This window comes from Ambystoma mexicanum, chromosome 2p, assembly GCF_040938575.1.
Source record: "Ambystoma mexicanum isolate Mex_15411 chromosome 2p, UKY_AmexF1_1, whole genome shotgun sequence".
Taxonomy (NCBI): domain Eukaryota; kingdom Metazoa; phylum Chordata; class Amphibia; order Caudata; family Ambystomatidae; genus Ambystoma; species Ambystoma mexicanum.
Genome location: NC_090923.1, coordinates 1,239,153,888 through 1,239,298,066, shown reverse-complemented (window position 1 = coordinate 1,239,298,066; position 144,179 = coordinate 1,239,153,888).

Here is a 144,179-nt window from a genome sequence, read left to right as displayed (position 1 = left end):
GAGAAGTTATGCACTGTATCCAAAAATGTCCCTGCATTGCTTTTATTTCACCTGAAAGACATGAAGTTATGCATTGCATCCAAAAACGGCCTTGCTTTACTTTTAAGTGACATGAGGGGCAAGAATTTCAACACTACAATCAGAAACGGCTTTTGCTTTCCCTTTCACTTGAACAGTAGTTCTTTCAACATTTCAAACGAAAGACTGCTTGGCTTTTTCTCCTGTTCGGGTCAAATCAAAGAACCATGTGAACGGGGGCCTACCCCTCATTGCCAAGGGACTAACAGCAAATGCAAACTCACTCAAAAGGGAGAAATAAAAGAATCCTGTGACTTTCAAACATTAGACTCAAAAACGGCTTGCACAAGTGTGAAAAAAAAAATTACTTTTAAAAGCCACAGTGAAAAGATAGCACTTCTCGCACAAGAATAATGTCAGGGAAATATGCGGGGGGGGGAGGGTGGTTGACTAAAGTAATGTAAATTATGTTTCCACCGACAAGACTTCAGTCATCTTTGAAGAGGCTCACATTACCGGAAAAACTAGTTTGTGGCTAAGGCAGCAAACTTCACATTTAAAGGCCCCGCACCCACTGGAAGTCGCACCTACCAGTGAACCATTCCACAGTCAACTGTGAGGTTCCTCAGGGTTTCATAATTCCCTGCTCTGCCGGACTTGAAGGCATTGTGGCTAAAGTTTAACTAGGGGGTGTGAGCTCCTTCTTGCACCCACTACAAAGAAAAAACACAACTTCAAAGAGGGTCATTAAAATCTTTGGTCACCGGCTGAGCCAGGGGAAGAAAGTTGGCTGTGTTGAATGAAACGCCCCTCCCCCCAATTGACTTAAAAAACTGATTTCATGTTAGGCATTTTCCACAGCACTCAGAATAAGAATTAAGTTTGTTTTATGTTATTTATTCATGTAATTTCCAGGCGGTTTTAAAGAGACTAATTGCCATGCCCTAGGACTTTGCAGACTGAAATGGCCAGTGAAGACTCATTTCTGGCTGTTCAGAACATGTGACACATATGATAATTGGCGTAGAGATGGAAATGAAATTATGAACATGCTTGATCATTTGCAGAGTTATAAGTGTTATACATTTTGTGAAAAGGACAAATATGTGCCACTGGGCCATGCTACATTGTACAGAGTTGACGATTGGCTTACCTAATTCCCTATGACCCAGGGGCTAGTAGAATTATGAAATTAGGAGACATAACTGGTTTTTGTCAAAAAGTGGCAAGGAGGACAAAGAATAGTAATAAATGCAAACAGACAGATGGTGCTCTCTTCCCTTGAACCAATCATGCCGGGGCGGAGAGAGGAAGAATGGTAAACTGGTCTATCCGAGCGGTAGGGGTAATTACAGAGTACTCCCCCTAAATTGTAAAGTGAGTGATGTAATTTGTGCTATATAAGGGGCACTGTACTAGGTCAGGAGACACACCAAATAAATCCGGGGAGACAGGAGAAGGAGGACGGAGAGAAGGCGGCTGAACCATACATATTTGAGAGTGCAGAGACCAGACCCCTTGCCTAGCTGTCCAGAGTGTCCTGTGATCCAGCTGGCTGTCCACAATCCCAAACCAAGGCAGGCAGAGTGCAGTGACAATACCCCTTGCCTAGCTGTTCAGAGTGTCCTGAGATCCAGCTGGCTTTCCAGAATCCCAAACCAAGGTGTGCTTTATAAATAGCATATCCCCCAGCCCTAAATTGCATAAGCCCTTCATTTTTGTAGCATTGTATCCAATATTTCCCCCATTGAAAACCCCCAATTGCCAGTGTAATTCACTCACCTTCCCATAGAAGAACTATTGTTAGCCTGTGTATGGTGGCCTCTCTCTTTTAAAAACCTCTCAGTTTTCTGTGTAAGTCATTAGCTTATTTTAAGCAAATCAATGAATTCCCCTATTTGAAATTCACAGTCCAAGATGGTTGAAATTCGAAATTAACCACCTTGTCCCTGGTGTCTTTCTTTAATCATTATAGTCATTAAAGTATTGCCTCAAAAGAATTAGTCTCCTGGTAACTGAAAACCGCATTTGTCCATGTATTGTATGCATTACCCCACAAATTCCTATTTACATCTGTCCTATTAAAACCCCAAACCGTAGTCCCATTGAGAGCAATCCCTTTTTGCCTATATGTCTATTTGTGATGTGCCTCTGTCCTTGTAATTGAAAACCAATGTTCCTATTATAAGCAAAACCCCTTCCCTGAGCTGCCTGTCATTGTAAATCCATAGTAAAATGAATTTCCATTTGCCACTGTATTTTCCCTTTTGCATTTGCTTTCTCCCAAAACCGATTTTTCCATCTCATTTCTATTGTTGCCCTGGTGTGCTGAATAGTAGTCTCTAAGCTTCCCTTTCCCCTCAAGTGTAAGCGACACAAATGTCCTTTCATTCTGTCCCCTAGCCATTGTGAGTAATAATCAAGATCCAATTCTGCTGTTTTGCTCCCAAAATGGGTTTTCACTTTCTTTGATGGCTTCCCATTTTGGGGTGGTGCGCTTTACCCCAAATCCGATGTTCTCTCTCGATTCCTACTCCTTTCCACTGCCTTCCATTCAAAGGAATCAAGTTAGCTAATGTTTGTGGGTGAGTGTTGCGGGGGCAGTGCTAAACCGTTGGTGTTATCTCTTTATAAAATTGTTCTTTTACTGTGTTGCCATTAAAGACTGTGTGAATTGCAATAGAATATCTTAACCTAATTGTTTTGTAGATATTAGTGAATATTTTGTACCACAACATTAGTGGCTGTAAAATTGTTTAATTTCCCCTTTTCAGTAAATAATACATTAATAAATATTTGATTGATACACACCGGCCTGATTCCTGTTCCATTGTGACCCAGGGTGTTTGTGGAGGTTGGGTGCGAGACGGGTTGGAGGCCTACTCAAACAGAAAATAACCTGTGGTTTATTAAAAATAAGCGCCTTATTGTATGCCACCTTCATTGTTGGGGAAGCAGCCCCTGGCTGGGGTGTGCTGTGTAATAAAACCGTGACAAGGTGTGACCTTTTTAAAATTGTGTTTTTATACACAATATCTCCATCACAGATCACCCGACAATATTGAGTTCCTGTAAATCAATGTAGAAAGTGCCATTAACTACTCGGCAAAGACCAGCCAAAGACTGATATATGGACTTAAAGCAATTGTGGTTGAAGTGATAATGGACGTGAGATGTGCCAAGTCTGTAGGCATACTGTATAGTGACAAATGTTAAAAATAATACTTAGATAAGAGGAAAGATGTTGTCATCCCTGGTTTTATGTTGTAGGTATCTATTTCCGTTTCTATTATATGACTGTATTTGGTGACTGTTTGAACTGGAAGTATTTAGGAATTAGATCTTTTTTAACTGCACATTAATTTTTTTAATATTATGTTTGATATTTTTCTACTTGTTTCCTTAATTTTAATTTGTGTTTGCTGTGTACTTAAATTAATTTGTAATCATGTATACAGTTTATTTATAAACTGTATCACGTTATACATAACATTAAATATGTATTTATATAGTTGGTATTTTTTATGAGTCATCATTTTTGTATTAGCTGTAAATGTTTTAATGTTAATAATTTCATGTTAAATTTACTTTTTTTAAATACATGTATAAGTATGTAAACTACCTTGTTGTATAGCTGTGAGTTTTATATGGTGCCGATTTTTAAATGTATGCATTTTTAATATTGCTGTTTTTTAATTTATTTAATTAGTGAAAACTTTGCTTGTGTTCGTATGATTTATTCAGCAAGAACAACAGATTTCGATTATAGAATGCAGAGTAGACATGTTTTATATTGCTTGTTATTTTTTAATTAGTACAAACAATGTTTTTGTTTTTATGTATTGCACAGCATACACATTATCAGGGTAATTCATAGATTTCAGCGCAGAGGCAGCGCACGCGAGCAGCGCAGAGATGTAGCGTGCGCGAGCGTGCACCAGCCGTGTGCGCTAAACAGCATTCTGTCGCACCGCGTATTCATGGAATATCAAAGCCATTTTGAGCGCTGGTGCAGAGTACATCCCGCAGCACCAGTTACACCCCCAAGAATGCCCCTTGCGCAAGGATAAGGCATTGAAATCCCCAATGCAGCGCAAAGGGACACGCTAACCCTGCACCAGTTCACAGGGCCGGTACAGTGCATTTGGGGGTGTGCGGGAAGTTTCACACGCGATAGGCCTTGGGCGAGCGGGGTACGTGTATTCTAAGGGGTGCTCAGGGAGTATCACATGCGATAGGCCTTGTGCGAGCGGGGTACGTGTATTCTGAGGGGTACACGGGGAGTATCACACGCAATAGGCCTTGTGTGAGCGGGGTACGTGTATTTTGGGGGTGCGCGGGAAGGTATACACATGATAGGCCTTGTGCGAGCGGGGTACTTGTATTCTAAGGGGTGCGTGGGGAGTATCACACGTGATAGGCCTTGTGCAAGCGGGGTACGTGTATTTCTGGGGGTGCGTGAGGAGTTTCACACGCGATTTTGCTGGGTGAGCGGGGTATGTGTATTCTGAGGGGTGCGCGTGGAGTTTCACACGCGATTTCACTGGGCGAGCGGGGTATGTGTATTTCTGGGGGTGCGCGGGAAGTTTCACACGCGATTTCCCTGGGTGAGCGGAGTACGTGTATTCTGAGGGGTGCGCGCGGAGTTTCACACGCGATTTCACTGGGCGAGCGGGGTACGTGTATTTCTGAGGGTGCGCGGGGAGTATCACACGCGATAGGCCTTGTGCGAGAAGGGTACGTGTATCTTGGGGGTATGCAGGAAGTTTCACACGCGATAGGCCTTGTGCGAGTGGGGTACGTGTATTCTGAGGGGTACACGGGGAGTATCACACGCGATAGGCCTTGTGTGAGCGGGGTACGTGTATTTTGGGGGTGCGCGGGAAGGTATACACACAATAGGCCTTGTGCGAGCGGGGTATGTGTATTCTAAGGGGTGCGTGGGGAGTATCACACGTGATAGGCCTTGTGCAAGCGGGGTATATGTATTTCTGGGGGTGCGTGAGGAGTTTCACACGCGATTTTGCTGGGTGAGCGGGGTATGTGTATTCTGAGGGGTGCGCGTGGAGTTTCACACGCGATTTCACTGGGCGCGCGGGGTATGTGTATTTCTGGGGGTGCGCGGGAAGTTGCACACGCGATTTCCCTGGGTGAGCAGGGTACGTGTATTCTGAGGGGTGCGCGTGGAGTTTCACACGCAATTTCACTGGGCGAGCGGGGTACGTGTATTTCTGAGGGTGCGTGGGGAGTATCACACGCGATAGGCCTTGTGTGAGAGGGGTACGTGTATCTTGGGGGTGCGCAGGAAGTTTCACACGTGATAGGCCTTGGGCGAGCGGGGTTTGTGTATTTCTGGGGGTGCGCGGGGAGTTTCACATGCAATTTCGCTGGGTGAGCAGGGTACGTGTATTCTGAGGGGTGCGCGTGGAGTTTCACACGCGATTTCGCTGGGCAAGCGGGGTACGTGTATTTCTGGGGGTACGCAGGGAGTTTCACACGTGATTTCACTGAGCGAGCGGGGTACGTGTATTCTGAGAGGGGCGCGTGGAGTTTCACACGTGATTTCGCTGGGTGAGCGGGGTATGTGTATTACTCGGGGTGCGCAGGGAGTTTCACACGTGATTTCGCTGGGCGAGCATGGTACGTGTATTCTGAGGGTTGTGCGTGGAGTTACACACATGATTTCGCTGGGCGAGCGGGGTATGTGTATTTCTGGTGGTGCGCAAGGAGTATCACACGCGATAAGCCTTGTGCGAGCGGGGTACGTGTATTTTGGGGGTGCACGTGGAGTTTCACACGCGAATTGGCAGTGTGGGTCCTCCCATGTGTGGCCTCTCCCCCCTCCCTAGGCCCTGCAGGCAGCCCACACCACAGGGGACCACCCTGCACCCCTGGCCATGCCCCGCAGGCAGCCCATCCACCTTGGGCATGCCCCGCAGGCAGCCCATCCACCCTGGGCATGCCCCCCAGCCAGCCCACATGTCACCATGCACCAGTGAGAAATACAATGTGAAGGTGGGCACCACAGAAGTTAGGTCCTTTAATATAGATAAAGTTCATTTAGGAAAATTGTGTAATATTTTAACCTGGAGCTGCCAGTCTATGATTGATCCTGTGGCATCCGGATCACACTAAACGAATTCCAAGAAAAAGTAAGGTAAAAATACCGTACTTAAGACTGGTGCTCTCAGTTGACCTTAAATAAGGTTGCTCAATCATATATAGCTCTTGCGTAAAATAATTCAAATGTCAGACAAAATATATTTCCAAATGGTACAAAGTTTTTCCAAGAGAAATGTTTAATTCACATTTCCTGGTTTTATATCTTTCTTGATTAGTTCAGATATTGCGAGGCAACTCAAAATCGATAGGTCAATTATTAACAATAGTACATATGCCAATGCATTTCGGTCTGAGACCATCTTCAGGGCTGTACTGAAGTGAGTGTAGAATCTGCACCGTGTTAACATCAATTATTCATCAGAATACACATAAATATAATAGATAATTCAAAATAAAGCAAGGCACATACCCCAAATAGATCCAAATGGATGTTGTACATGTAAGAGAAAAATAAATATGAAAAATATGTCAACATACATTATATCGCTAACCATTCATAGTTGTTTTTCCTCTTTGTATTTTGTGTCCTGTACCTGCTAATTGTGAGTTGTCCTCTCCTATGAATGCGTTCGTAGAACGTCTCCAGTGTTCCTGTTAATTGCCAGAGGGGAATATATATTACTATTATTCTAGCTATATCCAATTGTGAAGCTATTTCAACCTGAAAAGTTAAATGGGCTCTTACCTGCACTCGTATGATTCGCGCGCGGGACCGATCGCGCTCCCTGTGAGAGCGAAAGTGAACTGCGCGCGGCCAAAAAATGCTTTTAAGGGTAGTCATGGGAACCTGGGCGGGGCGTCGAGCAGCAGCAAAGTTGCTGTCGCACGTACGCCTCGGGACCCACCGCCCTACGGGAGCGCAGGGGGGCGGGACTGTTGCCATGACCCCAAGGTGTGTGTATGCTCTGTGTTACTGATGATGGAATTAACTCGAGTGAAAGAGAGGTGTGGATAAAGCCTAGGCAATTAGTGGAAACTATACACGTGACTTCGTTCTATATCTGTGTATATGTTCTATGAATGTCAACCAATGTAGGTGTCAAAATAAGGATAGATACTGGTTGTGTGGAGTGGATCATGCGATCCATACCCATTCATACACTCCTAAATATTTTAAACTGTTGCATGATGTGCAATTAATACATGTAAGTGCAAAAACACCAGAAAACAACACCAAGTTCAATCACACGTTTTCAATGTGTCCCCAGTTGTATCTGGATCTAAGTCCATTGCGCTTCTTCATCCACGAAGAATTCAAAGACTTATTCTTGAACCAACCGTGAATCTGGCTTTTTTAGAGAAAACACATATAATTGATCTCTTCATTGATTCCCTTCGGTGTAAGGGAACTTAGTCTGTCTATCCAAAACGTTTCTCGTTGATCAATTCTTTTTTGTAGATCCTCGTATCTTTCTCTTCTTTGGACTCTTTCCAGGACTACAAATTTAATCTGTGCCAGATTGTGTTGTTTACTCTGCCAGTGTCTTGCTACTGCAGAGCTTGCAGTCTTGTTCCTGATACAAGATCTGTGTTCGTTCCACCTGATCTTTGCTGTGCGCTGTGTTTGTCCGACGTAGTATAAACCACAAGGGCATTTAATTCCATATATGATCCCTGCCGTGTCACATGTGGCATAGCATTTCAATTTGATTTTTTCTCCAGTATATGGATGATTTATGGTTTGTCCTTTCATGATATATCCACAGTTGCTGCAGTTGAGGCATGGAAATGTACCTATGCGGTCCGTGCTTCTCTTCTTTTGTGGGGGTCTCGTGTGGACTAATCTGTCTTTCAAATTAGAACTTCTCTGGTAGGCAAATGTGGGGGTTTCTTTAAATAGGTGTTCTACCCTTTTATCACATGTAACAGTGTTCCAATTTTTCTTTATGATTGACTTAATCCGATTGCTTTGGCGTGAATATTTCGATACAAACACCAGTGGGGGAGAGATATCCTGTTTGTTGATTTTAGGTTTGAGTAATTCTTCTCTATCTTGTGTAGCCGTGCGTATTTCTGCTGATGTAACTTCCTCTGTTGAATAACCGCGGGCTAGAAATTTCTTGCCCATTTCTCTCACAGCTCTTTCGTATTCACTTTGGTTACTCACAATCCTTTTCACTCGAAGCAACTGACTGTAAGGTAAATTCTTGATCAGACTGGGTTGATGAAAACTGAGTCTATGTAGCAGACTGTTCCTATCTGTGCTTTTCCGATAGATAGTGGTTTGATATCCAGTTTCTGTGACATTAATCTCAACGTCCAGAAAATGAATAGATTTACGTGAATATTCGTATGTGAACTGTATACGTGGGTCTATGTTGTTGATGTATCCAAAAAATTCTAGTAGGTGTGATTCTGTGCTCTTCCAGATGCCGAAAATATCATCTATGTACCGGATCCAGGTGATAAGTTCTTGATTCCATACGTTGTTTGTCAGAACATGTTCTGTTTCGAATTTGTGCATGAAGGAGTTTGCATATGAAGGGGCCATGGTTGCCCCCATGGCCGTGCCTGCAACCTGTAAGTAAAATTTATCTTTAAATTGGAAGTATGAATTGTTACTAATGAATTCCAACAATCCCATAATGAACTCTTTTTGTGCAGGTATTTCTCCTTCCCTCAGGAGCATCCACTCCACCGCTTCTCTGCCCAAGTCATGGGGAATCGATGTATATAAGCTTTTTACGTCTACTGTGAAGCAAATGTTGTCGTTGTTGAATGGAACACTTCTTAGGTGTTGTAGGAAATGAGTAGAATCTTTGATGTAGGTACTTGTCTTTTGAATCAAAGGTTGCAAGAAATAGTCAATGTATTTTCCGAGTGGTTCGAGGATGCTGTTGATTCCGGCTACTATAGGTCTTCCCGGAGGTTTCTGTGTATCTTTATGTATCTTCGGAAGAGTATAGAAATGAGGAACTTTTGGATATGTATTCGTCAGAAATTTCTTTGTATTATGATTTATCCATTCTAATTCTTCTGCTCTTTCCAAAAGTTTGTCCAGGTTACCCCGAATCTCCTCTGTAGGATCTGCGTCTAGTGATGCATAGGTGTTGATGTCCCCAAGCTGTCTAAAGCATTCTTCTTCATAATCGCTTGTATTGAGTAGAACTAAGCCTCCTCCTTTATCTGCAGATCGTATTGTTATCCTGTCATCTCCATACAAGTTCTTAATGAGTTCCAACTCATGAGGTTTCATGTTCTGATTTCTCGGATGCCTGAATTTGATCTTTTCAAGGTCTCTTGTGACCTGTTTCTGGAAGATATCCACCGAGGGGACTGTTATTGGTGGGATGAAATTGCTCTTTCCTCTGAATTCTTTGAAGTCTGAATCTTCTGTATTTCTAGGATTCTCTTCCTCTAGTTCACTGAAAAAAACTTTCAATTTCATTTTACGAACCAGTTTGTATAGTTCAATCTTAGAATCAAATAGGGTGCTGTCGTATGTAGGAACAAAACTGAGTCCCTTTTGTAATGTTTTAATTTCAGACAGGGTTAGATTTCTAGAGGACAAATTAATCACTATGTTCTCTTCTGTTGTTGTCTCGTATTCGGTTTTGTCTTTTGCCTTCCTTTTCCCCCTTCTTGTTCTCTTCTTCCTAATCCTAAAAAAGGCTCTCTTTCTCTGTTCGGTGTTTCAGTTGGGTCTGCTGTACTTGATGCTCCTGGTGTAGCTTCTTCTTCTTGATTCTGTATTTCTCTCTCAGTGTCCGTTCCAGAACTAGAAGTCTCGCTTGTGAAGTTTTGTTTTGGTTTCCTTATTGGAGGGCCATATTTTTCCATCCATGTATAAACTTCATCTTTGAGATAATCGTAAGTATCCCGTTTGAATTTTCGGATTTTTTTGGTTTCTAATTCCGTCTTGTACCCAGATAATTTCTTGTTGATGTCTTCCAAGATGGAATCTACTTCTTCTCTATTTAATGTTGCCACTAAAGACTTCTCAATTTCTAAGATCTCCTCTCCCAGATCTTTAAGGTCTTTGGCCAGTTCTTGTATGGTTAATAAAATCAAATCCAACGAACATTTATTCAGTATAGCCTCCCACTTCTTTACGAAAGCTTTACTTTCTTTGCATAAGGTGGGCCTCAATTGTAGACGTAGACCTCTTGGTATTCTTTGACTTTTATGATATCTCCCCAGTGTTATCGCATGTAGTTTACGATTGATCTCTTTTCTTATTAGATATTCTAGCTGTTTAATTTGACTGGTTGGATCCTGTTTCTTATTGCTTGTGCCACTAAATCCACTGTCGGTGATGAGACCTAAGATTTCGTTCGCCTCTTCGGCTGTGAAGCCTAGCGTGTCCGCTCTATTTGTCGTTAAGCCTTCAATGTCCGCAAATGACATTATTCTTGATGATTATGGTACTGTAGAGGATTTCTAAAATAAATTCTTTAAAGAGATGTGTGCCTCCACCTTGGATATGCCTAGGCCAAGTTACAGAAATACAATGTGAAGGTGGGCACCACAGAAGTTAGGTCCTTTAATATAGATAAAGTTCATTTAGGAAAATTGTGTAATATTTTAACCTGGAGCTGCCAGTCTATGATTGATCCTGTGGCATCCGGATCACACTAAACGAATTCCAAGAAAAAGTAAGGTAAAAATACCGTACTTAAGACTGGTGCTCTCAGTTGACCTTAAATAAGGTTGCTCAATCATATATAGCTCTTGCGTAAAATAATTCAAATGTCAGACAAAATATATTTCCAAATGGTACAAAGTTTTTCCAAGAGAAATGTTTAATTCACATTTCCTGGTTTTATATCTTTCTTGATTAGTTCAGATATTGCGAGGCAACTCAAAATCGATAGGTCAATTATTAACAATAGTACATATGCCAATGCATTTCGGTCTGAGACCATCTTCAGGGCTGTACTGAAGTGAGTGTAGAATCTGCACCGTGTTAACATCAATTATTCATCAGAATACACATAAATATAATAGATAATTCAAAATAAAGCAAGGCACATACCCCAAATAGATCCAAATGGATGTTGTACATGTAAGAGAAAAATAAATATGAAAAATATGTCAACATACATTATATCGCTAACCATTCATAGTTGTTTTTCCTCTTTGTATTTTGTGTCCTGTACCTGCTAATTGTGAGTTGTCCTCTCCTATGAATGCGTTCGTAGAACGTCTCCAGTGTTCCTGTTAATTGCCAGAGGGGAATATATATTACTATTATTCTAGCTATATCCAATTGTGAAGCTATTTCAACCTGAAAAGTTAAATGGGCTCTTACCTGCACTCGTATGATTCGCGCGCGGGACCGATCGCGCTCCCTGTGAGAGCGAAAGTGAACTGCGCGCGGCCAAAAAATGCTTTTAAGGGTAGTCATGGGAACCTGGGCGGGGCGTCGAGCAGCAGCAAAGTTGCTGTCGCACGTACGCCTCGGGACCCACCGCCCTACGGGAGCGCAGGGGGGCGGGACTGTTGCCATGACCCCAAGGTGTGTGTATGCTCTGTGTTACTGATGATGGAATTAACTCGAGTGAAAGAGAGGTGTGGATAAAGCCTAGGCAATTAGTGGAAACTATACACGTGACTTCGTTCTATATCTGTGTATATGTTCTATGAATGTCAACCAATGTAGGTGTCAAAATAAGGATAGATACTGGTTGTGTGGAGTGGATCATGCGATCCATACCCATTCATACACTCCTAAATATTTTAAACTGTTGCATGATGTGCAATTAATACATGTAAGTGCAAAAACACCAGAAAACAACACCAAGTTCAATCACACGTTTTCAATGTGTCCCCAGTTGTATCTGGATCTAAGTCCATTGCGCTTCTTCATCCACGAAGAATTCAAAGACTTATTCTTGAACCAACCGTGAATCTGGCTTTTTTAGAGAAAACACATATAATTGATCTCTTCATTGATTCCCTTCGGTGTAAGGGAACTTAGTCTGTCTATCCAAAACGTTTCTCGTTGATCAATTCTTTTTTGTAGATCCTCGTATCTTTCTCTTCTTTGGACTCTTTCCAGGACTACAAATTTAATCTGTGCCAGATTGTGTTGTTTACTCTGCCAGTGTCTTGCTACTGCAGAGCTTGCAGTCTTGTTCCTGATACAAGATCTGTGTTCGTTCCACCTGATCTTTGCTGTGCGCTGTGTTTGTCCGACGTAGTATAAACCACAAGGGCATTTAATTCCATATATGATCCCTGCCGTGTCACATGTGGCATAGCATTTCAATTTGATTTTTTCTCCAGTATAGATAGGATTCTCTTCCTCTAGTTCACTGAAAAAAACTTTCAATTTCATTTTACGAACCAGTTTGTATAGTTCAATCTTAGAATCAAATAGGGTGCTGTCGTATGTAGGAACAAAACTGAGTCCCTTTTGTAATGTTTTAATTTCAGACAGGGTTAGATTTCTAGAGGACAAATTAATCACTATGTTCTCTTCTGTTGTTGTCTCGTATTCGGTTTTGTCTTTTGCCTTCCTTTTCCCCCTTCTTGTTCTCTTCTTCCTAATCACTCAACTGCAGCAACTGTGGATATATCATGAAAGGACAAACCATAAATCATCCATATACTGGAGAAAAAATCAAATTGAAATGCTATGCCACATGTGACACGGCAGGGATCATATATGGAATTAAATGCCCTTGTGGTTTATACTACGTCGGACAAACACAGCGCACAGCAAAGATCAGGTGGAACGAACACAGATCTTGTATCAGGAACAAGACTGCAAGCTCTGCAGTAGCAAGACACTGGCAGAGTAAACAACACAATCTGGCACAGATTAAATTTGTAGTCCTGGAAAGAGTCCAAAGAAGAGAAAGATACGAGGATCTACAAAAAAGAATTGATCAACGAGAAACGTTTTGGATAGACAGACTAAGTTCCCTTACACCGAAGGGAATCAATGAAGAGATCAATTATATGTGTTTTCTCTAAAAAAGCCAGATTCACGGTTGGTTCAAGAATAAGTCTTTGAATTCTTCGTGGATGAAGAAGCGCAATGGACTTAGATCCAGATACAACTGGGGACACATTGAAAACGTGTGATTGAACTTGGTGTTGTTTTCTGGTGTTTTTGCACTTACATGTATTAATTGCACATCATGCAACAGTTTAAAATATTTAGGAGTGTATGAATGGGTATGGATCGCATGATCCACTCCACACAACCAGTATCTATCCTTATTTTGACACCTACATTGGTTGACATTCATAGAACATATACACAGATATAGAACGAAGTCACGTGTATAGTTTCCACTAATTGCCTAGGCTTTATCCACACCTCTCTTTCACTCGAGTTAATTCCATCATCAGTAACACAGAGCATACACACACCTTGGGGTCATGGCAACAGTCCCGCCCCCCTGCGCTCCCGTAGGGCGGTGGGTCCCGAGGCGTACGTGCGACAGCAACTTTGCTGCTGCTCGACGCCCCGCCCAGGTTCCCATGACTACCCTTAAAAGCATTTTTTGGCCGCGCGCAGTTCACTTTCGCTCTCACAGGGAGCGCGATCGGTCCCGCGCGCGAATCATACGAGTGCAGGTAAGAGCCCATTTAACTTTTCAGGTTGAAATAGCTTCACAATTGGATATAGCTAGAATAATAGTAATATATATTCCCCTCTGGCAATTAACAGGAACACTGGAGACGTTCTACGAACGCATTCATAGGAGAGGACAACTCACAATTAGCAGGTACAGGACACAAAATACAAAGAGGAAAAACAACTATGAATGGTTAGCGATATAATGTATGTTGACATATTTTTCATATTTATTTTTCTCTTACATGTACAACATCCATTTGGATCTATTTGGGGTATGTGCCTTGCTTTATTTTGAATTATCTATTATATATATGTGTATTCTGATGAATAATTGATGTTAACACGGTGCAGATTCTACACTCACTTCAGTACAGCCCTGAAGATGGTCTCAGACCGAAATGCATTGGCATATGTACTATTGTTAATAATTGACCTATCGATTTTGAGTTGCCTCGCAATATCTGAACTAATCAAGAAAGATATAAAACCACGAAATGTGAATTAAACATTTCTCTTGGAAAAACTTTGTACCATTTGGAAATATATTTTGTCTGACATTTGAATTATTTTACGCAAGAGCTATATATGATTGAGCAACCTTATTTAAGGTCAACTGAGAGCACCAGTCTTAAGTACGGTATTTTTACCTTACTTTTTCTTGGAACCATGCACCAGTGAGCCCACACCTGCTCCCCCCCACCCAGCAGTGACGGGCACCTGCCAGCAGGCCCCGTCTCATGTCCCCCCCCCAACACATCATCATGATCCACAATCATGGGCCTTATGGCCACCCAAAGGCCACTGCACGCCACCCCTGTCCAAAGAGCCAACCAAGTATTCCATCCACCCCACATTGAAATGCCCATTACATGACACAACCCAAATGGCAAGTATGTACATCAACACATGTCCGTCACACACACAGACAATGGGTGCCAGTGAATGTGAAAACCCACATTGTGACATGCATGAAACCAATGAGAGAATACCACAAATTGAAGTACGAAACAAAAATGTATTGAAACAAAATGAAGGGAATTAAAAGAAAACACACACTAATGGAAATAAGAAATAAAATGCAGCATGTCCCAAAATTAATAAAATATATGAAATCAGAATCCAAATAAATCCGAATGAAGATGTGGCCAAAGTCTCCGTCCAACAAAGCAAATCCAAAGGGAAAGAAATAAGTAAAATCCATTGCTCCTTGGTGAAATTACAAAAAAATGATGATAAATCCACTGTTCACTATATACAAATAACAAATCCAGGGTCCATGAGCCCAACTATTGAAATTAATCCTACCAAAAAGACTACCTAATAAAGAACTCTCAACAAGAAGGTGGGGCATAGTCCAAGCGCCCCAAATGAAATAAAAACATAAATGAAACCTAGCACTAACTAACTATATACAATGGCAGCGGGCAAGTCCTACGGCTCACTAGTTGATTTCCCGGTCCAGGGCATCATCAAACTCCTGTTCAACGTCCTGGAGGTGGGCCTGTTCCCTGGCCCCGAGGTCTTGCAGGGATGACGCCATGTCCACCTCCAACTCCCTGCGAATTCCCTCAAGGCACTCACCCCGCCTCAGCGCCCAGCGCATGGAGTTCTCCGCCCTGACCATAGTGAGCCGTGCCTCCTCCGCCCGCCGCCGCTCCGCATCTATCCGCTGGCCCAACCGCTGCCACACGGAAGACACTCCCATTCCAGGGTCCTCCTGCCCTCCGGCCGATGCCTGCCCCTCTGATGTTGATGGCCCCGAGCCATGATGCCTCCCACGTTGAGCCTGCCGCTGCCTCCGACGCAACTGCCTCTGCCAGCACGACGGCATCCAGGCTGATGGAATCCACCGGCGCCGTCGTGCACGTGCCCTGCCCGATGCTGCCGGCACATCCTCCAACTGCTGGGATCCAGTTGCTAGGGTGTCCACCCCTGCTGGACCTCCGACTCCCGACTGTGGCAGGGATAGGATCTCCACCGCGCTGGCTCCGTTGGTCAGGGCAAGTCCACAGGGGGCGCTGGTGTGGCATCTGGGCCGGAAGATGGCATGGAGAACGACTGGCGCATAGTCTCCACAGAGGAGGAGTGGGTCGCAAGAGTGCTCGTCACATGTACGAAACCCCCGACCAAGGACCCTCCCAACTGGGCCACGTTGGCACGCAGCTCTTTGTGATGACGTGTGTGCTCCCCCAGTAAGCACGCACGTAATCACGAATGTCACGTGTGCGCAACACAACACCAATCAGGACGGTCTCCATACGGTCACGGGTCCCCTCGTCCGCAGGTAGAGGAGTGTCAGATGACGTGGACCTCCCCCCTACCTGCGGACGGGCCTGGGATGGGGCATCCCTGCTGGTGCATGGTGGTGCAGTCACAGTGTTAGGGACAGTGACATGCACAAGCCCCTCCACAGTGACCTGTGCTGCCTCCTGCCCCTGCCCCTGGACTGCACCACTTGCACCAGTGGTACCACCCCCACCAGGCCCCATGTGCAGCTCAGTAGCAGCCTCCTCCTCCTCTGTGGAAACCACCAACCTGGATGTCACCACACCGTCTTCCGCCGTTGCAAGCCCCTTTGGGGGCTCACCCACCCCTTCCGCTGCAGCCGTAGTGGCAGATGCGGCACCAGTCCCCTCGCTCCCGTATGATGGTAATTCCTGGGAGGGTGACTGGGCCTTGCGGCGCCGGCTGGTGGAGGCATCCCCGCCGCTTTGCTCCACAACGCCGTCTCCGCCCTCTTCTTCACTCGCCGCTGTGTAGAGGGAGACATAGAACACAAGAATCAGGGTACTGTACAATAGTCCCCTAGACAGGAAGCAATAGCACATGAGTGGCACTGTCAAACGTCACTTCCATCATGTACCTCTACAACACATGGGTCAGTGCAGGCAACACACATGCAGTAACAGGCATGGCGCATGCAACGAACATTTGCATTCATGTCCAAAGAACTGTTAAAACATCCGATGGTGGTTGGAAACTCACATGCATCATGGCTCATACTGATCACATGCACACACATCACCGTACTTTCATCCATCTGGCCTCGTACACCTCAGACACAGTGGAGACAAGGATGACTAGGCTGCCTCAGTGAATCGCAACATAGTCACGTACATGTGTCATGCATCCATGGCGTTTACAAGTCACACACGCGCTACTCAGACACATAGACATGTACACCATACACTTCCTTGACAGCAGCACTCATCTCTCACACCCCATCCATGTCCAACAACAGAGACAGGCATGCATTAATGTGTGCATTCTGCATGTTGCCCCGCATGTAGCAATGTAACACATGCACCATCCATGTGGTACAAGCATGACTGGTCTCACATGCAGCACCATGATGTCTCTGCACACACATATCCACACATGGCCAATGTCACACATACAGGCAAGTAGTTGACTACCAGCACACTGCAACATGCCCTGTTTCACACAGCAATGCATGGCCAGTTACCGCTCGACTCCAGAAGGGCCTGCATCCTGAGGATCTGGTGGCGAAGCACTGGGCGAATGCGCTCCAGGACCCTCATCTGCTGGTTGGTAAACTGGCCCCAGCGCCCCACTGCATCCTCTGCCTCTAAGAGGCGCCGGGCCTTCTTGAGGGTCCTGGACTTGTAGTCCTCCCAGTGCTTCTGGACGTGTTTCAGGTCTCGGGGTGTCACCCCCTCCGCGTTGATGGCACCCACTATGTCCGTCCAGATCCTCCTCCGTCCTTCCTTGTCAGCGCGCAATGGTGTGAAGAGGGCATCATAATGCCCCAGGACTTGCTCCACTAGGATGCCAACTTCTTCGGAAGTGAAGCTGGCAGCCCTCTGCCTCTCTGGCCCCCGAGGCAGGTGTGGGTGGGCAACTGGGTCCTGGGGCTGGGCTGTGGAGTGATGGAATACCAGTCGGGAGTCTTCTGTTCCAGCAGAGCTGGTCACTGCAACTGGACCCCTGCAGATGGCAGATGTGCAGGCACCAAATGGCAGGGCACGGTGGCAGCAGGCAGGCAGGCAGCAGCAGCAGATGGCTCGTGGGAGGCTGTTCGGGTCTCCGGGGGGCAGGAAAATGGCCTTCTGGGCAGGAGCGTGGCCTTCCGTGTGTTGTCACATGGCCAGCATGATACGGAGTGATTTGGCATGTGAAAAAACTGCACGTCAGCATGTAATTCGAGGAAAGGCCCTTAGCGCGTAAGCCCATCTGTGACGTGACATGCAAGGGCGTTTCCCTCAACACGGGTGCATGTTGATTGTACACGTGCAAAAACTGCACGTCCGGGTGTCACTGCGTGCAATTGGAGGAAAGGGCCTTAGCGCGTACGCGCGTAAGTGACGTTGCACGTGTGGGCTGGGTTAAAAGGTACGCGTAGGACGCCATTTTCTTGTACGTGCTTTTTGTGGAGAGCGAGCAGGTGATTCTTGTACTTCTTGTCGGTTCACACGCGATTACTTCACAACGGTTCCAGTTCGTACTCCCTGTATATTCAGCCAGCGTTCAATTCTTCTTTTGGCTTGTGTGTTGCCAACGCGCACAAGCACGTCTTTTTCCCATTATTTTTCCAGGCAGACGGTGAGTCGCACACGTCTTTTTCAACTGTGGTTGCCCCCGTGTGTCGCGTGCCCATCCAGAGGTCATTGTAGGCTGTGTGTACCACGCGTACGCTTATTTTTGTGTTTCTGGGTGCCACAGCGTAGTGCAGGTTCTTCATTCCATGCACGTTGTCTACCAAGGGTTGCGTGCACGTTAAATATTGTTTTCAGGGTGCCTGTGCGTTGCGTGACCCATCATCTTCCCCTAGGGGTCACAGACAGCCTTGCTAGAGCACTAGGGTACGTATTCCATCTAGTACCCTACCCCTTTCACCCCAATTGCCCAGGCCAATTATTTACTGCAACTCCCATATGCACAACAACATCAGTGCCATGGTTGGGAGGCGACCAAGCAGTAAGGGAGGCAAAGGTGGCCAACCTCAAAGAGGTGGGCGTGGTAGGGGCCATGGCCAGGATGTGCAGGGTGGCCCAAGAGGCCAGTGTGTGGAGGACCAATCAGGGACACCTATGCCCCTCCCTCCACCCAATGGTTCAGGGAGATGTAGCTGACACCATCCCAGCTCAGGCCTTGTTAAACCGGCCCATATTGTCAACCGAACTGGCACAGGATGACTCCCAGGCTGACTTCTGTGTCACCAAGTTTAGGCCATGTGTGGCGGTGAAAGTTGCTGTCACCAGGCCATGTGGATCTGGGGCAGCAATGTCATCTGCTGACCCAAGTAGCCAGGATGAGGAGGCTGCAGGGGTAGCTGCAGCTCAATCCACCCCAGCTCCGAGTCTCCCAGTCGGAACAGTGTTGGTCCAAGCCCATCACACCGAGGTTGGTCCTGCCAACATCACCCAGCAGCCAATGCCTGCAATGAGACCTTTGGTCATCGTGCCTTGGCTACTTCCAGTGCCCAGTCCACCTGCGCTTCTGCCCCTTCCAACCAGAGCGGCGTAAGCCACTCAGGGTCTGCACCACCTTCCAAGAGGAAGAAGGGTGCTCTTGCGGTATAGGCTGGTACCCCAGACACAGCCACCCACTACGGCACATCAAGGAAGCCTAGTTTCAATGATGCCGAACTAGATGCACTTGTGGGCTATGTGTCGGCCCATGGCCGCGAAATGGTGGTGACTGCAGGGTGCAAGACTACGACTGCTCAACGTAGGACCCACTGGCGGACCAGCGCGGACCACATTAGTTCCCTTGGATTTGTGAAGCGCACAGCTGATGATTCCTCTAAGCGGTGGAATGACCTAAAACGCAGAGCAAAGAACAAGCTGGCTTCAAATCATGCCGCTACCCTGGTGACTGGCGGTGGGTCTCCACCAGAGAAGGAACAACTCACTGAACATGATTCTGTCGCTGGAGCATTCATCACAGAGGATCAGATCCAAGGCGTGGGAGACCTACCAGATCTTGAAGCAATGTCCGGTGAGTGACCATGCATGTGTGTGCAATCCATGTGTATGTTGCTTGGGTGATGTGTTCAGATTGAGTGCCAGGTGAGGCTGTGTAGTCATGAGTGCTATGGGTCACCCATGTGGCCCCTCAAAACCTTTCCCCGGACTTGTGTTTCCGTTTCACAGTATCCCTTCTGACCACAGTTCACTTTTTGCACATGATTACTGCACTTGGCCTTCAGCTGTCCTCTTGCCACAACATTCTTCATTCTGTTTTCCTGTTCATTATGCATGATTTATTACATTTTTTCCATTTGTACCACACATTTCTGTGGCCTACTGTCCCAAATGTGACTGACATGCCAACCTCAGAATCTATGAAATTACCAATAAAGGATACAGGTGCAACATAAAAGGATACAGTATCCTGATGAGGTCTTTTTCTAACTTCAATGTCGAATCCTAAAGGGGAAAACCTTTCCATTGATTCCACCCACTGTCTGATATGAAAATACAGCCAGAGCAAGGAATCAATTGAAAGGGGGAAGTAAGAACACAAGCTCCAATCTGTATAATAGAAATAATCAGGTAAGAATTCAATCCAATGATTCAGTCAAAAGTATCTCACTAATTAATTTCCTACTAACTTGAATAATGTAGTTCTATGACGTTCCAAGGGCCAAAAATAAATCCGAGGCAGAAGTCAAGTCACCAAATAGAACACGACGATAAGGAAAAGGGAAGTTAGTAGGATACTAAACCCAAACGGCATGAGGGTCGCACTAGTGCCTGGTTGGTGCACACTGGAAAGTGTCCTCTAGTTCTGTGCACTAAATTCAACACCACAGGTTTTATCTTCTTCAGAATGTTCAATGCCAATAATATTCAGAACAGGTTAAATTTCGCCCAAATAAATGATTCTGGAAACTATAGGACAGTGTTCTTCTTTATCTTTTACACCCTTGAAAAGCAATATGAAATAATATAATTCCCTACTGGGTTGTTATATGTGACCTGCAGTCACTGCTAAAAAGAAACAAAAACATACGTCCTCAATGATGAGGAACTCACTAGGTTAGAATGCTGATAGAAACATCTCTTTCCTCCGGTGAGACTATGTTCAGAAACAATGCTGCACTGTGGAATGAGGAAGCATACCTCTGTTAATGTCTTTGTTCAGCCGCTGAAAACTGGAAAGCGGGGAGGAATAACTTGGAAGCGGCATAACACGCAATACACGTGGGGAGCCAATATTGCTGGAAACGCCGCAGAGAGGAACCTGGATGCGGCAGGTGTGAAAACGGCGAAAAGAAACGGCTTACACGTGGAGAACCGCCATTACTGGATACACCGCAGAGAGCAGCCTGGATGCAGCGGTGGACACGCAATGAATGCCGTGTGGAAACTGGACGTAGAACAGAGTCCAAAAAGATATGACTTGCACAGAAGAGTCACGAAGCTTGAAAGAAGCTGAAACAGAACGCAGGCTCGCTGCGAATCGGGCACATAGGAAATCCACGATCAGAAGCACCGATCGTTTAGAAGAAAGCACCTAAATACTTTCAAGGAAAACACGTGATAGAAGCTTAACCAAAAGAATCACATGACCTAATGCTGGAAACAAAGCCGTTTTGCAGGGAGTCTGTTAAAAAGTCCCCACTTCGTGTAGAACGGTTTAGCCGCTGATCTAACAGCATAAGGATTCCTGATGCCAAAAGAAGGGGAACAGAGCATTACAGGTGAGCGAGGCATGACAGTGACATACTTCAGTCATAGATTACACCGCAAAATGGGCCACATTTCTTGACTTATTATGGGAAAGATTTGAACAGTCAGGCTGATTGAGTAATATGCACCTACACATGGCCTGCAAACAATCATTTTGGGGCCCAGTTTGAATGTTGAACATGACAATTGTATCCTCTCATGTCGAAGTGACCAACCATTGATTTATCCATGTGCCTGCCATCAGTGCTTCAGTGAACACTGGCTTTGTTGCAGCGTGTGGCACATGCGTGTTTTGTCACACTATCTTGCATGTTTCATTTCATGATGTCCATCTCACATGGATGGGTGCCAGTACTGATTTGCTACCATCCTGGGTTTCCTTGTCAAATTCGCCATGACAATGCTACGTGCCATCTGTGTGCTGGCATGTGTCATGTATGTGGATTGTCCATGCCACTCACAGGCTAATGTGTGATGCCAGTGCTAGCCAACATGCAGCACATGTGTTGGTTTTCCATCTTGGAGTCCTCAGTGTCTGCTTTTTGCCTCCCCTTCCAAATCATTGACAGTGCATGCATGCCAGAGTTATTGTCATGTGTGACATGTGTCATTTATGTACTGGATGTCTGCCTCGTCATGCCTATATGTGTGGGCTATGGTGCGCATGCCTGTTTTCATTACTCTTATGTTTTTGCAGGTGATGAAGCACTTGATGCTGTTGAGGAGGAGGAGATGGCACAGACCCAGGAGGACTCACAGCCACAACTGGGAACCAGTGGAGGACGTGGGGTGGTGGTGGGTGAAAACCCATTACTCCTACAGACCATACTGTCCATGGGTGTCTCTGGGTACACCTCCGGAGACCTCTATGAATCAGGTGCTGAATCGGACATTGAGACATATGTGCCGTCGCAGGTGAGTGTTTCTGGCAGGGATGCTGTTCTGTCCAACCCACCTACACTGGGGGTAGACCCCTCTATGGGATATTCAGTGTTGGAAAGTCTGCCTGTGGCGGTTACGGGTACAGGGTCAGACTCCACAATATTTGCTCCTGTTCCTGGGCCAGCAGATCAAAGGAGGAATGCAGTCCTGCAGCCTCAGGCAGTGCCAGCACAGCAAGGTGCACATCACCTTGCCCCAAACAGGTGTGGTGCCCACCAAAGCGGTGGCCGTGCGCCACCAGGCAATACTGTGTGGGAGAACTCCATGTACACTATAGCAGCACAACAGGGGGCATCGTGTGAAATGATGGCTCAGGCAATGGATAGGGTGGCCACTTCCATTCTCCCCCTGAAAGGCAGATGGAGCTCTAGCAGCAGGCAACAGAGTCCATTTGCCACTCACACAGGGAGGACATGTTGCGTCTGACAGGGAGCGACGGGCTGGACTGGAGACTCTGCGCACAGCCATATCTGTTGAGTCACAGGCCCCAGTGAAGCCCTGGGGTTAGAACACAGCTCCCTCAGAAATACTCTGGTTGAACTTGAGGTGTCCCGGAGTACAAGGTCAGAACAGCAGCTGGAGCAGCTGACACGCACACTCTCAGCTGAGCTCCAGGCAACCCGTCAGGAGATCCAGCCATCACGCGAGGCCATGCAGGCAGAAATGCATGCTACCCATGAGGTGCTGCATGGGGATCTCCGTACCATCATCCTGCAGAACCAAACCTTTCAGACCCGCATGCTTGCTGCCATGGAGGAGTATGCCAGGGCTTTGCGTGGTCTGCTTCCCATATCACGGCCACCTTCTAATGTACCACCAGAGGGTGATGACAGCGACGGCAGTTCTCCCACTGTAGCGTAGCCGTGCAGGCCATGAGCCCATGGAGGTATTTTTGTTTTTTCTCAACATCCACGCATGTGGGTTTTGGGGTGCACCCTGTACCTCATCCCTCCTGGGTGGCCTACCCCCCTGGTTCACACATGGCCATTTTTGATTATTTTTTAAAAACGTTGTGGTGCTTTGTGTGGCTCCCGTACGCATCCACTGTGTATTCCAGCTGGGCACATGCAGGCTTGTCCTTCTTTGGGTTAGATGCTTGGGTTCCTGACACACACACCCCTCCTGCTTCCCCTTTCCATGGGCTTGCAAAGGGTCCAACCAAGTGACAGTAACTTACACAGTGACATTGGGCTCTCATAAGTTGTGTGGACAGTCTGTAGTCAAAACTGTGTATACATCCCTAATGGGTATTGCTGTAGAAATCTCCACTGCATGGTGGATTTATGTATGGTTCTACATCCATTACTTTTTCCTTATATACATGTACCTTCTTCATGTCTTAACAAGCCTGTCTACTTTGCAGATGCAGTTCATGTTGTATGCAGTACACTGAAACATTTGCCTACCAGCAACACTCTGCAGTTGGAAGGGGTCGATGTGCTGCCTTAGTGAGGTTGTAACACTTGCACTACTTTGATTTTTAATTCTCATATATTGCCACTGTTTGAACATGTACTGATGTTTTCTCTTGCTGGTAAGTATTTGTTCATGTGTGTTGTTTTTTTATTCATTATTGAGAGCAAATTGTCTGTGGCCTGTTTCCATTTAGGACAGTGCACTTTGTGACACTTGTGTCATGTGTTGTGCATTCATTTGGTTGCTTTCACATTGCATGCCATGCCATGGTGTGTTGGGGAGGTGGTGGGTGACATTCCACTATTTTGATGTGGTATTTTGCAAGGGAGTAGTCATTCATGCTGCATGAATTTGTGCCTTTTTGTGACACAGCATTGGGTGTCTTTGAGTAGCTAGGGATGCACAGAATGTAGCACTTCCAGCTGAAGAATCTCAGGCTGGTATGGTTGTGACAGTTGACTGTCCCTTTTGTCACCATCATTGATTGTGAGCTGGTATGTGCCAGGCCTGTGTCCACTCCACAGGGTGGAATTTTAGGTGAAGTAATTTGCCACAAGCTGGATCCAGGCTGCCTCACCACATGCCCTTTCACCTCCCATGCACAGCGGCCGTGCATGTGGTTGGGGATGTGGGGGCACCACCATGTCCACTGGCACGCCCCGCCGGGTTGCAACGTTGTGGAGGACACATGCTGCCACTATGATCCTGCACACTACTGGGGCGCATATAGCAGCTGCCCACCAGAGCGGTCAAGGGAGCGAAGGCATGACTTGAGCACTCCGAATGTGCGCTCCACTATGCCCCGGGTTGCAATATGGGCAGTGTTGTATCTTACCTCGGGTGGTGTGGTTCTGAATTGGCGTCATCATGTAGGTGCTTAGAGGGTAGGCACTGTCCCCTGGGGAGTTGATAATGGTTGTCATTAGTGGGGTTTTCCCATTTTTCAGTTTCTGACATGCATGCATGTGCACAGGCATTTATACTCACCAATTAGCCATGTGTCGCTATGCCAGCCAGCTTCCAGGTCCCTGTTTAGGGGTGACATTCTGAATATGAAACTATCATGGCTGGACCCTGGATAGTTGGCATATACTGAGGTGATGATTACCTTGGCATCACATACAACCTGCACATTGATGGAATGCCAGTGCTTGCGGTTCCGATAGATATGCTCAGTGGCCCTGGGTGGACGTAGAGCCACATGGGTGCAATCAATGGCACCTAGGACTTTGGGGAAGTGTGCCACCCCGTAAAATAGCTGCACAACAGCCTGCCTTTCTGCAGGTGTTCTGAGCATGTGTATGTGCCTGCGGCATGAGGGGTGTGCAGTAATGATTGTCAACACCTGATGTAGGCAGCGTGACTGCGTGGCCTGTGACACCCACCCCACTATGGCACTTGTCCGCTGAAATGAACCAGTAGCCAAGAAGTGCAGTACATTGAGCACCTTTTCCAAGGGGCTCAGTGCTTGCGAGCACAGGGTGGGTGATGTGAGGTCATCCTCCCACTCCCTCACCAGCTCTAGGATTATGTGTGGTGGAAACCTGTACCACCCATACACCTGGTCATCAGGCATCCCAAAAAGGCTGGTCCTGGGTAAAAAAATGCAGGGCCTGGCTATCCTGCTCCTCCTGTGGTGCCCCACGACCAGTGCTGCGAGGAACGGTATATTCATCGTAGCGTCTGAGCTTGTTTGTTGTTTGCGCGCACTTTTATGCTGCACAGGGCTGCTTACGCCTGCTTCCTGCTGGCATACGTGTTTCCGGAATAGCGCGTCTTTTTTGGCGCACGCCTTTCCCCTGTTCGATTCCATGAATATGTGTTGTTAGCGCGCGTGTGGGCATTGCGAGCATTTACCTCCTGTACTTCCCCCGTAATGCCCACATTTTCACGCGTTGTTCCCCATTCCGCGGGTTACACCACGTGTTCCGCCCACTTTTCTTGTGTGCGCTACACTATGTGCGATTTCCCTGTGCATGTTGCGCACGCCGTTTAGTGACGTGTGCGCCCGCGTGCTCCACCCACGGATTTGGCACACATCCCAGCTTTTACTAGCGCAGCACATTGCATGAATCGATCAACGGCTGCATGCGCGGCTTTGGCACGTGTGCGCTGCGATTTTCACGCTTGCGCCCCCCTTTTCGGCACACATTTATTCCATGAATTACCCCGATTGTGTCAATCGTGCTATGTGTTGCACGCTTTGTTAATATTACAAGATTACATTTTTTCTAGTTAGTACAAACTATGTTTGTGTTTGTATATTTGTATAGCATGAAAAAAGATGTTTTATTTATATGTTTTGTTTTATCAATTTTTAAACTTACATTTTTTATATTCTGTGACTTGTCAAACTCATTACAAAATTTGTTAGTGAAGAGAGGATAGCTTGGTGGTAACGCGTGAGTCTTGGAAGCAAGCCTTAAAAATTTACCACGGGTATTAAGCTTGTTAAAATTCCTGCACTTGCCCGATCTGAACGTACAAAGCCTAGTAGTATTGTTTCTCCCGCCCCCCACCCCTTGCCTTGTTGCGCCTTGAGCCACACATGTGCATAGGTGCATTACAAATAAATAATAACATGTGAGAAAACAAAAAAGGCAAACCACACACAATTACATGATCCATGTGTGAAAATGAGTCTGTTTTTATAAAGGAAGCTTGGCCATTGATGATCTATTGAAATGCTCTATAACTCTCCTTAGCCTGTCTGACCATTTGCATGGGCGAAAGATATTTCCTGTGTACGTGACATTCTGCAAGACTCACCATAAGTGTGCATTCCAAAGTGGTACTATCCAAACTGTTCGTTTACAATTGTTCAAATGATACAATTGTTCGAATAACAGGTGTCCGAAATGACCTTTCTGCACAATTGACTGTATGGTCATTTTTATATATATTATGGGTTGGGGTAATAATAATATAAGGGGATTTGGTGGGGGGTTGGGGTGGGAGTTGGTTTGGGTGGTGGATGCAGGGGGTTTCCCCCCACATACCTATCCTAATTGACCGTTTAAATTCGGTCAATTGTGCAGAAGAGCAATTGTCATTCGTACAATTCGGATGCAACCTTCCAAAGTCTGTGAGTGGTTGTGAACTGTCTGTGCACAGTCACAGAAGCACCCATGCAAAGAGTTGAAATGACCGGATGACTAGTGTACCCCCTGATCTTTTCCAGACCTAGCAACAACCCTGGCAGATATGCTGCCAGAAGACAAACACTGGTTCAAAGCCGGTGAGAATCCTGAACAGCTGCTTGACACCCACAGGGGCTCGAATGCGAGGTTGGTAACCCAAACAATAGGAAAATACCCAGACGGCACACACTCCCCTAATGACTTGCTCGTGGACTTAAAACCCTAGGAGAAAATCCAGGAATCCCTAACATTATATCCCCAAATAAGGGCGCAGTCCAAGGTGTGGGGCCGAGGCTATAAGGGCACTGCCAAAGGCACTGCTGAGGGCAAATGAAGATTAGCACTGGGCCATATCCGTGGTAGAAATTAGTATTTATGGTGACAGTACTTTCTCTGCCAATGGAGCCTGATGACTCCAATCAACTCTACAAATCTGCACCCTTGTTTCATGGGGTACCTTTAATGGGCACCCACACATTTCATATCCTCCCATATATGAATGGACTTCCCGGAGTCAAGGACCAAATCCACCTACCCTAGTGGGCAAAGTGCGGCCATAGTGAAGCACAGACAGGACTTCAGGAAGCCGTCTCCTTTTATATGCAGACCAACCAAGAAAGGGGGCACAATTGCTTTGAGGCAGACTAGTCAATTTGAGATTCCCCAGCACCCTTGCAATCATAGTAAGAGGGTAAAGGTCTAGTTCAATGCAGTGACGTATCCAGACTCTTTTGACTGGGGTGGCCCAAGTGAGGCGTTTGCTTATGCAGGGGTGGCATGGAGTACAAGTGCATGCGTAAACACACACACCATAGTTTAGGAAAAATGTGGCGGCGCCTGGGGTGGCCAATCAGAATCCAGGGGTAGCGCGTGCCACCCAAGGCAACTCCCTGTACACGCCACTGGTTCAGTGATGGGAGGTAGATGGGTTTGACGTTCTGCCTAAATTGCACCTGGCAGTCCAACACTCTCCTGGGATTAGCAGAGATGAGTCATTATTCAAGAGGCCATAGAGCAATAATCAGCATCCGAGTCCAGAAGGAGGAAGGGGCTGTGGAACTGAGCTTCTTGTAGGGCAATTCCAGTTGGTGCATGGATCTGAGTCCCCCATTCAACAACACCTTGGCTGGTGGTAGTGATTTCCTGATGAGCTATAACCCATTTTTCCATACAGTGGTTTTTGCCCTATGTTTGTGTTAAAACTGGTGGTAGGGTGACCAGATGAAAAAAAAAAACGGGACAGGCCAAAGACATAGAAGTAGGACTAACGTAAATAATCAAAAACATGTTGTCCTACTTCTATGTCGCTGGCCTGTTGCGGGGGCGGGGAGGGGGTGTGCTCGCAGGCACACTCCTCTCATTGGAGGAGAGTGGACGGGGAGGGGAATGGGGATGAAATGTGGGCGTGAAAAGCATTTCACGCCCCCATTCGCGCAGGAAGAGTTGCGCCAGGACCCGATTTTGGGATTTCGAAATCGGGTCCCGGCAAAAACAGGGACCGTAGGCAGCCACCTTTGCAAACAGCGGATGGGGTTTGCAAAATGAAACAACTCCCGGGACCCCTGGACGGAGGGAGATTTCCCAGGACTGTCCCGGGAAAACCGGGACGTCTGGTCACCCTACTGGTGGTGAGGAAGATGATAATGAAGCTAAGTTAGGTTCCATAAATGCAAGAGCCCTGGTCCCCCCATGGCTTATCCTCCTCCCTTCTCCAGAAGCCTGCAGAAGAAAGCACCACCACCACTGCTACCTAGAGAGTTACTGAACCTAGGAATGTATCTCAGGGAACAGGCTTTGCTTGTAGGTAAGAGAGACCCAGGTAGCATGCTGATGCGCTGAGTTGGCAGGCCTCATCGACCGGCAGAGTAGTAGGTATACCCACTTCAGTGTCAGGGGCGGGTCTCACGTGTTCCGGTGCAGTCTGTGTGGCTCAATTCCTGACTCCACACAATGAATGCCTTTCCGTTGCACTGCTTAATGTTCCCTGTGGGCTTGCAGGGACAAACCCACGGGCCTGTGTGTGTTTCCAAATTCGTGCCTGCCCAAGGCCTCCTGTCATTGTTTGCATGCTGACTTTACATGGCAAGGATGGCGTTTTTGTATGCACACAGAAGTTATTAAAATGCAGTGTTGGCCCAAATTCATCCTTGCCTACTGGGAGTTGGGAAATGTTACACTTCCAGTTATAATGTATTTTTCCCTGCTACAAACTGCCTTCAAAGCATATTTGTAGGGCCATGGAATATGCATTAGCTGCACTCGCCTCTGCAGCTCCTCCAGAGGGAAGGAAGCAGCGAAGTAAAATAATATTAAGACAGATGATACCTCCTCGGCTCCAGCACTCTCTGATGCAAGGGCTTGAAAGGAAAACACTTTCCCTGAAATAGCCTTGGCCACATCCCCGCAACACAGCCCGGTTTAGTCATGAAAATCAGAAGGTTTTCAGCAAGCATTTCAAGAGGTCTTTGGGCGACCACAGTGAACACCTCTGGCCTGGTGAGATCTGAGATTTCTATGGCACTAAAGAGGACATGCCCTGTGCACTAAGAACTTGGCCCTCATTATGGCTTTGCGGGTCTTGAAAAAATGCTGGACAAAATGCGGGTAATTCCGGTACCAGCATTTCTTCCAGACTGGCAAAACACAAGTTTGCCGGTGGGGGCAACGGATCTCCCGGCAGGCCCCTACCAGCAAAGAAATGCCTGAATCACCGGCACCGGTGGTGCTGCTGCCGGTGATTCAGGCAATCCCATCCGATGGAGTCCTAAGGGACTCCATGGAATGGGAATTTACCATCGTCTCTGGCGCCTGTAATATCCCGGTAATACCAGGATATCGGGTAGTGGACACGATAGGGCAAGTTTGCTAATACCCTGCCAGAATCACCGGCAGGGTACTGGCAAACTCGAAATGAGGATCAGGATCAAGGTGTTACAAAATGGCCGATCTTAGGGCATCCGTCCGTCCGTCCGTCCGTCCATCCATCCATCCATCCATCCATCCATCCATCCATCCAGTTTGTCTGAAGAAAATAACAAATAGATACCTTTAAAAGGCTAACACAAGCAAGCGTTTGCAACCAAACATACATCAGAGACGGTAGTCTTCAGAGGTTTGAGCGAGTGAAACATCCTCCTTTTCTTAGGCCTAAATGAGATAGCTGGAGTTCAGGACCAGGGAAAAAGATGGTGTTTATTGGCACCTGCAGTGGACAGACAAGAGCACAAAGAACCAGGCATGTCAGAAAAGAGCCTTTTCTAGATACTTTATTCTCTCACTTTTCAAGGTCATCTTTTTGAAAAGGTGACCTTCAAAGCGATTGTCACGTAAAGCGAATGACACGTTAACTTGTGAAATGTAGATAAATATATTCGTACACATGTGAGAGGAGCAGAAGTGAATTTGGGAAAACAGTGGGTCCCACACATTCCGCGATGCCTGCTTGAAACCGGCACTTCTGCAGGTTCTGAAATACCCACATCCTGGGCGCTTGGCAGAATTGAGCATTTCACGAACTTCGGAGTGGGTCGGGTACATTTCCTGGCTGAAATGCAATGAGTAAGGGATGTATGGTTTAATTTCGGGATCATTCACAAGAGGTTGCTAGAGACATTGGGCCTCATTACGAGTCAGGCAGATGGACCATGGTGCTAACAGCACCATGGTCCATGCCGGTAACTCTCTGACTCCGCCATGGCGGAATGGGGAATTACCACCCCATTCCGAGGTTGGCGGAGTGGTAATTCCCCCTTCCGCCATGGCCCTTCCCCATTCCCATTTTTGCCCCATAGGGCATAATGGGAATGGGGAAGGCGCTAAGTACGGTGCTGCAAATTGCGGCACCGTACTTAGCACCAAGGTCCCTTTGCGGCATGGTTTTTAACGCCTGCAAAAAGCAGGCGTTAAAATCACCATCCCGCAAAGGGACCTTGTAATCAGGCGTTAAGGGTCGGCGCCGTTTACGGCGCCGTAAAACCCTTAACGCCTGACTCGTAATGAGGCCCATTGGGCCTCATTCCGAGTAGGGCGGTAAGGGATACCGGGCACCGGTAAGGAGATGGGTGCCGGTAATCCCTTACCGCCCTACTACGAGGTCCCTTAGCGGGTCCCTTCTTTAACGCCTGGTCTGACCAGGTGTTAAGGACGGGACCCGTTAAGGGACTTCAGAGCTAATAACGGTACCGCAAATTGCGGTACCGTTATTAGCTACTTCCGCATTCCCATTGAGCCCTATGGGGGCTCAAATGGGAATGGGGAATGTTTTTTTCAATGGGGACTTACCGGTTCTGTAAAGGTCAGACTACAACGGTAAGTCCCCATTGAACGAGACCGGTGCCGGTACCGTATTGGAGGCAGTCATGGCGCAAATAGTGCCATGACTACCTCCAATCTCGGAATGAAGCCCATTGATGGAGAGGTCTATTGCTAAAAATAGGATATATTTCAGGGAAATGTAGAAAGTCAAATATGATTGCGTTGAGGGAGAGGAAGAAAATTCAAAAAAGATTTAGAGGTACAAAATTAAAATAGGAAACAACACATTTTTGTGATTACTGACTACTACTCGTTGAGGCGAGAATCCCAGGGACCATCTTGCAGAAAATAAACACACGATTTCTGTTCAGATTGATGGACCAACATTCCAACATTTTGTTTGGAGGCAGGAAGATAACTGAGTGTGCCTTTTTTCTTTTTCTCTCAAGAGAACATACTAGTTGTGGAGAAACATTTTTGGTGGCAGGACTAGTTTATATTTAGTTGTAACTCGGTGTGGCATCGTTTAGTGATGCGGCAAAATGACGACTAAACAGAGATGAGTAGAGGGCGGAGCTGTGAATCCCTCAAGGCAGTATGTGGGAGTGTCATATCTATCCACCTTTGGCGGGAGGGAACCGCAGAGATTTGGGGACGTGGGTGACACACCACACAGTGTTTGCCTCTTGAAGGGAGCGGGTGAGGCAGGTGCCAGAGTGGGAGCGTTGGGAGGAAGAGATGGAGGAGCAAGGAATCCCTGAGTACAGCTTTTGGGAGAAGCAAGCTTGCCTGATTTCGTTAGGACGGAGCAGCAGGGATTAAGGGAGGAGGGTGACATGCCAGCCAGCGTCCGTCTTTTGAAGCGAGTGGTAAAGACACCTGCTATAGGGTGACATCTGGAAGGAGGAGCGGGAGGAGCCAGAAATCACTGAGATCCATTTGTGGGAGAGTCTCACTGCCTGAATTTTCTGGAGGGAGCAGCAGAGCTTCAGGCAGGGCGGCAGGTGGCACACTCTTAGGTGCATTTGGAACAGCATGTCAGCACCCAAATTATCACGTGGCAGGGGGAGACATGCTGCTTGTAGTCTTTTTACTCTTGCCATTACACTTGCTCTGTGAACGGGGGAGGCCAGAATTGCAATTGAAGATACCATCCAACAAACTTTTCAAGACCCTCATCACAAGTCACTCAGGGATACATTCGAAGGTACACAAACATGCACAGGCATTGCACCATGACAATTACCATCCACCAATGGGCAGAGGAGGTTGCACTTTCCTTTCCTCCGCACATCTCAGGGGCAGAAGGAGGAGGTGTGCAGATCTTGGCTAATGAAGATCAGGGATGAACGACAGATGGAGTACTTGTACAGTAGGAGGAAACTGAACATTCCATGTCTCTGCCTCCTCTGCCCTCATCCGCTGGGTCAGACAGTAATGATGATGAGCTGGATGATGAGCTAAAGAATGAGCTCCATGAAAGGTCAGGCGGGAACAGGCATTGCACTTGGAACCTAGTGATACTGAGGTGGAATAAGAGAACACCACCACCATTGATGCAGACTTTGTAGTATTAATAGAAGCTCACCCCCCCACCTGCACACACTCTTTGAGAAACAGATCGATCGTCACAGATCACAAAGCGCATCACATCATTATGCGGCATCTAGAACTCTGCCAGCACGGCCATCTCCAGCCACATCATGCCCACATGAATCCAGCCTGTGTGCTGCTAACGCACTACAAAAGTCAAAGGTCTGCCAGTACTTCACAAAGAGTGAGCAGCAACCGAATCTGGCAACATGCACACTGTGCCAGAAAACTATGACCGAGAGAAGGCAGGGACAAACTTGGGCACTACATCTTTGCGGTCCCATATGCAGTGGCATTACACACACAGTCGAAAGATCTGATGTACATCTCGCCGCGTGCCATCAGCCAAGCAGCACAAATCCGCCAGTCTGCATAATTACCCCATAAGATACTTCTACTGCAACCTTGCTTAGCATAGGGTGTAGGACACCAAGCTCTACCGCTTGTACCACAACAGAGCACAGCAGTGGTCCCCCATTACATCCGGATAGTGTAATGGAACATTTCAGCATGGCCAGGAGCATCGCAAGTCCCTTGACAGACAGCACCTACTTGAATTCAACCTGGATATAATGTTGGCAATAGATCTTTTGCCCCGCTCATTTGTAGAACATGCTGGATTCCATTGCCTTATGGGAAAAGTCGATCACTGCTATGAAGTTCCCAGTCAACGTTTTTTCTTTTATAAAGTTGTACCATAACTGCACAATGGGGTTTTGGCTACAATGGAGCAGGCACTACAGCAGCCCGTGGGACACAATGTCCACTTCATAATGGAAATGTCGACCATTGGTCAGAGCTTTGACTACATGGTCATCATAACAGACTCAGAGTTCTTTTCTTCATCTGACAGCCAAGAGGGGTCCCAGAATAATTAACCAGGCAGCAGGTGTACATTGTCCGGTGAAAGGGAACATTGTGCATGCAAGGGTTTCGGGCAGGAGCCAGAGGGGAGTTGACATTTGAGCGACGGGCGAGCAGCTAGAAGTGGAGTGGCTAAAGCCTTGTAGTTTGCATGTGGACATTGCTGCATAAAACAATGGATCAAATGTCTTCCTTGCTTCCTTGCTGTTTTACTAACCGAAAAGACAATGCACAATTCCTGCTTTGCAAATGTCTTTCATTTTGTGGTAATATGCTTTATTCGCAATTGTGAGCCTGTCAAAGAAATGGTCACAGCGGTTCAGAAGATCAGCACTCATTCAGCCAGGCTACCATGTCAAAAATCATCTGTGACACCGTCAAGTGAAAAACAAATTGCTGCTGAACACCCTGACCACCCCTGCGGCCGCCCAATGGAATTCAACTTTGAATATGATGGACAGCCTATGTGTGCAGTGCAACTCCATCAACGATTACTGCAACACTCATAGCATAGCTCTGTGGCATTTATAACATTGTGTCAGTGGCAGATGCTGTCTAATGTCTGCTCTGTGCTGTAATCTTTCCAGGAAACCACCAACTGGGGCATCCATCACAGCACATCCTCTAGTGAGGTTCTCCCTCGGGTGTGCCTGCTTGAGCTCAAACTGACCCACATGACTCGGGCCAATGCAGCAATGCTAATGAGAGACCTGCTTTCAACCTTGTGTCATGATCCAGGTAGCTGGATTTCAAGGTAACATTGAGTACCTGGCTGGTTTCCTTAGTGGAGACAGGTTTTAAAGTAAACGTGGCTACTTTTCATCTGCCGGGTGTCAGGGGAGGAGATCTCTCAACAAGCGTCACTCGGAGGATACACTGTTCGAATGTGCAAGGATGCTTTGCTGCTGTGCTTGTAAGATCAACTGGTGCAAGAGTGCAGGCAGCAAGAAGAACACCAACAAGCACACATTTGGCAAACGACACCAGAGCTGGCAATCTCACATACAATGGTAGTGTCATTGGAGAGCACGTCACTGGCACATGTAGAAAGCTTTCAGAGCAGTGGGGATGCATCGTGTGGAACACACTCGTCAGTGAGGAGTTGGCCATACTTGTATACAGTTGGGTCATCAATGGTAACAGGCAGCAGCCCTCCACACAAACAGATGATAGATACCTATCTACTGGACATATAACATGTGGGAAGTATGATGGACAGTTACATTGGTAGAGCAAGTCGTCCACCTGGCCAGCAGCAAGTGTGTGAGTTGCTGTAGAATCATTAAGCTGCTCCCTGCAAGTGTGCAGTCTGAGAGAGTTTTTAGTGTAGTCAAGGCTATTATCTCTAACCACAGGCAAAGCCTTGGTGTTGCATGTGGGACAATTGTCATTTATAAAAATGGACACGCATTCCATTGCAAGAGACTATGGATAGACATCTACCCATACCCAACACACCAGCTCAGAAGATCATGACAGTGATTTATTACCCAGGATATGTCAGAGACTGAAAAGTGGTTCTGGGTTGTTTGATGCGGGTGTGTTTGGGAAGCAGATAGCAGCATTAGTGATTGAGACAGTGTGGCTCTGACCATTTCCTGCATTACACATTCCAGGGCGTTGACTGTACTGCAACTAATGTTTTCAAATCCTGCTCACACACTTGTGAAAGGTTTTTCAAGTTTTACCACTGGACAGAGGCACTCACCAAGGTTCGTTTTTTTTTTCATAGGGAGCAGCCAATCACTAAGTTGTCTGTTTTTTCCATGAGGAGCAGTCACCCGTTAAGGTTCCCAGATTTTTAAAAAGGACACAGCCACCCCTTAGGATTATTGGATCTTTTCAGACGGTGCCACCACCCCTTAAGGTTTGTGGATATTTGTCACAAGGTGCAGACACCCATTAAGGTACTTGGGTATTTTCAAAGGCACACCAACCACTTAGGTTTCTTGGGTTTTCACAGAGCGGAGCTACCCCTTAATGTTCTCTGGTAGTTTCACAGGACAAACCCACCCACTGAGTGCTTTAGATTTGTCCATAGGCTGCAGCCACCCCTTTTCAAAGGGCACAGCCACCTACTGTGTTTCTCAGGGTTTTTCACATGGCACAACCAACCGTTAAGTTTCTCAGGCGCTTCCACGGGGCACAGTCACTCACTAAGGTTCTCATGTTCTTTCACAAGACACAAAAGGCACAAATGTCCCATGTCATTTCAGTTCCCATGCACAACTCCCTGCAGGAGTGAAAGAAGGTGGAGCTCCATCTTGCTTCTCAGGCTGCCTGCTACCACCATTACGCAGTCCAGCTCACCAGCACTAACTCACAACTTGCAATAAAGGTGGTAGGTCCCCCATGCGGCATGATCTCGTCCATGTGGTCCAACCCAAAAGATACATGCTGTTGGTGGTGACACCACTTGTGGGGGAAGTGCTAGCAAAAGGGACCTGCTGCTGGCCACAGTTTCCCCTGTCACTGACACTCATTGGGCAGGCTGCAAGACGGCGGGGGTTGTTGTTGACATGCTGTTCCCTGGCACGTGCTACAATTCTCCTCTTTACCATTGCTGGAGGGGGCTGTGGTGGTGACTTCATGGTCGCTGGCCTCTGAAGACACCTGGCACAGCTTCCTGTGCTTCATCACCAGGGTCTCTAGGGGGCAAACTCTCTTTCCACTTGCCTTGTGCCCCACGTGACCTGCTTTCCACAGCCCTTCACTGTGAGGGGCTTCCCTGGTGGCAGGTCATCACTCCACATGGTTTTTCCCCCACTCCATGGTAGGAAGAGTTTCCTCCTCCAACTCGTCTTCCTGTACCTGCCACTCCCCCCTCAGGTAGATCTGTTTTATGCTGCAGCATCTACGCAGGCTGGGAATCACCGTCAGCCCTCTCCTGAGAGTCCAACTCCCAGCACACTCACCCTGTTCTGTGAGGAGAACTTCCTCCTCTATGCTCTCTCCCAGTTAAGACCCATATTAAACACCTCCGACAGGGTTCTTGCTGAGGCCACCTTCTCCTCTCACATGACGGACATACCTGCCTGCTCCTCTCATGCACCTCTGTGAGGGCATCCACAGGAGGGCCGCCCTTCTCTGCCTCTGTGCTTGTCTCCCACTGGGCCTCCTCTGTCGGCTCTGCCTCCTCTCCCTCTACTCCCAAATCGTCTCCACTCCCTCCAGCAACTTGGAGGATTGACTGTGCTTTGTGACGTCGCGCCCCCCAAAGGGCACGAGGTAACCCCCCACTTCATGAATGATGGAGGAATGCCCCATCCACCTGTGAGGAGCAATGCAGCTCTTCCTCCTTTCTCCAACCTTCTTCTTCTTCCCCTCAAGTGGCGCAGGTGCATCATGTCTGCCAGGGAAGTGGAAAACTGAGCATGTGCGTGAACCCGAGAACCCAAAAGTATGCACAAACGGAAGAGAACCAGAACAACCCAAAATGACACAAACTAGTGCGTAAACAAGGTAGCTAACAAAACAACCCTTCTTCTACAACGGAAACTGCAATTGCAACGACAAAAACAACTACAACTTCTGTAATACAGTACAATAAAATAGTACATGACCAACACCGTTTTTGAGTTTTGGGGGAATAATGCATTTTTGGGAAACATTTTCTTGGATTTTTAAGTTTTATAAAGTGACACAAAGGGGGAAGAGGTACAAGAAGAAAAAGTAGTCTTTGTATAAGAGGATCTTACTAATACTTTGACACAGGAATATAAAAATGGCTTCAAAAACACAATAAACAGCAAACTACTAACCAATAACAAACAGATAGAACACGTCCAAACTCTTTAAAAGTCTTCTCACAACACTCCAAAAGTAAAAGCCACCCTTCAAGTTAGCCTGACCTGTATAATAACTTCCTTCAACGACTAGCAAAATAAACTAAGGAACAGGAAGTTGCCTCTGATTGGCTACACAAACTCATGCAAACTCAATGAATCACGAGAGGGCCTGGATTGGCTAGAGAAACCCAACGGATAAACCCTTCAATCCTCATGAGATCCTCTCTCCGGTGTGAACAGAAATCATTGCATAGGACCCTCAAGCCCACCAGGAGTTCCTCTGTGGTTCGTCACCACCCAAACAACAAAAAACTCCTGTATTTGCAGCAGAGGTGTTGCTAGGTATGGAAAAGACCTGGTGCTACGTTAATGTCGGAACTGTCTGGACTGGGGGCTAATTAGCGTTTTGGTTGCAGATCATATCCGGGGCTACAACCAAAAGACCAGGGGCTATATATAGCCCCCTTAGCCCGCTGAATATTCTTGCAACGATTCGTTCGCCGTTGCAGCCACTTTGAAGGAAGTTCCTCCAGGCCTAGCTGTAACTGAACGTGCCTTTTTTTTTATGACGAGCGAAAATAACGGTAGGGTGAAATAGTCTTTAGAGGCAGGATTAGATTAAGGGACTGTAACCCAGTGTCATACAGAGAACTGACACCTTTGCGTGCACATTTGCAGAGTGCCTACCTGTTTGAGAGGAAGGCACTCAAATAGTGGGGGCATTTCATCCGCCACAGCAGTTGATGTGCTCACCGGGGTTGCCAGAGATTTGCATGTTGTATTGAAGGGAACAATGTCTAAGTCAGCAGCAGCATCTTCAGTCACACATCACTCTGGCTAGCACATAATGAGAGAGTGATCCTGCATTGCAGCTGGAGGAGAATGATTAGCCAGTTATGTCTCGGGGCAGTGGAGCAGCGGAGTCGCAGATTGTACCTTCTGATGACCTGGCAGAAACATCAGTGCTGAGGTGCAGTATAGGTTGCATTTTTGGTCTCCGCCCCACCCCCATCATCCACATCCACTGAGAGTCTGTGGATAATGGTGATTGTCCCGGGAGGATAGCTCAGTGGCAATGTGTTCACCTTGGAAGCAAGACGACACAAAGCAACAAAGGTTCGATCCCCGGGTCCGTGCTTAGAAACCTGTGGGTATTTAAGCGCGTTATACAACTAAGAAAAAAAAAATAATTATGCAACTAAAAAACAAACAATTCCAGCGCCTCGCTGTGTGAGCCCTTTAAAAATGTAAAAATAAATAAATAATAAAGGTAACGATGACCCATCTGAGTCCAGGCCACAACACACCATTTGATTTCAGAAACCAGTGATACAAAGAAGGACCAAGTACGCCCAGTCAGTCAGAAGCTGGAGTAAGTGCTGGGAGATGCCACTCTCATGGGTCATTGACCAAGTGCAGTAATGGTGAGGCAAGTGCAAGGCCCGGAAGCAAGTGCGAGAGGACTGACAAGGGTGCCAGGGACCTGTGAGACTCTGAGGTACACCATGCAGCCAGTCAGCAGGCTGCACGGAAAAGGAGGGAGAGAGGGATAGAGCAGAGAGAAAGGTTAGCAGGGTAGAGGGAGAGAGAAGGAAGAGGAGAAGAGGAATGTCTTAAGGAGTTTCCTGGAACTTAAGATCAGGCTCAAGATGGAGAGCTGCAGGGAGGCTATTCCAGTGGGAGACCCCTGCAGAGGATAAAGATCTCCCTCCAAGTCTCTGCTTAGAGAACCGGCTCACTCGCAGAAGGTTGGAGGTAGGTTAGCTAGGCCTCAGGAAGGACAGTATATAGGTAGGCAACGTTGCAGATAGGTAGGTCCCAGGCCCCAGAAAACCTTGTGGACAATGCAGAGGGTCTTGAACTTGATCCTTGGAGCCAGTTGAGGGATTTCAAGCCCGGAGAGAGGCGATCCCTGGGCTTGAGGTCAAGGATAAGTCTTACAGTTCTGTTCTGGATGGGTTGCAGAGGGCGCACAGCGGAGGCAGGGAGGTTGAGAAAGAAGATGTTGCATTAGTCCAGCCTTGAGACAACCAGGGCTCTGGAGACAGTGAGCCGCTGGGGGAAGGTGAGAAAAAGAAGAGTACCTCTGAGGAGGGATAGCTGGTAGTTGGACTTTTTAGAGATGTCCGAAATGTGAGTGGAGAAGGAGAGAGTGGAGTCGAAGATGACCCCAAGGTTTTTTGCCTCGCAGGTGGGTGCGGGCGCAGGGCCAAGGGAGGCTGGCCAGAGTGAGAGTGGGAAAGCAGGAGCAGGTGTCCCAATGAGAACAATCTGGCATTTAGGCAGAGGCCATTTGCAGCACACCATGACTGAATTGCGGACAGACATTCAGATATGAGTGAGGTAGAGGAGGTGGCTGAGGGTAGCCTGAAGGACAGTTGCATGTCATCCGCATAACATTGGAAGTTAGAGATGAAAGTGGTAATCACACGTGCAAGTACAGCCATGTAGACATTGAAAAACCAGGGGGATAGGTTAGAACCCTGGGGAACACCACAGGTTGAAAGAGTGATGGGAGAGAGAAAGGACCCGAGTTCCACCTTGGATGGGAGGTTGGAAAGGAAGGAGGTTAACCATGCCAAAGCCTGACCCGTGATTCCCAGGGTGTCATGCAGACATGCGACCAGGATGTTGTGGTTTACCGTGTCAAAGGCAGAGGAGAGGTCGAGAAGAATGAGGACAGAGGGAGTGTTAGTGTTGAGATTTGAGTGCAGGTCTTCATAGGTGTTTAGAAGAGCAGTTTCCGTGCCTCTGGATGCTCTAAAGCCAGACTGATGGTCGTGGAAGTAACCACCAGTTTCAGTGTGGAGGGCAAGCTGAGAGATAGCCAGCTTCTCCTGAAGTTTGCCCAGGAAGGGGTTATAGAGATAGGGCGGTAGTTTGCCAGAATGGAGGGAAAACTCCAGTGGAAAATCAGAGATTGCAGAGGTCAGCCAAGGCTGGGGTGAGAGAGTCAATGTTGTCCTTAATGGTTTTGGAGGGGCAAGCGTCCATCTCTTTGGATGAAGCCTTCATACACCGTACTTGTTTGGTGACCTCATCAGGTGTGATGGGAGTGAGAGAAGAGAGAAGTAGTGGAGGGGCCAAGGGAGGCTCTAGAGGTGTTGGTGAAGGAGATGGTGTGGAGGAGAGAGAGGAAAGGATGTCTTGGGTATTTGCGGTGAAGTGTGCAGCCAGGGCCGAGCAAAGGTCCTGGGTGGGTGTGACAGAAGAGGAGGCTGCTGCAGGATTGGCCAGTTCCTTACAGACTTTGAAAAGTTCAGCTGTGTTGTTCGATGCTGCAGAGATGCAGGCTTGAATAAAGACGCTTTTCTTGGTGTGGATGACGAGTCTATATGGCCTTTGAAGGAGACGGCAGGCCAGTTTGTCAGTGGGTCCGCCCGACAAATTCCATTTCCGCTCAGCTGCCCTACACTTGCATTTAAGAGCAGCCAGATTGGAGTCATACCAAGAGTTGCACTTTTTGGGAGGCTTCAGTCGGACCCTCATGACAGGGGCAAGAGTATCAAGGGTGTTAGAGATAGAGAGATTGAAGTAAGCAAGGGCTTTGTCATGGTGGGAGTCAGCCGCAGGAGTAGGAGGCAGAGAGGAGGTGGAGGAAAAGGCAGCCGCAGTCACTCTTTTCATGGGTCTGGTGACTTTGAGACCGAGTGGCAGTGCAGGGTGTGCCAATGCAAGAGGAGAGGAAAGCTTCAAGTGTGATGAGAGAAGAGAGTTGTCCATCCAAATGAGAGAGGTAATGAGAGGGATAGAGAGAGGGATGTCGGTAGAGTTGAAAGCATCCAAAGTGGGACCTGCAGGGTGAGTGGAGCCAGAGGGTAAGATAGACAGGGAGAGAGAATTGGTTACATGTATTTATAATGAAACACTTTATGAAGAATGCACTTATACGAAACTTTTATAACGAAAATATAACAAATCATTTTTTGGGGGGATTTTCTGAGGGTCCCACCCAAATCCCTGTTTTCCACCCCTAAAAACCCAGCCCAACCGTTCCCCCACAAGATTGAATCCTTTACCCACCCCACATACATTTTCGATATATCTTTCGTCATAAAAGATTTGTTACATGTGCATTCTTCATAACATATACGTTATAAAGACTGCATACCGAAGAGAATTGCATAGGTGGTGGAAGGGTCCTGAGGAGTCAGGAGATTCCATATGGATGTTGAGGACACTCAGCAGGAGGAGTTGAGAGGAGGTGGAAAGTAGAGAGGAGGCCAGGTAAGCCCATTCCGAGAGGAAGAGAGTGGACTGTCTTGGTGGCCGATAGAAGGTGGCCATAAGGAGAGAAGATTTCGGAGAGAGTGAGAGCCTCCAGACTAGGCACTTGAAGGAGGAATAAGCCTGAGTAGGGATGATGGACACAGGTATCCATTCTGGGAAGATCAGGGCCACTCCCCCTCTTGTCCCCTTGGGCCTGGGCACAGAGAGGATCTTGAATCCTTCAGGGATGAGTGTGTCAAAGCTTGTGGCAGAGCTGTCCTTGAACCATGTCTCCGTGATGGTGAGCACACCATGAGTTCAAGAAGGTTGCAGATGTCAGACGAGTGTTTGACAGCAGATCGAGAGTTAAGCGTGGCAACATGGAGCAGCTTGCCATCTTTGAAGGTCTCCTGCGGGGGGGGCGCAAGGGACGGTGGACCCCCCCAAGGGTGGCAGAAGAGCCAGAGGTCATAGTGGAGGATGGCGGAGGAGCCAAGACAGAGGAGGGGGAGGGTATAGTAAGCAAGGGAGCATGTGCAGAGGAGGAGGATGGTACAAGATGCAAGGGAGTCTGTGCGGAGGAGGAGGAAGGCACAGTAGGCAAGGGAGCCTGTCCCGGGGGAGAGGTAAGGTTTGAGAGGCGAGGTAGGAGCCTGTCAAAGATGAGAAGGTTGGGTTGAGGCGATAGGAGAGAGAAAGGCGACGATGTGGAGAGTCCACAAGTCGGGTGAGGGAATGACAAAGAGGATGTCTGTGAGAGTCTCTCTGGTGGAAAATGTGAAATAGCTGTCTGCAATAGGAAGGCCTTGGTTGGAGCCCAGTATGTCCTTCTTAAGTTTCTTCCAGCCAGATATAGTGATAGGAGAGGGATAGGAAATAGAGAAGCAGTTAGAGAAGATACGAGAGATAGATAGAGACATAGCTAGCTGCAGTGGTGAGGAGGACACTTAAGAGGCTGATCTACTGAGGCAACATGGGGGGAGGGAGTGGTGACAAACACACAGCGTGGGGGACAGTGGGCAGGGGGAGGCACAGTGGACAAGGTAGGATGTGTAGGACGGTAATGCAGGAAGTACTCAAAGCAAACACTATTTTTAAAGGTAGTAAAGTAACAGTTGTGCATTCAGCAAAAAAGCTATTAAAAAAGAAAATAGTAACAGCAACTTACACAGCCGTGTTCAATTTTAGCTAAAGCAGAATGAAACACAATGCAGCATGGTAAGGGTAACAGAAGCACCCAAATTCAAATTAAGCAACACACCCCAAAAACGTTTTTAAATGCAGCAATAGTGAATGCAGATGGTGAAAGGGAAACAGAAGCACTGATATACACGTATGAAAGAAGTAGATGTAGTAAAAAGGAATGTGGTTAGTTAAGATAATGGATTGAGAGTACAGCATTGACAATGCCTCAGGAGAGTTAGTAATAGTAGAACAGCCAAACTCACAGTCATTACTGCATTTGAAACAGGGGCCGGCTATTCAACCTTCCGGCGCCTGATTGGCTTCTCAGCTGTGGTGGCTAGATGATCATAGGAGGACATGTCTTCTTGGCCCAGTGAGACAATCCAAAGTGTGGAAGGTCTTCAGAAAGGTCAAAGATAACAGTGCCTCAAGACCAACATTCTGTGCAAGAAAACTGCGCGCCAGGGAAAGCCAGGAAGTGAGCTGCGTTTGTTTGTTTGTTTGTTTGTTTATTTTATTTATATGGTGCACCAAACCCAGAGGTATCTGGGCGCTAGACAAAGTTGCACAAGTTATCAGGTTACATACAGAGCAATAATACAACAATCAAGAGTATTTACAAGATAATTACAAAAAAATACAAGAATAACATACAGAGCAACAATATGACAATCAGGAGTATTTGCAAGATGATTACAAAATAATTACAAGAATAGGATACAGATATTTGCAAGGAACTTGAACTGAGAGATGATTTATACATCAAATGAATCGAGTCAGGATTTTGTGTTCTTTCTGAATCTATAGAAGGAGGGTTCTGCTCTAAGGTCAACAGGTAATGAGTGACATAGTTTGGAGGCCGACACTGGAAAGCTACTACCACCTGCTTTCTGAAGGTTATATCTAGGTACATTCAGGAGCGTGAGTGTATGGTTCTTGTGGGTCGGTCTGATGTTTTTTTGGTGAATTTGTCGGCTAGATATTTTGGGGCAGAGTTAGCTAAACATTTGTGACTGAGAGTTAGAGCTTTGAAGTTAATTCTGTCTTTGACAGCAAGCCAGTTAGAACTGTGTCTGACAGAAGAGATGTGCTGGGATCTAGGAATGTTGAACACAGTTCTGAGTGCATTATTCAATAGGGTTTGAAGTTTGGTAATATTGTAATTACTGGAGCCTAGATTCAAGGCGTTACAGTAGTCAAGTTTTGATAAAATTAAAGCTTTAAAGCTCTGGCCAGTATAGTACAACTGGCTGTAGAAAGGAAGGGCTTGCAACCGTTAATTTACAGGTGTATGCTGTGGCATTGACCTGTTTCTTTAAATTTAGAACTGAGTCGAGTTAAAAGCCCAGGGTTTTCACCTCTCTGGAAACTTTAATAATATTGCCGTCAATATTAAAAGAGTTAAATTGGTTACTTAGGTTGTTAAGTCTTGCTGACGATCCGACGAGGAGAAGCTCTGTCTTCTTGTCATTCAGGCAGAGGCCATGGGTGGCCATCCACGCCTGGATGATCAGATATATTTTATTGAGGAGGGCCGAGCTGATTTCGTAGTCACCCATGATGGGTATGAGAATCTGCGTGTCATCCGCATAGTTGGTGTGGGTGACACCCAGATTATCTAGATCATCAAAGAGAGGTTCCATGTGTTAATAGCCCAGCAAAAATATGGCAATATAAAAATATTGCCATATTTTTGCGGCAATATTGAGCCATGGCCCCCGCGGGGGACACCCCTGCATTATTTTTAAATATGCGGGGGACACCCCCGCAACTCCCGCTCCCACAAATGATCCCCCCCAAAATATTGCATATGGCGAGACAAACGACCATATGTACAGCAATATTTTTGGTGGGGATAATATGTTGAGATACCCAAAGAGAGGCTTTGTGAAAATATACAAAGTTGGCAAAACACAGGACCCTTGTGGGACTCCACAGGTGGTGGGTATGGGGTCGGCCGAAGCTTTAGGTGAGAAGACTCTTAGTACGATTATTCAGGAACAACTGAATGGCTTAGCTGGAGAGATTTGTAGCTGATGTTAGGTGGTTGCAGAGGACCTTATGATCAACTAGGTCGAATGCAGCCGATAGATCTAAAAGGAGGAGGAGAGACAGTTTTCCCTTGTCCTTTAGGTTGCCCATTTGTTTTTTTAGATCAATTATGATGGGTTTTGTTTCCGTGTTTAGGTCTAAAACCAGATTGTCGCAGGCCCAGGAGATTGTTAGATTCCAGATAAGCCTGTATCTGGAGGTAGGCAGCCCTGTCTAAAATTTTAAAAAGGAAAGGGACAATGGTAATGGGTCTGTAATTAGTTGGTATGTTAGGATCTAAATTGGGATTTTTTAAGAGCGGGAGGACCCACACGTCTTTTAGGTTGGCATGGACAGACCATGAGTCAAATGATGAGTTTATGAGGGTGGTGAGGAAGGGTACTAGTTCTCTGGCGTCCACTTTGATAATTGGTGCAGGGCAAGGGTCACCCTGACACCTTGAAGGTTTGAGTGAAGTTATTATTTCTGTTAATTCCTTGATGGACACAAGGGCGGATTTGAAACGCTTACAGGCTTTCTCCAGACTTTCATGAGAGTTTGGTAGAGGCAAGTCCTTGGCTATGTTACATTTTTTATTTTCTATTTTCTTTTGTTAGAGCGAGATTTTGTTAGCTAGAGCAGTTTGGATGTTGGTGCACCAGGTCTTGTCCTTAGAACAGGTTTCAGTTTGGGGAGACAGTGACTCTAACTCTTTTTGAATGATGAACAGTTATCTCGTGTCTGAGCTTGCTTTATTGATCCTGTCATTGAATGTGTCTTTTTTGGTTTGGAGTATCTCCATCTTGAATTTTTTGGAAATTAGAGCCAGATCTTCCTTATTTTCATCCGAGGGGTAGGTCTTCCAAAGGGTTTCCGCCCTTCTTTTCTCCTTACGTAAGGCTTTAAGATGCAGTGTGAACCAGAATTGAGGTGTGTGAGTGGCTTCTCTTTACGCATTTTAAACAGTGCTATTTTATCGATGGCTGTGTTAATGGTATTATTGTAGAGTACAAGAAGCACTGTAGGGTCTGAGCTAGACAATATAAGGTTAGTAATCGGTTGGAGAAGTGGTAGTAAACTGTCCACAGTTATGTTATGCTTATTTCTAGTCAACGTGGGGGGGGGCTATGGGATTCATTTTGGCTAGAGAGTTGGTGTGTAAGGTGAATGATATTACATGATGGTCGGTCCAGACACATTGATCATTGGCGGTAATCTTAGTATCGCAGTTAAGGTCGGAAAGCCAATCTAGAGTCCTTCCTTTGTTGTGGGTGGGAAGGTTAATATAGTGTGTGAAACCCAGTTCCGTGATAGTGTTGGCCAGAGTTAGGGCATTATTGTCATTAATGTCCTTGAGCACTAGGTTGAAGTCTCCTAGTATTATAATCTGCGAATTAGGTTTAGTGCAGGAGGCGTAGTAAGGAGGTGATGTCTTCCCTGAAGGATGCAATAGAACCAGGGGGCCGATATATGAGGTGCATGTAGGTGAGATAGGCAGTTTGACGGTAAGGAGTTCTCCGGAAGGGAAGGAGAATTGCGGGAGTGCTCTCAGTCCCAGAGTAGTTCTGGCAATGAAGGCTATGCCTCCGCATCAGGAGGTTTCTCTGTCTAACCTTAAAATTATGTAATTGTCGGGTAGTGCTAATGACAAGGAGGCGCCTGATGCAGCGTGCGGCCAGGTTTCGGTTACTGCAAGGAAATCTAGTTGATTAATGACAATAAGGTCTGCAATGTCTAATGCGTGGGCTGTTATGTACTTAGCATTTACCAATGCCCCTTTGATGTGAGGTAAGTTGTTCTCAGGTTGGGTGGGCGACGGGAGGATAGGAGTTAAGCAAGTGTTGTGGGTTTGGCCTCAGAATTTATCTTGGTTCTCCTTTTAGGTTCAGGGGGAGAGTGAGGGTTGTCGCTGATGTTAGTTGGTAGTTGGGCAGTGATGTTAAGTCTAGATCTGAGCCTAAGGTTTCTAAGACTGGTGGAGCAAGGTTGGTTGGGAGTAGGTCTCGAAGCATAAAGTTGAATACATTGAGAAGGGGAGAGTGGGCAGTGGTGGGTGTGAGTAGTTTTAGGCTTCTGTCTAGGATTGGTGGCGTTTAGGAAGAATGGAGGCAGGAATGTCATTGGTTTGATGGACTCTACCTGAGGGAGTGCTGTACTCATAGAAAGCGTGATCCTGGATTTAAGATGGGGTGACATCCTGGTAAAGGTTGGTGTGTGATTTGTGACAGGATGTTGGATAGGGTTATGGTTAGTGAGATAATTGTTGCTAGTGTGAGTAAGGTCCTGTGAGCATGAGGGTAGGGAACTCTGGTAGTTGGAAAGGAGTGCATGACTAGCAGGAGCACTGAACAGTTTGCTCGTGCTCACTATAAACCTGTAAGCACTGTCAGGGATAAAGTGTAAGATAAGAAGCAGCACAGTGCAACATGCCTGAGTTTGCTGTGGGTTGGTTGGCACCGGCAGCATGCTGGGGGCAGTTACAAAAACAGTGTTAAAGCGGCACAGTACAGTTAGTCTAGGTTGGCTGGGGCAGGTTAATGACAGGAACGAACAGTGTGCAAAGGTCCACTTACAATACAAAATAAAATGTCACAGAGCAATTTACCAAAGTGTACTACAGGTTAGTTAACACTTACAGCATGCTAATGAGCAAATGTTAGGAGGAGTACAGTAAGTTCAGTTTAAGACAATAGACCGTGAGGGAGGGCCGCTAGGATCACATTGGCGCATAGGTAGCTTAAGAGGCATGGGATGAGTGACATATATATATGTTAATCAGGCAATTTTACAGTACAGGTTTAACAGGTTGGTCTCGGGAGGATAGCTCAGGGGCAACGTGCTCGCCTTGGAAGCAAGACGACACGGAGCACCACAGGTTCGAAGCCCAGGTCTGCGCTTAGAAACCTCTGGGTATTAAGCGCGTTATAAATAACCTATCATATCGTATCATAACAAGGCGAGACGATGTCGGCAGAGGTGTGATAGTTACGGAAGGTCACAGTCGGTTCAGGCACCTCAACTGCAAAGTGAGGGTTTCACTCGCAGAGCGGCTCAGAACGATATACAATTAGATAGGTACACAAAGTATTATGTTAAAGATATTCGGATTTGTCGGCTTACCCTAGGCATCGGCTGTCAAAATGACCAGAGGCAAACCAGGTGTGGAATGAGGTGTAGACGTCGGTGTTCCTTATGATTAGGCAGATAGGCTAGTTGTTACGGCAAGATAATGGTAAGGCAGCGGTCTGTGTCCCCAACAGGCACGGACAGTCAAGGCCCTTGTAGTACGGCCCTTGGGAGCTACGGCCGGCTTCCGCCTGCCGGTCTGCCTGATTGGCGGATAATGAAGTAGTAAGCCAATCAGCAGGCTTGGTTCAAATAAGGTAGTGAGTCCAATCACTGCAACGAGGCGGGAACGGCTGCCATTGTACAAGTTGCTAGGCTAGCTACAATAGCATCATGGATCCTAAACAAACGGCTGTATGGCACCGCAATAAGGTGCAGCAGGTCACTTAGAGGCAGTAGTGAATTCTTCAAAGCGTAAAAAGCAAATTGTGGCAGTCATCGCCGGCGGTGACCAGGGAGGAACGGACACCTTGCAAATTGAACTGGGTGGTTCAGGGAGAGCCCGATAGCTCTTCTAAGGCAGTAGTTGTTGGGAGAGGGATCATACCATCTTGCTTCGACGAAGAACAGCAGCGATTGAGGCCAGGTACGGACAGGCAAGGCATTTTATGGTACTATTTGGTGCAACACCATGGACAGCAGTGGGATGAACACAGAGAACCTCTACTGCAGCCGTCTCACACCACCCAAAATTTGTATTGTATCTCCAGAAAATTTTGCAGCTCTGCCATAGCTCCAGTAACTGACCACATTAGTGACTCTCATAGCGCAAGATGACTAAGCATTTCTGCTACTACCGTTTTTTTCCAGAGTTCTGATAGATCCTGCTATGTTATAACCACAGTATTGCTCAGAGAGGGAGTGAGTGAGAGAGACAGAGAGAGCTAGTGAGAGAGAGAGAGATCTGGAGAGCGAGGGAGAGAGAGAGAGAGAGAGAGTGAGAGAGAGAGAGAGAGAGAGAGAGAGAGGCAGGGAGCGCACGCTAGAGAGGGAGAGACAGAGAGATGCCTGTCATTTTTTCAGTTTTCCCTTTGAAACTAGAGCTGCATGCATAAGCATGTTTTGGCTGCTTCTGTCCATGCTACACCGCACCTGGATGCTTGTGAGTTCGGGCACCCGCTGAGGTTTGCCCAGCACTCGCGTACACACAATTGTTAGGTGAAGCATTTTTCTAGCTTTCTCACGCAGCATGCTCAGTCCTATATCCTCAGGCAATATTATCTTATGTTATGTTCCAGTGAGTTTCAACTGCAATAATTTGCTGTTGTACGCGTTACTCTTCTACAATTAAATGCTTGCTTTTGATTTTTTCGAAAATTGCAGACATCAAAATAGTTGGTTCAGAATCACATAATCACCACCATGTCATCAATACAAGATTTTAAAAAACAAGCAGTTGGTGTCTCACGGGTGGAAAGCAAAATACACAATTGTTTTGTTTCAATACAGAATCTATTCTCAGCACATTGTATATGACAAAAATATAAAATGTAATAACCGTCCAAATCATTTTTGATCCTGAATATTATCAAATTTATTTTTTAATGGTCAACACACTCATAACATACACAAAAGGATAAAATCCACGAACAATACAATATAAATTATACAACAAATATAAAAACCATGACCTGAGTCAATCATTGTGCAATCATTGTGCAAAAACAGCAATAAAGTGCAATAAAGAGAACAACCTATGTACGTGTGTCAGTTCATATACAAGACCATTATACGTCTCTTATGCAAACGTTGTGTTGTGTGCAAAAATACAGCATAATAGTGCGAAAATAAAGACAAGAAAACATACAGATCCTACTGTTTAGAGCTCTTGTTCAGCCATCTTTGATTATACAATATTTCAATGGTCAATATAGGCCATAGACTACTCTATATGGTTTAAAGCCTCACCATCCGTAGGGGACAAAAAGGCCAAATATGAGGTGGTTATCAGAGCTTGGAAACCTTTTACTCTAAAGTCCCCTGTTGTCCCTTGATGTGTGATTATTTCAAAAACCATCCTCAAAAATCGTTTCGACAGAAAAAAGCAAATTTATCAAGATCATCCGTCTTCCTCAGGACATAGACAGCCAATCTGCTTCCTTCCTTACATTACTTCTTGGTAGAGGTGGTGGCTCATGGGGGAGTTTGCGATTCTTTCTCCCTGGTTCGAATGATCTCCTATCGATTAAGGACGTGGAAAGCCGCCATCATCATCTCGTTGAGTTAGTCTTGCAAAGACCAAATCTCCTAAGCCTTGGAATCCCTCAGCTAGGTTCCCAAACAAGACAAGTTTCCAAACCACTGGTATAACTGATCTGGAACCGAAACCGTCAGCGTGAAACTGCTCATCCTTTTTCCATTAGCACTTGCTGTCTAGCGCATTTCAGCTATGTCAGTGACACTTGGGTAAATCCGAAATGTAAGACAAGCTGGCAGATTCACAGAAGTAAAACAAGTGCGGTGCTGAGCGGCCTTAATAGTCTATCTGGTGTTGGGTAATAACACCCCACCTTTCTAAAAGGAGTTAAAAGCTTGCCTCTTACATGGGGCCAGCCTGCACTTCTCAAGTCTGAATCCTGCAGTAGGGGCGACTCAGCATTTTATCTTTCCAAGGTTGTTACATTGGGACACCACTTAAGGGGGTAATAATACCACGTGCTATTGAAGCACCTTGAAGCAGGAAGCATCTGCTCCATATAAGAAGACAGATTATTATGGGTGGAAAACATCCTAGAGCCACCCTTAAGGAAGACCACACGTGGCAGATCTCAAAATAAGAGGGAGACTCACATGTGCCCCCAACAAAATGAACACACAATCTAGAGACAAATGTATATTCACAGCCAGAGGCGTTTGGAAACACACAAAGGACGACCTTGTGGAACCCAACCACGACATCGGCGCAGTGAAAAAAGACAAACCCAAAGTCAATTTTATAATACAAAATAGAAACGTCTCATGAATATAAGGGCATGGAACTACTCAAAAAATGAGACATAACTCAAACAGGCCCCGGGACTTCATGAGTTTCTATAAAACGAATAAATCTCCACCCCTTCTAATATGATATGATAGGTTCATTATAATGCACTTAATACCCAGAGGTTTCTAAGCGCGGACCCGGGGATCGAACCTCTGTTGCTCCATGTCATCTTGCTTGCAAGGCGAGCACATTGCCTCAGAGCTATCCTCCCGAAACCTCTTTACTTTCATAAGGGCAAATATGGCACTAGTCAGGTCTGACATTTTACAAAAGCCCTCTTTGAGGCACTTTCCTTCATATAATGTATAATTGCAGGCAGAGCCTCGTTTGATCTGTAGTGACATGGTCCGTCCGTGCGCCTTCATGTTCAAGACTCTGGGCTGTTGATGTCTGCACTCTTTTTGAGTTCGCATGTACTCACCCAAACCTACCGCTCACAACCGTAAGCATGTGGCTGACATCATCTCAGCCCTTCGCACTGATTTAACAGGTGACACACTGCGTCCCAGCCATTAGAGCCCTTAAGCAGTATCATTCCTACCTTTGGCTGACTCAGCCCCAGCCCCATCGACTTTCCAACGTCTCTAGCTTGAGATGCTACTGAGTATACCGCCTTTCAGAGTGATAGGCCACATATAACTGATAACACCTGACCATGGCCTTTCAAAGGCAATGTCCTGGCAGGCAACTGCCTCAGCACTAATCCTGCTGACTTGGCATGAGTCTGACATGTCACTAAAAACTTTGCAGGCTTTCTGACGCTTAGGAGGGTCACAGTACCCACACAGTTTGCTGCGTCACATCCACCCACTGTGGAGAAACTATCTTATTCACAGTCGCAGATTCAGTAAACGGGACACCTGAGGCTCGCTGGCTGGGTTGACTTTGCAACACGAATCCTGTTCACGTGGGTTCCACCACAGCACAATCCTATACTCTGTTTCCCTTGGTCGGGGAACACCGTTCACAGGCTCGCTGATGCTGGAAGTCAATAGACGCTGCTAGGCAGAGTATCTGCCGTGACGAGCATAACAGACGCCGCCATTTTCTCTTCCTCCCCATGGAAGGAGGAGTTCCAGAGATGCTGGTAAACAGAACGGCCACTATGACGAGCATAACAGACATCATTATTTGTTCTACAGCGCCATGGGAGGTGGAGCTCACCCCACCAAGCTGTCAACAAGTGACGGACTCCAATCATGCTTGCAGAACCAGTGATGGACTCCAGGCATGCTTGCAGAACCTGCGACAGACTCCAGTTGCGCTTGCAGAACCTGTGACAGACTCCAGTAATGGTTGCAGAAACACACCTGGAAAACTCAGCTCAACGGTGGCCCCAGGCTGCACATAGAAATGCTGTGCCCCACAGTTATTATGCACTCGGGGTGGGGAGGTGTGGGGGGATCCTTATTCAGAAACCAATCAATGTCCAGTTGGTCCTGACTGAACCCAAAAAATAGCTGGAATCCACAGGACACACCCACAATCACTTCAAAGGGTGAAGAAACATTGTAGGCTGCACTCTGCAGTGCTTTAATAACAGGCGTTTGGCCCACCAATTTTACATACAAATCTGTAGGCAGGTAGCCTGGGGCTCTTCATGAAGGACTACTCGGATCTCTTCAACCTCAGGCCCAAAACGCAGCATTGCTGAAATTCCTTACCTGGGGGTGCACTACAAGTTTGGGGATGATGAGTGTGGTTACTTCACTGTGCCCCCCTGCCCCACAGCACACTTTGGATGCCTTTTGTTTTGAAAGATCAGCTCATCATCATCAGCTATTGTTGATAGGTGACACTGCAGGCATGGATGATGCAGGTCCAAGCCCGTGGAGCACACATCATTTAAAAAAAATTGTAAATAGTTCCAGATTCCATTTCCTTACATAGTATGTAATACAAATCACACCGAACCACTCACTCATACACAGCTCAGGCCTAACTGATATTCATAGAAGATTCACGGATCACCACATCCAACATTTCCTGACCTGTCAATCACTCGCAGACAACAAGATTCTAACAGCATGTCTGGAGGGCCGGCAGGGCACAGCGTCAGACAACTTGTCCAGGCATCTGACCAACTTAAGACCCGACACAACCGTGGCCCGCAACTCAGAACATTTCCCTATCCACGCCGCCAATCTCATTCTATTGCAAATATCTCATAAGGGTGTCACTGGTCAATGATATTGCCTCTCAGAAGAATGTAATTCAGCCTCGAGATGCTCCAGCATTTAGAAGGCATGGACTAGGCTTCGAGCTCAAGAGATAAAAGAAGGATGATGACCAAGACATGAAAGTTCCTCGAATTGGCATGGTTTTTCGACATTCTGCTTCCTTCAAGAAATGATCTTCCCTTTCATTTGGGGCTTGTATTGTGATTAGTGTAAATAACTACCCATTTAGTAGTCCATTGAGCTTCACTATCTCCCCAACAGATCTCTAAACACCCCCCTTTTGGCTGCTTTCCTGATTAGGATGGCTATGCTGTACTTTTCTGTCCACTTGATGCGAAGAACTTGGTAGGGTAGGATCTCTGTGCAAATCTTTTCCCATCCTGTTCTAATAGAGGTGTCACCTGTACAAATACATCAGGTACGGTCATGTCACACTGTCTGCACGTGATGGACTCTGAATATTCATGGTCACAAGGCGCAAGTCAGCCATTGGGAGGTTCACCAGCAACCGTCCTGAAAACCATCAGGAATAAATGTATAGCGCCCGCACTGACTCTACCCTCTTCTGGACCTGTCAGAAAAAGAAACCTAAGAAAACCCATAACCACAAAATAATCTCCACCCAAACAGTTCAAACCACATATGCCTAACATATCCAACAATATAATAAAAGGCCAGATGTTTGTCTGTTCCTGTATGTTTGTCTGATGTAGTAGCTTCTACTGTTGTCACCGCTAGAGAGAGTTGTTGCCTTAGGATACACAGAGACAATGCCAATTTGCATAGCTTCGCATGTTACAGGGGTTCAATTTGCATAGCGTTGCCTGTTGTCACCACTAGAGGGAGCTGCAGGCTTAGGATATATAGTGGCCCTACTGTGTTAATGAAAACCTGCACTTTGGCCCATTTACATAGGGCTGTACATTAGTCACTAAAAAATAGGCACTGGGAAGAGTGAGGGGACCCAGTCTACAGGGCCCAATCCACCCCAGTCAACAAGTGAACTGCCAGCCTCCTTAATCTACCTCCATGCACCAGTCAATGAAGCCATTACTGTGTTGGAACCCCAGCAGACCTCAAATTCGAACTTTAGCCCATCTACCACTCCAACTAAAACTCAATGTTAAACCTTTGGGACCCGAGAAAATGGACATCCAGGTAATATAATGTTAACATTTCTATTAGAATCAGGTATACACTGACCTATTTAAGAAATGTCCCCTATAGTCCTGAGCATATTGTCCTCTCCCAAGCCCTTATTCCCATCCAGACCGTCTTCCCCACCGTTCATGTCCCTTCTCTAATGAGATGTCAGAGCACTGTCCGCTCTTTTCGACACCTTTGCACAGTCTCATTCCTTGTGTTGGCAGCTTCCTCTTCTTTTGTGGTAGACTGGTGGCGGCCATTAAAAGGTGAACAGAAGCGTGCCTGATTGCCACACCTGCCCACCCGATGCAGTTGTCATAGACCAAGCTCGTTTCCAAGGGTGGACTCTGACTCTTAACTGAAGTGCTAGAGCAAGATCCTGGAACACGGTACACCTACCATCACAATACATTATTTCTTCCCAGCAGCAGCCATTATCTGCTCTTTCTGCTGAAAGAAGTGCCCCTTTGTCGATATGACAGATAGGAAGTCTTCACTTTGTTGATATGTCGAGTAGACCCTGTGAGTTGTCTAGGATGATTTGCTTGCTGGAGGATGCTCCTGGAAGGGCCCTGGACGAATTCCTGCAGGTCCCGATCTTCAACCTGCAGTGGTATGTTATTAGGATTAACACTGTGCTCTGTGGTCATTTCATTGGCCTCCAGGCATTCCTGAGAATCCGAAAGAGGGGGCGGGGAGAGAGAGAGAGAGAGAGAGAGAGAGAAAGAGAGAGAGAGAGCGATAGAGAGAGAGAGAGAGAGAGAGAGAGAGAGAGAACATGCAAGATAGCTTTGCTTTTGTATAGATGGGTGCCAACCAGAAGTACCCCAGGTTCTGTGTGCAGGGCAGTTTCTCGATGATCTGCATTGGGACCATAGAGGCATTTGTTGCTGGAAGGGAACCTTTGGTGCCCATGGTGCTATGATGCGTTGGCTGGGGGTTTGGTGTGTACGTTTATGTCACGGGTGATGTTTAATGGCTGCTGTGAGAGTGATCCCTTGCCACGTGTTGTTGGCTTAGTTGGAGTGCCTATTGTGTAAAGGAGCATAGAATGTGAGCCTGCTGCTGTAGAGAGATACAAGTAACCTCCATGTGCAGGTTGGTGTGTGGCACAGACACATATAGTAAATTATAACTTGAAATAGCAAATCATTATGAAAGAAAAAAGAAAATAAACAAGGTCTAACGAGACACAACGACCTGTGGTCCTCTCCACGTTCCTACCTGGTGTCTTGCAGACAGGGTTCTCTCTCTCTATATCTCTTTCTCTCTCTCGCTCTCTTATTCTTTCTCTTTCTCCCAAACTCTTTCTTAAGTAGCTATATTTTACCGAGTGTACACAAAGAACTAAGAACGGGCAGATAAGGGAAGGGGCAGGCTGGAGACGCCACTCACTACCATAAGCTAATTACTCAGGGTTATGAGAGGGAAGAACATTTGGTTCAGAGAAAGAGAAGCTTGAAATAGGAAGACCCTAGGCACCCCTTCACATTTCTTTTGAACGGGTTGGCAACGCCTGCTGGGACATGAATGCCACTTGTAAAGAGTTCACCAAGCAATCAAGTTAGGGGCCAGTGTCTCTGGTCATATTCCCAGTGGTCTACCCAAGTGTCTCCCAGAAGCCTCAATCCCTCAATTACACACGTTTTGGGATACTATTTATCTCAATGTTGTTCCAACAAAACATATTTTTAGCATCTTCCTGTGTCCTGAGGATTAATTCAACGTGATATGATATAATATGATATGGCATTTATAACGCGCCTGTACACAAGTGTTTCAAGGCGCAACGAAGCAAGGGAGGGAGAACAGAGGGAAGACAGACAACGATCCTACTAAGCCAGGTCTCATTCAGATAGTGAAAGTGGATGGGAAGGGGGGAAGGGGAATGTGCAGTCCATGGGATAATAGAGTAAATAACAATAAGTAAAGTACGGCCAGCAGGTAGCAAGTGCAAGGGTAAAGGGTAAGTGCAGGCGTTAGGTGTCAAGTGCTGGTAGTGGGACTGTATACATGATACAGAAAACAATCCTCAAGTGCGGGGAATGCCAGGAAGGCAGTGCAGGTGTGCTGACGGGAGAGAGGACCTGGGCCTGAGATGAGAGGGTGGCCAGGTAACCAGTACAGTTTCAGTTTCAGCCCGGGAGTGAGCAAGAGAGAGGAGGAGAAAAAGCAGAAGCAAAGAGAAAGGTTTTGAGGTGCTTCTGGAACTGGAGATGATTCTCCTCAAGTTTCAGGGGGGCAGGGAGGCTATTCCAGAGGGAGGCCCCAGCCGAAGAAAGAGATCTACCACCAACTTGTTACTTGGAGAAGCGACTGACCCTGAGGGAGTTGAAGGCGGATGAGCGAAGAGCTTGAGAAAGAAGATATTTAAGAAGAGAGTGTTGAAGGTAATGAGGTACCAGGCCCCAGAAGGCCTTGTGGACAATGCAAAGGGTTCTGAACTTAATCCACGCAGCCACTGGGAGCCATTGCACCATTGCAAAGATTTCAGTCCTGGAGAGATATGATCCCTAGGCTTGAGGCCAAGGACAAGTCTTGCAGTCCTGTTCTGGATGAGTTGCAGAGGGCGGAGAGTAGAAGCAGACAGATTTAGCAATAGTCCAGCCTAGAGAGAACCAGAGCTCTGGAGACAGTGAGCTTCTGGGGGAAGGAGAGGAAAGGAGAGGAACGTGAGATTCTAACGCTCCAACTCTTCCCACCAATTTTGCTAGATCAGGTGCATGTTTAGAGTGGGAATTCCTGACTTCAACCAGTCGCTTTTCTGCCAGCCAGGTGTGCTTGCCTAGCTACAACGTTGCATCAGGGAGGTTTGCTGCACTCACTAGTATTTGTTGGATGTCACATTTTGTGGCTGGGGCTTTAGATCCCTCGTGTTTCCCATTGTGCCTCTATAGGCTGTTTTTGTGTGTTACTGATATTGCATGAAGGTTCTGATGACAGTAGAAAGGACCCTTTCTTCTTGGTGGGGGCTATTGACATAGTCTGTGATGAAGTTGCGATATATACCAAGAGAGAGTGCCTACCGGTGATGCACTGTGTGCCAGTGGAACTGCGTAGGATTCAATTAGCCTGATGCTATTGCCTTAAGGTGCTGGTGGGACTACCAGCTTCACTGCAGGCAACAGGGACTCCGATGCCTTCCGCTAGCCTCACCAAGTTCCCTTCTTTCCGGGGCTGGGCTGAAAGACATTCCCAAGCAGACCCTACCCTTACCCTAGATCTGGCATTTGTGTTCAAGAGGTGACTACCCACTAACTTATCTAGGCAAGCCATTCAGGAGTTATAACGCAGATGCCGATTTCAGTGGCTCAAAGGGGTTCTTCAGCTGAAACCTCCAAATATGCCTGACAAGGACTTGATTGATAGTCCTGTACACACTGTCAACCTTCAGCTCCCAAGGTTACAGGGCTAGCAGGCATGTTTTAGAATGCCAGCAGAGTGTGGCGAATGCTTCGCAGGGGGGCAGGAGTTCAGAAGCAGTCAAGCAGCCTAATTGGATGGTTCTCGTCTCATGACTACCAATTCACAGGGCAATCTCTTTGCTTCTGCTCTTACTTGCAGCCCATGCAATATGGTAGCATTGGTGCGCCACAAACTCAAATGCGTGCTGCAGGGATCTCCTTGCTCCCACAACCTGTAAGGGGGAAGTGGCAGCCAAATAAATAGCCCTGCCCAAGCAGAGTCACGAGGGTTTGGTGCCACATAGGGACCACTCATGATCCGATGCCCTACCACTCTGTGGTAGCTTGGATGAGGGCAGAGTGGTTCCTGCAGACTAACACAACCTGTAGACTCAAAGGTGACTGTCATGCCACATGACCATGCCCCAGTTTGAGGCACCTCGAGAGAGTAGAGTGGGGGCAGTACTCTCAGATATTTCTGAACAATGCGCTGCACCTGCCCCAAGTAAGGTGATTCTCCATGGGGTGATCCTAACCCAAGAAGATGCGTCAATAGGATTCCATCCCCTGGGCCAGTTCCGTTGATGGTGGCTGTATGCACAACAGCTCCTCTGGTATAGCAGGGGGAAGGCAGGATCTTGCAGGGCCTACTTTAGTCTAAGACCTTCCTCACTGAGGTCAGGGAGAAGGAAATTAGAAACACGGCACTGTCTCCCCGTATAGGAAGTGCAGGAGCGGGACGGGAGGTTCGCTGCGTCTGCTCCACAGCTACCCAACTCGAAACCACAAAATATAAGGTCTGAACCTTTTTTGTTGATAGAAGCATGTTTCTTATAAATGACATTCTTTTCTTTTGATGAAAGTGTGCACAACATTGATAACTAGCAACGATGCATGGGCAGAATTGGGAAAGTGGAACAAATCATTATACATCTTCTACTGTTGCCCGATAGAGTAAAAGCGCCAAAATGGGATATTTCTATTTCATTTAATTAACCGAAGGCCTGGCAACCAAATTCAGCACAGCCGACAGCATCCAAAGGAGGGACGACTTGGACCGATTCCTATCCATGCGATGATGCTCAGAGAATCACCTTCAAATATACAAAACTAACTAAGAACCGGGTGCAAACAGACAGCATTTAAAAATGTATATCAAAAAACAGGTGAGGAGCATATTACTTTAGGTAACACTCATGCAGACTGACACACTACAGAATACAATAGGGGAAGATATCATTCAAATTAGGGGATATTGAGAGACAAACACACACCTTAACAATGAGATAGATATTACAAAAAGCATGGGACAGCACTAGCATTTCAATTTACATCTTCTAGAGAGGAATGTGATGCAGCCAAAATCGATGTGCACACAGCTAAAATGTTTTTCACCAAATGGGACAGTTACATCCATGAAAATACCCAAATAAATAAAGATCAGACACAAATGCAGCACAACCGAGGGCAGAAAAAGAGATATTGTAATGAGGATTTCATAGAATCACGACCGAGCATAAAATGGCCCAGAGTATTATTTCCTAGGTACAGATAAACTTAACCCAGCGTAAGACAATTGTCTTACAACCCTGACAAGAAATTGAAGCATGGAATAAACTGTCTCAAAATAACAAATGACATACTAAACACTTCAACGCCAGGCATGGAAGAATGGAATGAAAAGGCTGTCATACCTTGGAGAAAATAGAAGCCCTTAAAAAAGAAATGATGAAGACCCAGGAAAGAACCAAAACCAACCAGGTAGAACTCACTAAATCTCATGCAGGAAATAGGCAATAAAAAGTGCCTTTAGAGTGAATTAAGAGATACTCTCCTATAGAACATTTTCTTAAATCCCCAGGGGGGCAGAACCAAGAGGGAGTTATGGACAATTTCCAGCGAAAGGCTGAGTCTTTGTGAGTGTATAACGGAGGGAAAGCAGATGAATTCTCTTTTCAGAAATCTCCCCGGCAATTATTTGTATTTGGAAAAAAACATCTTAAGATAAGATTTTTTTGATGTCATCAATGTGTGATCAATGACACTGGACGGAATTTAAGTACACTCAGTATATTAATGTTTTTAGACAAGTGGTTGAGGGCGAAGGCTAAAGCATGCTGCGTTTCTTATGAAAATGTGTATAATTAATGTTTGTTACAGGTTTGCTAGTTATCCATGGATCTATGTGAATACTGTGAGAAAGAAATCGAAGCCCAGAATACCGGATGAAAACTAAAAATGTTACCCCTTTTTACTGCATATATATGCGGAGGGAGATCCCTTGCAGCGCCTCCAATACCCATCGACCTTTTTATTTACTTAACCCACCACCCACTCATATATAAGTGGTAAAATGGGGGTCTCGAATTGCGGTATTTCTTTGATTGTTTTGCATACTTTATTTTGGTATGATCCCGTTATCCATGAGGTAATCTTTCTTAATATATTTGTCACTCTACAAATTATTACATATTGCAATGTCATTTATTTTGGAGACCACATAGTTGTAGAGTGCCAACTAGGCTTAAAAAATTTAGTAACCCAAACCTTTCACTATCTCAGTGAGTCCTGTCAAGCAGGCAGCCCGTCCAAAGAAATGCATGCGCTCTTCATCAGGGCACAGTTTGATATCTTTTTGTGTTGTTATGTACCCATTCCACAGGCATCACCGGGGAGTAACGGTCCACTGATTATGTCCCCCACATCCAAAACAACAATGTTTTTTAAAAGAAAAAAAAGAAAAGAAAAGGACCCTGCAGCGCCGGTTCTGATCCACGGAAGTGAAGGCAACTGGTGCTGCAGCGACTCAGCAGCAGTGAAGTGTGCCGTCCAAAGGTAAGTAAGGTGGTGGCGGGAGCGGGGTATAAAACAATCAGTTAGCTGTGCGGTGGTTATTTTCGAATACGAGCATTTAGAATTCAACATTTTCGTCTTCGAAATGTTCGTATTCGGAATAATCACGTACATCCCGACTCTATGCAAAGACGTGCCATAACCTCAGGGGCAGCGCTGGCGGCTGTCCTGCCCCCTCTATATCCATCTCAGAGAACACAGACATTTCATATTGGCACACAGGCATAGGATACTCTGACCTGCACCCATTCTGCATCTGCCGTTCCTGGCAACCTATGAACAAACTCCACCCAGCCATTCTTACAAAGCCATGCGCAGCGAGGCCAATATTTTGGCAGAAGGGGACTATATAAGACCACTTACCTTGCCAACACTTAAAACCCACCTCACCCACCCATAGATGAAGAGACCATACCCCTTAAGTCACTTAGCTAGGAAATTGTGGGGTACTGTGGGACTTATACGTCTTCCAGCCACAGAAGGTGGCGGGAACGCCAACATTTTAAAATGGGTTCACGCGGTGGAGAGTGGTAACTGTGATATCTTTCTCGTGGCGGGGGCGGGGTTTTTATTAAACGCGCCTTACGTCACCGCATTGCGGGACGTAAGGCGTACACAACAGTAACTCACAATTAAGTACTCTGAAGAGAAAGAGAGGTACGAGTAGTAATGAACATTACCATTAAATAATCCAGGCATCTGTGGACAATCAGGCAGTTTTACTCAAGCAAATGGAGTGGCCAGGAGCATTTTACTCTGTGGAATGCAGTCGTGATGGCAGTCTCGCGCCGTTTTATTACATCAATGTGCAGTCGCACGCATGGTGAGTCTCCCTCTCCACTGTGTCGTCATATTGAAAGGCTGACCAAACGGGGTGCCGAGCAGTAGAACTGACAATGGAGAGAAAAACATCTACAAAGCGGGCGCTGCCGTTAAGCCGTTCCCACAGGGACCAATAAAACCAAGCAGGAGAGGAAATAACAGGCTTGTATAATTTCAGGAGCGCTGCATTTAACGGGTTAACAGCTGTTCTGGTAATTGCACCAGCCATGCGTCGCTCTATAAAACCTGCCATAGGCTGAGGCAGGGGGGCCATGTCGTGAAGTTCAAAGCTCACCACATCTGTCTTCATGGAGGCTCCGAAAATCCGCAGTGTGAAGCTTTACCTCCCAGGCCTACATCTTCTAAATAGCCCTCACAAATGATATTAAAATACAATATAATTGAACACTGAATAGGTCAGGCATTTACAACCCTGGCTTACATAGCCGTGACACACCACACTTGTCCTTTTCAATCACCACCTTTCACAGAGTATGCTTTAACAACCCCCTTTCCACACTGGGTGCATCCCACCTCCAGGGTCGGACTGGGACAAGAAATAGGCCCGGTCATCCTAAAAAAAGTGGTCCACCCCTCGCCTGACGACCCTTGACCTCTAATGACATCACTGAACGTGATGTCATTTGACCCCACCCCAAAGTGACATCCCGGGAAGCGATGAAACATGACCTTTCACCCCTTGACAAAACATGAAGTGGCATCAAATAGCATTGTTACTAAGTACACAAAATTACTGTGATTCCAAGCAGACGTCCAAGGCCAAATAATAATGTTATTGTATAGCACTTACGCTTAAGCTCTTTTTTTATAGAACAAATATACATACAATATCCCCCAACCTGTGTTGCTTCTCATTTATTGACCTAAGAAGGATGAACGGCTTTTTGAAAAAGAAAAAGAAAATGTGGAAAAAAAAAATATTTTCTTCTTTCAAACCGGCCCAGGCATGGCCAGAAACCAGCCCCCAATCCCCAGGGACGATTTTGGCCCGGACACGGGCTGAAAGGCCGAGGGGCCAATCTGACCCTGCCCACCTCTTCCATTGTGCACACCCACACCCAGCCTTCGCCTGCTAGCAGACTCAGACCATTTTGTGTTTGGGTAGAAGAGAGCTGAAGCTGCTTCATTATGGCAGGAGGTGATTTAGGGCCCGATTCATGGAATTATTTGCACAGAAAATAGGCTACTTGCACGCCAAACTGCGTGCAAATCTATCCGCACTTGTCGATTCATGGAATTGAATCCGTGGCACTTTTGCAAGACTTGCGTGGAGTTTCGCAGTGGCTAGTCACGCCTCTTCGAGTGGAGGAGCGCAGACCTTGCACGAGACTCCAAGCAGAGTGTGAGCCGGGCCGACGCAGCGACCAAAATAAGGGGCGGGACATGCAGAATAAGGATCAACACGTGTAAATGGGGGCGTGTTGAGGGATGGTCAATGGTCAAACAATCACACGCCCATGCCAGCGCAAATACATATATATATTCATGGATTCAAACTCTGAATGTCGGGTCACTAAAAAGTTTACGCAAATCCCAGTACACTTCCGCCACCTGATAGCAGGCGTAAATGTCAACGTGCCTCCTAACAAATTTGTATAAAGCATGCAATACACACCAAATGAACCAGCCATGATGAATCAAGGATTTGTCGGAGCGGTCGTGCACGGACACCTTAACGCCTGAGTTGTAATGAGGCCCATTGAGTCAAAAGAGTCCGAAGAGCCTGCAGTACGACTCAGGATGGTCTGCAGCACCAGTGGGTTCTCACAGCCTACCACACCACATCCCCCACTGGTGGTCGGCCGCACAACCGACGCTCCCTCCTCCTCCTCTGCATCTGGTGCAACCTCACCTGCACATGGACAGAGAAAGCCATATTGATACATGTCAAAAGAGACAACAATGTACAAATGCTCCAAAGAGTACTCTGACAAGAAATGGCATGACACGCACCCCTCAGACATTGCACATTCACACACTTGGTCCAGTAAGCAACTGATGCATGGTGTTTGCTGACAACTGCCCCTCCCCCATCATGTCCATGCACTGGGCACATTGACATTCAACAGTGTTGTAAATGCACAATGTGGGGACATTCAACTGTCAAGTCGCCACACATATCCGGGGAAATGTAATGCACATCTGACATTTTAATGTACAATAACCTCACATGTGTAAAGCCAGACATCCATATCCACAGACAACACCATGGTCAACACATGACACAATCATCAGGTCTGGGACAGGGAAGAGGAGACAATGAGGAACTGCAGGAAGGCGTGCAAATGGAAGAAGCCCATGAGTAGGTACACCCGAAAGTGTGACTTTTAGTTAGGGTCCCTGTAGTGGAGAGAGATGGAGAGTGGATTGGGCGATGTGAAAACGGTCCACCAATCCACAAGATGGTGTGGGCAGTGGCCACATGGAGTGGGCACAGAGTGTTGGATGGTAAAAGGGAGCATGCAACACAATGAGTAGGCTCTCTGTGGCACTGGAATTGAGTCAATGGGCCTAATTATGAGTTTGCCGGGCCGGGAACTACGGTACTGGTAAGCATGCCGGTACCGTAGTTCCCGGACCGGCAAATTATAAGTTGTGCTCGCGGGTGCCTTTCTGGCCACCAGGTCGGACCTGGTGGGCAGAATGGCACCCGCGAGCACTGCATGTCGGATGCACCTGCACCGTTATAAACGGTGCCGGTGCATTGACCTCCCCATTCCCATTCAGCCCTATGGGGCTGAATGGGAATGGAGAGCATCTTGTTCCGGCGCCCGCAAATGGGCAATTACCGGGTCCGGCAGGGCCGTAGTGACCCGGTAATTGCCCATTTGCAGGCGCCGGAAATCTTTGGAATTTTGGTGGTAGCCTGTCGGTTTTACCGGCAAGGCTACCGCAAAACTTCTTATGAGGCCCAATGTGTATGTGGTCTGTGGACACTCATGCAACTACTCTCTGGGAACATGACAATGTACGTTGACAGACAGCTCAGATGTGCATCGTGACAAGGAAACCCATATGAGCAGTTGACAAATGGAACATGCAACTCTGCATGACATGGTGTGTAAGTGATACTTTGTGTACATGCACGGGTCTAGCAGTGCAGGGTGAAACGCAACAAGAATGTAGAAATGAACAGTACTTGTAGGAGTCACATGTTTCACAAGTACCGGGGAGTACCCTGTGGGAGATGTGTCCTGTCACAAAGATATGTACCACAAATGGCTGCCAAACTGGCTACGCCTAGTATGATGGCCAATTGACATGAGTCTGTACGTCACAGGACATGTTTTACCCAGGGCTTTCATACAAATGCAGCCAGATGTGCCAATACACAATTGATGTGGGTGATGCATGACTGGCAAAACACAGGAGGCGCAATGAGGGATAACCACCTGATGTGTCCTCATCATTCTCCAGGCCTCCCACACCTTTCACCTGCTCAATGAGGATGAATTGGCTTATGGCCTCTCCATGCAGTGTCAGCCTCTCTTCCTCTGGTGGCTCCCTCCAGTTGCCAGTGCAGAGGTCAGGTTGACACTCAGCATGTGCTTGGTTCAGGGGCGTCGCTAGGGGGGGGCTAGAGGGGCTATAGCCCCGGATCATTTGCTTGTAGTCCCGGATGATGATCACGGGGCTACAAGCAAAAGCTAGCCCCGGGCCCGAACTGTGATTGATCATCCGTTTTTCGCCACTGCCCTGCCCTGCAGTGGTGTGCTGGAAAGGCATGTGGGCGGCAGTGGCACTGTGTGCACATTGATGCAGAAAATGAATCAGGCAGGCCAGGAGGCAGCGCAGCCAGCAACGTTCGTTTGTGAATTATTGAATAAAAAAAATGTGAGTACACGATTTGAACATGATGGCTGCTAGCTGCCTACTGGCCCGCTACTCGTGCTGGTGCTGACCTGACAGTCTGCGCTTGTGCAGCAGCAGGGAGAGCCGAGCCACCGCCCACCCAGGCACAAATGCACGTGCCCTGGGTCTTCCCTGCATGCGCTGCGCACTTGCAGTATCAGGTCACGCCCAGCCCTGTGCTAGTCGCCAGCGCCACCCATCTACACCTGTGTCTGTGTGTGACCACTTACCCGGACCCCCCCAGTGTGTCACCGCGCTCCCGGCCCCCACCCCTGTGAAGCTGCCTGCCTAGTGCTTACTCCGGGACTTAACCGAAGGTAGGTGACTGTTGACGTGACCGAACGAACGTTAATACAGTAGAATGGAGAGATGCGTTTGAGGGGAAAGTAATGTGTTTCTCGCATTATGTTTGAATTCTACCATGTGTTCTGGAATGCGAATTGCTGGCACCTGCACGTTTCACTTTGCTTTCATTGCTTTGCGAATCTAAACATATGGTAGCTGAGTGGGGTAATGCTTATGCTTAGCCTGTAGTATGACGCACCTTCAACGTGTTCATGCCCAGTTCACTGTTATCACCTATCTGGGTTGTTGTATGTTTGTACAGTGCTTTGAACTAGGGCAGTAACTTAGGCGCTCCGCATTTCAGTTATAACGGCTTGCTTGTGTTCAGTGTCCTCTTCCGTTTGATAACTCCCTCTCCTCCTTCTCCCATGTTCTCTCTGCGCAGCATTTTGGGTCCTCTGTACCCCCCACCCGTTGTCACTCTCTGCTTCCCTCTTGCCACGCTCATTCTCCTGCCACTCTCAGTGCCCACTTACTCCCGTCCCATCTACTTCTCTGTTTTCCTCTGCCCTCTTCCTTCGCGGTATCCACCTGCCCCCGATGTCCACCCGTGTCTCTTTGGTCTGGGTGGTGGGTGAATGGGAGGTGAGAGGCCTTGGTGCTATGGGGGCGATGGGTGGATGGGGGGCGAGAGGCCTTGCTGCTGTGGGTGGTGAGTGGATGGGGGGCGAGAGGCCTTGCTGCTGTGGGTGATGGGTGGATGGGGGGCGAGAGGCCTTGCTACTGTCGGTGGTGGGTGGATGGGAGGCGAGAGGCCTTGCTGCTGTGGGTGGTGGGTGGATGGGAGGCCAGAGGCCTTGCTGCTGTGGGTGGATGGGAGGCGAGAGGCCTTGCTGCTGTGGGTGGTGGGTGGATGGAAGCGAGAGGCCTTGCTTCTGTGGGTGGTAGATGGTGGGTGGATGGGGGGCGAGAGGCCTTGCTGCTGTAGGTGGTGGGTGGATGGGGGCCAGGAGGCCTTGCTGCTGTGGGTGGTGGTGGATGGGAGGTGAGAGGCCTTGTTGCTGTGGGTGGTGGGTGGATGGGAGGCGTGAGGCCTTGCTGCTGTGGGTGGATGGGAGGCGAGAGGCCTTGCTGCTGTGGGTGGTGGGCGGATGGGAGGCGAGAGGCCTTGCTGCTGTGGGTGGTGGGTGGATGGGAGGCGAGATGCCTTGCTGCTGTGGGTGGTGGGTGGATGGGAGGCGAGAGGCCTTGCTGCTGTGGGTTGCGGGTGGATGGGAGGCGAGAGGCCTTGCTGCTGTAGGTGGTGGGTGGATGGGGGTGAGAGGCCTTGCTGCTGTAGGTGGTGGGTGGATAGGAGGCGAGGGGCCTTGCTGCTGTGGGTGGTGGGTGGATGGGTGGCGAGGAGCCTTGCTGCTGTGGGTGATGGGTGGATGGGAGGCGAGAGGCCTTGCTGCTGTGGGTGGTGGGTGGATGGGAGGCGAGAGGCCTTGCTGCTGTGGGTGCTGGGTGGATGGGAGGCGAGAGGCTTTGCTGCTGTAGGTGGTGGGCGGATGGCAGGTGAGAGGCCTTGCTGCTGTGGGTGGTGGGTGGATGGGAGGCGAGATGCCTTGCTGCTGTGGGTGGTGGGTGGATGGGAGGCGAGAGGCCTTGCTGCTGTGGGTGGCGGGTGGATGGGAGGCGAGAGGCCTTGCTGCTGTAGGTGGTGGGTGGATGGGGGCGAGAGGCCATGCTGCTGTGGGAGGTGGGTCGATGGGTGGCGAGGGGCCTTGCTGCTGTGGGTGGTGGGTGGTGGGTGGATGGGAGGCGAGAGGCCTTGCTGCTGTAGGTGGTGGGTGGATGGGAGGCGAGGGGCCTTGCTGCTGTGGGTGGTGGGTGGATGGGTGGCGAGGGGCCTTGCTGCTGTGGGTTGTGGGTGGATGGGAGGCGAGAGGCCTTGCTGCTGTGGGTGGTGGGTGGATGGGAGGCAAGAGGCCTTGCTGCTGTGGGTGCTGGGTGGATGGGAGGCGAGAGGCTTTGCTGCTGTAGGTGATGGGCGGATGGGAGGCGAGAGGCCTTGCTGCTGAGGGCTAGTGAGTGGAGGCCGAGGTGGGATTGGGCGAGATGCATTGGTGCTGAGGGCTAGTGACTGGAGGCGAGAGGCCTTGCTGCTGTGGGTGGATGGCAGGCGAGAGGCCTTGCTGCTGTGGGTGGTGGGTGGATGGAAGCGAGAGGCCTTGCTTCTGTGGGTGGTAGATGGTGGGTGGATGGGGGGCGAGAGGCCTTGCTGCTGTAGGTGGTGGGTGGATGGGGGCCAGGAGGCCTTGCTGCTGTGGGTGGTGGTGGATTGGAGGTGAGAGGCCTTGTTGCTGTGGGTGGTGGGTGGATGGGAGGCGTGAGGCCTTGCTGCTGTGGGTGGTGGGTGGATGGGAGGCGAGAGGCCTTGCTGCTGTGGGTGGTGGGCAGATGGGAGGCGAGAGGCCTTGCTGCTGTGGGTGGTGGGTGGATGGGAGGCGAGATGCTTTGCTGCTGTGGGTGGTGGCTGGATGGGAGGCGAGAGGCCTTGCTGCTGTGGGTTGCGGGTGGATGGGAGGCGAGAGGCCTTGCTGCTGTAGGTGGTGGGTGGATGGGGGCGAGAGGCCTTGCTGCTGTAGGTGGTCGGTGGATGGGAGGCGAGGGGCCTTGCTGCTGTGGGTGGTGGGTGGATGGGTGGTGAGGAGCCTTGCTGCTGTGGGTGGTGGGTGGATGGGAGGCGAGAGGCCTTGCTGCTGTGGGTGGTGGGTGGATGGGAGGCGAGAGGCCTTGCTGCTGTGGGTGCTGGGTGGATGGGAGGCGAGAGGCTTTGCTGCTGTGGGTGGTGGGTGGATGGCAGGCGAGAGGCCTTGCTGCTGTGGGTGGTGGGTGGATGGGAGGCGAGATGCCTTGCTGCTGTGGGTGGTGGGTGGATGGAAGGCGAGAGGCCTTGCTGCTGTGGGTGGCGGGTGGATGGGAGGCGAGAGGCCTTGCTGCTATAGGTGGTGGGTGGATGGGGGTGAGAGGCCTTGCTGCTGTGGGTGGTGGGTGGATGGGTGGCGAGGGGCCTTGCTGCTGTGGGTGGTGGGTGATGGGTGGATGGGAGGCGAGAGGCCTTGCTGCTGTAGGTGGTGGGTGGATGGGAGGCAAGGGGCCTTGCTGCTGTGGGTGGTGGGTGGATGGGTGTCGAGGGGTCTTGCTGCTGTGGGTGGTGGGTGGATGGGAGGCGAGAGGCCTTGCTGCTGTGGGTGGTGGGTGGATGGGAGGCAAGAGGCCTTGCTGCTGTGGGTGCTGGGTGGATGGGAGGCGAGAGGCTTTGCTGCTGTAGGTGGTGGGCGGATGGGAGGCGAGAGGCCTTGCTGCTGAGGGCTAGTGAGTGGAGGCCGAGGTGGGATGGGGCGAGATGCATTGGTGCTGAGGGCTAGTGACTGGAGGCGAGAGGTCTTGGTGCTGTGGGTGATGGGTGGATGGGAGGCGCGAGGCCTTGTTGGCACTGTCAGCCTCTGTCACTTTCCCTCAGTGTCTCTCATTGCAACGCTTGCATCTCACTCTGTCGTCTCTCGCTCCTGCACGTGCTCTCTGAACCAATCCTCTCCACATCTGTCTCTTTCACTCTCCATCACTTCTGTTTTTCTTTCCTTCATCTTACATTTCTTCATACGTCCCTAAACCCCCTCTCGCACTCACCTGACCCTGCAGATCACTTCTATATTTAGACCACTGCCCCCTCCCCCACCCTCCAAACCGCATGTTTTTGGGGCAAGAGGAGGGCATTTGTAACAGCCCATTTTACCCTCATTTCATTACTGCAACCCTGTAGAGAAGCCCCAATCCTCTTTGCCCCCGGTATCCCTCTTTTGGGGATCTTTCTCTCGCCACAAACTTGTGCCCATTAGCAACCCCTCCGCCCACGCCCCTTTGCGCGGCTCCCAGCACCCCAACACACTCCTACACTTTAGTGTTGTGTATAGACGTCACTCAGTCACCTTTTCTTCGTCTCTACCTCTGCGTGCTGTCAGGCCGCCATTGTTATTGGTTGGTTTCTACAAACGTTCTGAATTTCCTTCCACCTGTTTTTGACCACCCGAGCAATTTATTTGTACATTGTTTTGCTAGCGAGATGTCAAGAGGAAGTGGCCACCCTATCGTGTTTCATAAAATGATTTACACCCTCGATCAAAGTTATATTTATTGTACGACTTCTGGTTTTACAACCATTTAGTGAGCGAGTGTCCTTAGACGCAGTTTACTAAACCATTCAACAGGGCGTTCTCTAGACAATAATGCGCTGTTCGGGTGTAAAACAAAACACCAGAATACAAGCCAGCCCCCCTCACCCCCGCTTTGCTCCTCTATTGCACTCCCGCCCCAAAGTCATTACATCTTCGTAATTTAAACACCGTTTTGTTGCATGTACTTAAAATGTATAAGCAGATAACATAATATTTTAAACAGTAATTCATTTTCTATCTCGTGTTTTTTTGTACACTGTCTAAATGTAAGGCACTCTCCTGAATGTTACTACCACAACACAGTCTATAGATCAGGGAAATTATTTTCCCACAATTTCACTCTGAATGGAAACCATAGCAAGAGCCAATAGCTCGCTTCATTTGGTGAACGCAGCGCCCAGAGGCCATTCAAAATGCTCCGGCAGTAGAATGGAAGACGAGTGTGAACATGGAAAGAGTTAGCCGGTGGTGAAAAAGGAGGCAGCTCCCAGCTGTATTAAGTAAGGTTAGGTTACAAAGAGCTCCTTGAAGCTAATTCAATGCGCTGTAGGAGAAGACCAGAGAAGGAGGTAGGCAAAGAGATGAAGCAGTAACGTTGCGATATGATCGGCGTACCTAGACAACATAACAATACCTGCCAAATGGCGTAAGTGCATGGGATTGTAATGGGAAACTATGGTGAGAGTACCCAAGTATAGGATTGCACTATCTAGAAAATAGAATTAGCACCCGGATGAGCCAGCCAATCAGGTGGCTAGGACCGCAGGCTTGAACCGCCTGTACAAGCCCGTGTTCCAAGACACCTGATGGCCGGCTCCCCCTGCTGCCATCTTCCCCCATTCTTTCATTTTTACTGCAGTATGTTCTGTCCATAATGCATTGCTACTAAATGCAACTTCATGTGAATGCAAATGGAATGAAACCACAAATGTACTTGTTTAAAAAGGTATGTTGGAAAATAAATGCTTTCCATTTGTTAGTTATGTTATGTTATACTGGCCATTTGTATCCCACCTGCTTGCTGCAGCTTATTAGTGGTACAGTATTCAGCTGCCATTTAGATCACTAAGAAACATATGCACTATGCTGGTTATTTTGGAAAAATCATGCTCAAATGTGTGTGATTTTGGCTGCATTTTTTCAAAAATGCTCTTGTGGTAGGGGGAGAACGTACCCATGTACCATCCTGTTCAAGTTGAGGCTCGCTCGCTGCGCTCACTCGCTACATAATTACATGTGTTATGTCCCACCATTTCGTAAGCCCACTAGCTACCCACTGTCAGTCCAACAACAGCAGTAAGTGACTGTATGGTTAATGTAGCAAACGGGTATCTCTCAGTTGCTGCTTAAATACAATTTCTCAATCCATGCCAAGTCTTTGGCTGTCCTGTCCAAAGGCTTTGTCATATATAACCTCATAAAGTATTACATACCGTAGCACTACTGGATGAAGGCTCAGGTTTTGGAGTGGCAAATCTTCCAAATGAAATGAGCATGACTCGCACTTTGAGCAGTATAGTTTGCAATATTAACGCTTGAAATCGCAATGTGGCACGGCGCATACGTTCAGATCATGTAGTTATGTGAAATCCACACTTGCAATGGGCTCTAGCCCCGGATCTTTTACAAACCTAGCAAGGCCCCTGGCTTGGTGAGACGGATGAGATAATTCTGGCGCTTGCTGGCCTATTCCGCTGTACGAATCTCCAAACCTAAGGTGTTTATCTGTTCCGTTACATGCTGCCAATGCACCATATGTTGTGCAACTATATGTGTGCTCCCTGCATACAGGCACATGTCAGGATGGTGATCGGTCACGTAGTCAATGAGGATCTGGAGCTCCTCATCAGCGAAGTTCTTCTTCTGGTTTGGGACAGTGTCCTGTGCTGTGTCTTGGGGTTGAGCCTCTACCTGCTGTACAGTGTGTGCCTTCCTGCCACGAGTGGCACGGTGGGTTGGAGCTACCACTGTCTGGCTGGAACCACGTTGGCACCCAGGTGCTGGGTCACTTTTGGACTGGGGCCTGCCATGTCCTCCTGGGTCTGGGGCAGATTTTTCACCACCACTTCCCCAACCACCTGGGGCGGGGGTAGGTGTTTCACCAGCACTTACCTGACTACCTGGGGCTGGGGCAGGTGTTTCACCACCATCACCACCACCCTGACCCTGTCTGCCCTCTTTCTCTTTTGGAGTCTTTCCACTCATGTCACACATGTTAGTGAAATATGGAAGGCACGCCAAGGTATCCTGATGTGCGACATATATCTGTGTTAATGCAAGGCTCAAAAGTACCCCAAAAGTAGAAAAAAACGGTAGGCGTTATGCACTGGCACCATGAAAAGGCAAAAATTGAATAGGCGATACCCGAAGAGCATCCAAAAAATGAAAAGAACAGTACACAATACGCAGTGTGGCACCCCCAAACACATAAATTGCATATGCGATACCCAGACAGCTTCTGTCAAGTCAAAAGAGTGGTAAGCGTTGCTCAGAGGATCCCAGATATGCAATGGTTGCATACGCGACACACTGTAGGCCTCATATAAAAAGAAACATGCGCCCTCCAAAGAAAATGGGTATGTGGTACCTGAAGGGAATGATTCCGTAGCAAAAAAAGGGTAACGACTGCGAAACTCCTCACGGTATGTATCCTTCATGTGCACAACTGGTGATGCGCGTCCGTGCCACTTATATCACAGCATCATCACTGTGAGCCATGTAGGCACGCAGAGTCAACATAGGGAGGACCTAACTTACACGTTAAGGGCCTTTTCTCTGCTATCGGCTGCTGCAGATGTGAGACGCACTCCTCGAGTCCTTCTACTCACACTGCTGTACGTTTTGCCTCCGCTGGCCAGATTTTGCCTCTTCCACTTCTATAGTGCTGCTGCCTTCTTGGGAGTGAGTGCCGGCCTGCAACCTGCAATGTCTTCTTTGCCAGCTGCCTCACTTTTGCTTGGAATCCTGTGTTGGCACTGCAGTCACCTTCACTGTTCTTCCTGTGGCTTCCTCCTCTGCCAACACCACTGTAACTCCAAAAGGCTTACCCAGGAAGACCATACCTGCCTCGGGTGTGACATTTCTGCCCCATCCACGTCATCTGGGGAGGGCCGCACAGCCAAGTTGAGGCAGAGGGTGGACAACTTCGGTGACATCGAAGTTGGCATCCTGGTGGATCGGGTCCTGGATGCCTATGATGTCCTCTTCAACCCAGCTACGCATCTGGGCAATGATGCAAGGCTGAGGATCTGGGACGACATAATGGCTTCCATCAATGTGCAGGGGTTTGCAGTCCGCACCACGGAAAGGCTCTGTAAACATTGCAACGATGTCAAGACCCGTAGCCATACCAAGGTTTTGGCAGCCCTCAAAACAGATCCCACCGTGGAGGTGTACCGTGCTGGCTGCCACCGCTTCTACCAGACACAGCTGCAGCTACCTGAGAAGCTCTATTCAGACTTCCACTACCAGTACTTGACCTGGAAAGGTCATCTGGATGCCGCTGGTGAGTACCCATATGGGAAAATGTTCTATGGCGTATGGGTGCCATGCATGTTTGCAGATGCCACATCCTGTTTGTATCGTGTGTGTGTTGTGAGTCACAGCTGATTGCTGACTCTGGGAGACATTTATTGTGCCGGACATTGGAAACTGGCATTTGCGTGTCGAGTGGTGGATGGCGCATCCATGGCTTGTTTTGGGCACATACAGTGTTTGTGCATGGAGCAGGAGCTTGCATGTGACAAATGTGGACATGCTGTGTTGGGGGCATGTGAGTGAGGTGCATGATGTCCGAGTCTGTGCATTTCAGTACTGCCAGTGCATACATGCAGGCACATTTCATGGTGGTGATCCAGGTGCTTGGATGCCTGTGTGTGTGCTGGTATGCATGGCCAACTTACATGTGCAGTTAGTTCGCAGATATGTGTGGCAGTACATGCTGCTTGCTTGCATGTCATGCTGTTGCATGTGAAGGGAAAGAAAGTGTCCACAGGCTGTGGATCACTCGCGTCCCCTGCACACTCCAGTTATTGCCAATGGCAATCAATTATTCAGAATATTTATGTAGTTCTCTCAGAGATCTAGTTTAGTACTATATTTATAGTCTGTGTTGCTTATAAAGCAGAGAGGGATAATTAAAGTTTACTTGGACCAGTTGGCTTATATGTCACCAGATAAGGTTATCTTTATCAATAAATTACTTGTAATGCTTTATACGCTTTCTTAATTTGTGTAGACAATATTCATACGGTCGCTTGGTGCTTGATTTCAGTAAACAAACAAATTTAATTTATTAATACACGCCAGTTTATATTCAGCAATATTACCAATTGTTGATCATCTTATAGTGTCATGTTTTCAATCAAACAATACATGCATTTTAGGTACAGTAGAGGCCTAACTACTGTTAACAACAGCTCAACACATTTCGGGAAATAGTTTCCCTTCCTCAGGAGCAGAATGTTCTATGTTATCAACTTTCAAGATTTTCCAAATTTCAAGATTTGCTTAATCTGGGTTCTTCCAGGCAATCTGTTCCTCACTAGAGAGAAAATCACAGAAAAATGGGAATACTATTTAGTGTACTGTTCAACATTTGTAATATATGTGAGGACGTGGTGTTCTTTCCACCTTGGTCATTCACCTACAGCACTTTGATGCCATTGCAATGGCACATGTGCACAATGATACGTCACTTTACTTCACATTGCTTTGCTGTGTGACTTGTACATGGTGCTTTCACTGTGTAGCAAGTGCTGAGTCTGCAGTCCTGTTGCTGTGCCACTATTTGTGCTGTACCACGGTGTCCTGTGATGGCCTATGTACATGGATTTTTTGGTGGCAGGGCAGTCGAGTTGAGGTGAGTTGTTGTTCAAAATTGTATTGGTAGGGGGGTGATGTGGCAGGACAAGGTTGAGATAGTGTTGGTGTTGAGGGGGCTGGAGGGTGTTGTCTGGACTTGAGGGGATGCATGGGGGCAGTGTCAGAGGTGAGGGGCACTGGGGGGTGGTGTATGGACTTGAGGCGGCTTCCTGGGGGCAGTGTCGGAGGTGAGGGCAGTGTGGGGAGGGTGGAGTACTGTGAGGGTGCTTCCTGGGGTGGTATCGGAGCTTAAAGTAGTGTGGGGAGGGGTGTGTACAGTCAAGGGGCTGCATGGGGTAGTTTCAGAGGTGAGGGGGGCTGATGGGTGGTGTCTGGATTTGAGGGGGCTGCCTGGGGCAGTGTCAGAGGTGAGGGTGGGCTGATGGGTGGTGTGAGGGCTGTCTGGGGTAGTGGCCGAGGTGATGAGGTCTGGCAGTTGGTATCGGCACCTGAGGGGTCTGATGTGCATCCGGGGTATGTGCCAGCACTTTGTGTGTGGCGGGAGTCGGGAGGACAGTTCGCAGGGGTGCAGGCATTAGTTATGTGGGCCCTCAGGCACAGTAGCTGGGGTGCAGCCGTTACTTGCGTGGGACAGCATTCAGAGTAGCTGGGGTGCAGCCCTTACTTACGTGGGACCGCACTCAGAGTAGCTGGGGTGCAACCATTACTTATGTGGGACCTCGCGCAGAGTAGCTGGGGTGCAGCCGTTACTTGCGTGGGACAGCATTCAGAGTAGTTTTGGTGCAGCCCTTACTTATATGGGACCTCGCGCAGAGTTGCTTGGGTGCAGCTGTTACTTATGTGGAGCGTTGCGCAGAGTAGCTGGGGTGCACCCGTTACTTACGTGGGACCTCGTGCAGAGTAGCTGGGATGCAGCCCTTACGTATGTGGGACCTCACGCAGATAGCTGGGGTGCAGCCATTACTTACTTGGAACCTTGCGCAGAGTAGCTGGAGTTGTGGATATTGCGTCGGAGGTTGACACATCTTTGCGGGAAGGTTGGTCTTCAGCTATGTTTTTGGTTTGCGTGGGGGTGTGTTGTGAGGGTTCCTCGCATAGCTTAATTCCCTTTGTGTGTCAGCTAGTAATGCACGTTTGTATCTATGAATACGTGGAGGGTGCATTTTTCTATTCTGTGCGTAGACTTGCGGAGTGTCCTTCTCGGCGGGCAGACCCTGTGGGATTTTGGCACACATTTCCATGAATCAGGCCCTTACAGTTCATCTATACCAACATCACAGATACCACGCTGAAGTGGTGTCCTATCTGTTCCTCACAGAAGGAATAAACACGTATTCATAGTAGGGGTCCCGCCAAACTACTTGTGCCTAACCATCCGATTCTGCACATGTAATTTACATGTACCTTTTTGAGTTTACATTTTGCTGTACTTTTCACTTTACCTTTAAAATTAAAATAGTTGCCAACATGACACACCCCAATCTGTAGGTGCTTATCCAGTCCTGTTTTTTTTCTTTGCATTCTGGGACTTGTAGTTTCACTGTTCCCATTACAAAACTCAGACTTCAAGTCCCAGAATGCAAAGAAAACACCAGGACTGGATGAACTCCTACAGATTGGAATGGATCGTGTTGGCAACTATGAATTAATTTCCCATTTACTTGCTCGTTTTACTTTTTCTGTTTACTTTTTCACTTCAGTTCCCCGCTCAATATTTGGGATTGGAGTCACTTCAGGAACACCCTCTTCCCTACAATGGTTGAATGGTCTGTAATCAGGGCTTTAAGTCGGCCAAGGTTAGCTGAGGCACAGCCCGGTAGTCTCCAATAAGGACTCCCGAGCCGGGGCCCTGCCGGGGCTCCCCAGGACTAGCCCCAGATACACCAACCCCAGAATGCAGCCCGTTTAGCCAAAGAGCCTGGTTAAAGGGCTGCCAGGAGATGTCAGTGCTTCTGATTAGAAAAAAGGAGAGGTATCTGCCGATGCTTCTCTGTTTTCCTAATCAGAAGTGCCAACACCTGCAGGTAACACTTTAACCATGCGCAGCTCTTTGCATAAACCGGCTGACTGCTGGGGTCGGCTCCTCTCCTTAAGAAACAAAAGGAGATGCTGGGCGAGTCGCCCCAGCTCTCCTTCAGTTTCTTAGTGAGAGGAGCTAACCCCGAGCAGGTAACCCTTTCACTCAAGGAGGTGCATGGCAGACCTTTAGCCACACGGCTCCTTGAATGAAAGGGCTGCCTGGCGGCGGGCGGGGTTTAGCTCCTCTCTCTAAGAAACAAAAGAGGAGCTGGGGTGCACTGGTATCATACCTTTGGTGCATCCGGTCTCTCCTTTTGTTTCTTAATCATAGGCTCTGACTTTCCACAAGGAGCTTGCCAGCGAAGCTTGGAGCCCATGTTTTAGGAGAAAAAAATGAGAGTGTGGGCGCATCAGAAGTATGATACCAGTGCACCCTAAGGTTGTCTACCCCTCCCACCTGAACTGTACTTAGCTCCTGCCCCCTAATTAGAGTACCCCCTCGATTCTGACTCGCACTTAAAGCACTGCCTGTAATTGAACACCATGCCACAGTCTGAGGGCTTGCATTACTTGACCATTGAGAAAGTGTATTAGTGATGCTAAAACGTAGGGGCCTGCATATATATCAAGTGGAACCACCTTGAGTAAATTCTGCCCTGCAACTTTGCATTCTGGGGCTTGTATGACCATACTTACCATGTGCAAACGAAAATACATGTCCCTGTATGCAGTGGTAACAAATAGGATTGCCTCAAGCTGTTAGTCTTGACCTGGGGCCACTTGGAAGCGATGGCGGGTCCAGCATGTGCTGCCTATGGGGGCAATCTGGCCCTACCTGCTGCTGGCACATTAGGGTGCGCCTTTGTGTGCCCTGCTTTAGAACTAGCTTTGCTTGTCTGAACATGTTCAGGGGGGTGGGAGGGGGGCGTCCTCTCTTTTAACGCATGCCCTGCTTCCGCCACCAGGTATGTGAAGTTACACAAACAGTTGCAGTAAAGTTTCATGAGAAAGTCACGTTTTGAAGCAGCAACCAATTTAACGGAGCACATGGGAGGATATGTTCACTTGCAGAGGAACGCAAAGCATGCCGGTAGAGCAGCAGCAATTCAAGTTAGAGAAAACATACTGCTCCTGCATCTGCATTTAGGGAGCGCCCACAGGGAAATTGCTGCTTGTATATGCAATAACTCAGCGTAATGTCTGTTCTTATGTGGTAAATATGGTCCCGGAAAGGTTATTGGGAAGGTGACCTAAAATTATGTTGAATTTTATTTTGGAAATAAGCAACTGATAAGAGCAAAAGTCTAAAGCAGCTGGCTTAGCCACTTGCAGGAAGATCAGAACCTTTGTAAAATCATAGGGGTATGTATGGCAGATGTAATGTAGCAACCTCCAGCTAAAGCAGACACTTGCAGAATACACAAACAAACAAGAAGCGATGGATGAGACCTTTCATCAATCATATAGTTCAGCCAGGAATCATTCTATGCCATTGTTTTTAATCGGACTAAGGCCCTGCAGACAGAAACCATAAACAAATCATTCTTGGTCCTACCCAAAAAAGCCAGCTTCACAAAGTCACTTCAGTAAGTCTGCTGTTACGTTGCTGGAAATGCTATCAAGAACGCTGCTCCCTGGACTTTGGAGTTCTTACAGAGTTAACTCCACCCATTTTCCCAGCATTCTCTACATCAACGTGAACGCTGCGCTTCTCAAGCGCGCGCTTCACAAAGTCGCTTCAGTAAGTCTGCTGTTACGCTGTTAAGCGTGTCAGCGTGCGGCTGTGGCGCTCCACTTTACTTTTGATTTATTCTCTTTTTTTGTCGTATTCAAACTCATAAATTTGAATGTACACACTTAAAACAGGGATGCCGGCTATTATAGCAGTATCAAGTGCCTCCCTTCAACTAAAACCTTCAACGCCCAAACCCTCACCCACGATTGCTCTTAAACGCAAATTAAGTGGTCATCCCATGCTTGTTCCTGGGAAGAAAATGGCTTCCGCTGACATCCGTGACTTCTATGCAATATGCCAGGACTCCGCCCATGGCGTTGAAGGTGAGCCTAATGTAACTAATGCAACTGATACCACGGCGATCCCATGTGTAGATTTAACTTGTCTTTCTATAAATGTTTTGAATAATTCAATCACCGACTCTCAGATTGTAAAAAATTCTGATCCGCCTGCTCTTGAATGATTTAAGCTCACTGAACTCTCTGTAGAGACAAACATCCCCATCAATCGTTATCTCTGACGTGGACACTAATGTTCAATCTCCTCAATCTACTGGTAATACACCTACTCCTATAGAGAACCTGCATGCAAATGACACTATTGCCCCAATTGTTGTGTCGCTTCCCGATTCTTCATTAAATAAATCGCACCACGTGGACTCAGTGTGCATGTCTCCTGTACATTTTGAAACCTCAAAGACCCACAATGATAGTCTATATCACTCACCTAGTTTATTTGACCCAGAACATGATAATTCCATTGTTCTGTCAGCCTCATTTCTACATCCCACTCCGCGGAGACCATCAAACATTCCTGCTTTGCCCTCACTTGCTGTGGCTGCTCCGGTTTCCACAAACACGCTAGCAGAAGTTGCTCTTGCGGCAATTAATTCCTCAGTTAATTTTATGCTCAAATTGTTTGAAATTCTGGACATTAGAACACAACAGAAATCGGCGCAGTTGCAAATACCTGTGTCCTCCCTTAGTAAAAGGACAACACCACGAAGTACCCAAACAGACGATTGTCCTCTTTCCCCACTTGAAGTAGAATCTAGTTGCTTTCTTGTAAATCCAGATCAAACGCCTGTGGATACACGACGGTTAGCATCTAACATCTTGTCTCTACCGTCATTTCCGGAAGTTATTTGCCCTGTCGAAGCAGTAGAAGTGCCCATAATGGAGGCTCCATTCTTGGTAACTGATAATAATCTTTCCATTCCTCTAGTTAAACCCATAACTGCTGAAGTTGCACCGGTAATGTTTAACATAGTCAATGCTCACTCACATGCTGATTCCACAATTCTCCTCTCTACCACATAAAATCAATCCAACTTAGGTACGAATACTAACCAAATCGCCAAACGAATACGATGCATTCAAATGTCCAATTGCAACATGAACAAAGTGAGCTAAACAAAACGGAAAAAGCCCCTGAAGCCAACAAAGCCCCTGAAGCCAACAAGATGTAATTCTATAAAATTCGGTCGCCGCACTGAAGATCATGAACCCCTAAATGATTTACTTCAAGCTATCACAACTCAATCTGAAGAATCATCAGATTCAGATTCTCCCCCAGTCCAAACCGTTTTAATTACTGACTTGACATCTGACACCTCACCTATTCTGAACATGTTACCTTCCTCTAAGTCTGCTTTGCAAGAAAAATCTGTGGTAGTGATCCCCAAAACAGGACCTGAAGTTACCCAGTCACAAACCAACACTATATTAGCTGACGTGCGGGCAGAGATCAAGAAATCAATGGACGAATATCTAAAACTCAAATCACTAATAAATCAGCCGTCGCTTCTGCCTGTTGTCATGCCAGCTGTAATGCCATCAACTGTATGTTCCAAACCCTCTGTTCCGCAATCATTGGAACTTTCTAACAAAACTCCTGTAGTCACGTTGTGTCAAACTGAGGCCATATTGGCGGATGTGCGAGCTGAGATTAGACATTCAATGGAAGAATTCCTAAAATGTAAATCCTCAGCGAATCAACCTTTCACACCATCTGCTATAAGGTCATCAGCCCCTTGCCCAAAATCCTCTGATTTCCGATCAATGGCCCCATATAGAGATAGTAACAACTTTCATCCAACAGGTAACACTGAAAAGAACATCAAGAATGAATGCTTAAATGACGCTTGCGCTCCATCCAAATCCAGACATGCTTTATCTTTTAATAAACATCATCGCTTCATTCTTAAATGTCGAGCTGCCCCGTTTCCATCCTATGATTTATCAAGATCGAGTGTATTAGCGATATTGAATGATGTTGATTTGTTAAGTGGTATCTCCACACAATATATACTACAGGTTGAATTTTTAGATGACCAAGATTGGTCTGTGGTTCGGATTTGGGTAGCTTATGCATTGATTCGTAACACCTTATGGCAAGCTAAAATGAAGCTCTTTGCGATGGGCTTCCTTTTGGCTCTTGATCCATTTGATCTAGAAGAACCGTCCAGTATAGCCCCAGCCTTCACTACTCCAATGACAAAAAAGTTGAGGTTGTATTTCACTTGCAAACCTTTCTTGCATTCACAAGCTCATTCTCAGTCCACTCTAAGGCATGAAACTAATTTGCAAGCTTGGCATCATCAGAAATAACCACCATTGCAATCACACACCACTGAATATCGAATCAGTAGTTGGAATACACGTGGGTATTCCCATTGATGACTGCAATGGATGCTACCTTATTGAGTCATACGATAATTGCTTTTCAAGAAAGATGGTTGTTACAGAGGCCGGTATGGAGTGGGTATGATGTTATTTTGAACCCAGCCAAACCTGGAGTGATGGGCCACCCTTCATCAGGCCTAATGATTGCTGTGAAATGTGGAATGGGTTTTCAAATCAGTCCCTGGTTTGCGCGAAACCATTATCTACAATTGGTTAGAATTACTTTCTTAGGGGGAGTCATTGCTTTTATAAATCTTTATCAAAATCCTGCTGTAATAATAGATTCAATCTTTTTTTCTGAACTAGAAACTCTTCTTGATATCATGCAAGATGCACAAATCACAAATTTATTTGTAGTCGGTGACTTTAATATAGATTGTTTGTCTAGTTCTAAAAGCAAATCCTCACAAGCTTACTCCAAATGGGACACATTAATGAAGTATCACAACCTCATTATGTTGAATGGTGCTTGTGATGGTGATATTCCCCCTCACCACACCTGGCATAGAGGCTCCACACCCTCGACTATAGACTTTGTACTGGTCAATGCATGTACCTTTTCAGAAATCATAGGGGTATGTATGGCAGATGTAATGTAGCAACTTCCAGCTAAAGCAGACACTTGCAGAATACACAAACAAACAAGAAGCGATGGATGAGACCTTTCATCAATCATATAGTTCTGCCAGGAATCATTCTATGCCATTGTTTTTAATCGGACTAAGGCCTTGCAGACAGATACAACCATAAACAAATCAGTCTTTGTCCTACCCAAAAAAGCCAGCTTCACAAAGTCACTTCAGTAAGTCTGCTTTTATGTTGCTGGAAATGCTATCAAGAACGCTCCTCCCTGGACTTTGGAGTTCTTACAGAGTTAATCCCACCCATTTTCCCAGCATTCTCTACATCAACGTGAACGCTGCGCTTCTCGAGCGCACGCTTCACAAAGTCGCTTCAGTAAGTCTGCTGTTACGCTGTTAAGCGTGTCAGCGTGCGGCTGTGGCGCTCCACTTTACTTTTGATTTATTCTCTATTTTTGTCGTATTCAAACTCATAAATTTGAATGTACACACTTAAAACAGGGATGCCGGCTATTATAGCAGTATCAAGTGCCTCCCTTCAACTAAAACCTTCAACGCCCAAACCCTCACCCACGATTGCTCTTAAACGCAAATTAAGTGGTCATCCCATGCTTGTTCCTGGGAAGAAAATGGCTTCCGCTGACATCCGTGACTTCTATGCAATATGCCAGGACTCCGCCCATGGCGTTGAAGGTGAGCCTAATGTAACTAATGCAACTGATACCACGGCGATCCCATGTGTAGATTTAACTTGTCTTTCTATAAATGTTTTGAATAATTCAATCACCGACTCTCAGATTGTAAAAAATTCTGATCCGCCTGCTCTTGAATTATTTAAGCTCACTGAACTCTCTGTAGAGACAAACATCCCCATCAATCGTTATCTCTGACGTGGACACTAATGTTCAATCTCCTCAATCTACTGGTAATACACCTACTCCTATAGAGAACCTGCATGCAAATGACACTATATTCCCCAATTGTTGTGTCGCTTCCCGATTCTTCATTAATTAAATCGCACCACGTGGACTCAGTGTGCATATCTCCTGTACATTTTGAAACCTCAAAGACCCATAATGATAGTCTATATCACTCACCTAGTTTATTTGACCCAGAACATGATAATTCCATTGTTCTGTCAGCCTCATTTCTACATCCCACTCCGCAGAGACCATCAAACATTCCTGCTTTGCCCTCACTTGCTGTGGCTGCTCCGGTTTCCACAAACACGCTAGCAGAAGTTGCTCTTGCGGCAATTAATTCCTCAGTTAATTTTATGCTCAAATTGTTTGAAATTCTGGACATTAGAACACAACAGAAATCGGCGCAGTTGCAAATACCTGTGTCCTCCCTTAGTAAAAGGACAACACCACGAAGTACCCAAACAGACGATTGTCCTCTTTCCCCACTTGAAGTAGACTCTAGTTGCTTTCTTGTAAATCCAGATCAAACGCCTGTGGATACACGACGGTTAGCATCTAACATCTCGTCTCTACCGTCATTTCCGAAAGTTATTCGCCCTGTCGAAGCAGTAGAAGTACCCATACTGGAGGCTCCATTCTTGGGAACTGATAATAATCTTTCCATTCCTCTAGTTAAACCCATAACTGCTGAAGTTGCTCCGGTAATGTTTAACATAGTCAATGCTCACTCACATGCTGATTCCACAATTCTCCTCTCTACCACATAAAATCAATCCAACTTAGGTACGAATACTAACCAAATCGCCAAACGAATACGATGCATTCAAATGTCCAATTGCAACATGAACAAAGTGAGCTAAACAAAACGGAAAAAGCCCCTGAAGCCAACAAAGCCCCTGAAGCCAACAAGATGTAATTCTATAAAATTCGGTCCCCGCACTGAAGATCATGAACCCCTAAATGATTTACTTCAAGCTATCACAACTCAATCTGAAGAATCATCAGATTCAGATTCTCCCCCAGTCCAAACCGTTTTAATTACTGACTTGACATCTGACACCTTACCTATTCTGAACATGTTACCTTCCTCTAAGTCTGCTTTGCAAGAAAAATCTGCGGTAGTGATCCCCAAAACAGGACCTGAAGTTACCCAGTCACAAACCGACACTATATTAGCTGACGTGCGGGCAGAGATCAAGAAATCAATGGATGAATATCTAAAACTCAAATCACTAATAAATCAGCCGACGCTTCTGCCTGTTGTCATGCCAGCTGTAATGCCATCAACTGTATGTTCCAAACCCCCTGTTCCGCAATCATTGGAACTTTCGAACAAAACTCCTGTAGTCACGTTGTGTCAAACTGAGGCCATATTGGCGGATGTGCGAGCTGAGATTAGACATTCAATGGAAGAATTCCTAAAATGTAAATCCTCAGCGAATCAACCTTTCACACCATCTGCTATAAGGTTATCAGCCCCTTGCCCAAAATCCTCTGATTTCCGATCAATGGCCCCATATAGAGATAGTAACAACTTTCATCCAACAGGTAACACTGAAAAGAACATCAAGAATGAATGCTTAAATGACGCTTGCGCTCCATCCAAATCCAGACATGCTTTATCTTTTAATAAACATCATTGCTTCATTCTTAAATGTCGAGCTGCCCCGTTTCCATCCTATGATTTATCAAGATCGAGTGTATTAGCGATATTGAATGATGTTGATTCGTTAAGTGGTATCTCCACACAATATATACTACAGGTTGAATTTTTAGATGACCAAGATTGGTCTGTGGTTCGGATTTGGGTAGCTTATGCATTGATTCGTAACACCTTATGGCAAGCTAAAATGAAGCTCTTTGCGATGGGCTTCCTTTTGGCTCTTGATCCAATTGATCTAGAAGAACCATCCAGTATAGCCCCAGCCTTCACTACTCCAATGACAAAAAAGTTGAGGTTGTATTTCACTTGCAAACCTTTCTTGCATTCACAAGCTCATTCTCAGTCCACTCTAAGGCATGAAACTAATTTGCAAGCTTGGCATCATCAGAAATAGCCACCATTGCAATCACACACCACTGAATATCGAATCAGTAGTTGGAATACACGTGGGTATTCCCATTGATGACTGCAATGGATGCTACCTTATTGAGTCATACGATAATTGCTTTTCAAGAAAGATGGTTGTTACAGAGGCCGGTATGGAGTGGGTATGATGTTATTTTGAACCCAGCCAAACCTGGAGTGATGGGCCGCCCTTCATCAGGCCTAATGATTGCTGTGAAATGTGGAATGGGTTTTCAAATCAGTCCCTGGTTTGCGCGAAACCATTATCTACAATTGGTCAGAATTACTTTCTTAGGGGGAGTCATTGCTTTTATAAATGTTTATCAAAATCCTGCTGTAATAATAGATTCAATCTTTTTTTCTGAACTAGAAACTCTTCTTGATATCATCATGCAAGATGCACAAATCACACATTTATTTGTAGTCGGTGACTTTAATATAGATTGTTTGTCTAGTTCTAAAAGCAAATCCTCACAAGCTTACTCCAAATGGGACACATTAATGAAGTATCACAACCTCATTATGTTGAATGGTGCTTGTGATGGTGATATTCCCCCTCACCACACCTGGCATAGAGGCTCCACACCCTCGACTATAGACTTTGTACTGGTCAATGCATGTACCTTTTCAGAAATCTCCAATTTTGAAGTAATCAAACGTAACTCCAGTGATCACAAACTCTTGTCTGTCCTGTGGAAGCCCTCCTCTATCATCCCTTCCTGCGGGGAAGCTACCTATAACATTCCTGTTGTGGCTAACAATGCACAAACAAGATTGCGCTGGATGCCCAAATCGTTGGAACAATTCGGGCAGCTCATTGTTGATAATGGGATCACGAATTTGCTCCATGAATCCTACACATCACACCTGTCTTTATTTCGCACTAAAGACGGGGTCAATTCGCACTCGCATAACATTCATAAACATACTTTGATCGAGAGATACAAAATCCGAAGAAGTGGGAAAATTGGCAAAAACACTGTGCTGCCCATTTACCACCTGCCATTAGAGTTGCTACATTGAAAACTCTTAAATGCAGATACAAGAACTGGTTGAAATGTTATAGAATCACTCAACTGCAGCATGATGGTGAAGCAATGCTATCTGCCATTACGTCTAAAAACCTTTCTGCCATATGGTCCTTGCTAAATCTCGCTAATCACGACTCACAGGTCCCTCTGCAGATAAATGGTGTGTTGGAAAGTGTTTGGATGAACATTATAAGACCTTGTATGCTTTGCCGGAAGTGCCTCAACCTCCTTTTAGCCCACCATCAACACTCTTTGATCAAATGGAAATACTGGAGGAGGACATACTGTTCTAGATCCAGAAATCCAGCTCTTCAAGAGTGCCTGGCCCTGATGGCCTCTCCAATTGCACTTTCAAGCAGCATCCGCTTGAATGGGCTATGATATTACATCGTATCTTTACCCAAATACTCAAAACCAATACCATCCCTGAGTCTTGGTGCCAGTCGATAATTGTACCAATTTTCAAGAAGGGTGATCGGTCTGATCCTTCAAACTACAGACCGATTGCCCTTCTTGACGCCCCTGGTAAATTGTTTGTCCGATTTGTTCTGCGAGACTTCAATTTATGGACGTTGAAACACCTTAAACGTGACCCTTGCCAGACAGGGTTCATACAGGGCTTAGGAACCTCCATCAACCTTTTTTTTCCTTTACAACCATACAAAATGTTCATTCCATGAATTAACAACCACTTTATCTAGCATTTATTGATTTAAGAGCCGCTTTTGACTCGGTCTCGCGTGAAATCTTTTTACAGAAACTAAACCTGGCAGGTTGCCCTCCATACCTGATTTCGTTAATTCATGCTTTACATACTCAGACAACAGTCCAGATCAGATTGACCTGTGAAGGTGCTTTAACTTCTCCGATTAAAACATACAGGGGCCTGAAACAGGGATGTGTTCTAGCTTCATCAATATTCAATTTTTTTATCGATGATATTGGCGCTACCTTCATACGAATAGTGGGAGATCCTCCTAAACTTGCCTTCAAACCGACTCCAGCCCTGCTCTATGCGGATGAACTTGTTTTGCTCTCAAAAACTCCTTCTAGTCTCCAAAATTTACTTGACGGAGTAGCGTTGTACACCCAGAAAAATCGTTTGTCCATTAACTTATCAAAAACTAAAATCATTACTTTTGGAACTAAACAGAAAAACCTGAAAAAACCATTTCATTGGCATATTAATGAATCTGAAATTGAAATGGTCAATCAATACACCTATTTAGGCGTGACTATTTCTAATCTCAGATCCCAATCATATTGGCATACCATTAATGGTAAATTGAGCCAGATGCTTTCGCAAATCAAGATCATCCAAGCCAAGCTGGGGAAGTTTGTAATTTACTTTTGTCAAAAGGTCACCTCGATTCTCCTTTATGGTTCTGAGACCCAGGATCTAATGCCAGAACCTTGTTGGTGTAGACTGGAGAGCCTTTATTGGAGACGTTGCTTAGGACTTCCAAACTGTGTCCCAATTCCTGGGATCAGACATGAGTTGGGCCTGATTTCTTTATACACTCGACACCTGTGGCTCATTGTTAGCTTATTTCGAAAATGCATAATGACCATGGATGCTTTGATGTTAATAGGTACTTTGTCCACCCACATATTCATGAGCAAGGAACCGCATATATCTAAATGGCGTCAAATTGCCATTAATACGTTAGCAGAAGCTGATGTTTCCTTACAAACTCTAATCGAAAATCCCATGAAAATCCCATGAAAGCAAAAAGTAAGATGTTTAATGCTGATTGGATCAGAACTGAAGAACAGTGCACAAGATTATGTAACTTTCAGTCACATAAAAAACAGGGCACAATGGAACCTTATCTGATTAGATCACCATCAGTATTACACAGAATGGAATTCTCTAGGTTGAGGTTTAATCTTTGCCCAACACGTGAAATATTGGTGAGACGGAAATTGTTGATATTGGCTGATGGTGACTGTAGACATTGCCAAGAGACTAATCAAAAATAAACACTTAAAAATTTGCTTACTGAATGTACATCTCTTGTAATGAAGCAAATACAGTTTCTTAAACCAACCCTCAAAGAACATGCTGAATTGTCTACAAGTTCATTGTGGCAAATGATACTTGAAGGTAGAAACACCTCACTTAGAATCAATGTCATTCATTTTTTTCATGATTTGAACCTATTAGAATATTGCATAGTTGAGGGTGTTGAGTAATGTAAACTTCATAGCCCAAACTCTAACAAATGATCATGATTAGCTTGAGCCGAGAACAAAAATCCATTGTTTGCTCTGTGATGAAGATAGTTCAACAAGTTTAATTGTAATTTTAATGTTTCATTTAATGTTATATCATGTGTTCCTCTCTTCGTTATTTTGCTTTTACTATCATATTATATTGTTTAATTACTCACAAAATGTGTTTTATATTGTGTGTCTTTGCTGCTCCTTCTGTCTTAATTCAAATTGTTTAAAAGAAACAAAAGATTGTTCTATCTCATCACCCTGTACCATTGATGGATTTTTTTATTTTATTTATATTTATGTTGCTTTCTTTCCTTATTTGAACTTGTATATAATATGTTGTTTTTAAAAGTTGATTAAATTCAGCTAAATAAAAAAAAAAGAAAAGCCAGTCCAGTCTCAAATGCTTGGTCACATGGCGTGCAAGCAGGAACACATGCAACCTCATGAGATATCAGCAGTGAGGTGTTGCTTACCACAGTGTGAACATGGCATAGAAACGTTGCCAGGGTGACAAACTCAAACCACCAAAAATTGATTGATGGGACCTTTGAGTCAATATTTACCCCCGGCAATCACCCTCGGAAGCAATGCATAATCTCCATCTGATGCACCATTGCAGAAAGCAAAAGAAACCTTTGTAAAATAGGCATTGACTCACCCCGAAGTGGGCAGACCAACCCACACTGTTAGGTCTCATCCATCTGCATAAAAAAGCATGGACTCCCAATAAGATCTGGCTTTGGTGGCCGACAGCGCTGTGGTGTTGCTTGGAAGTCTAGGTACAGCAAGCTCGAAAAGACTCTGGGCATAACATTGCCGCTGTAGGCAACAAACTTGAATAGCCAAAAAGGAATAGACGGGGAGCATTGAATCAATCACTACTTCCCTTCACTACCATTGTCCATTTCTGCCCCAGGCTTTCATCTATACACATCCAACTCTTGGTGCTGCGGCTCTTCTCAGCTGACTTGGCAAGGCCAGGTCTTGCCTTCATGCGGGGATGGCGTTTTACAAACTAATCTGACAAAAATGTCTCCAAGTCACTAGGGAATGCTTGAGCATCTCTCAAGTCCATCACAAAACCACACACCTACTACATTTAGTACCTAGCACTAGCAGGTCTAGATATTGCCTTCACAGGAAACCTAGCCACATAGTACAGACATTTTCTTTCATGCTGACGGATAACTAATCGCCATTTAAAAAAGAAAATGCATACATACGACGACAACGACTATCCCTTCCTCTTGTCCCAACTGTTTTCCCCACTCAATTGTCGTACCAGAGTCTAATTCTACTTTTGCTTTCACCTCACCACCCAACCCTTTTCTTTCACATCTACAGACCAAGGTCTGGCGACACCTTGGTGGGGTCACAATATGCCTCCTCTCGCACAAGGTCAGGTGCCATAAGACCACTGCCGCGCTGATGGGCGTACTATGAATGCTGGATAACATAACATAGGGCACTAGCCGAACACATAATCCTATTCTTTAACTTTTCAACTGGTCTGTTTCATTGGCTAGACTTGGTTCAAACAGTTCAAAGAACAGCTGCGTCCCATCCCTTCTGCAGGGGAACATAAGCAACCTTATATTGGTTTTGGCCTTGATGGCCATCATCAGTAAAAGGTTACTTGAGAGCCTACTACGCATGTCCGGACATACCAATGACAGAGAAGACAACAAACTCAAATAACCAAAAAGTGGTGTATTGGATCAGAAATGCCCTGTGGTTATTATGACTGGTTCAAAGGTTTCAATCCATCAACCTTTGGTGATTATTTGGAGTTTCCCTTAATAGGAAAATGTGTTCCAAAATGCGGGTCCCTGGCTCAATGTGTCTATAGAATCAAGCTTCACCTCTCTGATGAGGCCTAACAATGTAGAAGCACATTTGTGGTTGCGTGTTCTCTATTGACAGCTCACATCTGACATCTGTATCAATCCTGGAGTCACAAGTTTGAATCCTGGCAGGGTGGACTCAGCCCTTCGTTTTGAGGTTGATACATACAGTAACATTAGTACCTGGAGAGGGTCAATGAGATTGATAGGCCAGTCATATCTGTGTCCTGGCCACCATGGAAAGGGAGAAAGGACTATGTGTAGTCCCTTCTCCCAGTTCCCTGGCAGCCATCTTTTTTAATAACTTTTTTCAATGGCTATCATGGAAAGGGAGAAGGGAATACTTGTTGTGGGGTGAAAATACATCTCCAAAGTGAAAGAGATGCAGAGGCCATGCCAGACCCTTATTGTGAGAGTGAACCTGGCTAGTGTTCAGTTCCATTGAAACATAAAAGCCAGTACAAATCAGTGATTTCCGACATAAGGCCTAGTGAAATGGAAAGAAATTGACCTAGTCAACTCCACTAAAATGGACCTATATCTGTCCAAACTGTATGTCAAAAAAGATTGTAGTTTAAACAACATGCCCAGATATGATGCTAAAATGTTACATGTATGCACCCCGTGTTGATTTAAAGCTGTATTTTCTAAAGTATGGGTGCAGCTGGTGTTTTCCCCAATGAACTGAAAGGTCGGTGACTTTGAAAATTTGAAATGAAGATTTGGGCTGGGCCAACCAGGAAAAGCAGGCCTGGTTCAGTTAGAAATACAAATAAATAATAGAGAATTAGATCCAAATTGTGGGAGTTGTAGATAACAGAGCCAGCAGAAATGACCTTTAAGGTCAGGTCTCCCTATTAACTGTGCATTAGTGGCCAACAGAAATGACCTTTTCTGGGCTGACTCGACCTCAACAAAGGGCTTCAGAGCCACTAATGGATGATCAAACATTGTGTATGACACAGATAAGCAGATGATTGTGTCAAGTGATGATGGAGAAATGAAACTTAGGAACAGGTGGGGGCTATGTGAAACTGAAGGACACATGTGATGCCTTGCCATTGACTAACATTAGACTCCTTTTTCCTGAATAAAAAAAGAATTGTGTGTGCCAGTCAGCTCATCCCAGACTCATATTGAAGGGGATAGGAAGCCTGTTGGTATCATGTAAATATGAATCCTGTGTGATGTATACAATTTGAGTTATAAAGACAAAATATGATCCCGGCATTCTCATTATTCCGAGAGAATGGGAACTTGCTGTGGTAATTGGTTATGAAAGTAAGGTTTGAATTATGAAGGGTCAGAGTTGTGACTCTCTCGGCTCAGGAGTAAATCGATGAAAATGGTAGCTCCTCCAAAGAAGGGCATGCCAAGATATGTTTGGTATTTTCCGACTCGGCATAAAATATAGAACTCAAATGTATACGCATGCCTGCAGTTATCTGAAAAATTAGGGTAGCTGCCATGCTGTTAGATTTCTAGAAACACTAAAAGTTAAACCCACTTGTCATTTTGGGATGATGTATCTTTCTCCACCCTCATCCTCCATCATCCACACCTCTCAACTCCTTGTCCAATCAGCAGGCAGTGGGCATATTGGGGGGAGGGAGGGAGAGAGCTGGCCAATCCATACAGTGGGCATTATGATAATAATGGAGTGTCACCAGCTCTATAAGAGATCAGTTTTCAATCTGAGAGGGATCTTCTGATCGTTCTTTGACTTTTTAACTCATGGGACATTTGGTTGAACTTTTGATTTTTCCCTTGACTTTCCCACTCTATTGTTGGAGGTAGTGTACTTCTGGACTCTTGCAAGGAACAGTTAGCAGAGAGACAGGGAGCTACCAAGGCCTCAAACGTTTCATGTGAGACAGAGACTGGGAAATCTAGAAGCTAGCTGGACCTGCCATTTTTGGAGCCAGAGGAAGTCTGGGTGTTGGGGACTACCCTTGACCAAAGCCTTTGACCAGATCTGTGCTTTCCTCAGAGGAGCCCTGCTGTTTCCCTGGAGGCCCCATTACAAAGGCCTTCCATGTAAGTAGATTAATCCAAATGCCAACAAAAGTGTGAGGGGTAAGGGGGAATATGCCAGCCTTAACCTCCATCTCACATAACGGGGTAGGGGGTGGAACTGGGCAGATCCTTGGCACATTTTATTAAATCTAACTCAGTTTAATTCCACTATAGAAAATCACCCTATCCACATACATTGTACTGTGTTAGGGACTGCCTTCCTTAATCCTTTGAATTAAATTGTGGGGAGGGTGGAAGCTGTGTAGATCCTTAGCACATTGAATTGAAGTTAAATCAATTAATTCCCATATATAAAATCACTGGCAGAATGTTGTTAGAGTTTGAAACGAACAAAGTTCATGCCCATTGTTTTAGAGCTGGTATAGACAATAAAGTACTTGGGTGACACTACCTTTCTGAAACCCATGTCTTCTGTACAGAAGTGGGGTGTCCATAATCCCAAAAAAGTAACCCTAAAATGCTGCCATTCAAGTGAATGTAGAGTGTGCAAAACAAAACTTCCCTTTAATTTACTTGCATTCCAAAATTATTTTCCCAAGAACCTGCACGTTATGCAAATAAAAAGCCCAAAATGATTTTCCCATTGAGTTCCTTTCCTAAACTTTGCCTTTAAAATAATAAGCCCCAGCCTATTTTTCTAACCATGTCTTTTTAATTAAAAAGCCAAAACCATGTTGCTACTGTATTCCCACCCCATGTACCTTGCTCTCAAATTAAGGGGTCATACATAACTGATGCATGTGGGTGGGGGTTGCAGGGAGAGAACCCCAAGCAATCACTGGGGGTTGTTTCAAATTTCCCAATTGTTAATATGCAAGAAATCCTCTCTGTGTGTTTTGAAGTAAAGTCTCTAAATTCTACCTGCCTGTTGTAGTATCTGTAAGATCATTAGAAATACAAGTCAGTTAATTGGTGCAAGTAATTTGAAATTGTGATATTGTGTTGTGCCACAGCGTTGGTGGCTGATGTTTTGGTTGCTTTATAGTTCTTTGTCAAACCTTAAATAAATATATATTCTTACTATACACTGGCCTGGTTCCTAGCTCATTGGTGGTACAGAGGGTATTTGCTGGGGTGGTGTTAGGTAGGTTGGAGGCCTCACTACAGTTGAATCTTTATAAGCGCTTTGGGTGCGCGCCTCTTTGCTTGGGGGGAAAGGAGTTCCCTGAATTAAGAGTGACTGCCTAATAAATTGTGACAGCGTTAAGGTCCTCGCTTTGCTCGGGCCTGTAACTATGGCCCCAGGGCATTACCTAAAATTGTAAAGCCCCCGCACACCCACAGCCGCTTGGGGCTGAATGCTTAATTGAGTTGGTAATAATAGCAACTATCCCAGGTGGTTTCGATTGATTCAAAGCTTTCTACTGATTCATTTTTGCAAATAACTGTTCGAGAATAAAGGCTATACTGAATAGTGATATAGGGTCAGACATTTACAACACTTGTAAGATTTATTAAGATGGCTCATTATATCCATGCTTCAGCTGAAGATGTCTGTGTGAAACCTGCATTCATGAATTACGCTCAGGGGGTCCTGGACCATCCAGCTTTCCATGGTTTATTACATGAGCACCATACATGTGAGGGATAGTAAAATCCATTTGAAAAGCAGGTTCTCATCACTATAGCATGCATGTTGGTAATTTGGGCGAATTAGCAGGCTTGTCGTGGAGCCTGGGAGCCCCTGCCTTGTGATCACCACTTTCAGTTGACTGTGGTGATTGCCACACATTGCTGTCTGCTGACTGTTTCATTGGCTACTTCCCTCATGCTTTATGCACAAAAATCGCTATACCAATATGCTAATAATTGGCAAACTTTTATTGGCAATTTCAGCTGAGGAATCAACAATTTCATAAGTGTCAGTTCTTCATTGTTCTTTCTCCTTGATGGTCACTCTACAACTGGCCTAAAGTTGCATAGTCAGGAGCTAACAGTGATGTTCACCGTGCTGCCCATGTCTTGTGGCTCTGATCTTGTGTATGTGACCTGCTGGCATGACTGTTTCACAGACCATCATACACTGCAGCAGCACAAAATAGGTGATAAGCAAACCGTGTATTATGACATTATTTTCTCAAATCCGGATCTGTTCTGCAATAAATGAGAAAAAGGCAAACAGGGATCTTCGCTATGTTCTGCTGTCAAGCCTCTAGCGGACATCGAAATTCATATTAAAATATAAAGCTTTGAAATGACCGAAAAAACCTTATTGACAAAAATGTATATTTTTATTTGCTCGTACACCCTTTAAATTGTGTAAACAGTAATTACAAGAAAAAAGTAAACACAAGTTATTTACACGTGTTGCAGCAACAAAATATCGGACACTCGGCAAGAGACAGAGCCTATTTAAGGCTCTATTCATGGAATTAACTGTGCCGAAAAAGGGGGACTTGCACGCGAAAAGGCGCACAAGAGCCCGTTTGTCGAGTCATGGAACACACGGTGCGGGGCTTACCAGAGACTTGCTAGGAATCCGCGAGGGTTTAACATGTCACTGCGACACTACGAACGCCTTGCGCCAGACTCCTAGTGAAAGGGCGTACCGTCTTGCGCAGTCACCTAAAAAGGGGGTGGAACACTTGGAATGGGGAACAACAAGTGAAAATGTGGGCATAACGAGGGAAGTACCACAGTAAAATCCTTGAAACGTCCATACGCGCGCTAACAACCAGTATTCATGGAAGGGAACAGGGCTCTCCGGCGCGCAGAAAAAGATGCGCAAATTCAGAAACACGTCCCCCACGTGAAAGCTGGCGTAAGCGTCAACGCACATAGCTGCACGAACAACCAATGCGCGTATACCGCTACGATGAATGTTCCATTTCTCGTAGCAGTGATCGTGGGACACCGCAGGGGGCGGAGGATGGCCAGTGCTCTCATTTTTCAACCCAGGACCAGCCTTTTAAGGATGCCTGATGACCAGGTCTATGCAAGGTGTAGGTTTCCACCACATACCATATTAGACCTGGTCACGGATTGGGAAGATGACCTTACATCACCCACCCTGTGCTCCCAAGCACTGACCCCCTTGGAAAAGGTGCTCAATGTTCGGCATCTTTGCCCACTGGGTCATTTCAGCGAACAACTGCCATAGTTGGGGGAATTTCACAGCCCACACAATCACGCTGCCTACACCAGATGTTGGCATTCATGACTGCACGCCCCTCATTCCGCAGGCATATCTACATGCCCAGAACACCTGCAGAAAGGCAGGCTGCGGTCCAGGATGCTCATGGGGTGGGGCACTTCCCTAAATTGCTTGATGTAATTGATTGCACATGTGGCTCTCTGGCCACCTAGGGCCACAGAACATATCTATTGCAATCGCAAGCACTGGCATTCCATCAACGTGCAGGTTGTATGTGATGCCAAGGGTATCATTAGTTCTGTATATGCAAACTATCCAGGGTCCAGCCATGGTAGCTTCATATTCAGAATGTCACCCCTACACCGGGCCCTGGAAGCTGGGAGGCATGGTAACACATGGCTCATTGGTGGGTATAAATGCTATGCACATGCATGCATGTCACACACAGACAAATACACATCAATGACAACAAATTTTACCTCTACAGGGGACAGTGCCTACCCTCTGAGCACCCACATGATGATGCCACACCACTCCAGGTAAGATACAACACAGCCCATATTGCAACTCGGGGCAAAGTGGAGCGCACATTCGGAGAGCTCAAGTCACGTTTCCGCTCCCTTGACCACTCTGGTGGTGAGTTGCTATATGCACCATCACTAGTGTGCAGGATCATTGTGGCAGCATGTGTCCTGCACAATGTTGCAACACGTCGCGGTGTAGAGGTGGACATGGTGGTGCCCCACATCCCCAACCACATGCACGTCGCTTGCGCATTGTAGGGCAAAGGGCACGTGACGAGGCTGCCCGTATCCAGCTTGTGACACAATTTTTCACCTAAAATCCAACCACTGCAGAGTGCACACAGCCCTGGCACATTCCAGTTGCCATTCAATGATGACAAAGGGAATATCATCTGTGCCCACGAAACCACACTGAGAATGTGTCATTGGAAGTGCTGCATTGTGTGCATCCCTTAGAACTTGAACTAACTCAATCTGGTGTGTACAAAAGGAACACATAGAAGAGGGAATATGCCACTAGCACCATGTCAAAGTAAACATCTAATTGCCGGTGTGTCACATAAACGCTCCGACACGTCATGTTAAATTATCGCCACACTGTGAGATGACATGCAATGTCAAACGAGATACATAAATGGCCAAAACATAACACAACTCTCACAAAGTGCTCAACGATGCATGGAACAAGTTGAGAAATAACACACTCTCATACAATTCCATAATAATGTAGACAGGAACAGTAATTGCCTAGTACAACATACCATAAACACTGGACCTGACAGTGAATCTGTCTGACAGTGACTCATCATATTTCCACAAGTGCCTCAATGTGTCGTAACTTGCACAGGGCACCCAGGTAGGTTTTGCATGGCTCTGTTTATATAAGGGTGCAGGTAAGCGCATACAGCAGGAAGTCAAAAAGAATGGAGAGGCTAGGTAATTCATAACGACAGAACAGGAACAAAGGATGGATCTCAATGTTGAACCAAAAAGGGATGGGAACCATGCATTCGACAAACAATGAGGAATCCTACTAGGGGTGTATACACAAGTTGGAATGGGGACTGCCCACAGATATAAGGGAAGCCTGATGTCTCTGTGTAAGTTACTTTTACAGGCACCACTCCTTGCAAGCCCATGGAGAGGGAAAGCAGGAGTGGCTTCTGTTTCTGGACACTAAGGCACAAACAAGGAGTGTACTAACACAAGACAAGCCGGTATGCATCCAGCCGGAACCTACAGTGGATGCCCCTGCAGGCCACAGAATGCAACACACTTTAACGTAAATTCACAATAGACCACAGGTAAGACAAGGGAAAAGAAGGTGCACAGATTGCCTGCTGGGAACCCCAGCAGTCTTACTCTGAACAAAGGAATAACAGATGCACAAGCAAGGATAAGAACGGCAACTAAAATAACTAGGGGAAAACAGGCAGTAAAGCCAGCAAAGTTCAGAAGGGGAAAAACAAGTAAATAAAAGTCAAATATGTGCATGTTGGACCGGGGGGGAGGTACAGGGTGCACATCAACACCCACATGTATGGATGTTGAGAAAAAAAAACACCTCCATGGGTTCATGGGCCCAACGGCTATCAAGGATTGGTGAGGTCTTTCGCTCCTGTCGCCACCTTCCTGTGTAGCATCTGAAGGTGAAAGTGGTAAGGGACATTCACCACGTATAGCCCTGGCCCTGTCCTCCATTGCAGCGGCCAGGCGGGACAGAGATGAAATCATCTGCAACATGAATCCTCGGAGGGCCGCATTCAACACCTCACGGGATGCACAGAGTTCCTCCGAGATGGTATGAGTCAACAGTTGCATCTGTTATTCAAACTCTGTACTGCAGGCTGCCTCTAGCCCTGCCAGTGTAGCTCTGAGGGACAGAAACTCTTGCCGGAGGGCCTGATCCTCTGCCCATCGGCTCCTGTTGCTGGCCTCCATGTGCAGCCTGTGTGAGCGGCATGTGGACCGCAATGCCTGTAGCCAGTGCTCTACCTCTGTTGCTGTTGGAATCATGGAATTGGCCAATCTATCCATTGCCTGAGCCAACATCTCATAGGAAGCAACCTGTTGTTGTGCAACAGTATACATGGACTGCTCCAACACTGTATCGCCAGCCACAACACGGCCACCCAGAGACGTCTTTATGTGAGGGCAAAACGGGCACTTGCACTATGGAGGGAGACCCAAGAAGGAGCCTTATTTTTTTTTTTAAAGTCAGTTTCCCCAAGTCAACAAAATGAAGTATTACACATCAGGAGTTTCTATGGTGTGCTGCTATGGCTAAACCTATTTTCTGTCTGTTGGTGACAAGCACATTTTGTTCTGATCTTTTGTTCCCGTAATGCTATGTTCACCGTGGTATACATAGTTTGCGTGGCACAACACCTGTAGAATTCTCACCTTTCTGTGGGGATTAAATTGATCATGTGCAATAGCCAAAGTTGAAACACATATTGATAAATGTGAGTGCCTCGATGGTTCAGAGGCTAGCTCGGTGTGTTAAGCACTCATTGCAGAGATCTGCATTCATATGCAAGACTACAATACCAAATTCCAGCACTGCCGACTCAGCATTTTGAATGCATGAAGTTGTTAAGCCTGCATGTATATGTACTTTGTTATATAGCACTCCAGGTGTTATCATCACCAATGTACCTGTACTAGATAGCAGTTGCTATATAACCTAACATAGTGTCAGTATGGTGAAGGTCTAGAAATGGAGTTGTAAAACCTGGGTAGGCACCTCCATTGATGACAATAAAGTGTTAGTGGTGTTTATGTATCCAAATTCCAGACTGTGAAACCAAAGCGCACATGCTTGGATCCTGGCTTTACCAGCAGACGATACAGTGATCCTGGACAAATCTTATATCACTGACAGTACTGTACTGCCTTCTATTGAAAGGTTTGGTTCTCACATACTGGTGGCATTGTTTGGCCAATTACCTGATCTTTCCTATCATGTAGGCCATTTGAGTGGAAGGAGTTCTAGACAGAAGAGAGCAGAACAGATCTTGCAGGCTTCTTATAAGCATATTTTAAGGTCTGCTTATGTGACAACAAAACGGTTTGCTTTTTTGTACAATTCAAAGGTGTGTCTGCCTGTTTTAAATACCATTGCACACACCTGTGTTTGGGGTGTATTTAAAGCTTTACAATACAAAAGAGAAACCTATCTGAAATCTCTTAAGATCTCATCCATTAGTATGCTGGTATTTATATACTTTCCTTGATGATGGAGATGATGGGTCTCATTCCGAGTTTGGAGGTAGCCATGGCGCTATTTGCGCCATGGCTGCCTCCAAACCCGGGTCCGTGTCCGGTCTGGGTGAATGGGGTCTTACCGGGACATTCCGACCTGTGCGGACCCAGTAAGCCCCATTCAACCAACCATTCCCCATTCCCATTTGAGCCCCTATAGGGCTCAATGGGAATGGGGAAGGCTCTAATTACGGGCCTGCTAATGGCAGGCCCGTAATTAGCGCCCTGGTCCCTTAGCCAGACCACACGTCTTTTGCGGCTCCCGCTAAGGGACCTCGGAATTGGGCGGTAAGGGTTTAACGGTGTCCGGTATCCCTTACCGCTGAAGTCGGAATGAGGCCCAATGAAGCTATAATCATTCCCATTTTGCACAATATGTTTCTATAACGTTTTGTAAATTGTTCATATTGGGTTATGTGATTTTCATATTTTCCAAGTCAGTTCTGTAAAATGGCTTTACTTTAGTTTAAAGTAAAAACTAGAAAATAAATTGGTAAAGAGCAGAAATTGCAGAGTAGGTACGAATCCCAGCTTCACCTCTTAATGAATGTGTGATCCTGGGTATCTCATTTAATCTTGTATTTCCTCACCTGTCAAAATTGCAAGTCCCCAAACCTTTCAAAATTGTCAGCCCTTCAGAGTGATTTCGTTCTCAGGGTATGATCTTTAAAAAAGACTCATCCATGGTTTCACTGGCTATAGATGGAGTTGCTTTCTCTATAATGATAGTGCACATTGATATATTACACATCACAGCCACCTGTTTCTTTGCTCTCGAATGGCAACACTGCTTGAAAACCATGTCCCATTTCTAATTTCGGTCTTTCTGGATACAGACACCTTCCTGGTATCTTCAAATCGTCACCCACCCTCTATGCTATAGTATGTGTAGTTTTATCCTTGCTTCCCTTGGTTGCCTGTATCCATGCTTGAGCACTTTTCCTGTCTCTGAGGCAGCTAATCTGAGTCATTTGACTATTCTGGATTATGTGTACTTTTGTCATAAAATCTGTGTCCTGCAGTTATACTATGTCCAGTATACCTTCCACGTGGCTGCTATTGATGAAATGTTTGCTGTACCTATGCTTGAATGCAAGTACCCTCGTTGTAGACTGCTAATGTTGCCCTTGACATGCTACTTAAGCAATAGAACCCGAGCGTCGGGGGCATTACCGACTCAGGTAATGCCCCGGGGCCCATAGGTAAGGACCCGAGCGAAGCGAGGGTTCTATTGCTATTAGTACTCCGGCCCGCAAAAATTGCGTGACTGGGGCACTAAAAGCTTTTTATTTTGTCCCGAAACGCTGCAGCGTTTCGGAAGAAAAAAAAAATGCCCGCTGCCATGGAAAGGGAAAACGGAGTCCGTTTTCCCTTTCCATGGCGGCCATCGGGAGCGGACGCGCTGGGAACACAAGTGTTCCCAGCGCGTCCGCTACCGAAAAAGGATCAAAAAGAAGGTAAGTGGGGTTGGGAGGGCGGGAGTGGGACGGGGGAAGAGGGAAAAAAAGCGTACCTGCGTCCCCGGCGGGGGACGAGGAAAGCCCCCAGCCGTGAGGAGGCGCAGAGCGGGGATGGCCCCGCTCCGAGTTGCCACACGGCTGGAGGCTTCCCTCATCCCCCGCCGGGGTCGCAGGACCAAGAAGGTAAGTTGGGGGGGGCGGGTGGGAGGGAGGGAAGGGAATTAAAACAATTTTTTTTTAAAAATTACCCAAGTCCCCGGCGGGGGGGCGAAGGCAGCCTCTCAGCCACGGGGAGGCTCGGAGCGGGGATGGCCCTGCTTCGAGCCTCCTCATTGGCTGAGGGGTTGCCATGCCCCCCGCCGGAAATAAAGGCCGCGGAATCCCGACAGAGGTATTCCCGGCCGGGTAGGGACCTGGCGAGAGCCAATCAGAATGCTTGTTGCATTCAGATTGTCTCTCGCCGGGTTACTAATTGTGTATCACTCTGATTACAAGAATGAAGAGGGTAAGGTATCTGAATGGGAGTTTTCCATGCTTATTTTGATCTCTGTGATGCAGCATATCAAGCTATGGGTTGTTATCATGATACGGGTGCGGCGCACTAGATATTCTATATCCATGAATTCCTTTGGTCTGTTGGAGGGGGGCCCCAGAAGTGTCCGTGCCCCCAAATTTCTTAAAATGGCCCTGCGGCCACCACGTGTGCGGGCCCGCCTGCCTGACTCAAGGAAGCATGAACCTTGATGTGATGCCCCTGTCTTTGGCTGCAGGACTGCATCCCTCCTTTGCTTTGCTCAGCTGTCCTATGACCAGGAAGTAATACTATGGAGCGTGACCGTAAATCCGTAACTACCACAGACGCACGTGAGAACACTGACTGGCCCTGTGAGGGGACGTGACCCCCTGCAGACACTTGGGCTTCAACAGCACCAACACTTGATGCACTCACCTGCGACAGTGTAGAGGAATCCACCTCCAGGTCACCACTAGAGCCACTGGTTTCATCAGAGGTGGACTGATACTCACTCATGCCCTGGATGCCCTGTGGCACCAGTGAACTTTCATGTGCTGCCACAAAACGTCCTCCACTGGTGCTCTGTTGTGGCTGAGTATCCTGTTCCTCCTCAATCTCCTCCTCTGCATCCAGTGCCTCATGACCTGGACATGGATAGAAAAATACATTAAGAGCCATGTGAATAGCATAGCAAACACACATAGGATAGGTATCACAATGGTGTCCTGCAACACATTAACAAGCTATGTCACTCTTAGCACAATGTCCCACCCGTTGCCAGTGTCAATGGAAGGTATGGATAGCATGAAACCACCCATGGACATGTGTGGATGGACTTAACACCACAAGCACTTGACTGGCATAGTTGAGTCACTAACATCACTGATGTAAATACCCAGATGCCACGTTGTATAGGCATGCCAGAACTGTCTATTAACATGAGATGGTTCTTGATGACTACTCGCCCAAAGCCATGTACAATGTATGCGACTTGATATGATATGTTATTCATAAAGTGCACATACACAAGTGTTACAAGGTTCGACGAGGCAAGGGTGGGGGAATAGAGTGAAGCCAGACACACCGATCTTATGAGGCCAGGTGACATTGAGATTGCGCAAGTGCAAGGGAAGGGTGAAGGGGAGACTTGGGGGGGTGGGGAAGTCGCAGGCGACAGTGGAGTGCATGGGAATGGTAGTTGAAAATAAACATAACAACATAAGCAGTAAGTAAAATGCGTCCAGCTGGTGGCAGTGGAAGGGTAAGTGCAAACATCAGGTGTCAAGTGCTGGTAGGTGGCTGTAGGGATACAGTAAAGAGTCCCCAAGTGCGGGGGATGCCAGGGAGGCAGTGCATGGGTGCAACTGGCTGGCTAGAGGACCGGGCCGGAGATCAGAGGGTGGCCAGGTGACCAGTGCAGTTTTATATTCAGCCAGGAGTTCAGCAGGGGATAGGAGGGGAGAAAGCACAACCCAAGAGGAAGTATCAGATGTGCTTCCAGAACTGGAGAAGGTTCACCTCAAGTTTCAGGGAGGCAGGGAGACTGTTCCAGAGGGAGGCCCCAGCCAAAGAAAGACATCAACCACCAACTCTTTGCTAGGAGAAGCAACTGACCCTGACGGAGTAAGAGAGGGATGATTGAAGAGCTTGAGAAGGAAGATATTTAGGAATATACAGTTTAAGGTATTGCGGAACCAGGACCCAGAAGGCCTTGTGGACAATGCAGAGGGTCTTGGACTTAAAATGGTAGCCACTGGAAGCCAGTGCCATGATTACAGTCCTGGACAGATATGATACCTGGGCTGGAGCATAAGTACAATTTCTGCAGTCCTGTTCTGGATGAGTTGCAGAGGGTAGAGAGTTGAAGCACTCAAATTAAGAAAGAGGCTGTTGCAATAGCCCAGCCTAGAGTGAACCCGTGCTCTGGAGATAGTGAGCCGCTGGGGGAAGGAGAGGAAAGGAAGAATACCTCTGAGGAGGTGCAGCTGTAGTTTGACCTCTCAGAGACGTCACATATGTGAGCAGAGAAGGAGAGTGTGGAGTCGAAGATTAACCCAAGGTATCCAGCATCACAGGTGGCAGCAGGAATAGGGCCAAGAGAGGCCGGCCACAGAGTGACAGGAAAGGAGGGAGCACGTGTGGTGATGAGGAGAATCTTGTTATACAGCACATCGGTTGTATGCAGTCTGCAGGACACCAAGCATGGGTCAGTACACCATGACATGGTTCACCCATGGCAGTCATGGGAATGCAGGCAGAAGTGCTACACAATAAGAACAATTCATTCAATCGACATACACATATTCTGGATGCACACGCTTCATCACTCACTGGACATTTCCTTGTAATTTGGCAGGCCTCCCACGCCTTGGACCTGCTCCACATTCATGAACTCACTAACGGCCTCTTCATGTGGTGTGAGATCCTTGTCCTCTCGTGGTGACTCACCTCCAGTCACCAGAGTAGAGGTGAAGTTGGTACCCAGCTTGTGCTTGGTTCGACGGTGGAGGTCATTCCACCGCTTCACCACCTCACGAGCGGTGCTCCTCTCATTGGCCAAGGCGTTGATTCTATCCGTGACTCGCTGCCAGTGGACCATACGCAAAGCAGGCGTATGCATGCTTCCTGCCTGTGTGAGCATGTCACGGTAGTGTACGCCCACATAGTCCACAAGGATCTGGATTTCTTCACCATTGAAGCTTATCTTCTGCAACGTGGCGGTCTCCTGTGCTATGCATATCTGCTACTGCACGCTTTACCTTCATGGAAGGTCGTGCAGACCCTGTGTGGCTGGGACCACTCAGGCCAGTAGGGGCTGGAGCACTAGTGGCCTGGGCCATGGCATGACCCACTGATGATGGGACAGTAGGTGCCCCTGCAGATAGCCGTACCAGGGTGATGGTGCCAGGACCTTTCACTGCACATCCCTTCCCCTTGGACGCACGTACAACATCTGCCCCGCGTTTCTGTGGACCTGGGCCGTGGCCACTACAGCCATGGCTGGTGGTCCCTGAGCCTGGGTGGTGGGGACTGCAGCTACATGACCCAGGTTGGTGGGGACAGCAGCTGGGCCTGCAGCTCCCAGACCGTGGGTGCTGGGGACATGGGTTATGTGGGAACGTCCCTTCCCCTTGGACGCACTGACAACATCTGCCCTAGCGTCTCTGTGGACCTTGGCTGTGACCAATACAGCCATGGCTGGTGGTCCCTGAGCCTGGGTGATGGGGACTGCAGCTACATGACCCAGGCTTTTGGGGACAGCAGCTTGCCCCCATGCTTCCGGACCCTGGGTGCTGTGGACATGGGTTATGTGGGAACGTCCCTTCCCCTTGGATGCACAGACAACATCTACCTCTGCGCCTCTGTGGACCTGGGTCATGTCCACTACAGCCATGGCTGGTGGTCCCTGAGCCTGTGTGGTAGGGACTGCAGTTGTCCCTGCAGCTTCCTGACCCTGGCTGGTGCGGACTGCAGCTGCCCCTGCATCTTCCTGACCCTGTTGGGTGGGGGGCATAGCTCTGCCTGCACGTCCCCAACCCTGGATACCTCGGACACCTCGGCCACCTTGGCCACCTCGGCCACCTCAGCCACCCTTGCCTCTTGTGTCCTTCCGACTCATGGCACAGATTGATCTGTACAATGGGCAATTGGAGTGAGGGGGCAGGGTTTGTGATAAAAAATGTACTAGTATGGTCCAGCAAGGCTCAATTTGAACCCATGTGAAAAAAAACAGGACACGTAACGCACAGGCCCCTAAAAAAACAGAAATGTGTGTGCGTGACCCCTCGGTAGCTCACCTGAAAAATAAAAGCATTACGCGGTATGCTGTGGCACCCAGCAACACAAAAAATGCATACGTGAAGCCCAAGTAAGCCACTGTGATGTTAACAATGGAGGTACGCGATACACAGGGGCACGCAGAGTATGAATAATGCGTACGTGACTCACTGTTAGCCTCTGAAAATAGGGAAAGGTACACGTGCATGTGCACCAAAATAAGAAGATCACACTTACACAGTAGTGAACAAAATGTGTGGCACCACAAAAATCTCCGAAGTCCACATGTCCGTTCGCTCCAACTCACACAAACGTGTGATGTTCTCCTGCGCACTCCTTTATTCCGAATATGAACGGGCTCGCCCAACTGCCAGCTCGTGTCACGTAACTTACGCGATTAGGCCCTTTCCTCTGATTCCCGTGTATGTGCTAATTTTGCACGCGCAAAGTAACCATCACTTGTTTCCGGCTGCCCACGCGAGTAACACGGAAGACCCATGTGCTCCTGCCTACGAGCCATATTACTTGCCTCCTACTGCCCTGAGCTGCCTCCTACGAGCCATCTGCTGCTGCCTGCCCACTGTGTGTACCTGCTGCCCCCCTGCCCTGCATTTTGAGTGCCTGCTGTCAAGCCATTGCCAGTGCTCCTGTCATCAGTGCTGTCACCACCTCAGCTGATTCAGAAGACTCCCAACATGCCAGACCATCACCACCGCTCCACAGCCCAGCCTCAGGACCACCTTGTCCATCCACACCTCCCTCGGGGGTTACCATGTGTGAGCAAACATCTACAAAGGCAAATGGAAACCCCACAGCAGCGAGGCAGAGGGCTGTCAACTTCACAGCCAGGGAAGTTGACATCCTGGTTGAGCATGTCCTGGGGCATTATGATGCCCTCTTCAACCCCGCAACCCAATGGGGCAAGGAAGGACGGAAGCTGAACCAGATTGTTGGTGTCATCAACGCAGAGGGGGTGGCACCCCTTGACTACCGGCATGTGCGCAAGTGCTGGGAGGACCTCAAGTCCAGGACCCACAACAAGGCTGGTTGAGCACCACTGACATATGGAGTCTGGAGAGGTTTTACCCAGCGCTGCACACCCAGGTCAGAGATTTGCAGTACCGTCTGGAGTCCTCAGGTGAGTGTCCATGTGTTGCTGCCCTCCACTGTGCATGTGCATGTTGATGTATGGTGGCAGTGTGCACCTTGGACTTACAGCAAGTATGCCTCTTGTACAGATGTCTGTGTGTATGTCCCAGTCAGTTCTGCACAAATGTTCAATGAAGCATGCGTAATTCCAATTGTGTTACATTTGCTACGTGTTTTGTACTGCAGCATATTATGACGTGAACATGGTTTCTTACATGTGTCTGAGACGTGCCTGTGTGAGAGGTGTGACATATGGGTGTTGTCGTCAACATCATGAAAAGGCATGGTGTACATGTGTATGTGACTGAGGTGTGACTGGCCATCACTCCTGGATGGATGTAACTGGTGCATTTCCATGTATGCACTACTCTTGTTGCTTGATTGACGTTGATGGTACTCTGATATGATAGCTCAGTGCACTGTTTTAGGACTGTCAGGTGATGTGTTTGCATGACATGTGTATGTTCCATCATGCATGTGTGTGTAGCATGCACAATTCGTGGGTGGTGAGAGTTCCACGTCCAAGGATGTGATTCTCTTTTGTGAAGGACAGACATGTATGCACATGTATGTACATTGCATGTACCTGTGTGTTGTAGAGGGTGAGGATGGTTGTGGCCTTTGGAAGTGTACTTCATGTGCATATGTTTTGTGCCAAACACCCATAGGTACAGTACCTTGATGTTTGTGTTCTATGTCTCCTTATCCACAGCTGCGTTGGAAGAAGAGGGCGGAGAAGGTGCTATGGAGCAAGGCAGCAGGGATGCCTCCACCGGGCAGACACACAAGGCCCAGCCACACCCCCTGGTCTTTTCATCATCGGGGAAAGAGGAGGCTGGTGCCGCGTCTGATACATTGGCCACAGCTGCTGATTGGAGGTCTAAGAGGGCGAAGTTGGACATGGACTCCTCGGCAGCGGGGGGGGGGTGCAGGTGAGCTCACACAGAGGCAATCCACTGCGGAAGATGCTGGGGAGGCATCCAGGTTGGCGGGGGAGGATGAGGAGGCCATATCAGCCCAGTCCATGGAGCCCAGTGGGGGTGATGAGGTGGGTGTGACTGGTGCAATGCAGACTTGGGGGCAGGAGGCAGTGCAGGTCGCCGTGGAGGTGCCTGTGCCAAATCCTGACCCGAGGGCTGAGGTCCTCGAGGATACTTGCAGGGAGTGGGAGGGGATGGAGAGTCCCTGCAAGCCTGTTTAGTGAGAGCAGTGGTCCGCCTAGGGGAATTGGACGCAGTGTAAGATGATGCCCTAGATGAAACATTGAGGGAGAATGGTGAGAAGGACTAGCCCGCTGCCTTTGTAAATAGTTATTTAGACATAAGTTTCCATTGGTTTTATACATTATTTGGGGCTTTTGGACTTTACTCCATTTCTTGTACATAGTTCTTCATGTGTGTTTTTGCTTTTATTTATTTCATTATTTGGAGAGCACATTGGACATTACTCCATGTTTTTTTTTGTGCATAGTTTACTTGGGTTTTCTGATTTTCTGTTCACCATGCAGTCATAGTTTTAAAAAGAATCAGTTTGCTGCTATTGTAAATAACGTTTATGGACATGGACATTTTTGCATACTTTTGATTTATTGATGTACATATTTTGCAATTTGATTTACAGTGTGTATGAACAGAATACAACTGTACAATATCATTTATTTTCTGAACTCATAGTCATTGTTTCTCAGATATTTTTTTTGCAGTGTGCTGCTTTGTTAGCCCGTTTAGTGTCCCTGGAACTGACCATCATTGGTCATGTGTGTGCTTACTTGTATGCATGTGTCATGTTTGCTATCCATTTGCATGCTGAATGTACACGTGGCTGACCAGTGGAGGAGTGTGAAGGGGAGTTTGGGTGTGCACGGTCAAGTGGCATTCGCTTTTGCATGTGCAGCATCACTGAGTATTGGCCCTCACTATGTTTGTGACGGAGGCGAGTGGGGTGACTTTGGGAGTGTTACATGTTCACGATATGTGCACAGGATTTGCTTGATGCTGTGTAACACACATGTCGTGCTTCCCCCTTCACCAGCATGTATTTGTGCAGTTATCATTGTCTCTGGTGTTGGTCTGCATCTTGCATTGGCATGGAATATTGGCATTACTTTGGTTTTACACATCGGCAGACCAATGCAGCAGTCTCGGTGCGTGGCGCACTGTCTGATTGCCATGTACTTAATCAGAACTCAAGTAATTCCACTTTGCTTGTGCTTTCTGCCCTCCTTTACCCTGCTGAACTCCTGTCTGAATCTGTACTGCTCACCTGGCTACCCTCTGACCTCGGCCCAAGGTCCACTCGCCCCCGCTACTTGCACACCCGCACTGCCTCCCTGGCATCCCCTGCACTTGGACTGTTTTTCTGTATACCGACAGCCTCCTACCTCAGGGACGTCATTTGGGGGTCGCCAGAGGTCGCAAGAGCGACCGCTGCCGATTGGCCAGCGACCTCTGTCACTCTCTTGCGACCTCTGGCATTTCCTCCAATCAGAGGAGGAGGGGGCGTGGCCACCACTCAAGCGGTGCAGCGTGCTGGTGGTCCTCCATTTTGTGAGCACTGCAGCGAAGCCAGCGTGCAGCAGCAGCTTCGTGGTTTCTCTTGGTGCCAGAAAGTCCAGGCCAACTAACTTCTTCCAAGCTAACACACAGCGGTGAGTCAGTCTGTGTTGTGTGTGTGACTGAGGTCGGGGGCGAGCGGGTGTGTGTGAGCTGCTGGGTGGATTAATGTTGCTGGCGTGTGCCGCCGTAGGCCCCAGGCCAGTGCCTTAAGTGGCACTACAAATCGAGCCGGGGCCCATCGAGGGAGCGTGGCCCAACAACGTGGTCTTGATGGGCCGTTAGGCCACGCCCCCTTGACGAGCCCCGGCTCAATGGGCTACTGGCACCCCTGCCAGGCAGCCTTTTGTAGAGATTAGCACCCTCTCCCCTATGGGGGAGAGGGTGCTGATCTCTGCATTTATTTTGTATAGGCTTGCCTGGCAGGGGACAGCGCCTCGCCTATTCAGCCTTAATGGTGGTGCTGCCCCTCGCCAGCTGGGGAGGGGCAGCGTCACCATTAAGGCTGAAAGGGTGAGGCCACTGGAAGCAGAGGCCTTTTTCCTAAAGACTGAAACTCCCGCGAATCCGCGGGAGCTTCAGTATTTAGGAAGCAAGGCCTCTGCTTCCAGCGGCCTCACCCTTTCAGCCTTAATGGTGGCGCCGGCCCACGTGCATCCCTTGATTAAAGGGATGCCTCGCAGGTGCGGCGCCACCATTATAGCTGAAAGGCATTTTTTTCTGAAGCCTGAAGCTCTCGCACACGAGCGAGAGTTTCAGGCTGTAGAAAAAAATGCCTTTTCGTGTAGTGGCCGGGGCTGCCCGGGGAGATTAGTGGGCCCCGGCAGGGCCCCGCCTCAAAACGAAATTTCGGAACCTGCCGGGGCCCAGCCCCGGCAGGCCCCGGCCCACTTAAAGCCCTGCCCCAGGCTGAGGTCAGATGTGTGCTCTTGTGGCATTCCCCTGCGGCCGCCAGGACCAGGTGGAGCCTAGGTTGCGTGTGTGCTGTGCTAGCCCACTACCCGCCTGCGGCCGCAGGCGGATAGCTTGGCACCTCAGGCGACAACAGCTACACGTGTTGCTTAATACCCAGAGGTTTCTAAGCATGGACCTGGGGATCGAACCTGTTTTGCTCCCACGTCGTCTTGCTTCCAGTTGCCCCTGAGCTAGGAATCTGCCCCACGGACTGTCGAGTTGCTAAGGTTTAGCCACCCCAGTTTCTCCCCCTTAGAGTCCCTAGAATATAGACAGTGGCCCCGATTTATAAAGTATCATGTGTGTCCCGGCCTTGCAATATTCTAAAATGTCATTGGCAAGGAATGTCAACATATGATATATTATGGCATTTATAACGCGCCTATACACAAAGTAAAACACAGTACCATTGGAGAATGATGAAGCTTCTCTCTGCCTCTTTCCATAGAATTGGGGGTTTTGTGAATTTACCTCATTGGCGAAGGAGCATGGATTCAATACAGCAACTAAGTGCGCTGCACACATCTGTAATACCTCAAATACTTACACACAATTGGAGCTAAAAGCCTAAAATCTGATTCCTCAAGCAGAATGTAATCAGGGTCCCAACACACTCCACTGGCAGGGTGCCTGTGGCCAAGGGCAGGGAGCTCTGCTTTCGGGGTGGGGGTGTGCATGCATGCAAATGTCTGCTTGCTCTAGTCTGTGTGTGCGTTTGTGGGATGTGGGGGGCCTGTATCTGGAGTGCTGCAGGGCTTGGTTGGCCCAAATCAGGGGGCTTTATCTGGAGTGTTGCGGGCTACGCTCTCGGCCCCCTAGCTGTGTGGTCTGTGCGCTCCCTGGTATCTGGAAGGGACCCCTGTGCCTGGGGTGCTTCTCTGGCCCCTGGGTCCGTGCTGTGGAGGTGTGTCTGGAGTGCAGGGTGTACTGTCTCTCTGTGGCCTCCCTTCTCTCACGCCTCCTTGACTGGGCAAGTGTGGTGGGAGTCGTGGAACCCTGCCGGTCCCTCACACAAAGGGGACATGTAGACTTTTCAACAGAGTCACTTCGCAGCACAATCGCTCCTTACCTGAGACAACTGTCCTTCCTGCATCTTCATTGAAATGCCTCCTATGCAGCAGAGATCATATTGAGTTGCTCAGTGCTCGCTGGAATCCAGCTCTGTGCATTCAAAATATCATCATCATAAAAATAATGGGCCAATGAATATCTGCCACAATAATCAGTTCTGCCTCTGGGTAAATAGTGAGGGGTTACGCTGCACGCCCCAGTTTCCCAGTGTATGACCTCACATGGTGATGGGACGTCACCATCCACCTCTTCCCAGCCACATTAGGGTCACTGGGTGTAGGGTATTCAGTTTCAGGAGTATAATTCGATAATATCACGTCACCCCAAGTGCTCATGTGAGTGAGGGGAGGCTAGATGTGCCGGGATGAGAGGTACCACAGGCTCCAGGGATGCCGGGAAACGGAGGGTGGAATAGGCTGCTGGGTGGCCGGATTGCAAGGTCAGAAGCAGGGCACTGCAGTTAATGGTAGTCTGGAAAGCACACCCCTCAGTGCGTTCAGTCAGTATCTTGTCTCTATGACAAATGATATTCTGGTGTGCTGTTGTACAAATGATTCTTCCATTCTGATAATTTGTTTTTTATTTTCAGACCTGCATCTTCATGTGGAGTTCCTTCCTTTCTGTGTCAGAATCTTCACCTTACATGCCACTGAAACAGCAGCCTCGGACACATCTGTCAAGCCACTGTTCTGCTCAATCTGGTAAGAAACTACATTTTAAGTCTTATGATCAGAGTGAAGGGTTGGGCATTATCCCAAAATCTATACAATAGTACTAATTGTTGGAATGTGTACCATTATGGAGAGGTGAGGGGTGTGGAGGACAATGAACATGTAGGAACAGAAACCTAGGCATATAAAGAGTGTTGGTGAGTGTGGGAGTAATGCAAAATGCAGCCAGGATTTTTTCCCCGTAAAATATGGGGACATGACTTATGAGGCTTTTGGTACTGAAGGTGGCATCGCTCAGTAATGCACTGTACACCTTGAACACATTTTGAACTAATCTTTTGGCAGCCAAAATAACACAAGAAGAAGAATTATTAAAAACTGTGGATGCCATACATGTTTTCTGGTGAAATATTCTCCCTCTCGCCTTTTATCCTGGCTTTCCCCTATCCCCATACCCGCCTATCCGTCCCTGTCCCCCCAGAATGTGATTTCGCTCTGTAGTCCTGTTGAACTAACAGGGCAGATCCAGATTAAGAGGGGATTTGGGTTCATACACTTCGCGTGGCAACATGGACCTTGACACTGCTACATATGATGATCCATTCTTGTATGAAATGTCACAAAACACTGATATCGTAACCATATATTTCTTAGTGTACTGAGGGGATAATGCTTTATGAGGCCACTTCCTGTGATGTCATGTGGAGGGCGTGGTCAAATGACATCACTTCCTGTGATGTCGAGTGGGGTGTGGTCAAATGACATCACTTCCTGTGATGTCACTCTTATGGGCGTGGCACTGTGATGTCACTTCCGCTACCCCTGGCGTTTTGGTGAAATGACGTCCCTGTCCTACCTGCACTTGACACCTGATGTCTGCACTCAGCCTTTCACTTGCTACCAGCTGGCCACAGTTTGATGATTTTCTTAGTTGTGTTTCTTATGATGTCCTTCTAATGTACTGCACTGCCCCCTGTTCTTTGCCCCTGCACTTTTCCCCTTCCCCACTTCCCATGCACTGGTGCCATCTCAATGCCACCTGGCCTACCAAGATGGTTGTCTCTGTTTTCACTCTATTCACCCTCCCTGGACTCGTTGCACCTTCAGACACTTGTGTATAGATGGATTTGGATTGCCATTGCATTTGATGTGATTTCATGTCATGTCCTGCACACATGGGAGGAACATTGATGTATATATTGTGATATCTCTTCTGGTAATGGCAGCTCACTGGAGCTCAGGCTATGACAGGCCTGGGCAGTGTCTGTTCATGTGGTGCACCTTGAGGCTGCTTTGTTTACTGACATTGTGTGACTATTTGTCCATGGGGATTGTTGACATGACATTCTCACATGGCCAGCAGGGCCCCACTTTACCATTAACTTGTCTGATGTGTATGTTGGGATATGGTTGCAGACAGCAATTGTGTTTCAGCAGCTGCCACAGGATGTTGGCCAGGTGTATACATTTGTTTGTGTTTGCAGGATACATTTGGCCGTGGATGTTCAGGGTGGTGTCACAACACGGCAGTCAAGGTGCACGACACAACTTCGATGGAGTGATCAGGTGACACTATGCCAGCGTCCAGCATGCAGGTGATGTCTGGTCTGAAGAGGGCTGCCCGCAGGCTGGCGTCACGGGAGATGGGGGCTGGGGTGTCTCGTGTGGAGAGGGCTGCCTGCAGGGTGGTGTCACAGGAGATGGGGGTGTCCCATGTGGAGAGGGCTGCCTGGAGGGTGGCATCACAGGTGATTGGGGCTGGGGGTGGGGGTGTCCCATGTGGAGAGGGCGGCCTGCGGGGTGGCGTCACGGGTGATGGGGCTGGGGTGTCCCATGTGGAGATGGCTGCCTGCAGGGTGGCGTCACAGGTGATGGGGCTGGGGTGGGGGTGCCCCATGTGGAGAGGGCTGCCTGCAGGGTGGCATCACGGGTGATGGGGGCTGCGGTGTCTCATATGGAGAGGGCTGCCTGCAGGGTGGCGTCATGGGTGATGGGGGCTGGGGTGTCCTATGTAGAGAGGACTGCCTGCAGGTGGGCATCACAGGTGATGGGGGATGGGGTGTCCCGTGTGGAGAGGGCTGCCTGCAGGATGGCATCACAGGTGATGGGGGCTGGGGTGTTCCATGTGGAGAGGGCTGCCTGCAGGGTGGCATCACAGGTGATCGGGGCTGGTGTGGGATGTCCCATGTGGAGAGGGCTGCCTGCAGGGTGGCGTCACAGGTGATGGGGCTGGGGTGTCCCATGTGGAGAGGGCTGCCTGCAGGGTGGCGTCATAGTTGATGGGGGCTGGGGTGGGGGTGTCCCATGTGGATAGGGCTGCCTGCAGGGTGGGGTGACGGGTGATGGGGGCTGGGGTGGTCTATGTGGAGAGAGTTGCCTGCAGGGTGGCGTCACAGGTGATGGGGGCTAGGTTGTCCTATGTGGTGAGGGCTGCCTGCAGGGTGGCGTCACAGGGGATGGGGGCTGGGGTGGGGGTTTACCATGCAAAGAGAGCTGCCTGCAGGGTGGGGTGACAGGTGATGGGGGCTGGAGTGTCCTACGTGGAGAGGGCTGCCTTCAGGGTGGCGTCCAAGGTGATGGGGGCTGGAGTGTTCCATGTGGAGAGGGCTGCCTGCAGGGTGGCATCTAAGGTGATGGGGGCTGGGGTGTCGCATGTGGAGAGGGCTGTCTGCAGGGTGGCATCATGGGTGATGGGGACTGGGGTGTCCTATGTGGAGAGTGCTGCCTGCAGGGTGGCAGGAAAGGTGATGGGGGCTGGGGTGTCCCATGTGGAGAGGGCTGCCGGCAGGGTGGGGTGACAGGTGATGGGGGCTGGGGTGTCCTATCTGGAGAGGGCTGCCTGCAGGGGGGCGTCACAGCTGATGTGGGCTGGGGTGTCCCATGTGGCAAGGGCTGCCTGCAGGGTGGCATCAAAGGTGATGGGGGCTGGGGTGTCCCATGTGCAGAGGGCTGCCTGCAGGGTAGCGTCACTGGTGATGAGGGCTGGGTTGTCCCATGTGGAGTGTGCTGCCTGCAAGGTAGCATCACAGGTGATGGGGCTGGGGTGGGGGTGTCCCATGTGGAGAGGGCTGCCTGCAGGGTGGCGTCATGGGTGGTGGGGGCTGTTGTGTCCCATGTGGAGGGGCCTGCCTGCAGGGTGCGGTGATGGGGGCTGGGGTGTCCTATGTGAAAAGGGCTGCCTGCAGGATGGCATCATGAGTGATGGGTCGGGGGTGTGCCATGTGGAGGGGGCTGCCTGCAGGGTGGGGTGACGGGTGATGGGGCCCGGGGTGTCCCATGTGGAGAGGGCTGCCTGCAGGGTGGCTTCACATGTGATGGGGCTGGGGTGGGGGTGTCCCATGTGGAGAAGGCTGCCTGCAGGTTGGGGTGATGGGTGATGGGGGCTGGGGTGTCCTATGTGGAGAGGGCTGCCTTCAGGGTGGCGTCACTATTGATGGCGGCTGGGGTGTCCCTTGTAGAGAGGGCTGCCTGCAGGGTGGCATCACGGGTGATGGGGTCTGGGATGTCCCATGTGGAGAGGGCTGCCTGCAGGGTGGCGTCACAGGTGATGGGGCCTGGGGTCTCCTATGTGGAGAGGGCAGCCTGCAGGGTGGCTTCATGGGTGAGGGGGGCTGGGGTGTCCTGTGTGGAGGGGGCTGCCTGGAGGGTGGAGTGACAGGTGATGGGTGGTGGGGTGTCCTATGTGGAGAGGGCTGCCTGCAGGGTGGCATCACAGGTGATAGGGGCTGGAGTGTCCCATGTGGAGAGGGCTGCCTGCAGAATGGCATCATGGGTGATGGGGGCTGGGGTGTCCCATATGGAGGTGGCTGCCTGCAGTGTGGCATTGGGTGATGGGGGCTGGGATGTCCTATGTGGAGAGGACTGCCTGCAGGGGGGTGTCACAGGTGATGGGAGCTGGGGGTCCCATGTGGAGAGGGCTGCCTGCAGGGTGGCATCACAGGTGATGGGGGCTGGGGTGTCCCATGTGGAGAGGGCTGCCTGCAGGGTGGCATCACAGGTGATGGAGGCTGGAGTGGGAGTGTCCCATGTGCAGAGGACTGCCTGCAGGGTAGCGTCACAGGTGATGGGGTCTGGGGAATCCCATGTGGAGAGGGCTGCCTGCAGGGTGGCATCACGGGTGATGGGAGCTGGGGTGTCCCATGTGGAGAGGGCTGCCTGCAGGGTGGGGTGACAGGTGATGGGGGCTGTGATGTCCTATATGGAGAGGGATGCCTGCAGGGTGGTGTCAAAGGTGATGGGGCTGGGGTGTCCCATGTAGAGAGGGTTGCCTGCAGGGTTGCGTCAAAGGTGATGGGGGCTGGGGTGTCACATGTGGAGAGGGCTGCCTGCAGGGTGGCATCATGGGTGATGGGGGCAGGGGTGTCCCATGTGGAGAGGGCTGCCTGCAGTGTGGCGTCAAAGGTGATGGGGGCTGGGGTGTCCCATGTGGAGAGGGCTGCCTGCAGGGTGGCATCAAAGGTGATGGGGCTGGGGTGTCCGATGTGGAGAGGGCTGCCTGCAGGGTGGCGTCAAAGGTGATGGGGGCTGGGGTGTCCCATGTGGAGAGGGCTGCCTGGAGGGTGGCGTCAAAGGTGATGGGGCTGGGGTGTCCCATGTGAAGCGGGCTGCCTGCATGGTGGCATCACGGTGATGGCAGCTGGGGTGTCCCATATGGAGAGGGCTACCTGCAGGGTGGTGTCACAGGTGATGGGGGCTGGGGTGGGTGTGTCCCATGTGGAGAAGGCTGCCTGCATGGTGGGGTGATGGGTGATGGGGCTGGGATGTCCCATGTGGAGAGGGCTGCCTGCAGGGTAGCGTCACAGGTGATGGGGGCTGGGTGTCCTATGTGGAGTGGGCTGCCTGCAAAGTAGCGTCAAAGGTGATGGGGATGGTGTGGGTGTGTCCCATGTGGAGCGGGCTGCCTGCAGGGTGGGGTAGATGGGTGATGGGGGCTGGGGTGTCCTATGTGGAGAGGGCTGCCTGCAGGGTGGCATCACAGGTGATGGGGCTGGGGTGTCCCATGTGGAGAGGGCTGCCTGCAAGGGGGCGTCACGGGTGATGGGGGCTGGGGAGTCCAATGTGGACAGGGCTGCCTGCAGGGTGGCCTCACAGATGATGGGACGTTGGGTGGGGGTGTCCCATGTGGAGAGGGCTGCCTGCAGGGTGGGGTGAAGGGTATGGGGCTGGGGTGTCCTGTGTGGAGGGGGCTGCCTGCGGGCTGCGTGAGGGGTGATGGGTGCTGGGGTGTCCTATGTGGAGAGGGCTGCCTGCAGGGTGGCATCACGGGTGATGGGGGCTGGGGTGTCCCATGTAGAGAAGGTTGCCTGCAGGGTGGCATCACAGGTGATGGGGTGTCCCATGTGGAGAGGGTTGCCTGCAGGGTGGCGTGACAGGTGATGGGGTCTGTGGTGTCCTATGTGGAGAAGGCTGCCTGCAGGGAAGCATCACGGGTGACAAAAATGCTAGATTTATTAACACGCCAATATAGATAGGACCTAAATATTTGGATTTGCTCCCTTTAAATTTAGTTTTTATTAAAGATTAGACATGAAGGGCCCGAATCATGGAAAAGTGTGCATTACTCCCGCATTTGCTGCGTGCCGAGAACAACACTGTGAGAGCCTGTGTGCAGAATAAAAAAGGTGCACCCCGCGTATTTATGGAATCTACACCGCAAAGTAACCGTATTCGTAAGTCGTGGCCAGACACTCCCCAGGCAAACCAAAATAGCCACATCCACCTACACTTGCGGGCTCCGAGGGCACGAACACACGCATCCCGTGAACAGTGTGTGGGGTCCCCCACAACCAAGCCTGCACCTTGGCACTACTACGCGGGGTCCCCTGTAACTCTAATCGGCACCCAGAGTACATGCGTACAGTTTTCTGGAAAACATTATTTTCTGGGTCAAACTGCGTGCAAACCCCCGTAAACTGTACCCGCATCTTGCTATGCTGCCACCACTAAGTAGGATCGGAACCCCGTCTGCTTGCACACACCCCTAAATCAAACATGCAAACCTAGCTACAGAGTTGCATTTTCTTCACGCAAGTCTGTACACCTGCTTTCGGGTTGGCGTAGACATCGAGGGCTTTGCGTGGGCATTTCGCAGGTGAGAGGTTGCATGGTCACATCCATGAATGCGCTTTGTTGTGCGCTTTTGTGGGCATACTATGGACTGCCTGCGGTCCGTCCTTAGTAACACCCACTTTCGCGTGTTGCGCCCCCTATTACGGGCCCAAAGCAGGCCACGGCCACCCCCTGTTTCGAGGCTTGCACAAGCCACTTGGCCACATACAGAACCGTGCCGAGCCTGCGTGAACTCCATGCAAGTCCCGTCAAAGTCCTGCGCAGTCGATTCCATGAATCGACATACAGGATTACACACGCAAATTGGCACGCAAGTTGCCTATTTTCCACGAAAAAAAAATGCCATGAATTGGGGCCTTAGTACACCTCTGTTACAGACAAGTTGATACACAAAACGTTGGGATCACATAAATGTATATTATAGAACGTTAACACAACGTGCAGTTAATTTGAAATGTGGTTCAATCAGTAATTAATCTAAGAGCTACATCAAAGTAACATTTCATTAAAAAAGAATTCTCCTAAAATCCTAAATCGTAAAAGTAAATACACAAGGTAAGTATACCAACCTGGATGACATTAATCAAATAACTCAGGCAAAACGTTGTGCTATGCATTGTAAAGTACTCATGGTTATGCAGAGAGAGTCACCCAAGCGTTCAAAGTGTCTCTATATATATATCTTTCCATGCAGGGCTTCAATACAAAAATAGGCGGCCTAAAGTGATGTAAAACAGTGTAATGGTAGTACTCCGTATAAGAAAGAGAGGGAGAAGTGCATATAATAAAGGATGTTCCAAACGTAAAAAAATAAATAAAAAACAAATGAGCCATATGCTTCGAGGAAGGGACCGCAGATATCCCTAAACGAATCAAGGTCTTATTTGCATTTGTAGATTGTTGATATTTGGATTTGCTGCACCTTGTAAATGGTTATTAAGAAGTATACAATGTATGCATAGATCTTGAACTCCCAGAAGGGACCTTGGAGGTTCCTGCAGCCCCCTCTCGCCTAATTTCTGTCTTTCTTTAATGATTGCACTTTTGGGCAGCTGAGTGTTGTGAAAACTGCTATCCAAGTAATCAACGTACATTAAATAATGAGACGTGACGTATAGTTTTAAAAATATGGCCAATAATTTGCTGTCATAGTGGGGTTTCCGCATTAAACCATGTCATGCAGAAATTGTACAATTTAACTCTTCAATTAAAAGGGCACATTTGATCTTTGCCATGAATAATTGCATTCCAGATTAATTACCGGGCTCATTATTTATGCAAACCCCAGAAATTAGATGTGCAGCGACTTGTTCCTCCAGTGCTCATTAAATCCATTTTAAATATTCAAATCTACCATCTTCCACATAGAATATGGATTATGCGATTCAAACCTGCAGTATTTTAGCAGAAATAGCTTAGCCAATTTCCCCCCTGACGTGTGAGTCTAGTATCCGATAAGGCACTACCAGGACTCAAGTTGAGGGTACAGGCAGGCGGAGGAGCCCACCCACTTTTTTCAGGGGGTGGACCAGTCCCCCTGGGTATTTTAGAGGGTGTGTGTAGCATGAGAACATTTGAATGTATGCCGACCTGGGGATTCAAAGCTTAGTCGAGAGGCTCGCAGGCCAGGCACTTCACCACTTCACCACTTCACCATATAAACTGATGAAAAATACGATACAACTAAAGTTGAAATGACATATTTCTGGACTGCTTCATTCTTGGTGTTTAAAACATGCACACCTGTTAAAATGTTCAAACACTATTAGAAGAAAATATCCTCTCTTCGTTTTTGGTGGGTGTTGATTTTCTGAAAGGCAAATGCCAATCATCCTGTGCAATGTGTATGGCTATGGAAAGCCAATTGAGTGAAATTTGCATATGCCACCTTGAAATGCTAATTTCTGGTGATATCACACCCCACTAGGCATGTTAAAGAGTCCCCCACTTTCTTTTTTAGGGCTTGACCCTTGTAAGTCAGTGAGGTAGAAGCATGCTTAACTGTCTGCCCTGGCATGCAACCAGCTGCCGACTGATGAACCTGGTGGACCAGAGACCAACGCTTAGATTCAAGTGCAAAGATTGGACCAAGACACTGGACCCTTATGATGAACATGGCATCTTTCTTCATTGTACAAAGGCCGATCATACTGTGCCCTGACACAAGCATGGCGCTCTCTGCTGTTTGACTGTGTACTTTGTACTTTGGAGCTCGCCCAGATCCAATGCTATGCTTTCTTTTGAATGAATCAGCTTGCATAGTGCTTTTGCCGTGCAGTGATCGAGGGCAAGTATGGTGTGGGGCAATGCAGAGCATGCTGCAAGTGTTGGTTCAAGCTAGAGGTGGATACAGATTGGGGGCGAGCAGTACGTGCCAAGAGCTATGTTTTTAGCTGTTTCCTGAATGGTAGTGTGCCTGCGTGTTTTCTGTGTGTGTGCTGGGAGGGGGAAGGTATTGCGGACTCACCGCAGAGTGTGTGCATTCGTTATGTTATGTTACCTGGTATTTGTATAGGCTCCGTGCCAGGACTCATGACATGCGATAAAAGTCCTCGTTTAGTGACCACCTGCTGTAAAGCGAGGCTAGGATGTTTCTACGTTTTAGGGTGGAAACGTTACCCCTGCCGCTAGTTCTGGATTGGAGTGCACATCTCGGCTTGGGGATCCAGAGCTACTCTGTGGTGGGGGCTCCGTGAAGGCTGATTTTCCCTTGTAGAGCCAGTTTGGTAGCTAGTTGCCCCATCCATGGAATGTATTGCATAGTTCAAAATGGCAATCGGACCATCTCAGAAGGGACTAAGCAGTGCTACCAGCATTTGTTTAGGAAACATTACAATGGTGATAGAAGAAACAGAACAGGAGACCAAGTTGAACTATTTTCTATGCAACAAACTTGAATAAATTAAGACCATATAGCAAAGAATTAAAATATATTATAACTACCCTCAAACTATTACCAATTTTCCTCCCGATGAACCACTCCAAATCTAGTGTGGGGAAACACGTATCGAAGACTTGAGGACCTTTTTGAGTACCCTTCACCAACCAGGACCCTTGACCTCCACCTATTTAAGGATTTTCCTACAAAAATCTTAAAGACATGAAAACTTAAGGATCTTCTTAACAACTATAAAGAATTAGGAGTCTGGACATCAGGAAATCCGAATAACCGAATCAAGGAGTTTGTAAAAATCAAGGCACTTTTGCATAAGCCTACACAACGAATTGGAAGAAAAGCATCCTGACAACAATTTAAGAAAACTCTATTGAACTAAGAGCCTGGACATCAGCAAAGAACAAGTCTGAGCGACTGCCATTATTTCCTTTGTTTTTCTTCTTGAGATAGTGAATTCAACTATACTGATATTTGTTTTTTACAACTCTGTTTCTTTAATGTCAAGGCTCTTCATATGACCACCATTAAAACTGAATCCATATTTTCAAATTTCAAACTTGTACTAATTATTCATTACACAGAGAAGCTCAACCTTGGGGTATTGAATTTTAGATGTGTTATGACCCAGGTCAGCCTCTGTGGCAACCCTTCGTTGCAGCATCTCTGTCGGTCAATACCTACCCTTTAGTTGACCAACCCAAGTGGGTGCCATCACTGTCCCAAAGGCTGAAAGTCTCTTTAATGAATGGTTTAAAATGACTTTGCACTGCTGAAAAGTGACTATGCACTGCCGACACAAACACTGATCCATGGAACTGTGCAAAGTGTATTTTTCCAGTGCAGAGTCAGTGCAAAGTTAATTTTGTACTGCAAAGTGACTTTGCACTGCCGACACAAACCCTGATTCATGGAACTGCTGTGCAAAGTGTATTTTTGCAGTGCAAAGTCAGTGCAGAGTTCATTTTGTACTGCAAAATGACTTTGCACTGACTGCACTGCAAAAATACACTTTGCACAGTTCCATGAATCAGGGTTTGTGTCGGCAGTGCAAAGTAGTCACTTTTCAGCAGTGCAAAGTCACTCTGAACTGTGCCAAATATCCCATGAATATTAGGGTTTTCTTTCGCTGGTGCAGACGGATTTGTGTGTGATGCACAGGTATTTAAAATGTAGCTGCCAATGAGCTAGAAAGCATTCCGGTGAGCAACATTTCTATATTTCAAGTAACTCGCTGGGAGCCCTGTCTCTCCCTCCAGCTCAGCCACCTCTCTTCTTTATCTGATATGCTCCTAGCATCTTCGGATCGCTAATAGTCTTACATTGTGGACTTCCATGAGCGGTGAGGTACAGTAGGCAAACTGGCAGCCAACAGTCTCGAGGAGGGGAGTTTGTTTTGAATGAATTGGGGGCAATGAGGGGCTTCAGTAATGCCTCTGTTCTGGAAAATGGCGAATGATTATTTTTCATATTTCTTTTTTAAAAGAGAAATCTATTGAATATTTTAGGGTCATCACATTTCAATTTTTGAAATATGGTTTAATGTGCAATAGTTTATATATCTTATATAGCTACCTTGAAAAGGGTGAAATCTACAAATGTTGGTAATCCCAACAGTAGAGTAAACACACAACCTCCAAAGGCAGCACAATACAAAATCTACACACCTTGCATATGCATATGGTCAGATACTAGCACACAGTCGAAGTAAACTAATTTTCTAATTCATAGTCCATCCCATCACAAATGGAATCTCAACTCAAACTACATCACAACTTCAAAAGAGCTACTATAACTATACGATGGATTTGAGCTACTCTTTATATTCAAAGTGAGTGTTGTGAAGTATTGGGATGTTATGGCTACTTGGATCTGAAAAAAACCTCTGAAAATGTATGACATGGCCGATGAACATGCTTTGGGCAATGTTGCCACTGGCATGGCTATAGACCATAGCCAATGGGCACAGTGGGTGCTTTGGCATGACTGGGGTATCGTCCAAAGCCATGCCACTGCAAAATGATCATTGAACATGACTTCATACCATAAAAAGTGGCCAGGCGGGCGACTGGGTTATAACAGGGGCTTAACACCAACCCCCACGTGCAAAGTGGCTACTGGGAATAGCTGCAATGGCCACATCGGGTGACATGGATGTGCCAAAGACATTACAGAAGGACATGCCCCAAGTGCAGTGGTCACTGGGCATGGTCACAAACTGAAAACTTAGTGATTAACATCTCAAGCAAGCCTCTATCAAGAAACCAACTGTTTATCCTCAATAGAGGTCTTTCATTCGTCCACACATGTAACACATCTCTATTTGAAGAACAAATCTGTCTCCACAGGCTCATGAAGAAGATCAGACTAAAGATGTTTTTCGAAAGTGAACCAGGACAAGACGATGTGACAGAAGATAACCTAGAGCTACGACCTAAGAGTTCCTTCTACCCACCGATCCAACACCCTATCCTTGACTTGTTTGAGTGAAAAGGACTCAATGACTTTAAATGGATCAATTACCGTAAATCATTGCCAATCAACATTAAGAACAGTCAACTCAAGCACATGGAGACTTTGGCAAAGGATGAAGAGGTTACTATCAAACTGGCGGACAAGGGAGGAGCCATAGTGGTTATGGATACAGGATATTACACCAACAAATGCTTGGAACAACTCAATGATCACACAACAAACACCAAATTGAATGGTGACCCCCTTCAGAGCATTAAGACCCTCATTGAAACCTCAATAGACAATGCACTGGAAAACGACTGGATTAGTATTAAAACAAGCCAATTCCTTACCAACAAACAACCCATAACAGCAGTTTTTTATGGCCTTCTGAAAACCCATAAAGACAACCAGAATCCCCCACTGAGACCTATAGTTGCGGGCACAGAGAGCATCTTCGATCGCCTGGCTATTTTCGTGGACCGACTCCTACAACCCTTAATTCAGGAGATCCCTACATATCATAAAGATACCACAGAGTTCTTGAACTGCCTTTCAGAAATCTCAGCAATTAGCCCGGACTGCTTGATCTTTAGCATGGATGTATGCAGCCTTTACACTTCGATACCCCACAATGAAGGCATTGATGCTGTTGATAGGCTTCTTTCTAACTCTGAAAAAATCTGAGGCAATCCAGAATTCATCATCAAACTACTCACACTGATTTTACACAACAGCTATTTTTCGATTCCAAGGAACTTTCTATAACCAGATATCAGGAACACCAATGGGGTCCGTGATGGCCCCTGTTTATGCAAACTCCTTCATGTACAGATTCGAATCAGAACATGTCCTGAACAATCAAATATGGTCTGCTAAGATTATTCTATGGAAACGGTTTATAGATGACATCTTTGGGGTCTGGTGCGTAACAAGAGCCGAATTGAATAACTTCTTGTCCTACATGAACTCAGTACATCCGAAGATCAAATTTACAATGGACCTTGGAGAACCAGATCTAGATTTTTTAGATGTTAGACTGAAGATCCATGAAGGCAAAATAACTACCACCATCTATCATAAACCCACAGATGCCAATAACCTGTTACACTTCACCAGCTTTCATCTCAAACCCATGTTGAAAAGTCTTCCCTATAGCCAGATATTGAGATTGAAGAGAATCATATCTGATATCTGATACTGCCGGTTTGGATGTTGAATGTTCTCAGCTGATTGAACGTTTTGAAAGATGAGGATATCCAGATGACATCTTACAAGATGCCAACATGAGATCTAACCATCTAACACAAAAAGGTCTATTAACGCCTAAACCCAAGAGCAATTCCGCTCCTCTGATGTACATTTCAAAGTATTTGCAACAAAGTTTTCAGATCAGTAAATCCATACGGAAACATTGGAACCTACTACAAAGCGATGAACACCTAAAAGAACTTTTTCCAAGAACACCAATGATGGCATTCAAAAGAGGCCGTAGCCTTAGAGATAGACTTGTGAAGGAAGAAAGACAAAACAAGGATAAACAGAGGCTTCTTCAAACTAAAAAATGGGGACTTTCCCATGCCTTAATTGCATTAACTGTAATAATGTGATTAAAGGAGACACCATCTCCCACCCATCAACAGGCAAAAAAATAAAGATCAAATGCTTTGCCACCTGTATGACGTCAGGTGTTAAATATGCTCTGAAATGTCCCTGCATTAAATTATACATCGGACAGACTACAAGATCCTTGAAAGAACGGATATCCGAGCATAAATCCACTATCCGGTGCCACAACCAGAAATCATCTGTGGCAAGACACTTTATGGAAGCTAGACATAATATTGCACAATTGAGATTTCAGGTCATTGAAGTTGTAAGAAAACCACAACGAGGTGGTAACTACACAAGGCTCCTGTCCCAAAGAGAAAAGTACTGGATATATCTTTTGGACAGAGAACACCCTATGGGCCTCAATGAGGAAACATCCTTGAATTGTTTCATCTAGAAACACTGCATACCTATACAGTACTAACATTATAGACCCTTAACTCTTCATTACGTGCCATCTTCAAACACTTGGTTACATACAAACTTCTACAGCATATAATGAGTTGTCCTATAATTGGCAATTCTTTAACCGATGAACAACTTGATCTCTCATCATATTGCATAATATGTATCCGGTATTTTTGAAATTAACTATATATGCATGTGCACCTAAACTTAGAATGTAAGGACAACAGCTCCTTGAAGTGGTTTGTCCAGTTAACAATGTGGATCAATGTGGAATGGCATATCTAAAGACTAGGACACACACATGTTCTCCTGGAATACAATGAGTTGTTTAACAATTGTCATCTCCTCACCCAATCAACAGTTTGACTGTGTTCAACCATGGTAAATTATGTGACTGTTGTTCTGAACAAAACTCTGTCTGCATTTGACCTAAATTCAGATCGCTAAAATAGCACCTCAATGAGGCGCATTGCTTAATTAATAATGTGGTAATACAATACATTATCATTACCGTTGCTGAATGTATTAATAAGAACACACCCAAGCAGGCTCAATATGTTCACCATCTCGATCAGATGTTGTTACAAATACTTACCTCCTTTAGAGATGCTGATCTGTTAACATTGCGGATTTAGATATATATGTATCCGGACAGTATTTGACCTCGTTACCATGAGTTAACCCTAACAGGCGCACTGTGTTTACATGTCAAACTGAATATCTATCTATATGCATGAAATGCAGAATTACAATACTAGACTAGAGTGACTTCACCTAGGGTCTACAGAAAACGTGCTGCAACATATATACCACCATTGAATAGTCAGGTACTAATTCCTTTCAAAGATGTCCGCCACAATAATACATCACTGTAGAAGTCCCTTCTTTATTTCCCCTACACGTTCCTTCCAACTCGGGATCTGAGTAACACCCACTATAGAAGTGCCAGTTTCTACACGATCCCTTGTCTTCATGGACACAGATCTAGCCACGGAAACACACTTCTTCTTGGGCGATATCTATGATCAAAATCAGCCAATATCTCGAGCATTTATTCCCAACTCCGCTGAATTTACCTTTGAATTTTGCATTATCTATAAAAACGCGGGGAAGGCCTGCAGATAAAAAATATTTCCCGCGTTTTTATAGATAATGCAAAATTCAAAGGTAAATTCAGCGGGGTTGGGAATAAATGCTCGAGAGATTGGCTGATTTTGATCATAGATATCGCCCAAGAAGAATCCAAAGAACAAAAGGCAGAAATAAACATCCTGGAAGAAAAAATAAAATCAGACCAAGTCATCACGGAGATCAAACAAAAATTGGAAAAAATAGAGGAAGAAATGAATAAGTTCAAAAAATTAACAATCGACAAAAAAATCTGGAAACTAAAAAAAATATTGACATGTACAAGGAAACAAAGACCTAACCCCAACTTGTTGAAACTTTCTATGACAACATCAATAAATCAGGCCCACAAAGAGGAAGAAACGGATACCAAAGGAAACAATATGTGACGTTTTCAAACACTACGAATAGTACTACAAGCAGCGACTCTGACAACAGCACAACGGCAAGCACGTCACGAGGAGGAAAAAACCAGAAACAACAGTTTTTTCAAGGGAGGGGCCGAGGAGGCCGCAATCGACCACAAGGCCCACCACGAATGCAAACACGCAATTGGAACGGTCCTGTCCAGAATTGGTAATACCTATCTTCAATCTCTCTACACATGTACTGACGGACGGAGAAACTAAAGTACTGAGCCGAGGATTAAGTTTCGTTCCAGTCAAAAAAGCAGAGAATTTCAAAACGGAAATCGAATTGCAAACATTTTTTAGAAATGTTCGTCTGAAATATTTCTTCATGAATCCAAGTCCGAGCAATAAGGAAAAAGAAAAGAGTGTCACAGGCTTGAAACCAAAATCAACGTTCTGTCCGTCCACCACTATGGTCAGTCCAGCGATCATAACTTTTGAGAATAAGATTATCGAAGAAACAAGGAAATTAATCTCTAAAAACAACTTCTCCAAAGACAATTTATGTTCGACCGAAAGAAAAGCCTTAAAAGATCTACAAACAAACACAATGTTTGTGATTAAACCTGCAGACAAGGGAGGGGGCATTGTCCTATGGAACAAAGATGCATACGATGAGGAAGCTCGGCTTCAACTATCAAATCAGAAATTCTACAAGCAATTACAAGGAGATCCGACACAAAGACTAAAAAGAAGAAATATCAAGTCTGATGTCACATGCCCAAGAAGAAGGGTGGATAGACCATGACGAAAAAATGTTCCTTATCAAAAGCAACCCGACTATTCTGGCCTTTTACCTGTTGCCAAAAGTTCATAAGAATAGTGTAAAACCACCAGGAAGACACATAGGGCCTCATTACACGGCAGGCGGTGGACCAAGGTGCTATTAGCACCTTGGTCCATGCCGGTAAAATACCGGCACCGCCTTGGCGGAAAGGGGATTTACCGCCCCATTCCAAGGTTGGAGGGGCGGTAAATCCCCTTTCCGCCATTGCCCTTCCCCATTCCCATTTCTGCCCCATTGGGCTCTATAGAAATGGGGAAGGCGCTAATTACGGCACCGCAATTTTGCGGTGCCGTAATTAACTCCGAGGTCCCTTAGCGGGTTGGATATTAACGCCTGCAAGAAGCAGGCGTTAAATCCTCCAACCCGCAAAGGGACCTCGTAGTACGGCGGTAAGGGTTAACGGTCACCGTTGCCATTAACGGTGACCGTTAACCCTTACCGCCGTCCGTGTAATGAGGCCCATAGTCTCTGCCATAGATTCCATCCTGGAACCTCTATCCATATACGTTGATTGGTTCTTAAGACCTTACGTGTTGAAAATGAAATCATACATAAAGGACACTACTAGTATGATTAACATCTTGGACAGCATCCAGATCGAAAAAGACGACGTCCTAGTCATCTTGGATATGGTGGCCCTATATACTAGTATTCCTCAAATAGAATGCCTGCAAGTTCTCGAACAGTATCTTAACCAACCGACTATGAACAGCAAAACTGTCCCCACTGCTTTCATTCTCGAATGCGCAAGATTGGCTTTAATGGAAAACTATTTCCTTTATGAAGAAGTATTTTACAATCAAAGACACAGTACCAGTATGGGGGCGACTTTCGCACCAGATATTGCAAATCTGTATATGGACACAATGGAAACAAAGTCGATCTACAACTTGAATAATCCGTATAAACAGAACATAAAAGCTTGGCACAGGTATATAGATAACTGCTTTATGGTATGGAGAGGCTCATCCACTCGCCTAGAAGAATTTCACCAATGGCTTAACCAGTGCAACAGTAACATCAATTTCACCATATTATATAATACCATCAAGATCCCGTTTCTGGATTCAGAAATTAGAACACAAAATGATGGGACATTAACCACCAATCTCTTCAGAAAAGAGACAGATAAAAACACTCTTTTACAGTTTCAAAGCTACCATCCGACGAGCCTAAAGGCGAACGTACCAATAGAGTCCGGCGAAATTGTACCAGTCTGGAAGACTAGAAAATTCATGGAAAACAATTGAAACAACAGCTAAAACAAAGAGGATATCCCAAAAAACAAATAAACATGGCATACAAAAGAGCCAAAAACAGAACTCATGACCTTTGTCTACATCCGGTGGAGAGAACCAAAGTGGATAAAATCACATGTGTCACCACCTTCAGCCCCATCAGTCACAACCTACGAAAAGCAGTGTTGAAAAACTGGCACATCATCAAAACAGAAGATTTTGCTCCAGCACCACCCATATTTGCTTTCAAAAGACAATACAACCTACGAGATAATCTAGTCCATACATACCCTAAGATAAATATCAACACAGAAACACAACAGACACTTTGGGACCTGCCCCCTGTCACTGGGCATTTTAAATGTGGCAACTGCTCAGTGTGTTCCCTAACAAAGAATTTAAAATACATTACGCTAAAAGGGAAACCCTGGCATTTGAAAGTGTTTACCAACTGTGCTTCACAATGGGTTGTGTATGACATCCAGTGCCCTTGCCATCTGTTATATATTGGAAAAACCAAAAGACAAATTAAAACTCGCATTGGAGAACACAGATGTAACATCAGGAATCAAACTCCAAACAAACCACTGGTGGCTCATTACATACGCCTCAAACATAAACCATGTGAAATGTTTTGGTTCATCATCCAAGTAGTACAAATATCAAAGAGAGGAGGTGACCGCGATTTGGCACTTCGCAAATGTGAACAGAAGTGGATATATGACCTTGACAGTGTAAAAAATGGTTTGAACTCCGCAGTGGAACGGGGTATTTTCTTTTAAAATAATCTGTTTCTGAAGAACTCTTTCAAAAGATCTTCACTAAAAATATCGGCCTCGGAGCCAAACGTGGAAAAATCCATGCTTTTTCACTCATTCAATATGGCGGATGGAAGACAAAATAGTCCTTTTTCAGTGAACCTAGCACATCAACAGGTGTCCACGTCATCAATGACCGACTGCAATATATAACAACAACGCGGGACTCTCAGAGGGAACGCCGCCTTATCGAGAACGAGGATCTCGGGAGACCTCTCCATCACAGATCGAGTGCAAAGTGAGAGGTAAAAACTGAGATTGGGGCAACAATTTTCTAAATGAGGTATTTTATGCCCGCAAGTGTCCGAGTGTTGATCCACTCGGGAGGCGATTGTTTAACATACCTGAAACATCGTCCTTCTATGTCTCCAAAACAGAGAAAGCAGCGAGGCTAGACAGGGGCGTTTTTGCGAACTCCAAACCCGGTCAAATGTGGACTTTTTCCATCCCTATCTCCACCCAAATAACGGCGCGGCAGTCATTTTGAAAAAGTCTGCCGGATCTATGCAGGTCAGTAGGTAATGCAGAACATGTATTCTTCAGGCAACTGAAATTTGGAATAAAAGATGCACTTTAACATAAAATGGTGGCCTTATCTCACAACAGGTCCCGCGTAACCTTTTTTGAAGAACTTTCGAGTAATTACTAACCTGAATAAGCAATGAAAACAGGAAATTCATCTACGCACAAAATGCAATCACCAACAAGGAAGTGACATCCTAGTGAAAAATGACAAACGCTCTAGTCTAACCAATTTATGATTAAATAAGGTCAGTAGAACAAACTTTCGTAGAAGAAAAATATCTACACTAAATGAAAATTGCCATTCAGTTTTTTTAAATATGTATTTATCGATCTAAAACAACCCTATGAATTCTTTTCATCTTTTAGTTTCCAACAATTATTTGACACATCGGGGATTGAGATTGAACTTTTTCCGTCAACTCACCAGTAACTACACACCGTCCTGAAAAGGGCTATAATAAAAACAGCGGAACACCAGGGAAGGTGTTGACGACATCTGTTCAGCCGAAACATATGTAGACATCCCACAGACATCCAAACTAAGTTGTCTTTTCTCAAACGAACTTTCAGCTAACGCTGTACATCAAGAGTTTTCCCCTGCCATTACTAATTGTTTGGTTATAAATTTTGTTGTAAATGTGATAAATTATGAATGTCACCCACCAATACAAGTTAACATTGGTATATAAATGCGATAATTTTGGACTGTTTTCCTTAAATTGTTTTTTTATAAAATTCTTCTTAAATGTTTGTGATGCCTTTTGGACAGCACACAGAGCACAAATTTGTACTGAAATGAATGTAGATTAAAATATTTTTTTTAAATGATTATCTGTTTGGCATAATTACCTGGACAGATAAATTAGATAATCTATCCAGTTGCTTTTGTTTCTTCTGACTCCTTCTAAAGGTAGACTAGGAGAGGGATAATTTAGCAGTTTTGTTTGCTCTAAATTCTCCTTGACATGAGTTTCAGATGTTTGTAACATACATTGTTTTTGTTCACTTTTTTGTTGTAGTGCCCTAACGCTATCCATCAGATCCCACTGGGACTGTTATTGTTGATCCCCCGCATGACACGGATCCTACCTATCAGTACTTTTATCCACGTAACTATTAAGGCATTATGATCTTCCCTCTTTTATGTGCCTTTTTATCACTGTGCATGTACTTAAACAAGACTCCTCCTTGAAACTTAAGACAGCATTCGATGCATCCCTAATCATGGTTATTATAGGTCCACTGAGACTCCCTGAAAGTTATATGATATATTATTCACCTTGTTTGCTACGTATTAGAATAGATTAAGGTCTAGAAATGTATGGTACCTGTACAAACCTCAAACTGATGAATGTCTCTATACAGCAAGAGACACTATATGTGTGATTTCACAATTAATAAGTTACCTACCTACTGGAGTTATGTCTAACAACACTCTTTCTTTTATATGTTCTTTGCTTTCTCTATGTATATACTATGCTCAACAATAGTTCCACAGAGGCTTCTGAAGAAGAGGATTGTCCTCGAAATGCATCAAGCCATCCAAAGTGGAATCTATGTCAACTATGATTATGTAGACAAGGTACTGCTATTCTTGATTGCTTCTGCTTCAATTACCATTTATGAATAAATGGGAGATCTTTCTTCTTTATTTTTTAACACCACTTACAGTACTCTCGCTTGATCTCAATAATGAACACCAAAATCTAACATGTTACTTTACAAAATTCTCTAATAGAACACTGACATTTTTCCCTAAATAATTACACCTTTGCTGCGTAGCCCCAGAGTGTGCAGGGGACGGTAGGACTCCAATCTTCGGTCCTCTTCCTCTGTTCTTGTCTACTATAGGGTTTTTGTGCCAAAACCCTCCTTTCCTCCCCTGCACCTCGTGAGAAATAAAGAATACTAACACCACATTGGTGGTCTCCTTGAGAATATTTCCTTAAAATATATTAAATTCTGGTGGGCACCTACTTTTCTGTCTTGTTCATGATCACAAAGGAGCCAAGTCGTAGGCAAAATATCCACTGGGCATAGAAGAAGGCTATGCTTAATGGCTACACAGAATATCAAAGACTGGACTGGGGCATGGCCGAAAGCCATGTCTCAGGCAATATGTCTACTTGACATGGCTGTAGGAAATGCCAGTGGCCACATTAAGAGTCTGTAAGGAGCTCAGGGCATGGCCAAAGGTCCTGACTTGGGCAGTTTCCAATGCTCCTGGCACTGCACATCCCATGTAGACACAAAGGGTGTCTAAGAGATGCATGGGACATGGCCTTCACCCATTCCTCATGCAAATTCACCAATGCTCATGTCCAGTCCCAGTTTGCACTTTTGATCTTGGGGAACCCGGGACATGGCCCAAGGCTATTGGGTTCCTGCGGTCTTACCAATAGTCACAGAGGATAGGCTGTGAGATGCTGGGGCAAGCCTGCACTAACGTAATCATTGGACATGGTAACAGTGACAATAAGGGCTAGTTTGGAGGTGTTGGCGGCCTCGCTAAAGACCATACCAAATAAAAAATTGCCAGTGGGCCATCTTCAGGCAATTACCAGTGGCCCAAGCGGCTGACTTCAGGGCCATTGCCAAAGGCCATGCTCTGAGCAATGTGGCTACTGGGCAGTGTCCGAGGCAATGCCCAGTGGCCACACCGGATGACTTTGGATTGCTCGAACATGCTTGAAGGCCATGCCATGGGGACAATTGAAACTGTGTGTGGAAGTATATATATATATATATACAATATTAAATGAAAAAACTTTATGTTAACAAGTATGGTTACAAGTAAAACCGAAAATCTCAGACATTCACCAGTTATGGTAAGCTAAGCAGCCATAACTCGCGCCACTGCTAAGACTAACACCCAGGACATGAAATATGCCATCACAAATGTCATTGATGACATCACTGAAGACATCACATGTGAAATTAATGTTGATGAAAATCCCCTACAAGGGGTTGTGTTTATAATATTGGTAACAAGATGTCAGGGGTGATCGGGAGACCTATCATGAAAGAATGTACTCATCTAAACAACATTGCATTAGAGTGTTGTTAATACAGGAACCTAATCATGCATAAACATAGGCAATGGCTGCAGCATGCACCATAGAAGTACAATATTTATAATCTTGTAATTTTGGATAGTAAAATAATGAATGCTACCGTATCAGAGTTTTGAGTAATGTTAAACATGTAATAACTAGATAACAATTCAAGACTTATTACACACTTGTGCTAATACAAACAATACATAGGAAGACCCACAATACATACAAATCAGAGGCACATACAGGGAAACTAAAGTAAGGAAGAAAAAACAGCATCGGCAGAAAATATTAATAACATTAAAGTTTATCTTCATGTATACAAATGAATTGTGTTTTTGAGGCCTGCTTATTGCCCCATATATGTGCACCATTAGCTGAGACCAAACGCTAAGGAAAGTACTATAAGAACATACAACAAGGTTAACATCTAGATATACAGCACCTTTTGAATGTTAATATTCTGACAGTGAACAAAACCACCTGGCCTAGAAATGTCATTGAACAAAAACAAGTCGCCCAGATATGTGATGTCAACATTGATGTCATCAATTACATTTGTGATGTCATCTTTGATGTCCTGGGTGTTAGTATTAGCAGTGCACGGTGATGGCCCGAGTTATGGTTGCTTATCTTGCCATAACTGGTGAATTCCTGAGCTTTTTCAGTTTTACTTGTAACCATAACATACCTTTAACAAAGTTTTTTCATTGAATTTCATAGGCTTTTATTAGTGCAACTTAACCATAAATTCCCTATAACAAAGTTTTTTCAGTGAATTTCATGGGTTTTTACCAGTGCATGCTATTTTCCTACAACTTACTAATATCATACTTACCCCAATATAGCAACATTTTTGTCCAATTTACAAAGTTTCACCTTAATATTCTGCCATTTCCGACCTCCTAGCATCATTTTTAACACTTCTATACACTTCATGCAACATTTTCCACAGTTTCTGCGTCTGTCGTCATCGTGGACCTTCTGGACAGTGCCACGTGACCATGTGGTCACGCACAGCATGATGATGTGTGCGCAAACACGTCCGCACTTTGCAATCGGGTCCGTGCTCCGAGGACAGTTCAGAACTGCATCGAGGAACTTTCCAGCTCGAAATGTACCCTTGCACTGCTCCTAAACCTATTCTTACTCATTATCCATTAACAATCTAGTACAAAGCACATACTTGGAAGAATATTAGCAAAACTGCTATTTATCTTAAACATTGCATCAGCTATTGCCATCCCTTCTCCCCAAGAGCCACCACCAGAACCAACACAAAAAACAAAGTACTTCCAAATACAATGAAGAGGACCAAGAAGATGAGGTAGGCACCCAGAGAGGTATTTTCCACTGTTGGGAATGTACCAAAGGCTAAAGCTACCAAAGTGAAATACACTGAGTGCAACTTTGTACTCAGTTGAGGACTACCTGGACTGTACTCCTACTACGGGACCACCTCCATGCGCCGCCACACCAACTCCAACCACTGCAATGCTCTCAGAAAGGTTGTTTGTTTCTTAGCAAGTAGTAGGCTGTCTTCCTCCACCTCATCCTCCTTAACCAATACTCTAACCACACAGCCTATTTCTGTGGGACCCAAAATCCCACTAGCTACCTTGCAAGCAATAAAAGAGGCTTGTTATCTTTCGAAGACAATAGTCCTCTGTAGATACTGCAACACACCACTCACCAGGGGGAAGCAATTTCGAAGCGTTTTTGAAGCTGTAATCAAGGAGCATGAGACACATTGCCCCCTACCTTAGAAATAACACACACGCAACATCTTCCCTTGTCCACCGTCCACCTGTCCATCCATACAAGTGCTTGGTGCCTCTTCCCTCATTTCCCTCCCCACCTTATGTTCTAACCTCTCCTGCAAAATAAAAAGAAAATACATCAAAACAACAAAAGAAAGGTTCCATTAGGAACCAACTTTCACAGTTAAAAAATAAAACTAAAGAAATTATCTTATAGACTCCATCTACTTTACATTTCTCAGTAAAGTACATAGGGCCTCATTACGACCCTGGCGGAGTGGGTTTACGCCAGCGATATTCGCGGCGGACCCTTCCGCCCTACTACGAGTTCCCGTAGCGCCATGGAGCCGTTTTCCGCCTGGTTTTTCCGGGCGGAGAAATCCATGGCGCTACGGGACCTTGTTGTTAATTACGCCACCGTATTTTACGGTGGCGTAATTAACGCCTTCCCCACTCCCATTATACCCTATGGGGCAAAAATGGGAATGGGGAAGGGTAAAATGGGGAATGGGGATTTACCGCCCCGCCAAGGTCGGAATGGGGCGGTAAATCCGCCAACCCCCATGGCAGTATTGACAGCTTTCCGCCGTGCTCCATGGTGCATTTTGCACCGCGATCTCCGCCAGGGTCGTAATGAGGGCCATAGACTCAATGGGCCTCATTACGACCCTGGCGGAAATCGAAAAACGATGGCGGAAATGCAATACCGCCATCGAATAGCGCTCGGTGCGACTATGACCCGTCACCGCAAAGTACGATGCCATTAGCGACACCGTAGTGAACGCCAACGCTAACTGCACCAAGTACGCGCGCGCGCGCCATGCCAAACAGTAAATACCACCATGGCGCAAGGGTACGCGAATTCCGACCCTAGCGGACATGTACCTAACGCCATCAAGCACGGCGGAAAGTACCATTCCGCCATGGTGAGAAGTACGGCATCGCGAATCAACCGTAAACGGCCCCACTGAGTGCCTGTACACCGCTCCCTGGCCACATAGTACAACTCCCCGTAGGTGCAATGAAGTCACAATGCAACCAGTGAAATGTACAAGTCACCCATGCATGCCAACGAACAAAAGAATCTCAAGAGGGGCCAATGGGAGCTGCAGGGCACAGATGGCACGAATACAGAAGCCATTCCAATGGACATGACCACAGTCCCCCACCAAGAAACGCACGCAAAAACAGGCACCTGTGACCAGCAATATTCCGAAAATCACATCATTCCACCAGTCCACCTGGCTGACCGGCATCTGTTACACAAAACCTAATCCCCCGACCCTGAGCATGACATCATTCAAACAGTCATATTGGCAGCCCTCATCCCTGACCTCACTGGGCTTCGTAGGCAAACGCGCCCAGCACAGTACCACGCAACTATACTCCGAAGCTGGAACCCAATGCAGATCTCCTCACAATACATCGCTCCCCAAATAGGAATATGCCACATCACTTGCAAAGAAGAAGGCTACACGGCCCATATCAGAATAGAAATTTAATGCACAACAAATACACCAAGCCCATACAGCCATTAGGCCATGAACTCCAAAACACATTTCACCATTGTGGGCTGCATCCGCAAGAAATGACCAGCTACTTCTTGTGTGACGCCCTGTTCCTTCATGGTACACAGGGCCACATTCTCGTACGAAAAGGCAACATGGAAGCGCACAGAACCGCAGGGCCGTCCCAATGGGGAGGCACTAGTCCAGCTGAAAGGCCGAAATGTTGCTCCGAGCCACTAGTACTGCGTAAGGGCATGTGGCCCATTGGCGATCGTCCCATAAGATCGTAATGCTGCTCCACTGATTAACACGAAGCAGCAGGTGTCGGGAGTAAAAGCCATCTGCAGGAGTGGCATACAGATGGCAGTGGCAAAAGGGGAGGAGATACCTGTCAACCAAAAGAAAAGAAAAAGAACAGAATGGCCATCAGAACTACATTCGAACAACTCACTTCAATGATCACACTAAATCCACAGCCATATGCATGCTAGCCCACTCCAAAGGATCATCACCACCCCAAAACCACTTGCGACTCATAACTATCTATATCGAGGTGTAAACACCATCACAAACGAGTGTACCTGTGCATGCGTCTGTGAAAACAGAATCCATCAGATGGGATTGGTAACGTGCATGGACACAAGTGTCTGAGGGCGCGTCGAGACAGGGAGGGCTCAACAAGGCCAGATAGACGATGGTCCCACTATGGCAGCCCTGCATCACATAGCGCAGGGGAGGCGGACAGATTCCAAGAAGCCCTGTACATGGCAAACACTGTATCAAATCATCTGTCCATGCATCCATTCATCATTCCCTCATCCCGTAATGATAACGCCTGTTTCCATACTCACATAACATGTGAGAATTCCATTGAGTCTGTGCGTTATGCAGCCTGCAAAATCCACTGTGCCCCAGCCCGTAATTCCAGTGTTGTGAAGTAACATGTATTTGGGAACGTCCGGCCTCACCGTCCACTTCGCTATTGCGCATCCCAAACTATTCATATCAATCATTGCATCCTCGCCATGGCCCCTGTCCCAAGGACATTGAACAATAGAACGTTATATTTGCAGTCAGACCTGTGGGCATCTCCTCGCCGCTAGCTGATAACCGAAAGCGCCGCCCTTCGAATTCCTCATTTGCAACATCACGTCGAAAAGGCATCTGTGGCCGCTTGAAATCACAAATTAATCCATCTAGTGCGGCTGTGTGTGAAAATGGCAACTGCCTTCACTCACAAATGGGACGCCCCGCCCGTCGTTGCAACTCGGTACAGTGATGCATGAGGGTCCACCGTTACTCGAGTACTACGTTCCACTGACCCTTCACAAGTCTGTTCGCGACTGCAAAGATTGTATGTGAAACAATGGGACCATAGCCGAATGAACATATCAACCAATGTTACACGGCCATCGGGTACAAATACATGATTGCAATAGCAAGATGCCATTCCTCGAATTGCAGCGTTGTGTGCGGGACATGCTCGGCCAAAGGGGAGAGCAGCTTGCACAGGTGGAATGAATCACCACAGGTGGAGGCCATACAGCCTGAAAACACATAAATTGCACACCCAGTCTCCTCCCACAACCACACCCACTCCGAAATGCTACCGGCAGGACTCGCGATGTTGGCCCTGGGGGACCTGATAGCACTGCAAGTACTCCAACTCCAAGAAGAAGACGAACACCAACTACAACCGGCCGCACGGAGGAGACGCAGGAGGAGGAGGAGGGCAAGGCAGGGCCAGCAAGGGCCGCCAGCACAGCCACTACCACCACGCAGGCAGCCCGCAATCCCACGCCTCCGAGCACATCCGTTCAACCTCACTGATGAGCAGATCCACACCCTCTACCGTTTGGACCGGGACACCATAGCCGCCATTGTGGACATGACACAGGCTGACCTTGTCAGCATGATAGATAGCCCAACCGCCATCCCACCCCTACTGAAGGTGGTGTCTGTACTCCACTTCCTGGCCACAGGCACCTACCAGCACACAGTCGGACAGTTGCATGGCATTTCTCAGCCACTGTTCTCACGGACACTATTGCAAGTGCTCGATGCCCTCCTGCAGCACGCAGACGACTACATCTCTCTACCACGCTCGGAGCAGGAAATTACCAACACAAAAGTGGGATTCCATGCACTTGCCGGCATACCGGGTTGCCTTGGTGCCATCGACTGCACCCATGTGGAATTGGTCGTCCCACATGCCATGGAGGCCCAGTACCGCAACCGAAAACAATTTCATTCTCTGAATGTACAAATGGTGTGTGACTCCAACAGGATCATTACACATTGTTGTGCCCGATTCCCTGGATCAACCCATGATTCTATGGTCTTGAGGAACTCAACAATACCACGCTACATGGAGCGACACGCAGGGTACAGATCCTGGCTACTCGGTGAGTCTCATTTCATGCATGATGATGTGGGGTATGTGATGCGGCAATGACCTGGCAGGAAGGGGGGGGGGTGTGTACGTAGCAATGGCATTCCACATAATTCGTTTATCGTCCACATACAGGTGATGCCGGATATCCACTGAAGAGATGGCTCCTCACACCAGTCCGGAACCCACGGGACCAGCATGAGGAGGACTACAACCATGCCCACTCACGTACCCGTGTAGTCATTGAACAGGCATTCGGCCTACTGAATACTCGTTTCCGGTGCCTCAGCAGGTCTGGCGGGGCACTCCTGTACTGCCATGAGAAGGTTGCAAAGATGGTGATGGCATGTGTCATGCTACACAACATGTGCGTACGTAGAAATGTGCCCATGCCCCTGACGCAGAACTGCAAGCACCTGAAGATGGTCATGATGAGGGTGGGGATGTGGCAGCACCTCAAGGAGTCCGCGAGGCACAGGAGGGCCGTGACATTCGTCAGCATCTCATTGATGCATGCTTCTAGCACTCACGCCTGGTGGCTGATACATGGACACGGGACTCGTGGCACTGTGTGTGTCTGGTACATGCACAATATGGACTGTACGCCTATGATGGCCTAGTACACAAAGATCATTGTCCACACATCTCATTGGTTGATCGTGCATTGTTTATGGCATATGTGATATCATGTTGAACACCCTATCGACCCGCCACCCAAGTGAGCCCAACACACCCCCTCCACCCTCCTACCTCCCCCCCGAACACCAGTGTCCAAAGATGCTCATTGTCAGTGGGCAGTCGCTATTGCAAGCCTCCTCTGCGGGTATCAGGGGCACCCCTGCCTGTGGAGCGCAGGTTCCTCCCAGATCTACGTTGGGGGCTGCCCTGGACGGAACTTGCAACGGATGATGTCTCTGCCTGCTCACGTCCATGCATGTCCCTAAGGGTTTGTGAGAGCTCAGTGAGCACACGGCGCACTGCGGCAAGTTCGGCACATACGTCTTTGGACGTCGCATGCAGTTCCCCCCTCAGGCTCTCGGTGCTTCTCTCCATTTGGACTCTCAGGCTCTCGGTGCTACTCTCAATTTGTACTCTCAGGCTCTCGGTGCTACTCTCCATTTGTACTCTCAGGCACTCGGTGCTACTCTCCATTTGTGCCCTTAGTGTCTCTGTACTTCTCTCCATTTCTGCCCTAAGTGTCTCAGTTGATGTTTCTATGTCTGCCTTAGTGCCCCCACATTCATCGGCATGGTCCTTGAGGAGCGTGGCCAGTTGCTGCTGTTGCACGATTAACTGGTCGAGGGACTGTTGCCTCTGCTGGGCCATGGCCATTTGCGGTGGTGTCACAGAGTGGCTGTTCGCCTCATGTTGCCCTGCCACAGGGCTTGTGGGGGATGGCCAGTCGTCGTCTTATGGGTGCCCCTGCGTGGTATCCTCATGGTGTACGGGATGGAACAGACAGGGGGATTGGGACAGGTCATGGATGGATCTGACTTCGACATCCCCGTCTTCTGTGTCGGAGCATGCTGCCATTAATGGGGTGTCACCTATGGTGCTGCTGCCACCAGAGGCAGTGCCTTCTGTGGCATCCATTGGGGGGACCTGTGGTGCTGCTGTTGTGGGCATGCTGGCTGCTGGGGTGCCTGTTGATGTTCCCTCCTCTGTGCTGCCACCTGATTTGTGCTGCTGCCGTGTCTTGATGCGTGCAGCTGAGGTGGAGGGTCTTTGGCCGTTGGTCTTGGCCCTCTTTGCAGGTGTGCTGGTAGGGGTGTCCTGAAGCTCGTCGTTTGGATCGGACCCTGTGGTGGAGTAAAGGAGGGCGAGCGTTATTAATGGGTCTGTGGGAATTGGAATGGCAATGTATCACATGCATTGGGGTGGTACCTGAGGGTGATTTGGGTCGGGGCCTTGGAGGTGCTTTCATTTGTGTGTGGAGTGAGGGTGCAGTTGTTTGGCAGCCTGCAGTTAGGGTGTGCCTGCTGCACGTGTAGTGGGTGTTTTTGGGTTTTTTAATTATTTATGTATTTATTGTGAGTTTTAAAGTGCGCTATCAGGCCAATGTGTGTGGACGTTCTCCTGGCCATGTGTTGCTGTTGCGCTATGTGGACACATGTGATTCACATGATTGGACATTGTGGATTTGGCATGGTTTTATTTGGGCCACCTACCGGATTCTCCGGATGTCTGCACTCCTTTCTCCATCCCTCCGACTCCCTCTATGCTCTCCATTCCAATGGTGGAGGCACAGATTTCTTCCCAGGGGGTCAACTTGATGGGTGATTCTGATCCTCCCCCGGTGGCTGTGGCAATGTTGCGGTTGGCAGAAAGTATGCTACGGACGCGTATCCGCAGGTCGTCCCATCGCTTTCTGCATTGCTGTGGGTTGCGGGGTGCGGTCCCCACCACACTTACCCGCTGTGCCACCAGGGCCCATATGGCCTTCTTGTTCGCAAGTGCCGTCCTGGTCATTTGCGTGGAGAAGACGGCGGCGGCATTCTCCTGGAGGGTCTCTGTGAGCACGGTGAGTTCCTCACGGGAGAAGTGGACCTGCCGCTTGCGGTCGCACGCTTTCTTCGCTACTTTTCCCATTTTTCTTGGTTTCGCTAGGGTGGATGACGGGTTGGGATGTGTCTCAGGGTAGTGTTTTTAGTGGTTGTGTGGATTTTGTGGTTTTATAGGTGTACGGCGTGTTGTTTCCCGTTTCGGGCCCATGTTTTTACTTCCGTTTCCGTATATTTACGGTCACCGTACTTTCCGGTTGGCGCTCACTGCGGTGTCCGCTAAGATGGGTGGCGGTATTGCACCTAGGGCGCCGTACGGCGGCGGTGTGGGCCGTTTTGGGGTCATTTCCGCCATCGCGGACTTTGCACTTCCGCCATGCCGTGGTGCTCGTGCCCGATGGGTCGGAATGGGCCGCACTTTGCTCCATCATGCAATGGCGGAAACGCTATTTACGCTGTGGCGGTCCGGTCAGTCACTTTCCACCAGGGTCGTAATGAGGGCCAATAAGATTTTCCAACATTTCCATTAGTATATTTATTTTTTTTTTATTTTTTTGTGTTTTGTGTTATGCTAATGGTAATAATGTGGTGTTCATCCCAGGGACTGGAATGGGAGATAATGGCCCGGCAGCCCAGGTTATCAGCCCATGCGAAGCGAGGGTGGATATCGAGGGCTTCGGACCATTGTCCCCTGTTCCAGCCCCTGCAATGGGGGATGAAGGCCATTGGCACCTGGGTTCACAAAAGCGGTCCCGGTGTAGGAAGGAAAATCGTTTTCCAAGATGGCCACCATGGAAAGGGAAAGCGGGACTCCATACAGAGCTCCTCTTCCCCATCCATGGCAGCCTGCAGAAGGCAAAGACAGAACCCTATGACCATATTACCACAAGCACATTTTTTTGCCCTTTCAAACTTATCCCACTTTTGAATAACTTTACCACATAGCCGGTCCCAGTTGGACATGGCCACTTTAACCCCATTTGTCGCCCCTCCTGGTTATGGCCAGTAGCCAGATTGTCTGGGTCATGACCTTATGCCATGTCCCAGACAATCTGGCCATACCCATGGCCACAGGCTATACCTCAGACACCAAAAGTATATCACTATTGTTTTAACCTACATTGTGACACTTGTCAAAAAATAAAACAAGGGCACATTTACAAGACCATGCTTTAAGGTCCTTGCCAATGCTGCCTACATGAGTTTGCTGGAAATCCGTGCATGTTTTATTTTTTCAAAAGTGTCATAATGTATGTACATATAATAGTCAAATAACATAGCCCCCACTTGACAAAATCCATTCAGACTTTACACATCTAAAAATGTTGAGAACCCCCTCTAATTTAGCACCCTCTTGACAAAATCCCACCAAACATTTGTCGAATGGCACCACATTTATAAGCCTTTACAATATTTTGGGACGTGCCTTCTAATTTTGTTCCCTCTTGACACATCAGCTCCACGCTTTCCGAAACCATTCAGAATCAGGTCTAGAAAAAAATTCCAAAGTTTCATTGAGTAGTGCCAAAGTTACAAGCCATCCAAAAACTGCTTCTCACCAACCCTGTAATGCAAAAATAGGCATAGATGTTCCCGAACATCTGAAATGTTCGCAAACATCACAGGACTGTACCTGACCATCTGGACTGTTTGTGGACTTCGGGGATGAAAAACAACAGTTTTTTGTCTTCTTACGGCCATATGCCATCCTAGCCTCATCACCCCTGACCTCCCCAGAGATTGTTTGATAAGTTTACAATGTTGTGGTTTTCTTAATATGTTTTTATTGCGATGTTGGAGGACACCGGCGGTGTGTCCTCGAATCCAACACGGCAGGCGTTTCCCAAAATCTGACGCACTTCACACTTTTCACCATCCAATCAGTGGGCTCGACCAATATGCATGGACATCACGTCACCCTCTAGGCCAATCAGATGCCTGTCTGCGGACCAAACAGGGAAGTGAGTCTGTGGACCAAACCCAGATATCACACATTTCTTTTTTTACCAGCTTTTAGCCCGTTTTAAAGAAAACTAGTGGATGGATTTACACCCAATTTACAAAAGCACATTTTCGGGACCAAGCCGCCACTCCTGCTGCAAATTTGGTGAAAATCTGTTCAGTAGTTTGGGCTGTAGGCGTGAGCAACATTTTGTTTTCATCGTGTCTATGAAAAAAAACAATGGGGACCCCCTTAAAAGTTCCCCCCGATGAAACCTCACCAAACTTGCCAAAAGAATTCAGACGGCCATATACTGTTTTTGAAAAGTTTGGTAAAGATGCGTCAAGGTGGAGCAAAGTTATAAGCTGACAAAAAGTGCTCTTCCTATAAGTTGAGCAACTTAACCATAACTACACCGCAGGTCCTGCAATAAATGTGTATTTTGAATACTCACAATGCCTAGTAGGTTCATCTCTATCCTTGAGTGTATATATTGTTCTCAATCTCATGTTCCCTCCCGGTTGCCCCGTGGGTGCTTTGAAATACAATGTACTTGCTGTATAGGTACCTAACCAATGCACTATAAATAACTAAATAACTACTTACTTACTGTTACATCAAATTATACATAGGAAGATTCAAAAATACTTTCCTCTTTAATTTTTGTTACCGTCCATGAACGTTCACCAAATTTGGCAAGCCTCTGCCCACATCTGAACAACCATCCTCATTGTTTTCATGCAAAAAATATTCCAGAAAAAGTTTTTTATATGTGTCTTCCCAGATGGGCCGTACAATGCACCATTGAGCGACTATATCTCAAAATTATCGACTTTGATTTTTGAGGTTATGGTCACATAACCTAGGCCTTAGGCTGAATTAGTGCATGCTGCATGAATTTCGAAAATCAGGTCAGCTAAACGTATTCACTTTTTAGGCAACAACATTAATTAGCTATAAACCTGTATATGCACAACAGGCCTCGATTGACAAAAGGATTGATAAATATAAGATACAAAAACACCAACAGCACCAAACACACCCACACCCAGTGCTTTAAGTGGGGTAAGAAACTGAGGGGGGGCCTTCGTTTGGGGGCGTGGCTTTCATTGTGGGCGTGGCCTAAAAGTGCACAAATCATAGTAAGGTGCGCAAACAAATATATAAATGTATGTGAGCATTTATATGTTTGTATGCGTACTACTATGGTGTGTGTACTTTTCAAGCCATATTTTATAAACATAGCAATGTTACATATTTCTATGTTTATAAAGGTGGCTTGAAAAGTGCACAAACCATAGTAAGTTACGCACACTTGTGTGCTTACCTTACTATGGTTTGTGTACTTTTCAAGCCACCTTTTATAAACATAGATATTTGTAAAATGTTTCTATGTTTCTAAAAGATGGCTTGACACGTAAACAATTCAAGGCATCTTTTATAAAGCGTTGATGACGGACAAAACAAACCGCAAGGTGGCTTTGTCCGTCGACAAAGCTTTATAAAAGATGCCTTGAATTGTGCACGTTTCAAGCCGTCTTTTATAAACATAGAAATATATCTACCTTTATAAAAGATGGCTTGAAACGTACATAGGTCAAGGCATCTTTTATAAAGCTTTGCCGACGGAGAAAGGCACCTCGGGCTCTGATCTATCTGCTATGAGCAGATAGATCACTGAGCCCGAGGCATCTTTCACCCTCTGCGAACCCGCGGGCTCCGTGATTTAATCTGCATATTAGATCACGGAGCCCGCGGGGGTCAGTGACCTGGGGAGGGAAAACAAAGGGACAGTAACTTCCTCTGATGACCCTGATGAGGGTTCATCAGAGGGAGTTACACTAACTGACAGAAGTGCCGCCAGCCTCAGCGTCGCTGTGGCTGGCTGGCACTTCTGTCAGCTTGGCCGACATAATGACGGGCGCATCTCCCGTCGCGGCTGCGGCCGCGGCGGGATAATGCATCCCGCCAATGTTGTGTGAGACAGGGGGCCCCGGCTGGGCCCCGGCTCAGCCCCACTTTCTGGAGAC